The sequence below is a fragment of the Spermophilus citellus genome, assembly GCF_964194105.1.
Source record: "Spermophilus citellus genome assembly, chromosome: 5".
NCBI lineage: Eukaryota > Metazoa > Chordata > Mammalia > Rodentia > Sciuridae > Spermophilus > Spermophilus citellus.
The window spans coordinates 161,565,190-161,709,368 of NC_138186.1; the positions used below are offsets into that span (position 1 = coordinate 161,565,190).

Below are 144,179 nucleotides of genomic sequence, written 5' to 3' on the forward strand. Positions count from 1 at the left end.
CACTTAGGTGGCAGAAATGAGCCATGAGATGACATCACTGCCTAATTAATTATTATGTCATTTGTGCATGATGAAAATAATTACTGTTGCATAAACACTAAATGAAACATTTTAGTTATTATATGCAGCATAAATATAAATACTATTATAGAAGTTACTGCACTGATAGTATGGTAATTATTACTATAATACATACATGATTCACTAATTAATGATAACTATTTACAACTTTCAGCAACTTTACATTATAAGGTATATATGTGTAATATAAGGAAAAAGTTATTATTATATAGATTGTTTAGAATTGGTTTCATCAAGCCTGAAAATGTACTCTTACATATTAGAAATTGCCCTAATGAAAAAGAAAAGTTTTATGACAGAGATTGGTTAAAATAATGGTAAAATGCACATAAAATTAATCCATTCCATCTTTAAATTCAAAAGAAAGAAGTATGTTTAGCACCTTGCAAACATATTTACAATAACTGGTAAGTGAATAGAAAAAATGGCTACATTGTAATCTATTTTTAAATATATCAAAATGATAACATTAGCTATCTTTGGTGGTTATATTTGCAAGTGAATTTTTAAATTCATTTTTCACATTTTGTAATTTTTGTATCTTGAGCACATGTAACATTTTCAAGTTACATTAAAATTATTATGTAAATATAATTGAAAGATGGAAATAAAGAACCTAAATTCTAAGTATTAAAAAATCTTAAGTTAGAAAATTACTTGAATATGAAGCTGGTCAGCAAAGAAGTAAAAAAAAAAAAAAAAAAAAAAAATTTCTCCAAAGTCTTGATCTGCTTTCTCCCAGACAGGTATTCTGAGAATAAAAAACACCCTGTCTTGATATTACTGTGTTGCCACTGGTAAGGTACCAAAAATTTCCATCTTGAACTGGAGTGTGAGAAAAGTATCCAAAGGATCCCATGCTTTAAGAATTACAAAACCATGTCTAAATCCTAACTCAGGAAACAGGGACATTGATGTGAACACCATGAATATCAAACCACAGCAAAGGCATCTTTTTTTCCCATGTTTGGTGATGTAGCCAGCACGGATGCTGATTCCCAACACACATTTTTTTTCTATGAAAGGATTTTAATGTAATTTTCTCAAAAGCATGGATAACCCATTTCAAAACTGAAAGAATATACTTTATATCAGAGAAAGGCAAAGTACTTGCCAAATTACAAATGTCTCTTGGAAATATCAGCTTCTTCTAACTGGTTGCACACTTTTCCTTCCATCCACCATATTGGATTGTGTTAAGCAGAAGGAAATGGATTACTAAAGAGTAACTAAAAGTTCTTGTTATTTTGGACCGCTCAAAGTTCAAAAACATTATACCCATACAACTATATCAAATCAAAGCAAAATCTTTAAATTTGAAATGCAGTTGGATAAAATAAGCATCTAACTCCCAAGCTGTTGAAAGTATTTACACATGACATAAAATCTCAAAGTTTCTATCTCCTCTCTCATCCTCCTTTCCTTCAAGCACAATTGTTTCACATTAAAATATAATAACATTTGGCATTTGGTTTTTTTTTCTTTTTTTGAGATTTTTTTTATTAGTTGCTCAGGACAATACAATGATCTTGACATATCATATATTTGATTCAAATGGGGTACGAATTCTTATTTTTCCACGTGTACAGATTGCAGGATCACATTGGTTATATAGCCACGTTTATACATACAGCCATACTAGTGTCTGTTGTATTCTGCTGCCCTTCCTATCCCTACCTCCCCTCTCACACTTGTACATTGCTGGTGGGACTGCAAATTGGTGCAGCCAATTTGGAAAGCAGTATGGAGATTTCTTGGAAAGCTGGGAATGGAACCACCATTTGACCCAGCTATTCCCCTTCTCGGAGTATACCCAAAAGACCTAAAAAGATCATACTACAGGGACACAGCTACATCAATGTTCATAGCAGCACAATTCACAATAGCTAGACTGTGGAACCAACCTAGATGCCCTTCAGTAGATGAATGGATAAAAAAAAACAAACGTGGCATTTATACACAATGGAATATTACTCAGCACTAAAAAATAACAAAATCATGGCATTTGCAGGGAAATGGATGGCATTAGAGCAGATTATACTAAGTGAAGTTAGCCAATCCCTAAAAAACAAATGCCAAATGTCTTCTTTGATATAAGAGGGGTGACTCAAAACAGAGTAGGGAGGAAGAACATGAGAAGAAGGTTACCACTAAACAGGAACGAGAGGTGGGAGGGAATGGGAGGGAGAAGGGGAATTGCATGGAAGATGGAAGGAGACCCTCATTGTTATACAAAACTACATATAAGATGGTGTGAGGGAGACGAAAAAAAGAGAGACAGAGAAATCCCAACATACATTTAAAATCAGCTCCTAGAAGTCAGGGCATGCTGCATGAGCATAGGTATTTGCAAGTACATGCTTGTGACTAGGTAATAGGAATGAAAGTTTAGGAATAGAAAGTCATCTAAACAGCACACTTGCACCAAAATTGGTGTTTGGTCTTAAAAAAAATGTACTCCATGAGAGCCCTTGATACAAGCACCTCTGTTGCTTCATTAGACAATGACTTCAATCTCCATTTCCTAAATACAGAATGGGGTTTTCACCTGTGTCTTTTATTCCTGTGATGAGTTTTACCAGAAATAATTTTGTGATCCTGCCTAGAGATTGTCTCTTTCTCCTTTAAACCTGTTTTGTTCACTCCCCATGAAATACACCTGGCACATAGTATATTCTAAGTAAATATTTGATTGAATAAGTAATTGAAATGCAGTTCCATGTAGCTTTCCTCCTAGCCAAAAGTGTTTTTGCCTGCCTCAAAATATCTGTAATACTGTTGATATTTTTAACAAGCTACTTAAAACATGTTGCTTGAAAAAATTACTGTTTTGTTCTTAAGTAGTTTCCTCCCCTATCTTGTGGAAAGAATGTGATCGTCTTAATCCTTAAACTTATCTAGAAGTTTCCCCACTAAGAAAAAAAAGGACATTTCTAAGTAAAATAGGCCAAGAAAGCAATATATAATGGTAATCAAAGTGGAAAAAAATATTCTTCAATGTAACTAATATCTTTCTGGATTTGGGTCCAAAAAAATCTAATTCAATCTAATATAGATTATCAAGTGACTTGAAAGAAGAAATAAAATATTTATACAATATGTGAGTGAAGAGAAACTTGATGAAGTGTGATAAGATGGATAACCAAATCTCCATCAAAAAAGAACTTTCTAAGGATGCAATAATTAGCAAATTTTTGACTTATCAATAGCTTGTATTAAATCAACTTCTTTGACTTTTTAAATATCAAAGTAGATGTCAAAATCATGATGTGAATGATAAAATTCTAATGTAATCTTATAATAAAGATGTAATTTCTGGGACAGGTAAGAAGAATCATGTTTACTAGGTACTGATGAGAATGTCTTGAATTTTTATATTCAGTTCTTGGACCACGCTTAAAAAAGAGACATAGAAAACTGAAGAACAGGCAGATTGTTGATGGGTCTGGAAACCATACCACCCAGAGTTCTTGGATGAGGATTTGACCTGGAGAGAACAATCAGAGGTCATGACTGTTCAGTCTTCAACTGTCAAAGGAATTCTCTGAGGGGAATGGTGATGAGTCTTGGCAAAAGGGGAAAAACACAGAAGGAGAGGTGAGGACCCCAAAGAAGGATTGTAAATGAGGAAATCTGCACGTTAGCAAAGGGTGTAGTCAGACTGACAGGGAGGAAGATTTGTTCCTCTCCCTGAAGGTGGTCCCATCCCTGATAAGGAACTGCTGGTGCACACTACAGGGACTCGAGTAAACTAGATAATCTAACAGAGACTTTCATGGCAAGCTGAAATTCTATTCCAGAGGTCACACCGCATCATTTGCTAGGAAAGCTGCAGGAGGACTCTATCTTTGCTGTCCCCTCTCCATCACGTCAGAGCTCTCCAGCGCCAGGGGTCTTTCTCCTTTGAGTTCTCTGCCCCACTCGGAAGGGGAACTACCTGGAAATGGTGCAACATATTCTTTGCAGTCTCCCCTTGTTCTTCGGCATGGCAGCCAATGCAAAATCATCAGGGACAAACAGCAAGAGTCAGGCTGCCAGCAATGGACAAAAGGAATGATCACTCCATATAAAGAATGAAAAAAAGTTAACAAGAAAGGACACCAAGTTAAGATTTTTTTTTTAATTGCGAGGAACAATGAGCCAATCTCAAAGCCATATATTAGAGACTATGGAAAGTGAAAACTGATTTGATGTTCATCAGGTTATAAATGCAAAAAGAAAGATAAAAACCTGAATGAAATTTAAGTTCTCATTAGTTTAGCCACAGCGAAATGCCATAGTATTTCTATTCTTCCTTATCTTGGAATTTTAAATAAATGTTACTTTCCACCCCATCTCCAAGAATGCAATAGAATAACTCATTGGCACCAACTTGCCTGAAGTAAATTCCTCAGCACAACTTTTAAGAGGTTGTTGGATGAGTACATACAGGCAGTGATAACAGAGGAGACCTAAAACATCAAATAGTAATTATTAAAAAAACTTGCAGTTATTGAATTATTCCTGAGGTTAAAGTCTCTTCTGCCTCATATATATCATGGTATGGAAAGAGTGCACGTCCTCAGGTTAGGTTGCCAAGGTCTGAGTTCCAGCAATTCTCTTAACTAGATAGTGTAATTACATAATCTTTATGAAAACTGCTTCCACTTATGTGAGGGGAAAAAACAATGGTCTTGAAAAGGAGGATTTTCATTTTATCCTTTTTAGATTCTGTACACTCTAAGAAGCTACCAGCAGGTTCAGGTTTTCAATCTTTAATATTATTTTTAAAAATTATAAGGTCGACGTGAGCAAAATTTGTGTGCAATAAATCTTTAAAGTGCATTTTTAGAGAATTTCCTTTAACTTTCTCCTTAAAGTTCCTGAGGAAATAGCTTAAAGCACCTTAGTTTAAAATATCTCTGCTTGGCCTGATTCCACAGCTATTCACATTTTCATCTGTTCACAGAAAATTTTGCTTTTCATTGATTTTTTTGAGTAATCCTCTTGGCAAATACCTAAGCCATGCATGATACATATATAGCTTGAAATTCATCCTCAAGAGCTGGTATTATTCTCAATAATGTTTAAGGAGTCATTTTTTTACCACTCCCCACATCATACAATATATGAGGCACATTGGGGAGCTTTTCTCATATTTGGTCAACCTACCAAAATATCTCATATTTATCTCTGTCACTATTATTATTATTACTTGCTAACACATTTCAACATTTATTACGTGCCTAGAACCATGTTTGGCTTTATGGTATACTCTGAAGATGCCATTTCCAATCTGGTCTTCTACCTAGGATTGCCGGGTGGAGTAGGTAAAATTCAGGATGTCCAGTCTAACTTGAACTTCAGATAAACAACAAACAATATTTTTCACACACATGCATCAGCTGCAACACCTGACATCCTGTATTTTACCAGGAAGTTCTATTTATGTACCACATTGCCTTACACAACATTCTTTGCTCTCCTTGTACAGAGCCAGGCCTAAGAAACATTCAGATTAGTATAAAATCGTTTTCCTTCAGATGAACTAGAAAATATATCAGTACCTTGTATTCACAGTATTTTCTGAGTTTGCTCAAAGTCACTTTATATGTTCATAAGGCCTAAAACATTCTTAATTGAAACTGTATTCTGTAAACTCTTTTAGTGTACATGAAAAAAATGAGTAATGAGCCAAATATAGAATAAACCAAATTATGGATGAAATGAATGAATGCAAATCAATTTAAGAAAGAAAACTACATTTGCAAGATGCATGTTAATGAAATACGCAAATTAAGTTTTCAAATTTTTCATTTTTAAAATCTCTTAATTTTATCTCCAAGAATCTATTGCCTATCAGAAACAAGTTAGCTACTAATTCTGATGCTATTTATAACTACATATATAAAATTATGCTTCTTTTTATAATTCTGTGATTATAGTTCTATAATTACAGACTTATCATTCTTAAATTTAAAAAAGACTAATTTGTTTATATATCTGCATACATACATACAGCGATGTCATCACATAACTTTACAATTTGTCTTCTGTGCAGTTTGGCTGATGGAAAGGAATTATGGATTATCACTTTTCTAAAATCCAATAGTCACATAAAATATTTGCCTGCCTGTTTTAAAACATTAGTTCTTCAATGAAACTCAGAAAAGGCTTCACATATTTCACTACCAAAGAGTGAACATCAGAGCATGTGCTCTCTCTTTTTTTTTTTTTTTTTTTTTGTACTGGGGATTGAACCCAGGGACACTTAACCATTGAACCACATCCCCAGCCCTTTTTTATATTTTATTTAGAGACAAGGTCTCGCTAAGTTGCCGAGGTGGTTTTGAACTCCAGATCCTCCTGTCTCCACCTTCAGAGCTGCTGGGATTACAGGTGTGTGTCACCACTCCGGATGTGTGTGCTGTCCTCTATATCTACTAAGAATGTATTACAACCTGTCCATCAATTAGACAAGAGACAATGAGAGACAGACAAGTAGATAGACACACAGGGCTATTTTAAGGCTCTATTTTAATCCATAAAATGTGTTAAGCAATTATTGAAAGTAGAAATGTTTCCTTGGTGAGAACTTTTTATTCATTTTGAACTTGGTAACACTGAAAAGAAAACTGTGAATTAGACCTGCATGAGTCCTAGAGCACCATGTCTCCTTTACTTGTGAGACTTGGCTCTCCTTAAATACTTTGTCAATTTCATGATGAACCCTGAAATGGTTTGAATGTCTCTATTACAGAAATTAGTTCATAAAATAAATCACTGGACATATACCTGAAATTTAATTTTCTCTGTGTCAGCTTTTGTTGAAGCTCTGCTGAAACCTCTGATATTTCTCAGCATTGGGAAAAAAAAATCACATACAAGTGTCTCTAACGATGAAACATCTTACTCTCCAAGTGTAAAACTAAATGATTACAGACAAATACTTATTGGACATTAACATCCCAAATGTCCTTTCTTATTCTCTGAAATCCATAACCCAGATACAATTGGATATTGTTAGACCCTTTTTATATCTGAAACTACCATTAACCAAACTCTGGAATTATGTAAATATTTCTTTGTTGAAAGACATCATGAGTTAACATAATGGTTCATTGAAAAAGACTGCTTCTAAAGAAAAGTAATTACCACATCTCCATTCCATAAGATTAAGCTCAGTCTATACTGAGTGAAAATTATTTTACAATGAACACAATTCTAATACTAATTCCATAACTTGGGCAGTATATAAGAATACATAAAAATAATCAGTCATTTTAACTCATTTTTCCTTTAATCTCAGATGTAGAATACCTGTAAAAACTTAACTATAGATATAATGTATAATTATATTTAATTATGTATTACATATTATTATATACTATATAATTAAACCATATAATTATATGAGTGTATACCATTATATTATAAATACATTATATTATAATAGTACTAATTAATATAATAATATATAAGCTGTAGTTTTAAAACCTATTTTAGTGCATCTGTGTCAATTTTGTTGAAATACTTGCAGAATTAACAACTTGGATTTTCAAAGGGTTAATAACTTAATAACCACTGATGGATAATTTACAGTACATCCAGAATGTGATGAGTGCCTTTTAAGTATTATGATGTTCTATTTAGGTACTTTAATCATTTTTCATAAAAAAATAAAAACACTTGAACTTTAGAAAATATGCATCTGTGTGTGTTTCTCAACACAAACTTTTCCTGGCTGTTTCTCTTCCCCAGGTTAGTGGCAAGAACTAATGAAAAGATGCTTTTTATATCCCACTGCTAATATAAAATTATTTAACAACTGGCCAAAGTCTGAATGTTATTAAAATTTCTTTATAGAACTTGAATATGGCATATGTTACATGTTTACTTTACCAATGCATGAGGCAAATTTAATTAAAAAGTAAGCTTGAAATAACAACCCAAGGAAATAATATTTCCATATATAAAAGTGAAAATCACAGGGAGAAAAAAATATATTATTTATTTAGAATTTATTTTATTAGTTTTTTGACAAATGAGATTTTTTATGCTAAACTTATGTGATTGATTTCTGAATTTATCACCTCATATCAGAAAAACTGCATTTAATGTGAGTTCTTTAGGATGTGCTAACATCTCCTGGCATACCTAGAATTGATTCAGAGATGGTGTTAGAAAATTTAATTCGATAGATGGAAGATTGAAATTAAAATTAGAATATTTCATGTCATATTAAAAATGCAATCCATAACAGTTAAAGAGAAATATTAAAATGAAAATTATAAAAATGTTTTAATAAAAGAGAACACCTTTATATGTGGAGTACAAATTTTAAGTGCAAAACCTGCCTTTCAGTTCCAGCCACAATGGAGAAACAGATATCAAATTTATCCAGTATTCACGGAAAACAAAAAACATACGAAGGAACCACTTTTAGGCCTTAAGCACCAAGCATGGAAAAGTGATGCCAGAGAGAAGGCAAAACCAGAATCATCTCAAAGTTCACCCAGGTGCTTGTGGCAACTATCAAACCACACCCAGGGAAGTGATGCCCAAGCAGGTCAGGTGTCAGCTGAGTGGAGACCCAGGAAATGGCAGGGTGCTGATGCAGGCTGGGGCTCTGACCATCCAAAGTGCAGAGGCCTTCCTGAACACCTGGCCCTCTAAAACTTCTCTCCTTAAAAGTATGGCTAACACAGAGAGCCAAAAGAGAAACTTAAATAAAAGTTGAGTCAGAACATTTAGCAGTGAAATAGTAACTATGCAAGAATGGATTTCACGGCTGAAAAAAATGAATTCTTTACATAGATAGCAAAACATCAAGTGACTTGCAAAGAGGTAAAAATCAGGCTAGCTTTATATTTTTATACAGATGTATTTAATTCTGGAATAAATGAAACAAAGACTTCCCAACACCAGTACCATTGATATTGTGGGACAGTAAATCTTTCTGGGAGGAGCTAGCTGCCCAGTGCCTCTCCATCCATACAAGATGCCAAAGCTTGCTGTTTTCCCTCCCCAAACATGCAGCTAAACATTTCTCCAGATGCCCATGACCCCATGGTGGAAGGTGGGGTTAAAGTTGCCCCTGGATGAGAAACACTCGGATAGAAGAACAAAGTAAAGAAGGAAAGTATAATTAGGTGACACAATTTAAAAAAAAAAACTACCAAACCCCAAGGATTCATCAATAGGAGATGTCAGAGTCAAAATCTAAGGGATATGAGTATCAGCTCCACTCTAATAACAGGGAATAAATCTCAGCAATAATAGGCTCTATGGCCACAAAAGATAAAGGCTATATATAGTGAGTATTTAAAATTACAAAAAGTAAAACCTGAGATAGTGATAGAAGAATATGTAGAATTTTCTTATATTTTTGAAAAGGCAATTTAATAACTACTTATTATACTGAATAAATAAAAATGCACAGTGTAAGTGAATTAGATAAATCTATTAAAACAGAAGAAATAAAACATAAAAATAAGAGAACAGAAGTAGTGTAAGTTGATGTTCTTGTCTGTCACAGTAAGACCCTGACAGATGCTGTATGCAGTAGTGACAGAGGCAGATGAGCAAGTGTTATGGACAAAAAAAAAAAAAAAAGATCCATCAAAAGATGGAAAAATCAACTAGGAAACTTAGGACATGATCACATGGGAACTGACACACTCTATTACACAAATCAGAGAAGGAAATAAAACTAAGCAAAACTAGAAGGCAAGAAGTATTGTACACAGAAAATAAGATAAATTTTTAAAATTAATATTAGTTACTAGAGGGTGGGCCCAGGTCAATTCCGCCACTGACAGACACCGCCAGAGCTCAGGCTCCAGCACAGGACTGCCTCTTCTGACCAGCAGACCACAATGGGAGCTCAGGCCCGGCCCAGGTCTGCCCACACCTACCTACAAGGGACCCAGGCTCAGGGTAGGTTCGAGTTCACCACTCCCTAGCTGGGAGCCCAAGCCTTACCCACATCCATCTTGGGACACTGCAAACATCCCCATAGCTTTCCCCACACAGTAACCCCTACCTTTTGACAACAGACACGGCCTAGAAACAGCTGCATCTCAGAGCAGGCATCCCAAAGACAGTGTAAGGCCCACCCTTTCAGCCCCATCTCTGTAAGATGCTGCATCCATCTTGGGGCACCTCCACTATTATCTCAAGTTACCTTGGCTATTGCTGCCACCAACTTTAGTTGCAGTAGCATATACTGAGGGACACCAGCAAGGTCTGGAAGCCCAATATGAAGGTGAGGTACAGACAATCTGCCTGGGTACTAGAAGAATATAGGGTAGAAACTTCAATAGCTCAGATCCACACTGTAAGAAAGGAAGACACATAGACAACATGAAAAAACAAGGGAGGAAAGTGCCCCAAACAAACCAGGATACTACAATAACAGAACCCATGCACAGCAAAGTTGATGAAATGTCAGAGAAGGAGTTCAGAAGGTTCATAATTAAAATGATCTGTGAATTAAAGAATGACCTAAATGAACAAATACAGGCAAAAATTGATCACTCCAACAAAGAGAAAGAGAGCAAATACAGGTAGCAAAAGATTGCTTCAAGAGAGAGATAGAGACTCTGAAACAAAAAATCAGAAATCCTTGAAATGAAGGATACAATAAACCAAATAAAAACTCAATACAAAGCATAACCAACAGACTAGATCACTTGGAAGAAAGAACATCAATCAGATAATGAAGAAAGAAAAGATAGCCTCTTCAACAAATGGTGCTGGGGAAATTGGAAATCCATATGCAAAAAAAAAAAAAAAGAAAAAAATGAAACTAAACCCCTGTTTATCACCATGCACAAAACTCAACTCAAAGTGGATCAAGGACTTAGGAATTAAACCAGAGACACTGAGTCTATTAGAAGAAAATGTAGGCCCAAATCTCCATCATGTCAGATTAGGTCCCCACTTCCTTAATAAGACCCCTATAGCAAAAGAATTAATATCAAGAATCATTAAGTGAGATGGATTCAAACTAAAAAGTTTCTTCTCAGCAAAAGAAACAATCGGTGAGGTAAATAGAGAGACTACTAATTGGGAACAAATTCTTACCACAGGCACGTCAGATAGAGCACTAATCTCTTGAATATATAAAGAGCTCAAAAATCTTAACACCAAAAAAACAAATAACCCAATCAATAAATGGTCTAAGGACCTGAACAGACACTTCTCAGAAGAAGATATACAATCAATCAACAAATATACAAAAAAAAAAAATGTTCAACATCTCTAATAATTAAAGAAATGCAAATCAAAACTACTCTAAGATTTCATCTCACTCCAGTCAAATGGCAGCTATCATGAAGACAAACAACAATAAGTGTTGGTGAGGATGTGGGGGGCAAAGGCACATTCATACATTGCTGGTGGGACTGCAAATTGGTGCAGCCAATAAGGAAAGCAGTATGGAGAATCCTTGGAAAACTTGGAATGGAACCACAATTTGCCCCAGCTATCCCAATCCTAAAATCCCAAAGGACTTAAAAACAGCATACTACAGGGACACAGCCACATCAATGTTTATAGTATCACAATTCACAATAGCTACACTGTGGAAGCAACCTAGATGCCCTTCAGTAGATGAATGGATAAAGAAAATGCGGTATATATACACAATGGAATACTACTCGGGATTAAATGGAATAAATTCATGGCATTTGCAGGTAAATGGATGGAGCTGGAGAATATAAAGCTAAGAATATTGGAAATTAGCCAATCCCCAAAAATCAAATGCTGAATAATTTCTCTGATTAAAAGATGCTCATTCATAATATGCTGCGGGGGCTGGGGAGAGGATTAAATGAACTCTAGGTAGGGCCAAGGGGAAAAGGGGAGGGAGTGGAAGGGAGGGGATGTAGGGGTAGAAAAGAGAGTGGAATGTGGTGGTCATCATTACCCTAAGTACATGTATAAAGACACAAAGGATGTGAGATCTACTTTATGTACAACCAGAGATATGAAAAATTGTCTCTATATGTTTAATATGAATTGTAATGCATTCTCTTGTCATATATAACAAACTAAAATATTTTAAAAATTAAAAAATAAAAAAGCAAAAAAAATAGTTACAGTTATATATGTTTTGTTGGTAATTTTAAATGGTAGGCAAATTTGTTGAATAAACTAAAATTTTAGCTATATATTTAATATAAATGACATAACAAAACTTAAGTTCCTCTGAGAGATTAAAAGGATAAAACATTAAATCTGGCAAAATAATACTAGTACATTAGAATGACAATAATAGTTTTAAACAAGGTTAAATTCACGGCAGATAATATCACATAAATCAAAGAAGGTCACACAATTTACAATTAATATAAATAGAGATATTTGGCATCTCTATAATACTGAATCCTTCTTAAAAAAAGAAAATGTTATGAAATGTATTTAACTTTTAGTTATTCTTAAAAGAGTGTTTACCTTTTGCCTTGTATTTCTTTGTATTAATAAAAAGAGAAGTAGCTTTTTTGTAAATAATAGTAATGATAATAATTGCACAAACCTCTCAACCTAGCAATTCATTTGGGACTCATTGCTGCACTTATGTAAGGATTACCACTGCTGGATTAGAAGACTAACAGGGGGGAAAAAAAAGCGTGTATATATCCAAAAGTGAATGGCTGCATGAATTTGGTATACCCAAGCCTGAAGCTAGTATGTATGTATATGTGTGTGTGTGTGTGTGTGTATATATATATATATATATATATATATATATATATATATATATATATATATAAATATATATATATATGAACCATCTCTTGACTATTCCTGAAGCTAGTAGGAATAGTCAAGAGATGGTTCATATATAACTATTAAGGACTACTCTGTAGGGTACAGATTCATAACCAATGAGTGCTTCTTAAAACAAACACACACAATACCTCATTTCCATACATGCTTCTTTCTGTTTGATGAAGTGCAAAACAAGTCAAAGAATGCCTACCATTGCTTATTTCTCATAGCAGGATTTTATAAGTTTAGAAAGGTTTTTTTTTTCCCTTAAAAACATCTCTTTACTCTTATTTGTCACAAGAAACAAGGATTATTTTGGCAATGTAAGAAAGAAATTTTAGAGCTTCAAGAAACGAATAAAAAAAATAGCTTTTCCCGGTAGTTTTACATATAGAATAAATGTGAATATAGGAGACACACCATTTTATTCTAGAACAGGAGGTGGCAAGGTGCCCCTGCAGCTCCATTTATGTGTTTCCTGTCTTCTAGGTTAGCGTATGCCAACTTGTTCTATAAAGGGCCAGATTGCAAGTATTTTAAGCTTGGCAGGCCATATGGTCTGTGTCACTACTACTCAACTCTGCTCTTAAGGCACAAGCTCTGCCATAGGCAGCGTGTAAACAAATAACAGTAACTGGGTTCTAATAAAGCTTTATTTATGGGCACTGAGATATAAATTTTCTGTAGTTTTCATCTGTTGCAAAATATTATTATTTTTTTGAAATTTACTACATTAAGAATTTAAATAGTATTCTTGGTTCATGGGTTTTCTAAAAACAGGCTTTGGGCCATAGTTTCCAACCCCCGTTCTAGATACTCCAAGTGTAACTGGAAATGTGCTACTGGAATTAGGTCCTGTGGTCCAAGCCAGAAAACGTCACTGGAACCATGCCGAGCCCAGTACCCAACTCAGACAAGATTAGCTATCACTCCTAGGTGGTCTGAATCATGGAATCTGGAAAATACCTCCTGCCTTTCCTGATGAGGTGAACTTGACTACTTTAGCCGCTCTAATTCTATACTTGGAAACCTCATTCTCTACTGAAAAAAAAAAATGCTAAAATTCTAAAGCGGGAAAAAATGCATTAGGCTATGCTGTCTTTCACTATGTGAAATTGTGAAAATGATTTTCCCCTAACAACTGTACCCAGAAAATGGAAGTTTTAATGGAGTGGATGAGAGGATGAAAGCCCCCATTTATATAATAGATCCCACAGAGAAAGGCCCTGTGGACTCTCGAGGGCCCAGTGCTATCAGCCAGGGGTCCTAAGGAGGCAAGGGACTGGGCAAGAGAGAGTGAGGGAGGGGTATGGAAACTGGGGCTTGAGGGAACACAAGGTCAAAGAAAACCTGTGTAATGACTGACCCAGAACATATCCTGGTTTTCCAACTAAAGTTAAAACTGAGTAAAACAAAGGCATTTGAGGGGAAAAGAGGAGAAACATGAGAATCCTTTCCATTTCTCTTGGGATTTTTGGCAAGGAATCTCTCTGTGGTTTAGCTGCAGAATGAAGAGGGACAACCTGCTTGATAAAACCTGATAACACTGTAGAGAATACGCCCTAGATGTAAGCCAGGATATTGTAAAGTCGGGATGCTGAGAGTACAGTCAGTGGAGAAATGTTTTAAAATCTGGAGAAGACTGTGTTCAGCCTGGTGTTGAAGGCTCATTTTCTGTAGAGCCATTTAAAGTTCTAAATATTCTAATGTAATCTGTTAACCTCCCAGGGGAGCTAACAAGCTCACCACTTCCAAACACCATCTGAAGACAATATGGGGTGGGGGGTTGACATATGTGTGCATCACCCCTCAGGAATAATCCCTTCAAAATGGTTTTTGAAAAACACCATTTTAGTTATAACCTTCTTATGATGAAATTTTCCCTAAAATAAACATCACCCAATCTATGAGGAAGAAACTAAATTTATATTTACATGCAATTAACAGATTGGCCTTCCTATGACACTAACTGTAGGAAATATTTACACAAATTTTTTTTAAAAAAAAACTAAAGCTTCAACTTACTAAAGGGGTTTTATGTTTAAAAATTTGTGTCACTTCTAATAACTCAGAATTTACTTATTACTAACAGAAACTAATTAAAAAAAATAGTAGCTAAGTTCCTAATCAAGCCTGCTAATTTTATCAATAAAGTCAAAATTACTGATGATGCAATACAACTTAGAAAAGATCACTATTATTAAAATAAAAATAATTACATAGAATGAAAATGCAGAATACCTTTTTTAAAAAAAATTTTTAGTTGCAGATGGACACAATATCTTTATTTATCCATTTTTATGTGATGCTGAGAATAGAACCCAGTGCTTCATACATTCAAGGCAGGCACCACTGAGCTACCACCCCAGCCCCCAGAAATACCTTTTTGAATGCTACATTAAATTTAATGCTTCTGCAGGAAAAAAAAAACTATGGGTGAAGTTAAAAAAGTTTAAGAAAATTATGAAGGTAATTTTGTGGTTTGCCATAAGCTTGAGGTATTTATTTTTAATTGAAATAATTTTAAGTAAAATTTTTTTACAAAATATATAAAATAAATATTATGAAGAATGTAAAGCTACACATGACTTTTTGAAAATTTATATTGTTAGATTATTTTCTTTGCCTACCCATATGTCTTTCAGAAAGATTTTGCCTTAATACTATTTATTCCTTTTAACATCATTTATTTAAGTGTAACAAATATAGGAAAGCAGGTAGGGAAAACACATTCACCTCTATGGATTACCACAGTATAATCACCCTAAGTGCCACCACTCAAGAGAACAACATTGCAAGAACCTACCTTAAGCCCCCTCCTCGTTAAAGGTACCATGATGCTTGCTTCTACCAGAATAGCTACTTTTGCAAGTTTTGAGATTTACGAGAAGGAATAATATAGCATGTCATCTTCTGGTTTTTCAATTCAGTATTCTGTTTATGGGATTTGCCCAGATACTTATGTCTTGCTATAATTTTTTTTTGGCCTTTACTGATGCATAGTACACTGCTGTATGAATATATCACTATTCAGTTATTTGTTTTTGTTTTGTTGATAATCAGCAGTGGAATAGTTGGATCACAGGGAAAAAGGACATTCACGTTCAGCAATTAAGGCCAAAGAGACTGACAAAGTTGTCCTGATTTACATTTCCACTGGAGTTTCCATTGTGTCCTGAACTTGCTAACATTCCGTGTTGTCGGTTTGCTTCATTTAGCCATTATGGTACATGTGTGGTCATTTGTTATGTCTTAATTAGCATTTTTCTAATTTCTGCACTCAAGCAACATTTTATATATTTGATGAACATTTGTGTACCTTCTTTTATGTTCAAGACATTTGCCCATAATTTCATCGGATTATCTTTATTATCTTTAATGACTCTTCACATAGTCTAGATATAATCCCTATCCTATGTTTCAACCCTTTCTTGTTAATCTTTGGATGAGTTTATCAGGATATGCTGGTGGGGAAAAAAAAAAAAAAACCTCTACATATCAGTGGATGTATACAAAAATAGTTAGATGTGCTGCAGGCCACTGGGTTTGGGGACAGCTATTTTTTTCACATAGTTAATCCAGGGCCCAAAATGACAAGTGCTACACCATGTAGAGTGCTGCTGCTTTCTATGGCCAGGAAATCACAGAAAACTGACAAATTTAAATGAGAAATTTGAAATTTTTTGTGTGAACAAATTATTCACAAATTTAATTGTTGATAGACCTTTATTTTATCTTTATGTGGTGCTGGGGGTCGAACCCAGTGCCTCACACACACTAGGCAAGCGTTCTACCACTGAGCCACAACCCCAGCCCTGTGGACATGTCTTTTTAATATCAGAATCTTGCACTTGAATTAGTGAGATGCAGTTACTGGTGGAGAATTTTAAGTGATGATATTTTCAAGTTCTTGATATGATCATTAATAAAACTTGATGCATAATGAATTTGCAGGAAGAAAACAAAATGACCACAGATGAACTTATATTTGAAGATTCTAAGAACATTTTTTTTTCCTTTTATTGACAAATCAATGTTGAAATTGCTCATGAAAATGGGAATAGATTTTGAATCCAATTCAGTTTTGTCAACTGTTTCAAATTACTGATGAGGTTTGATTTGTAGAACATGCAAGCATTACAGCAACATCCTGAAGCTAGCATAAACACTATAAAGGGGGAATATCTGCCCCAGAGATACACCTGTATGCTCTTTGTGAGGACAGAAATTCAGGGATCTAGGTTGCTTCCCTCACCAAGAGACCCTGCCCTCCTTGCTGGATTATCTCTCTAACTGCATGAGTTAACCTTTGGGTACCTGAAATATACGCTCCTGCAGCAACAGCCCTCTTTATTTGATGAACAGCAATACACTCTAACTGGCTGCTCAAGTCATCAAGTGACTGACTGCTGAGCAGTGTGTGGCAGTGAGGTAACGGGGGCCAGATGGCATTCATCCAGCTTGCCACCTTCAGAGAACTGAGAAAGAACAGCTATGCTTGGAAGAGTTCTGCAGGGAGGTTTGTGCTAAGGCAGAAGCAACAAGCGGTAAGATGTATCTGGCCAAGCTCCCTAGTGCTGGACTCTCTTTCCGCAATGTGCTGGGCACAAATTAACTGGACTCTTTAGGCAATTATAAGGACATTCTTTCCATTTAACACATGATGAAGTGAAGGCATAGAAAGATCAGATGCCATATGCAGAGTGACACAGAGGGCTAAGTGAGGAGTCAGGCACCTGGTTCCATAATTTGTTGCTCCAGCCCATCACCTTTGACAAATGATTGGAGCCCACGATTTGCTCAAAGTTAAATCCATCACACAATTCCAAAGTGCCGCAGTCTGGCTGGGCACAATTCAGGAGCCACTTGTCAAAAGAAACTAACTTTATTTTTAGAACTACAAATGCCAAACAAAACAGCTCCTCAGGAAAAAACCCTCAGAGCCCAACTGCCACCACCGGATTCCCACAAGCCTCTCACACCCACACAAACCTCACCACCTCCCACAATCCTCCTGCTCTTGAGGCTGATTGGCTGGGTCGCATGGGCAGAGCCAAAGAAGTCCCCCAATGAGCAGCTCCGTGGAGGAGCCAATCAGCTAGATGTTGCTGGGGCCGCTGTGAGCCAATCATCAGCTGGCAGTCTGAAGGGCAGGGAAACAGCCCAATGAACATCACCGCAGAGAAGCCAATCAGCTAGATGTTGCTGGGGCCGCTGTGAGCCAATCATCAGCTGGCAGTCTGAAGTTTGCTGGCAGCTGGAAGTTTGCTGGGGCCCCTTTGGCTGTGGCTCTCAACACCAAAGAATGGCCAAGTTGTGTGAATATCAACTATCTTCAGTGTGGGAATAATTTTATATGATTTAGCTGCATAAATTTAAGAAAACAAGAAATAGAGTAATATTCTTTAGAATTCAGGTGCATAGAAGTGACATAATCAACCACAGTGTATTGCACACTATAATACTTTCTTCTTACTTCTTATATTCATATTTAATTCATTCATTTTGCCTTTATTTTCCTCACTTTCATCCCTTTGATCATCCCTAAATAGCACCTTATATTCACCCCAAATCATCATGTCACCATACACTTTGTGAATCCTATTTACATGAGAGCTTTTGGTGATGTATCTTTTTATGTCTTCAAATCTTTCATTCGAAATATTTCTGTGAGTTCTCACACTGTCCCTCATAAGTATAGTAATTTCCTTTACACTGCTACATGATACCCCATCATTTCCGATACCACATTTTACCTACCCAGTTAGTGTGGAAAGACCTTACAATGGTTGCCCACTCTGGTTGTCTAACCATGCTGGACAGTCTCTTTGTGTAGAACAATTTTCCTCAAGAATATATCTCAAGGAATAGAGTCAAGTCACATTCTGTGCAAAGATACAAATTCACCCTGCAGAAAAGTTGGACCTAACTATATTTAAGAAACAGAGAGATCCAATTTCCCACACTGATATCTGACCTTAATCTTAGCAGTAAAAAGTAGCATTTCATTGCTTTTTCTTTTCTTAGTTTGAGAATTTTCTTCACTAATGAGATTGAATAATCTTTATCATCTTTTAGCTATTGTGTTCCTTCTTACAGATTTTTAAATCACATCCTTTCTTGGCTAACTAGTAGCACTCCTGTCTCATTATTTCTAAATTGAAAGAATTTCTTATATATTCAAGATTTTAACCCTTTTTATTCATTTTGTGTACCAGAATCATCTCCTAGTCTATGACCCGTCTTGTTATTTTTGCCCATAGGGATGATTGGCATAATATAAATTATTACTGTGTGTCATTCAAAACCCTCAAATTTTCCATTTATATAATATATTTTATGCATTTTTTATGTTTTTACATTTCCTTGAGGTTTAACATGCACAAAAAAACATAGATTCCAATGAATGTTTACATATGTGCAAATCCTTGTGACAATCACACAAAGCAACACATAGAACATTTTTAGCATCTGAGAAAGTTCTTATATGCATTTTACCAAACAAACCCCACACTCCTCTCCTCCCCCTCTGCAACTATCCTACGCTGTCATGCATGTGTTTGTTCCTCAGCTTCATATAAATGGGATCATACGTTAGGCAATCCTTCATGTCTGGTTTCATGCACTCATTGTTACACAGTGAGATTTCTGGACATTGTGGGCAACAGTAGTTCTATTTGTCCATGTGCAGTTTTACACTGAATAAATTGTTTTGGTTAGCTTTTTCACCTTTGTGACCAAAGACCTGATGAGAACAATTTTAGAGAAGGAAAAGTTTATTAGGGGTTCATGACTTCAGAGGTTCTCAGTCCAAAGACAGAGGACTCTTGCTTTCTGCCCCAAATGAGGCAGAACATAACATCATGGCAGAAAGGTGTGGAGGAGGAAAACAGCTCAGGACATGACTACCAGGAAGCAGAGAGAGATTGCTACCCTTAGCACAGACAAAATAGAAACCCCAAAGGCTTGCCCTCAGTGCCCCATCTCCTCTGGCCACACCCTGTCTGTCTACAGTTACCACCCACTAATCCCTATCGGAGAACTAATGCACTGATTAGGTTAAGGTCCTCAAAACCAATCATTTCACCTCTAAACTTTCTTTTTTTTTTTTTTTTTTTTAGAGAGAGAGAGAGAGAGAGAGAGAGAGAGAGAGAGAGAGAGAATTTTAATATTTATTTTTTTTTTTTTTAGTTCTCGGCGGACACAACATCTTTGTTGGTATGTGGTGCTGAGGATCGAACCCGGGCCGCACGCATGCCAGGCGAGCGCGCTACCGCTTGAGCTACATCCCCAGCCCTCTAAACTTTCTTGCATTGTCTCACACATGAGCTTTTTGGGGACAGCTCATATCTAAACCATAACATAAATATACCACAATTTATCCATTAATTAAAATTTAATGGTTCCAATTTGGTGCTATTATAAACTGCTATATATTATATATAACAAACTTTTCAAACACATTTTGCATATAAGTCTTTAAATGGATACATGCACTGATTTCTCTTTAATAAAGTTTTCTATAATGCTATGGATTTATAAAATTTCTAGGTCAAGGGATGAGTATGTATTTGTTACTAATAGGTATTACAAAACCAGTTATCAAGTGGTTGTCCCAGTTAGCACTCCAAAGAGCAATATCCAAGAGCTCTCTAATTGTTCCTTGCCATGATTTTGTGTTGTTGGTCTTCTTGATTATAGCCATTCTCATGAGTGTTTAACAGAATCATATTGTGTTTATTCTTTGTGTCTAAATATTTAACTTCAATTCTCTGGCTTTTAACTAATTGGTATGAGGAACATTAAGTTGAGAGTGCTACTGTAATAATTAGTACACAAGGACAATCAGTATGCCCCAGGCAATTTCCTGTTCCAAGAGAAGATATTACCATTTTTTTGTTTTTTGTTTGTGTTTTAGTACTGGACATCAAACTCAGGGCCTTGCATATAATGGGCAAGCACTCTGCCACTGAGCTATACCCTAGCCCTTTTTTATTTTATTTTGAGTGAGGGTCTTAATAAGCTGCCATGACTGACCTGGAACATGTGATACCCTGCCTCAGCCTCCAGAGTAGCTGGGATTACAGGTGTGCAACACCAGACCCAGCAAGATATTATTATTTAAGAATATTTTCTAATACAGATATTAACTTTAATCAACTTTATTTTCAACATCTAGTTATGCATAAAATTCTTAATTTTAATGTTTTCATTGACTAATGTGTTATCAGATTTCTTAGTGTAAACCTCTTGCTAAATAACTAGAATTCAATTCAGTGTATTATGCTGTTAATCTTTAACACACTGTCTACTTGGAATGTTTCTGTTGCTATTGATAGGCAAGCGTGATTTGTTGAAATTTGTATGTGCTATATTTGGGGAGCATTAATATCAAGGTTACATTTTCTTTATAAAAGACATTAAAATTTTTCTGCCTCTCTTCTCTAGAATTGGTCCAATAATATTGACTAGGTCTGGTTCAAAGCACGGTGAGAACTTTCTTTGCCACTCTCCAGTCTGATCCTGTTTTTAGGAAGTAACCCTGAGAGCAAGCCCTGCTTATTCTGCAGCATCTAGCTTACTTATGTTTTCTTTAAGGCAATGTAATAAACTGAAACCAGAGACTCTGGTACCAGAGGCCTGGGGTTAAAATCTTGTCACATGATGATTAGCTATTGTCCTCAGGAAGACCACCTCTCCTAATGTATCTCTATTTCTTCAATTGAAAAATGAGAATCATAAAATAATTATAATAATAGTAATAATGATGATAATACTTATAGGTTTGTTGGAAATTTTTAAAGAATTAAGGTATGTAAAGCCCTCAGAACAGTGTCGTCTGACACAGATTAAACAGCCTTTAGTGCTATTATTTCATCTCTTCTGGGGGCAATTTGGGCAATTTACATTCTTGTAGAAAATGTATTTCATCAAATTAAACTGCACAATATGGGTAGAGTCATCTCTTCTGTGTCTTCAAATTCCCTTCACATTTTTTGTTACCTCCTCATTATCACTTTTTATATTGTATTGGCATCCTGCTCTGTTCACTTTGATTGGTTTTCCTAACAGTTTTATGGTCTACTTTTCCTCCCAATGAACTAACATGAGATGTATTCATTATTTGCAGTGATTTTCAGCTTCTACTTCATTTTCTGCCCTGATTTTTATTTGTTCTTTCTTTTTTTTTTTATTTTATTTCTCAGTTTGGGGGAATATTCTTGCTTAATGTTGTTATTTACTACTTGATTTATCTGTTTCAAACATCATTTGATCAACAATAACAAAAGATAAGAAAATCAACGTACTTTTATTATTCACCACAAAGTAGTTTCTTCAAGAAAAGTTCCTGAAACCACATTCTCAGAGTTCCTACCTGTTTGAACTCTTGTCTCTCTCTCTCTCTCTCTCTCTCTCTCTCTCTCTCTCTCTCTCTCTCTCTCTCTCTCTCTCTCTCTCTCTCTCTCTCTCTCTCTCTCTCTCTCTCTCTCTCTCTTTCTTTTTAATTTGGATGAGAGCAGGCCTGGATATGCAAATTGTCATTTATTTGTTTTGGAAAGCCTTTGGTATCTATCCACACCTGGTTGGCCTTTATTGAGTTTAACACCCCTTCTTCACATATCCTCTTTGGCCTATAGATGTCTCTTAATTGTATCAAGGATGGAGTTTGTCCTTCATTTCTCTTTTGGTTTACTTAGTTCTTTTGCTTGCTTTGTCCTCATTTAGAACACGAAAAAATAAGCCCATCATCCTTACTCTGCTATTCAAAAACTGGAAATTTGCCAATCTCTCTATCATTCTTTATTATCAGATCCTATTGTTAGGTAGAAGATAGGACTTGAAGAAGGGACAAAAAAAGGCCAAGAGAGGGTCCCACCCCTAGGGCCCTCAGCTCCTCCTGTTTCTCTTTTTTTAAATAATGTAAACTGACCAAAAAAAAAAATCCTAGACTAAATATCATATTTCCTCTGCAGTTACAAAGCTGTTTCTAATGCAATTGTTCTGTCACTACGTATTTCCCAGCCCATCATTCCTTCCAGCCCCCAAGACCCTCAAGTACTTGAGAGAACATTGATACAAAAAAACATTTTTAAAAAATCAACATTGTTCTTTGAAATGGTTTCTTAGCAAATTTTCGTACAAAATGTAAGAAAAAATATAGCTAAATTTTCAACATTGACGATTTAAAACACAAAAATTCAGAGCAAGAACATGAGTTTTACAAAAGGTCACTTTACCTTAATATAAGCTTCACAGTTGCCCTCGACCATTGCAAAGCAGGAATCACATGGATGTGATATTTCGGTAGATCTTTATAGCAAAAATGTAAAACAAAAACGGGTGAGTAGTTTTTCTTTTTAAAATGAACCTGTTTAAAGTTAAGGTGTAATTTATTAAATGGTGTTTCTTGATTGATATAATTAAAATATAACCTCCATTTAAAAAAAAAAAAGAAACAGCTCCTCCTGTGAGGGGACAAATGGGCCATCTCACCATTAAACAGAGATGAATTCAAGGAAAGTCACTGACCTTGGACATGCTTTGTGGATTGCCCGCCCCCACCCCCAGGCATTTTTGGGGAGAAAATAAACTTAACACATATCACAGTAGAAAAGAAATGATGTCAGGTTCAACTGTCAATCAAGGTGTCAGTCACTTCCAGATCCACCAAGGGAGAATGGGGACAACTAGCACAGCCCAAGGAAGCGGGCTCCACTGTGTACCCAGGGAGGGCCTGGAGCTACTACTTCACCAGTCCTTCTGTGTTGTAGAATTCTCCTGAGAATATGTCCCTTTTGTTAGAGGATGGTTTCTTTGAAGAGACTCACATTTCTTTGGCTTGTGTTTTTCTCCCCTTTTCCCTTTTCTTTTTTCCCTTCTTTTAAAATTCAGCTTGCTTTTACGATGCACGGCCATCAGTATTCTTTTTGTTTGTTTGTTTGCAATATGGCACGTATTTGATTATACAACTCTGTCAGAATTGCTCTCCCTGCTGAAATTCCACTGGCCTCTCCTTCCCGCTTCTCTGGGGCCTGGTAATTTCTCATTATAATTGGTAACTACAGCGTGGGGTATCCCACGGTTTGGAAGATCCCACTTAGACCAGATAAATTCTGGCTGGCAGAATCTTTTCTGCTATTTCTCCAATTGCCAGGGTTCACCCTCACTGTGGTTCCAGTGCAAGATACCTGAGGCGGTGAACATTCAGTGAGCCTCGGTGTGGCCCTGGAGAGAGCCAGCCCTGCCTTTTGACCCCATGTGCTTCTGGTCTCTTTTCTATTCTTCCAGAACCAAGGAGGAAAAAGAGAAGGGGGCGGAGGTACAGGCCTCTTCAAGAAGGGGGTGGGTGTCATTTATGAGGGGAAACGTCATCCAGAGCTTTCATGCCTTCATGGTGCCCTGTGGCCCTCCTCCTCCTCCTCCTCCCCCTCCTCTCTAAAAGAACTCTTCTATTTTCCCTCTTACAGTCTTCACAGCTGCATTTCCTTGGGTTGTTTGAAACGATGAGTCCTGAGGCCACTCTTGGCTTCCCAGCTGAAGTTCCCAGTGGAAAGGAAAACAGGGCTGGGGATTTTATCACTCTTTTAGGTTGCTTCTCTGTCCAGTGGGTCTTCCCGTGAGCACTTGTAAGGAAGGACATGTCCACTGATGTGGAAATTGTCTTCACTCAGGTTTGTCTAGAGTCTCTGGGTAGGGCAGGAGGGGCCAGGGAATTATTGAGAATTCCGAGTGTTTTCTGGCTTGTTCTCTCTCACCTCCCACCTGGATTGCTTCCATGGAAGAGCACCCGCCATCCCAGGTCTACACGGGGACCCCATTCTCAGTCTAACTGCCCCTGTTTTATTACTGTGCAGACACTAGCTCTTCTTGATGTTTTACCCACTTTGCTCAGCCCTGCCTCCCTTTCCTGTTTATTCCTCTTCTCCTTCCACCTTCCTCTGACACCTGTCTCCCATTCAGCTAAGCTACCTGACAAGCACCATTGTGTACTTCCTCTTTATTCAGAGAAGCTTTCACCCAGGGTGAGGCAGTGTTCTGAGTCCGGATGAAGGTGGTGGACACACAGATGAACACATTTCAAAAAGTCATCTAAATGTGCATGTATCTGTTTTATTATGTATAAATCATGACTTAAAAATTTTAAATGGTTGTTAGTAGTCCTCTGAAAAGTGACAAAGAATAGTACTGGACAGAATTAGAACAGAAGGCAAAAATAATTACACACACAAGCCCACACCTACACACACATACACACACACACACACACACACACTCATAAACACTTGATGACACTTCCCTGTTATTTATCAACCTCCTGTTCATCATCATTCATTGGATCATTACCTAATTCCCTTTAGATTTTCAAGTTGGCCATAAGTTGTAAGTAATATTTGTTCTAACTATTTCAATAACCTGCTGCATCTGAGATTACATCTCCTGTCTCATTCCTGAAGTAGTGTACTTTTGCTCTCCCTGTAGGTACTTGGCACAGTTTTATCTGTTTTATTGGTTACACCTATCCAAAGACCAGGATTTGGGCTTAATTTCTTTTCTAATGAATTTGTCTTTTTTATCTTCATTTATTTCTAACTGTAAATATATAAATTGCTTTTCCTGGTTTATTTTGGCTTGCCCTTTTTTTCAATTTTTCATAAATTTTTATGTGATTTTTAAAAATTGCATTTATTTGTATTGATTTATAGGTTTTCTTTATGTATTCTAAGCAATATATTGTATATATGTTATAAAATATATATATATATATATATATATTTACAATCAAACTAACATATGTATTATCTCACATAGTTACTTTTTGTGTATGTATGTATGTATGTGGAGAACATCTAAGATTTAGACTCCTATTAAAATTCACGTACACAACAGTGTCTATTTTTACTGTTTCACCTATGCTTTTGACTTTATACCAAAAAAAAAAAAAATCACTACCCAGATCAATGTTAAAAAGCTTTCTGTCTATATTTTCTTCTTAGCAAAATTCACATATACAACATCCACATATACAAAGTTCACATATACAACAATGCAACATTGTTGATTAATGTACACATAGCAGTACAGTAATCAACACATAGCTGTACAATAATCAACATACTGATTTCATGTGTTTTACAGATATACCCAGCAGTGGGATTGCTGGATAATCAGGTACCTTAATCTTTAATTATTTTAGAAGTTTTTTTCCCTCCAGTTTAGTAGACTGCCTTTTTATTGTGGGTTGGTCATTACCTTGGCAGTGAAGAGAATTTATAGTTTGACACAATTCCATCTGTCGATTTTTACTGTTTCACCTACAGTTTTGATTTCATACCAAAAATAAATAAATAAAATCATTGCCCAGATCAATGTTAAAAAGCTTTCTGTCTATGTTTTCTTCTAAAATTTTATAGGTTCATAAATTTCAGGTTTTATATTTAAGTCTTTATTTTGAGTTTGCATTTGTATATGGGTTCAGAAAAGGGTCCAATTTCATTCTTCTGCATATGGATAGATGGTTTCCCAATACCATTTACTGAACACACTGCCCCTGCCCCACTGCGTTTTCTTGGCATCCTCTAAAAAGTAAGTTGACGATGGATGTGTGGACTTATTCCTGGGCTTTCTCTTCTATTTCACTGGTCTATCCATTGTTTTTATGCCAATACAACATTGTTTTGGTTACTGTAGGTTTGTAATATATTTTGAAATCAGGGATGAAAAAATGTTTCAATTATTTTTTGCTCAATATTGTAAAATGGCATTTAAATTTATATTTCCTAACCTACTTTCTGGTGTCCAGGAATGTAATAAGTTTTTAGTTAATGAACACTTTTATTTCTGCTAATAATCTGTAAATATAATCTTTGTAAATAACACAATATCTATAAATATGATTTTGTTCTTTTCTTATCTTTTATTTTTACCTTCTTTCTTACAGTATAATAACCTTATCTTCTTCCTGAAATAAAATGAAGATTACTAAAATCCTACCATTCAGAATGCATGCTTTCAACTCCTTCTATATTCATAATTTTAGACCCCACCGCAGGGTCCTCAGAATAATTGATGTCTGGCTATGCCTTGTCACACCAGTTTATTTGAGGGGTGTATTTGGTCTGAATTTAAATTTCAGCCTATGAACATTCACCAGTCCCACTTCACTTACTTGGACTAGACAGTGTCTCTGGAGGCCAGGGGCTAGGGAAATTGTGGTGCTATCACTGTTACTTTAACAGATAATTCACATTCCACAAAATGAAATACTTATTCCCTAGAGGAGCTCAGGGAGCTGAAGAGCGTGTTTAAATCGTCTGTCCATTATCACTTTGGAATGCTTCTATTGCTTATTCCATTAGACGATTCGGTGACTCAAAGCCAGATGTTTCTATCCCCATGTGAAAAGCCCTAGATTTAGTCTAAAATTACAAATATACTAGAGTGCAGAAAATGGCATTTTGAAATGGGGCAAAGTGTTGAACATCAGAACACTTTGAGTACGTCTGAACTAGCACCAAAAATGTATGTGTTAAAATATATTCTCTGTATCATTGTGTTGCAAGACATACCAGTCTTTATTATTAAGATCTTCTTTTAATACACTATACTTTCACCTATATTACACCTTAAAAAATAAGTAGTCATCATTTTTCTTTCTGACCTATGACAGACCAATGACATCTCCCTCCTATTACTCAGGGATTCCATCACCAGGCCATCCTTGCTTATGTCCTCTACAATGCTGAATTCTTCTATTTATTTAAAATGAAATATACTAAAAAGCCCATTTTTTAGCTTAGACAAGCATCTGCTGAATTTTTTTATTTCTTTTTTTTCTTTTTTTTTTTTTTTACTTACTACCTGAATAACTAAAAGCTAAATAAGGAAAAGCCAGAAAGAAAAACAAAAGCACCTTCTTTGATGGATGAAAATGTGTTGGCAGGAATGCTGGTGCAGCAAGAGAGTTGATAAAAAACATAATAACTTATAGTCACCAAAGAACAAGGAGCCATTTTGATTCTATCTGAATGGTTTCAACAACTCAGCAGATGAAGAGCAAATTCATTTTCTCTCTCCAACATAGAAACATAGCCTTTGCAATAATTCTGTTATGTGGTATTGCTAAAACTTCCACAGTAACAAAGGTACTGTGACAGTCTACCTCCACAGAGTCTAATGAGATATCTTCACCAGTATCTTATACAGGGGTGCACTCACACTGAATCTTTCCCAAGAGATATGGGATTTAAGGCAATTCACTCGGCCTTAAGTCTATGGCAATATTAATTCAGAACAATTCCAGCCATGCCTATAGCAATCTGGTATTCATTGCCACAAAGTATCTAGATAGATTCCTTATAATGAAAATAGGTTTATTTAGCTCACAGTCTAGAGATTCAAGAGCATCACACTGACATCTGCTGGGTTCTGGACCTTCTTGGCCATGTCAATCATAGTATCACAGTGGAGCACATGTGTGAGGGGAAAATCACGTGACCAAACAACAAGCTGGAGAGTAGGGAGGGGCCAAGTATTGCTCTCTTACAACAACCCTCTGGAGCACCCCAATGATCTAATCATCCCTTGTAAGTCCTACCTCTCAAAAAGCTCTAGCACTCAACATAGCTACATTGGGGAACAAGGTTCCAACACATGAGTTCTTGGGGGATACACTCAAACCAAATCTGAACCATTGCAATGGACAAAAAACAAACTTGTAGGAGCAGAAAAGAGGGTCAGGATCTTGGACCATATCTTTTCTATAACTGTACTCCATCTCTGCATGATCTCACCTATTAACATGTTTAATATCTCCCATATATAAGTGACTTCAATAATTAAAACTCAGCTCCTCCATGTTCCTTGGGATCCACCCAATATCAAATAAACAAAATAATAGTAATATCTACTAGAAAACTTTTGCTCTTCTTAAATTCACTTTTCCTTAGGTTTTTTTTTGTTGTTGTTTGTTTGTTTGTTTGTTTGTTTGTTTGTTTTCATCTCAGTGTTATCACTATTATCCCGGATGCTTTAGCCAATAAATGTAAACTAACATTTGATTTTTCTCTTCATCTTAGACCCCACCAGCAGTCCATCATCCAAACCTCTCATATGACTTTAATTTCTTTCCTCCTGAACTCTTCCGATACCCCATCATCTCTCACCAAAACAACTGAATGACCCTCTAGCAGGTCTCTGCTGCTCTTGCCTCCCACATCCGTGTTCTGGTTCTCGGTTTTTACATAACAAACCTTATCAAAGCACAGTGATTTGCAGACATGAATTGCACTGTTTTTCCTGTCTGTGTTAAGTAGGCTCAGATGTTCAATTATTCAGCTGGTGCACTTGGTGACTTCAGCACAGTTGCTGTTAGATAATGAATGGGGCAACTGGGAAGGCTGGGCCTCTCTCTCCATGTAATCTTAAGGATTTTAGTTTTCATGTGAAATCTTCAACGGAATATCCAAGCTTCTTACATGATAACTAACGGTCCCCAAAGAGATTGTTCCAACAGAGAGGAAGCAGAAGCTAGAAAAACCTTCATAAAAGGTAGACCAGGAATGTCATACTTGCTTGTTGGACATAAGTCAAACCCATATTCATCATGGTGGAGAGGAGTCCACAGAGTATGAATTCTGAAAAGCATTGTGTATTGGAATCCCAAGTTTGAAAAACAGCTTCCTCATTCTCTGGGTATCTTTTAAAAACAGGAATCCGAGAATGTCACTCTCTATTCTCAACAACCAAACACTTTCTACCACTCTAACAATGGATATCAAGGTCCTTAGCATGACCCACCATATCTTGTGGGCTATTGTCCCTGCAGACTTCTCTAATACCACCCTCTAGAAAGGCCAGGAACAAGCATACAAGTATTCTAAATAAACTCAATAATTTCCTCCGTTTTTTTTTTCTTCATCTCAGTGCTATCACTATTATCCCGGATGCTTCAGCCAATAAGTGTATTTATTGACTCAGGTGGACTGCAGGAAATGCACACTTAAATAAAGTCAGATGTGCAAGACTAGTGGACAAGAAATTGTCCTGTGTCGGCAGGACTGAGAGACAAGTAGAACTTCTATCACCTTATACTACTACTATCTTATGTATCAAGGCCCATCAAATACATTGCATCTCTCAAACACTGCATTAACAGGAAGACTTGGAATTACTTTTTCTTTTTTAACATAAGAACCCAAGTCTTGGCAATTCATACATTTGAATCATTGGGGTATAATTTCTTATTTTTCTAATTGTACAGATTGCAGAGTCACACTGGTCATAGAGTCACCTATATACATACAGCAATCATAAAATTATTTGAATGAGAAACCTTGGATAAGGGATAGTATAAAATAAAATAGCTTCTGAATTTTGTCAAGGTAGCAGTACATTATTGTTTCCTAAGACAAAACATGTGTTGGGAAAAACAGTTCTCAGGTTTTTTACATCTTACTTTTGGAGAGTGTGTTTGCAGGTAGTTGTCTGAGCCAGGAGTAGTATTTCAATTCTGGATTCCTGCTGCTGGCTCCACTGACCTCCCTTGAGTTTGCACTGCACCAGAAAGCACAGCCCCACATCTGCAGTGGCCCACAGCTGTAATCCCAGCACCTCAGGAGGCTGAGGCAGGAGAATCACAAGCTCAAGGCCAGCCTCAGCACTTAGCGAGATGCTGTCACAGGGCTTGAGAAGACCCAACTTCCCCATGCGGGGGAGGACTCCTGTCTGCTTGAAAATATCAGTAAATGAGGAGGAGCAGGGGAAGAAGGAAGCTGGCCTACAGGAGAGACTGGTGTGTCTATGCAGTAGGAGGAGGGAAGGAGTGTTCAAGGCTGTCAGGATGGCCTCATGAATACTGAGAAGGATCTGAAGAGGCATTTCAAGGGTAAGGGTGGTCATTGTGAAGAGGGTCTCAAGGTGCGAGAAGCAGCAGGCTGGACAGGACTGGTACAGTGACCTAGAGATGCTAGGGAAGTTCCTTATGCAGTCAGCACATAATCTTTCTAAGGCTGGCCTCCCAGACACATCAGCCCCTCAGTCCTATCCCAGAAATGGGGATTCTAGAAAATCTCACTTAGGCCTGTCAAAAATGACGCAACACAGGAACAGGAAGCTAGGCGATGTACTTTCATGTACAAGCATTTATCAGACTGCACAAGTTGCAACCCCTGCCAAACCCACCCTAGAGCCAGGGGAGCTCAGCATTCACTCACATTTCTGGGGGCCAGAGTCTGACAGCCAGGGTGGCCAGGACTGGTGCCCACTGAGGCCTCTCTCTGACCTTGCAGATGGCCTTCCTGCCTGAGTCCTCACAGTGGTACTTCTGGGAGTCTGTGCCCTGATATCCTCTGCCACAAGGGCACAGCTCACATTGGATCAGGGCCACCCAGATGGCCTCATTGAACTAGATAACCCCTGAAAAGACCCTGTCTCCCCATATGGGCATATTCTCAGCAACTGGTGCAGAGGCCAATTCCTCCCCAAACATCAGGGCACTGTGAGAAGATATGGGATCCCAGCCCTGTGAAGAGAGCTCACTCAATACCCATGTAGTGAGGCCATTGTGACCTATACCAACCCTGAGAGGACAGTTTAATCATTATGGATCCGGTCAGGCCAATCCGGTAAGGTCACTTGAATCTGTAGAAATCCAAGCTGGCTGCGTTATCTCTCCCAATCCTGCGCAGCCTTTTCATCAACTCCAGTCCTGTGAGGACAGTCCCAGCAAGGCTGGTGGGGAGAGCTTTGACCTGCACCTGTGGGTTGAACCCTTCTGCTCCACATCCTCAGGATCATCCAAAAATATGTCTTCTTTTGTGTCACAATAAGAATATAAATTAAATTTAAAAACACTGATGACATTAAGAAAGACTTAGGGGAAACAATTTCTCTCCAGGAGAGGAAAGAAGATCCCAGACAGCAGCAGTGGCCTTGACTGCTGCCACCCTCAGGTCACGGATCGCTGGGGTCGTGGCCTGCTCAGCTGCCAGCGGCTTCTCAGAAGGTCCCTGAGTGAAGCAGCCAGGTCTGGACCCACATGGCTGGTGGAGGGTGCTGCTTCTGGCCAGGCCTGGCTGGGCAGCCTCCGCTCTCAGTGTGGTTTCCCTGGTCAAAGGGCGGGATGACTGGCTGGGCTCCTTCCATGGGGAGCACTCAGGATCCCTGCGTTCCTGCTCAGTGGTGGTACCTCCAGCCAGTGCATCTTCTGACTTGATTTCATCAGCAACATGGAATAATTGTTTACTTCTTTAAAAAAAAAATATTTTTATTATTTAATGATGGATCTTTATTTTATTTACTTTTTTATATGCGGTGCAGAGAATTGAACCCAGTGCCTCACACATACTGGGCAAGCGCTCTACCACAGAGCCACAACCCCAGCCCAAATCATTGTTTTCTTAAAAGGAAAAGTCCTGTTCTTCGGAGACGATTGGGCAGCGGCAGAGACTCTCTGTGCCACTGCTACATCACGCAGGGCACTGGAGGTCTGTGCAGCTTTGCCTTCCCCCTCCTCTTCCAGCTCTTTATGGCCCTGTGTTGGAGAAGGTGGGGGAGCTGCTTTGCCAGTTCCTACCTAGGGAGGCCCTGGACTCCTCATGGCCTTGGCTAAGCTCCTTTCTCTGTCAGTGTCAAGCTCTGCATTGTGCTGGGGGCACTGAGTCTGGCCACGGTCACCCTCGCTGCCAGATGGGCCAGCCAAGCAGAGGAAGGAGAGATAGGGACAGCGATGTGAGAGCTACGGGCAGGGGTGGGGGTGTCCAATACCCAGGATCAAAGAGGCCACTGAGGAGCTAGCTGAGCACCTGGGCGGCAGGCCTCCTGAGACCCACAGAGGTGTCTGCACCTGCACGCAGCGAATTTAGGACTTGCTACCTGTCCTGATGCTTATCTACCAGAGGCCCTCTAGTCACCAAGGAAGTGACCAGGCATGCCATGGACCACTGGGGTCACCAAGAACGCTTCCCAATGGGGCAGTGACAGAGGACCCCGCCATGCCAGGGGGGCACACGCGTGCCTGGGTGCGCCTTCCCTCGAGTCTCTCCTTCCCGGCACTGGCAATGCTTTCCACTGCTCTCTTAACACCGTCCTCCTTTGTCCCTGTGCTGAGTCCCTTCACCCTGCCCAGGACCCCTCAGGCAGGCCCGCCCTGCCCGCTGTCCCATCTCCCTTCCCTGCACACAGTATCATGAAGACGATGCCATAGAACACTGGGGTCGCCCAGGCCTTCGCAGAGGTGATTCTCCAACAGTTGCCACCCACCCTGTGGACAATGCTCAGGTAGGGACTCCTGAGCATTACAAGGTCACCAAGTAAAAGTCATGTCTACACTGGCTCCAAGGGAGAGACTCCCTCTACACAGGGACAAGGAGAGCCAATCTGTCTGAACGAACTCAAAGCACATGAATGCTTAACACTGATTCGAGGACAGTGAGTCCCTATGTACACTGCAGAGGGAGGCACAGAGGTCCAGGCCTTGGAGAGGATGGCTGATGGGCCCCTGCGCTCAACCTGAGGCCCCACCTTTCTTCTAATTAGCCTACATTTTAATCTTTGGAACAAATGCTATGATCCAATTTGTCTGAAAACGATTTATTAAGAAACATCTGAGAAGAATGGGGGAAAAGAGAGAGGGGCAGGGCGAAGTGTCCCAGCAGGGCGAAGTGTCCCAGGCAGAACAGTCTCTGAGGTCTTCCGCAGGTGGGGGCAGAGGAGAGATGGCCGTCCGCTGGCGCTGTCTGGCTGGCTCTCCACTTCCTTGGAGGCAGGCTGTCTATGGGTGTGGCACGTCTCTTCTCTATGACATTGGAGCCACTTTATTGCTGACACGTGGCACACAGCAGCAGCACAGGGCTCGGACACAGGCAGCGATCCTGCTCCTCACCCGTTTCCAGCCATTGGTGTGGCCAGGGCCTTGCCTCGGGGCTGTGTCCTGGGAGGAGGAGCTGCTGTGTGCCCTGGACCACCAGACGAGGACCCTGGAGGGCTCGGGCCTGGGGAAGCCAGAGTCGGACTGGAAGCAGCTGCGGAGAGTGGGGGCCCCTGCAGGCGGGCAGCGCAGAGGAATGGCAGGCAGGCTGCCACCCCTGATGTCCCTGTGCCCTGGCTGTTGGGCGTCCTCGGGCAGCGGGTTCTCAGAGGGCAAGGGGAAGGTGCGCAGGGCAGGCTGGCTGGCGCTCCTCTGTGGGGGGACAGGCACATGGGAGAGATTCTCGGGGCGCTGGCGAGGCCTAAGCCACTGAGGCACAGGCTGCCCCTGGAAGGCGCTCCCTACCCCCTGGCCTTGCTGGTGCTTCAGGATGAGGTACGTCGCCATCACCACATCAAACTTCCTCTTGGCCAGAGACACCCAGGTTTGGTAGGGATCAAAACCCATGTCGAACAGCATGGTCAGGATGGCGGGGTCTGGGCGTGTGGGGAGGGCCTGGCTAGAAGGATGGGGTGCACACTGCTCACCCTGCCGCAGCCATGGGTGCTTCAGGATCTGCTTCAATGTGGGTCGCTTCTTGGGGTTCAGGACCAGTATCTGGCGGATGAGCCTTCGTGCTTTGACGGGAACAGAGCTGGGCACCTGGAACCTTGCCAGAAGGATCCTCAACAGCGTCTCCTGAGGGGTGTCCCCCCTGAATGGGTGGCTCCCCGTCAACATGAAATAGAGAATGACGCCCAGTCTCCAGATGTCCGCTGGGGGGCCCTCATACTCCTGCTTCAGGACAATTTCTGGGGCGATGTAAGCCAGAGAACCCCATAAGTCATCCAGCTTCTGCCCGGCCGTGAACCTGGCGCTGAGGCCGAAGTCGATGAGTTTCACGTGTCCTCTGGCGTCCAGCATGATGTTCGCTGGCTTCAGGTCTCGGTGCACGATGCCCTTGTCGTGGCAGTGGCCCAGGGCACACACGATCTGCCTGAAGAGTCTGCAGGCCTCCTCCTGCGGCATGCCACCAGGTGGGATGCGCTCAAGTAGCTGTCCCCCACCTGCATGCTCCATCACCATGTACAGGTTTTCCCTGGTCCTGATCACCTGAAAGAGCTGGATCACGTTGGGGTGCTCCAGGCTCTTCAACATTAGAGGTTCCGAGAGGTCCGAGATGTCCTGCGTCGCCGTCTTCAGGACTTTCACTGCCACCTCTGCCCCCGTGAGGCGATGTCGGGCCAGGTGGACCTGGCCAAACTCTCCATGCCCAATGGCCCTCAGGACCTCATACTGGTCCAGGAAGCCTGGCTCCTGGCAGGAGCCCGGCCCCCACAACGCTACTCTAGACTGACTACTCTTGCTAACCATGGACATCCTGAGCAGGAACACCCACTAAGGATGCTAGCTGAAAAAAAAATAACAAACCAAAACAACAAATCAAAATCAAAAACCAAAACCAGACAAAACAAAAAACCCAAATCAAAAAACCAATATCCACAGACCACAACCACCGACCGCCAACCACCAAACGCACTAACTATCTGGGAGTCCGACAGGTCACCACCAAGAGCTTCCTGTACTTGTGGACAAAGCCCAGCCTCAGCCACCCCCTTATATACCAGCTGTTTGAGATTCCTCACAGTGGCTCCTTGTGAGGTCAGAGCTAGAAATGGCCCAGTCATGGCTGGACATAGCCCCAGTGGTCCTCTCCCTCTGGGGCCTCCAGAACTTTTTCCATTTTCAGAATAAGAATAGAAAAGGACTCCAGATGTTTTTTGCTTAAGTGGGGTGTGGAGACTGATGTTTGCTTGTTTAGAAATCAACATTTGTACACTAGCGCAATGGACTTGTCATTTCAAGTCTCCACATTTCTAATGACTTTGGGCTTTGGAAGACCTAGTCCTATCTGCACTCAAGGCATTCAATTCCTCTCTCTTCATAGAATTACCATCAAAAGTGTGGTAGCCCCTCATCCACCTTGTGATACCACAACTGAATGCTCTGTCCCCTGAGACACTGGAGCGCTCAGTCTTCACACCTATGGGGTTGGGAGGGCGGAAGGCATCCTCATCCTTTCCCCAGATGGTCCTCATAAGACCTCCTCTTAGAAGCCCTGGAATGCAAAAGACTTGATAGATTCAGAGTGAGAAAGGACAAAACGTGGAAGCCAAAAATCCTAAAACAGGCTGAAGTGTCCTTCCCAAAGAGGGAAGAAATGGAGGCGTTCCTGAGGACTGGGATCCCTCATGCTGCTGGAGCAAAACACCTTAGACTGGGCAGTTTATGAACAGGGCTTACTTCTGCTGCTTCTGTAGACTGGCAAGTTCAAGAACAAAGCACTTTGTTGATGACTCCACACATGATGGGGGGCGGAGGATTTAACTGGATCCCTCAATCACCTTTCTTTTACTCTTGGTAGGGGGGACATCCTGGTGATTGAAATCAGGGCCTCACACTTATCAGATAAGTGCTGTACCACGGAGGTACATGCCCACCGCCCCAGAGAAGCGACGGTTTGGGGCTCAAGTAGAAAACAAACCTGGAGGTCACACATTATAATCACTCTTACTCCTGGTTTTTCAGTTAGAAAATATGCAGTGCTGCCCCTTTGTCCAAGGAAACCTGGCCAAATGTGTCCTATGGTCTTCACAGTCACATAAATTCATGTATGGATGTCGACTCCGGAATTCCTGATGTCTACCTTGCTGAGCACAAGTAGAACATGGTAAGTGCCAAGCTCGGCACCTTGCTTTGTCTCTATATCACTGATCTTGGTGGCTTCTTCCACCTTGGGATATAGAGCTCCATCTTTATCCCCCATAGTGCATCGTGACCCCTGTGATGGCGTCCGCTCTATTTAGACAGTTTCCACCAAAGTCTTTTCGGCAAAATATTCATAATAAACTTCATTCTCTTCACTGGTGTAAGATACAAAACAGTTGACAGAGACCCCAGATGCACACAGGGGCCATAGCTGTCAGCTCTGTCTGTCCAGCCCTTTTTATTTTTCATTTTGGGACAGGGTCTCACTAAGTTACTTAGGGCCTCACTAAGTTGCCAAGACTAGATTTGAACTTGGGATCCTCCTGCCAGAGCCTTCTAAGACCTTGGGATAACAGCCAGGCACCACCAGAGCTGGCCAGAACTGTGTTGTAAAGTGGATGAGTTGGTGTTGTGGATGACCTGGTATTTGTTTGTTTATCCAGACATTCGCACTTTTCTCCCTTCATTTGTCCCTTTCAGTGATATCTTCAAGGCTCATGTTTGTCAGGTTCATTCAGTTCTCTGTGACTGATGCCATACGGCACAATAAATAGAAAATAGGACTTCAACCCAAGAGGAGTTTGTAGCATAGCTAAAGGACGGAGATACCCAGCAATGCGACAGTAAAGCTAAACACGTAGCCATAAAGGCAAAAATTACCACGGTAAACATCAGTTTGTGAAAAGGTCTTTTAAAAGTTCACTGCCGCACATTGGAACACCTGGAATGATTAATGGCCCCAAGCATGCATTGTTTCTCACAGGACAATGAAGGGTACTTCTGTCTCAACTGTCATTGAAAGGTTATTCTCTGCACATAGTTAGAGATGTTACCAGCTATAGTTATTCCATTGGTGAACTTCTGAACCAGTTTTTGATCTAATAATTGTTATCAGCCTGTCTCACCTTAATGAACTCTGGTTACAGAATGTACTTTAACACTTGGCTCATCCTGCAGCCAAACAGGCTCACATGCTTAACACTAATGGTCAGAAAGAGCGACCTGCCGCAGTCCAGCTGCAGCAAAATAACCAAGGGGGTGGGGGGTGACAAACAACTTGTGTACATTGATACAGCAGGAGTGGGAGCCGTTTATTGTAGGACAACAGAGGTATTTATACATTCCACACAGCTTATCTTGATTAACATAAACTAGATACAGCAGTCAACCAATAAGGAATCTCCACACTTAATGGCTCGCTGGCGTTACTTCACAAACCACTCCGTCTGGCAAAATGCCAGGCGCCATCCAGACTTATTTACAGAAGGCAAGTTCTCTTTATCATTGACTTCAGAAAAAAGTCTAATAATCCAAGCTATCTTGCAGACAACCAGTGCAGCCTTTCCTATAGAATATCTGCCTCAAGGTATTTTGTGATATGTCTAAATATGAGTCTAAACTACAAAAAGAGAGGAAGGCCCATTTCCAAAGCAGCATAGTCAATGATGTATTGGTTTGGAAACAGACTGATATTGTTCATTGACAGCCACGTGACGTGTCTATTCATTTTTTTTAAGCCAACAAGAAAATCAATCTATCATCTCAGTAGCAGGAAGAACTGTCCTTCCATAGAGCAACTAGTGTCTGTTCTCTGTGAAATACATAACTCTTGTGTTATTCTTGGAAGGAAAGGAGGAAAAATAAGCATCATATCCCTAAGCTACTCCCCTATGTTCCCCAGAACCTACCTGATTAAAGGGGCATGAGAATGACTCTAGACTGGAATGTCCATATAAACATTATGTTGAAGGACACTTACTGTTCTCATGTGTACTGGGAATTAATGCAAGTTAATCTTATTTGTCAAAAGCTCCTTTCTTGCATGCCAAGTTCCTTGGAAGACCGGTTATACAATAAGATAAAAGCAAGCTGAGCTGAACCCACCCTATAAATCTCCACCAGCAGCAGCACCCTCCCCACCACAGAAACTGGTATGGAGCAGAGCACCAGAGAGAGGGAAGTGTTCTTCCAGCCTGCCACCAGCAGACAAAGTGTGATGGGAGAACAGGGGCACTACTGTGGCAAAGCACCGGAAGGCATCCTGTGAAATGGAGGTATACCTGTGCAGTCCACTGGAAGTAGGGTTTCGGCAGTCTGTCACCTCTGGATGTTCCCTGTCAGCATTTCTTAATAAATCCTATGTCTCACGTCTCATCTCTGAGCGTCTTCTTTGGTGTCGTGGCAACCTATCTCACTTACCCTAGCACAACTGGTCTTGGCTAGTACACTACTTCTGCTCCTCTTCCAGCAACTGTGTCACGTTTTATAGTTGTGAAGTTTTGTGACAACTGGCCTGGGTCACAGCATCCAGATATGTGGTCGAACATTACTCTTTTTATCTCTATGAAGGTTTTAGATGAGAGCAATGTTTGAATAAGTGAGCTGTGAGACACGGAGAATGTCAGGCCTCATTCTCAGCTGAAGGACTGAATAGAACCTTCTCGTAAGAGAGGACACATTCAAGGACTATGACATTAGCTCTTCCCTGGTCTACTTCCTACTGGGCCACTCTGCAGATTCTCCAGCCTCCATAATCAGAGGAACCATATATGTGTAGAGAGAGCAATATTAATCATACTGAATTAACCACACTCAATAGCTAAAGTCAAATTCAGTATAGAAGACAGGCACAATCCCAAACTCACATGGTAAAACAGGGCAGAAAACTTAACGGGAGCACAAGAAAGGTACACAACAAGAAAACACAAAACAATAGGACTGGCTTGATCCAAATGCGTCAAAAACAAAAGAGAAGATGAGTAACAAAGAATCCTCTATCTGAATCAACCAGGAAAACAATGTGAATAAATATACAAAGCAAAAGTCTTCAAGACACTGGGCTTTTGCTAGAAAAGAACTAAGATCCCCGAGTGAGGCAAGACACATAGTGAGCCTACAATTGCCCCAGGTTGGAGCCTTGGGAGTTCTCAGGACACAGCACAGGAGAGGGAATCAAGACAGAAAATGTGAGTTAAGAGATTAAGAATCCAGGAAAAGAAGTTTTCTAGAGTTCACTGAACAGAATACCAGAGAGGAAAGGTCTGCATACAAAGGGAATGTGCTGGTTCTCTCTTGAGACTTCAGCATAGTACTGAACAAAACATGTGTAAGGAACTGGTTGGAGGCTGAGGGAAGAAACACTCAAATCAATTAGAGGGAACAATACCTGACGCTCACGCAGTGCACAAGAATAACACCTGTTCCTACTGGCCAGACTGGGAAATATCAGATTTTATGGGGCATTGGGTAGAAAATTCAGGAGGTTCTCTAACCTGGTATTCAAAACCTCACAAAAGTACATAGTTTGGTATGCACCTTTGGAAAGGGAAATTATGTTCCTATGATTTTATTTATCTTCTTAAAACTTAATCTTTCCTTTCATTGAACTCCTTTATTACTTTTGTTTTACTGCTGCTATTTTCTTTGATGTGTATTATTTTATTCTCCTCCCCACACACCTGTTTTCTGCTTACTCTGGAATTCATTTATTTTTCTATTTCTAGTATCTTAACATGATAACCAAAGTCATTATTTTAAGGATCTTTTTCACTTTGGAACTTTAATGCTACAAATTTCCCTCCAACTACTGCTTTAGCTACCTCACGTAAGTTTTTAAGTGTTTTGATTGTTTTCATTCACTTTGAAATATTTTTCACTTCTACTCATGAATTCTTCTTTTGCTTGTAGGCTATTTAGACGATCACTAAGGTTCCAGGAATATTTCTTTTGATTATTATTTTCTACTTCAATTCTATTGTATTCAAAAAACTTACCTTGTATGACTCAGACCTTTTAAAATCATTTGAGATTTATTTTATGTTCTAGAATATCCTGAACATATCCACATTAACTTATAAAAATATATAATTTGGTCATGTGCAGAGCAGTTTTTATACATGTCAATTAGATGAATGAGAGCATTTAAGTCTTCTACATTATTACTGATTTTCTGTCTACTTGACCTATCAACACTAAGTATTGAAATATTAAGCTGTAATTGTGAATTTGTAGTTCTTTCCATTTTCTTTTAGTGTTTATTCATATATTTTTAGGTACTGTGAGTAAATGCATAAATATTTAGGATCACATACTTTCTTAGTGAAGTGGTCCCTATGTTTCATGAAATGGCTCTCTTTACTGATGGCAATGTTATTATTCTAATATCCACTTTTCTGATATTAAAACAGCCATCTCAGATTTATTTTCATTACCGTTAACATGAACTTTTTTCCCAGCACTTCACTATTAATTATTTTCTGTTATATTTTTCATATTTATTTTTTTATCCTCTTTTCCTTTGGGGATTCTAATATATATATATATATATATATATATATATATATATATATATATATATATATATATATATATCAGGCTGCTGTAGGATGCTATCTTCATTTTGTTCATTCTTTTTCTCTCTGAATTTCATTTTAAATGGTTTCCATTGCTAAATCTATAAGTTCACTAACTTTCTTTTCTGCAGTACCTAAAATGTTGTTAACCTTATCCAGTGTACTCACTATTTCAGTCCTTGTAGTTTTCATCTCAAGCAGTTGATACAGGAATATATTTTTCCATGTCTCTCCCTAATATTCTCCATCTTTCCCCCCACTTCTTGGGCACATGGATTATAATTACAAAACTATTTTAACATCCTTGTCTGCTAATTCTATCATGTGTGTTATTTTGCATTGGCTTTGATTGATTTGATTTTTTTCTTCATTATTGATCCAATTTTGCCCACTCCTTTGGAATACCTGGTAATGTTCTGTTATTTAGGCCAACGTTAAAAATGCACCTTGTTAGGGCTGGGTTGTGGCTCAGAGGTAGAGTGTTCACCAAGAATGCATGAGGCACAGGGTTTGATCCTCAGCATCACATGAAAATAAAGATATCGTGTCCACCTATAACTAAAAAATTAAAATGAAAATGAAAGAATTTCACCTTGTTAAGAGCTGAATAGTTTTATATTTCTATAAACATCCTTAACCTCTTTTCTGGGATACTCACAAGTTACTTGAAATAGTATGATCCTCCTGGGCTTTGCTTTTAAGCTTTGTTAGGCAGGACCAGAGCAGCATTTAATCTAAGGTTAATTTCCCCCTCCACTGAGGTGAAAGACTCATATACTTCTCGTAATGCCCCATGAATGACGAGGCCTTCCACACGGGTGGACTAGGAACTATTCTCAACACTCATTCAAGTACTGCTGGCTCGAATTCTTTCCTGGGGTTCTTCATCTGCCCTCAGACAATTTGCATGCATGTGCTTATCAGTATGCACCTGAAGACTCAAGGGAGACCCACTCAGCTCTCTGTGAGCAGCACTCTCCTCTCTGGCCCTGCCCTGACCACTCCAGCCACGTTAGCCCTGTGGCCCCCCAGCTCTCTCCTCCATTGGTTCTGTCTGGGTTTTGCCTCCCAGTGTGGCGTCCTGGGAATTCCTGGAGGAAGCTGGGACAATGTTTAGGATCACCCTATGTGCATCCCATCTCCCAGGAACCACGGTGTTTTGCTGCCTGATGTCCAAAATCTTGAAAACTGCTCACATATACTTTTAGTGTTTTTGTTTGTTTGTTTGTTTGGTTTTTAATAAGGGTCTAGTTCCTATGTTTCCATCTCTACTGGAAACAGAAGTTCCTGGATTGAGGTTTTAAATTTACAAAATGCTGAACCTGAGTTAAAAAAAAAAAAGCTAAATTTGACATAGTATACCCTGATTCTGGCAAAGTATTTAATTATTTGTAAAAGAAGCTAAATGATTACTAAGCATGATAAGAATTAGCATTTCCTTGGCATTTTTCTCAATGCACAACAAATGTAAAAGAAGTATTTCTCCAACAAGAGCCATCTTAACCTGTCTCTACTTCTATTTCTTAAACTGCTATGATCTATTAATCTTCCATCAGCTACATCAAAGGGAGAACATTTCACCAACATAGGGCCTGAAAAGCCCTTATTTCTTATGAATGTCTTTTTCTGCCCTGAGAACCATATAGAGGATCACTCTGGGAATCAGTGGAAGATCAGAGAATATGAACAGTGCTCAGTTGTGTTTCTTTTTTACTGTTTCTTTATGGACTTCATATTGTACTTGGATTGAACTTCATAGAGGTTTTAATAAATGTAAACCCTGAGAGCTCATAAAGCATGTCCTGAACTCCACAACTGCGTTTGTTCTTTATTTTCTTCTGCCCAAAGGAATGCTGGCACACACTGTATCTCAAAACAATTTTAACTGCATTTAGCTTATGTATTATTTAGTAAATATTTATTGAGCATGTACTATGTCAAGTCACTGTGTAAGACACCAAGTATATAATGCATGAAAGAAAAAATAGTATTCTCTATGCTAATAAAATATGTAATTTAATGAACACATAGGTAACACAAGTGGAAAAATGGGTACGTGTTTTTTTATTCTTTTTTTGTTATTAGTTGTTCAAAACATTACAAAGCTCTTGACATATTATATTTCATACATTTGATTCAAGCAGATTATGAACTCCCATTTTTACCCCATATACATATTGCAGACTCACATTGGTTTTAATACAAGTTGTGTTCATTTCTTTCAAGAAAATGAGTAAGGGGTATGTTAGAGAATAAAACAGACCATCAATTTTGCAAGTCTATGGAAGTCCTGTTAAAGATCGTACATATAAAGTCACCTGCCAAATGAAAGGAACCAGTCAGAGGAATAACACAAGGGGAAGTAGGTAGAAATATCTGTTTGTGTTATGACAGTAACACAAGAACTGGTGTTTTGCAGAAAAGAAGAAGAGCTAGATGAGTTTGGAAAGCCACACAGTCCAAGGGTCTGAGTACAACTGTCCCTGGACAATCTAAAGCAGGGACCAGCAGTAGGATGCTACATGGGCTCCAGATGGACACTGCACTGGATGGTAGCTAGAGTGGGAGCAAAGACAATGGCACTGGAGCGCGTGGTTCTGGTGGTGGCGGGAAGGAGGAAGGGTGATGACGATGATTTGGGATAGAAGTTCCTTTATGGATGGATGAGTGGGGATAAGAGGTGGAAGAAGCGGCTCAACTCTTAAGATTCTGATTTGGCAACTAAATGAACAATGATTTCACTTAGTGAGATAGGAAAGTGCCAAATGAGAAAAAAAATGTTTCAGAGATGAAATCAGTTCAGTTTGGTGCCTCTGAAGTTCGGGAGGCCCAACTAGGAGTTTTGAAAATAAAGATGTTAACTGGTCAACTGAATAAAGAGAGGGAAACATGAGGTCGAGGAAGGGGTTTGTAAAGGCAGATGAATTTTTAGTATGTGCTTTAGTGAGCTATTCCACTGCTGTGACTAAAGGATCTGACCAGAGCAACTGTACAGGACCAAAGTTTGATTTAGGGCTCACAGTTTCAGAGATCTCAGTCCATAGACAGCCAGCTCCATCACGGCGGAAGAGAATAGAAGCAGCTCACATGATGATCAGAGAGCAGAGAGAGAGAAACCACTCATAAGATACAAATATATGCCCCAAAGTCATGCCCCATTTCCCATCTCCTCCTGCCACAGCCTACCACTTCAGTTATCACTCAGTTAATCCCTACCAGGGGATTGATCCACTGATTGGAATAAGACTCTCACAACCATCAAACTCTCATTTCTCCTCTGAACCTTCTTGCATTGTCTCACACATGAGCTTTTGGGGAACACCTTACATCCAAAACATAACAATATGCTTATGTATCTTTCATTTCTTCCTGAAATAGACTTGGATAATTTGCCATGATACAATTTGGGGTATATAAATAAATAAGAAGGACCATCCCTTGGATCTTGTCAAGGTTTGGACGTGGGGTGTCCCCCAAAAGACCATGCATGAGATAGTACAAGAAGGTTCAGAGAAAAAATAATTGGGTTGCAAAAGCCTTAACCCAATCAGTGAACTAATCACCTGATGAAATTAATTGAGTGGTAATTGAAGGAAGGTGTGGTATGGTTGGAGGATTTGGGGCATTGGGGGCGTGACTTTGAGATGTATATATTTTGTATCTGGTAAGTGGAGATCTCTCTCTCTCTCTCTCTCTCTCTCTCCTTTCTGATCATCATGTGAGCTGCCTCCCTTCGCCACTGTCTTCCACCATGATGTTCTACCTCACCTTGAGCCCCGAGGAATGGAGCCTGCTATCTATGGACTGAGACATCTGAAATCATGAGCCTCCAAAAAAACTTTTCCTCCTCTACAATTGTGTTGGTCAGGTCTTTTAGTCACACCCATGAAAAAACTGACTAAATCAAATCCCATCAAAGCCTTTCCTGGAAGCTTGGAGCACAGAACTCTGACATCCTCTCACATTGGTACAGAAGCATCAGGCACATGACTAACAAAGCATGGACCAGGAGATGAGGTTGATTTCTTTGGTTGTAGAAATCTTTCCTACTGAATTTTCTGGAACGGCTACTTGGCACTCTTCTCTTGAATATTATAAATCCTACCTGGTCCCTGGGATGGAGGAGCAGGCAAATGAAGAAAAATAAGCACAAAAGTAGTAATTACAATTTGGGGGAGTCAAATTATAATTTTCTCAGAGTTGCTATGGAATAAGTGCTATTGACGCCCAATTATAGTTTTATAGAAGTGTGTTCAGAGTTTCTTTGGTTACATCTCTATTATATCATACATTTGGGAGTCTGAATGACTTATAAAGAAATCTAGGACTCCTAGCTGTAAAAGTAAATTTTTTAAGAAAAGAAACAAAGGGCAGAAGAAAAAGATAGGAAAGCTTGAACACATGGAAATTTTCATAAAAGTGTTGTTTTTACAGTGTAAATATTAACCATCTCATAACTGCACACTTGTTGTGTACATGGATGTGAATTCACACAGGGTCACGTGTGCAAATAGTTTAGGTGCAAGTAACTTCAATTAAATTAATATAAGTCTCAATTATCTGAGTGCTATAAGAAAAGGCAAAAACTACTGTGACCATAATAACATTTAAAATGATTTTAAAGTTTCCCCTTTCACTCACATGTAGACTCTTTCTGAATATTTTTTCCTATTCAAAAAAATCATCTTGGCAGCTATCAGAATAAGGAACAAAACAGCCCCATTTGTTTATTTCTTTCACAGATGGACTATGAATACAGATGGCACTATTGAAATCGTGTCACAGAAATGTTTGCAGAGAAGTTGCAGAGGTTTCATTCAAACATGAAAAAATATTCATTCACAACTGAAAAGAATCATACTTGAGAATTGAGATGAGTCAACCTTCCAAAGAATTCAAGAAATGCTTCAAGTCTGAACTAAATAATTTCTTATTGAACTTCCTCTTCCAATGTAAAAACTAATTCCAATTCTAGCCCATAAGTCATGGTATCTAAAGACCTCGAGAACACAAATGAAGGAAATAACTAATTGCACTTTTAGCAATTAATTTAACAAATAACTGGTGGATGGGACCAACGGAATTGAGTATGTACAACCATTTCTTCAACAAAAGGCTTACTATGAGCTAAATAATAGAAGTGTAGCAGACTAGAGGAGTCTTTAATAAGTGGTTTGAACAGCTGACAAACTTCTGAAATAATCTCAAATGGGTAAGGCACAGCAGAAATAAGCATTTGTCTTCTAATTATTGTCATGATGAAATTTTTCCATAACATAAATTATTAAAAATTATTTCTCACAAAGTTATAGTAGGTGGATAATCAACCTTTGTTCTGAATGATGCTAGGATGCATTTGTACCCTAAGAGCTGTTGGGAACTTTTACTGAAAATAAAAACTTTCAGGGTTTCCAGTTGGTAGCACCATGGTCCTATGTGAGTTACCTATGTAAAAGGGATATTATGAATGTGGAAGGGAAACTAATAGGGCAGAAGAAAGAGATGGGGGCAGGGTGGGAGAAGAGACTCAGGGAAGGAATTAGGAAGTGAAATTGATTATACTAAGCTATATGCATATACCAGCATGCCACAATAAAACTCACTATCCTGTATAATTAATATTCACCAAAAATACTTTTCTATCTTTATTGTATTAACTCTTAACACCATTTGAGAATAAAAATAAATTAAATGAAATGTTTTCTAAAAGTTAAGGAACTATAATATCTAAGTTAGTTTGGATTGCTATATCAGAGTAGCATAGATTGGGTGTTTGAAACAATAAAAAACTATTTCTCACAGTTCCGCAAGCTCAGAAGTCTGACATCAGAGTGCCAACACAGTCAGGTTCTGATGAGGACCCTCTTTCTGGCCTGCAGATGGCCATCTTCTTGATGAATCTTCACATGGAACAGAGCAGGGAAGGAAGCCCTCTTCCATCTTCTAAGGACACTAATATGATATGAGAATTCCACCCTCATGACCTAATTTCCTTCAACGACTCCACCTCTAGGTACCATCACACTGGGGGAAAGGTTTCAATGCATACATAGGAACATTCAGTCTATAACATATGAATGAATTTCTTTAGTAATATTTATTGCTCCAAGTTCTTGATGATTTAGACCTACAAAAGAGAGGAAGAACAGTTTTCAAGTGGACATTAGATGTGAGTCTCAAGCATTTTGATTTTCACCTTTTTAATTGAGCCAATAATTAAGAGAGTAATAATAACGAAAGAAGTTATGTTGAAGTACCAATCACTTGCAGTGGAAACCTTCCACAAAGTAATATAGAAAATTGTAAAGAGAATGTAACTTATTGATTTGCCTTTTGTTCTGTGGGACAGAGAGAATAAATTGTTGAAAATTCTATCACCCAAGCACCCAAGAGAATTAACACATTAGCAGAACATACTGAAAGAATTTGTGAATGTATTTGTCCAATAAATGTTTATTAAAACAATTTCATACTAGAGAAAATGCCTGCCTTGAATATTACAAGGTAGAAGATAATGAATACACAAGTAAAATTTAGTCAATTAAATAGTGATAAATGTTAAATAGTCTTAGTAAAATAAAGTGTTGAGAGTGTGTCTGTTCATCAGTGCTGCTGCATTCAGCACATGTTCATTGCACATGAGACTGGGAACAGGCAAGAACCTGATTTTGGCTGAGGTTGGCTGGCTGTGGGTCCATCAAGGCTGACCTCAGCTAAGGTGTTAGGGCAACTGTGCTCTAACCCACACATCTCAATCTCCAGCAGGCTCAGCAGGTTCTCGGGGTGTTGGAAAAGGTATGAGAGTACTTACAGAAACAGCCCAGGGTTCTTGAGACCTCATATTACATCTTGCGCTTTGTCATTTACAACTCATTCTATTGGTCAAAAGATGGTGGTGTTGCTGAACCTAGAGTTAAATAACAGGGCAGTTCACCCTACCCACTGGGAGAGAATGGTACTGTAAAGAGTATAGACACAGGCAAGAATAAGATATAGGGACATAATGCCTCTACCATAGTGTGGATGCTTCTCTAAAAACAAAGGTCAATGGGATCATTGATCTTTTGATCTAATTGACAACATGTTCAGGGGAGTGAGGGTATGAGCCACAGAGACACATGGGTATTTCAAGTACTAAGACCAAGAGGCAATATGGAGGAAGTGAGGTGGAGGAGTGGGTAGAAAGAAGACTAGAGAGGATAGCTCAAGGTGCAGATCTTCTAGGACTTTGTAGGTCACTGAAACAACTGAAATTTAAGATGTAAAGACTTCTAACTATGATGAGAAGGAAAGACATGATTTGATGTTTAAGGAATTTCTTACTATGGACAAAATTCTGGGCAGGCACTTGGTTGTCAAGAAAAATGAAGATCAAGAACCATAGAGAAATACATACCAATAATGATCGGAACTAATAAATTCTACATTCAAGATCATAAAGAAAAGAACTATATCTATATAGTGCCTTAAACAAAATGTTATGATTTTTCAAGGTAAGGTGATTTACAATTTGCTTATGTGGAATTTGCCCAGCTAAGCAGAGACTTCATTCCAAGGTACAACCTTGGATATATTACTGTGAGGCTCACTGAGCACAGATGTCCTATTATTTCTGTTGAATATGCATTTCTAAAGAGTGTTATGGAATTTTTAATTTTAAAGTGAAGCATTTTCACTGCCAGGCTCAAAATACCTAACCACATACAAAAATTAAATTGAAATATACCCCAAAATAAAAAATGTTGCCATGAATAATAATAAGGAAGTTGAATAAAGTCACAGGGTATAAAATGTTGACATAAAAAAAGCAATAGCTTGCATGTACATATGTAGAAGTTATAATGGAAAAGAAAACCACATTTATAATATCAAATATATAATAATAATATAAAACTTCTAGGCTAAATTCTAATATGAATAGGCCATATCTTTAAGAGAAAATCTGTGAAACACTGTTAAATGAAACAAAAATAAATTCAAACAAATGAAAATATATTCCATGTACTTAGGAAAGGACTAACATTATAAATATATCCACTCTTCCTAAGGCAATTTAGACAGTTAATAACATACCAATGAAAAATTGTGGGGCTTTCTTTTTTAAAAATTATACAAGTCATCCATAAAGTTAATTTGAAAAAAAAAACCAAAAATACTAAAAAGAAGTGGGAAAGTGGATAATTGTGATAGTGTGGAAATACACTAGAAATCTCAACAATGGAATTTTAGACTTATGGAGCAGAAAAAAATAGAAATCAATTTGTTATGAGTACATGTAACATGTGTAATAGAGAAAGAAAAAGATGGTATCTCAAGTCTGAAGGAAAACAATTATCTGTTTAGTCTGTGGCATGGAGCTAACTGGATAGCCAGATGAAAACAAGATAATAATTAGAACTATGGCTTTCAATCTACATGAGCATAAATTCCAAAAAGATCAAAAGGTAGATTCCAAAATATTGTAGTCTTGTAAGTTGGCATAGGTAAATTCTTCTATAACCCATGCTATGGTTTCGATAAGTGTCCCTCAAATGCCCATGTGTGAAAGCACAGTGAGTGTGGATTCTGCCACTGTGAGAGTGCTCTAACACAAAAATAATGGAGAAAGAGGTTGAGTCGGGGGCAGTTTCTCAACTGGAAATCAGGTGACCAGCCAAATAGGCAGAAAAAGATTCTTTGGCAACGACAACAACAAAATACTGATCATTATTAATTATATCTGGAAATACAAATATGGTGGGAGCTTATTTTTAAATGACTTTGATCTCATTTATATAATCAAATGCAAATATCCTAATACACCTCTTAGTTGAGTGCTGTTAGGCTATCAACCTGATTATGACACAAAACTTGCTTGTTTTCCTCCCTAGCACTTATTACCACCTGTCATTATATCACAAACTAATTTTTCTTCTCTTCTGTCCTTCTCTCTGCCTGTCTTTCTGTTTCTCTCCCCATCTCCCTTCCCTCCCTCCCTTTACAATGTAAGTGCCACTAAAGCAGAGACTTTGTCTTATTGATTCATTTAACCAAGTAACTGATGCTGGAGCCTAGCACATGGCTGATACCCAATCAATATTCATTAAATAAATGAATGTGTGGATATTATTCATTTATCACAGCCAAAACCTACCTCAGAATTGGTATAGTCACAGGTTTGGGCATGTATTATAACCAGGTGATTAGGATGGACCGCATCTCTTCTGGACAGTTAATGATACTGTTGCCTAGAGGTACCTGAGATCATGGTAGAATCCATGGGCTAAAGGGAATAGACTCTGAAGAAATTCCTTCCAACTTCTCATAGAGACCATTTTACACACCTGAGTAGAAGACTTACGATAGCCCAACTGGGTTTTTCCTGGTAGAGCACCCAACTCAGAGTATGAAACAGTCAGTTCCAAAGAAAACAAATGACTTATTCATGCTCATAAATTGTGAGATGGAATGAAGGAAAGAAGTCTGAAGGGGTGGTGAAGCAAAATTCAAACTAGACCATGTAAGTGAAGGAGTTCAGTTATTATATGACTGGTCTTCTGTCCCTGGTCTTCTTACCACTCAGTTCAATCAATCCACTAAGTCAGATTCTCAGTCAATCAAATAGCAGAAAGTATCTATGATCACACACCTCTGAGAGAAACCAAACCATCTACCCTGAAGGGTAATGTGGCTGTCCGTGGCACTCCCCAGATAAGTCGCAGATAAAAGATTCACTAACTTCTCCCAACTTTTGTTTAATTTTTATCTACTGTCACCCAGGTGTAGATAGAGATTTTTTTCCTATAAGGAATGTATCTGTAAGTTTAAAGTTCCTTCTCCTTTTATATCATGCCCCAATAATTTGCATTCTTTTTTTCTGGACCAACTTGTTGACAGTGTGGAAGCCTAAAACCTATTTCTAGTTCTAGTAAATAATAATAATAGATTAAGCCTATTTATATTACATCAGGAGAAAGCATTGAATCTTCTCTTGTAAGTAAAATATCTTTCTCTTATCTAATCTGTAGGTCCAGAAATGAGAACTCAACTTCTAAAACACCTACATCCTCAGATCAAGGTAACCTTTCTCTTCATGGTTCTACATTCCTAAAAAATAAAGCATTTTCTATTGGGTGAAAAGCCCACCTCCCTTACAATCATTATTAGATTCTTCACTTAAGCACCACACCCTCTGCCCCATTAATAGCCCTCTTTTCTCTTTCTGAACACAAAATTTGTCTGCCACAGTGTTTTATTCACTATCTCTCAATCTCTCTTAACAGCATCACCATCTCCTGTGGCCCAGCTTTCAGCTCCCTTCTCTCACAGGGATCTTTGCATCTCCTTCATTGGGCTTTGCTGAGCCCAAGTATCTATTCACACATTTAAAAGGGCCTCCTTTGGGCTTTTATCTTCCCTTAAAACATTTGAATATAATTAAAATTGACATTTTCTAAGATAATATACCTGAAATATGATAGCAAATGAAATGTTCCCCTTTAAAAAAAAGAAGAATGAGCAGCTTAGAACATAAATATTGAAGTCAAAATTGACTTTCAAATTTGTAATTTTGTATGATTATGTATTTCTAGAAATATTTGCTGCTTCAAGAACCAATATTAAAATCACCCTAAAAACTTTAAAGGCAAAATTTTTAAAGATTTATCTTCAAACTTTTTCTGATTATTTCTTAAATTATTTCTTAAACCCAAAATAAAATCATACATAAACCTGCTTTGAATGACTTTTATTATTTCAGGGAATAAATCTACCCTCAAAGAATGAAGACTTGAAGATAAACTGAAAAAATATGCCAATAATTTTAAGGAAGCACACATCCTGATGATGTTTTCTAGGAATACTAAGGACTATTATTGATGAATGTAGCCTCCTGCTAGGAAATCTGGAAGAGAACACATACCCCTCCTACAGCATATATTCAAGAACATTCCCTTAAAGAGTAAAGTAATACCTGACATACTGTTTGCTTCTGAGCCTCCCCTCTGTATAAATTTACATTTAAGAAGAAAACATTTTCACATACTTCCAAAGAATTGTAAATTCTGGTTTTTTTTTTTCCTTGTTAGGTTCTTAATTTGATTAAGGAGAAAAAAAAGACAAGCATTGTGGAGATACTTGGATTTCAGAACATTATTTATACCCAGAAAATTTAAAAGGATTCAAAAGAGGGTTATGTTCCTTTAAGAAGCTAAATTCGTTATAGCAGAGTATTGTCTAGAGTGAGATCAGAAGGGAGCTTCCTTTAATCCAAAGTCTTACTGTTTTCCTGGTCTCTTTTAATAAAAATGAGGAGAAAGAAAAATACAAGCAATAAAAAAGACTAGATAATATTAACCAAATATATGAACTCAAGTTTGGTGTTTTCTGTTTGTTTATTTTTAAAGCCATTGATTGAACTTAGGGGCACTTAATCACTGAGCCACATTCTCACCCCTTTTTTATTTGTTTTGTGGCAGGGTCTCCATAAGTTCCTTAGGGCCTCACTAAGTTACTGAGACTAGCTTTGAACTCATAGTCCTCTTGCCTCAGCCTCTTGATCTGCTGAGATTACAGGCATACACCACAGCACCATGCTGCATGCAGTTTTCCCACTGGGAAATTCATTTTTTTATAAATATGTGTGTGTATGTGTGTGTGTGTGTGTGTGTGTGTACACACACATAAGAATATATGTATATATCCTTTAGGGAAACTATTATAGACACATAGATAAATAGGTATGTAATATAGATATATATATAATATATCATCTCCCTTTTTTACAAATTTTGTGGGGAAAATATTGTGTATATACCTATATATGTACATGTATATATGTACATACACACATACCTATCCATGCATGTACATATGTATATACATATACACATACATCCATGCATGTACATATATATTCATACATGTATCAAATTTGTGTGATATCTGTACTGAAAAGAATAAACATTATAAGAAGATAAAAAGAATCCAGAGTGCAAAACATTAAAATGTGTTTGCTGCTTTCATTGTTTCTATAGGAAAGGGGTCATGGAGCAAACAAAAAGCAAGGCAAAGTTATGCACAGCTGTGTCCACCTGCAAATGGATGCCGATGAGGGCTAGAATATATGATCCAAAGCAATGGGTGGAAATTCCTGCCACAAGGAATCTAAGTTAATTTTCAGGTTATCAAAGGAGTTCAACTCATGTTTATATTCAAACAACAATAAAAATTCTAAATTCCTACATTAGTTTAATTCAATCAAAAGCTCTGTGAGCAAGGGTTTGTATTCCTTGAAATCTTATTTCAAAAAGGTAATCCCATCTAGTATGAGAAAAAGGTCCAAAAGGAGCCACTGGGTACAAATGACGGGGGAATTCACTTAAAGTTGATGTCATTGTGATGATGATAATGGAGACAGGTCAGGCTCAGAACTAACTAGCCCTTTGAATGCCACCTGGAAGAGAAAAGATTAAGAAATGGTTTTTGTATATGCCAATGTCTGATCCCTATCTTGGGAAGAAATTTTTTGTGTGCATTTCATGCACAGATCACATTCATAAGGATTGTTTCAGAATATGAATTTAAGAAAGGGTCTGAAACTAAAAAGACTAAAAAGAAACTAAAAAGAAAATTATAAGTATGGAAATATTTTAGTATAAAAAATAGAAGGTAAATGAAAGATTTCTAGAAGAGAAAGTATTTTGTCTGATAAAGTAATATTCTTGTGCTAAAGTTCAAGATGAAAGAGGACAAAACTAAGGATGTAAAGAAGTTGTGAATGTTTAAGTAAGTCGCAGAAGGTTTGCAGACTATACATCTCAAAAAGATTGTGGTTATTATTAAATTGGCTAAAATTAGCACAGTCAGTTAAAGTTATTTGAACTTTAATGTACTGATATGAAGCAAAGTCTGAAACATTGATCTGCTCTTATCTATAAAAAAACTTTCTTGTATTTGTATTTGTTAAGTTTTATTACTTGGGGAAACTATGTTTAAAGGAATTAGGGTTTTGTATCTGTTTTAAAGTCTTAAATGATCACTTTGTAATTGGTTAAACAAACAATTTTAAGTTATAACAATATGGTTGATACTCTAAATATATGTGACTAGGTATATGTATTTAAAGTTTACTGGCAAGATAACCAATAAGTGCTCTCTTTTATACAAAGTATCTAACATAGAAGTGCCACACTGTGATTTGAAGACCTGTCTTATATTTTTTTTCTTTGATTAAGTCAATTTCTGATCATTAACACTGTTTCCTAAATGTATAAGAGACATAAAGCTACCCTTTGATTTTTGCTAACTCATGGAAGACCTGTGTTTATTGCTACCATCCATACATTACAGATTCTAAATTATACTTTAAAAGTTAAACTTAGTTAAATTTAAAGCTTAGGCTCTCCTAAGCTTACTTTGCCAATTAGCTGTCCTCCAAACTAAAATTATCTGAGGCAATGGTCTCAGATTTGTATAGAAATAACAACTTTGGTAGGTATTTGTTCATATCATTTGATGTTTTATAGCTGGGTGAAGTAATCTGTTGTCAATAAGTTACATATACAATTTGGCGTTACTCTTCACACTGGAATTGAAATTTAAATGTATCTTTGGAATGTAATAAAGAGAGCCTGATCTGTTTAAAGATGACATTGTAAAACATGGAAGCATTTTGCCAGTTTTTCCACACACACACACACACAAATTAAAAGCTCTCTTAGCCTTTGTTTGGTTCATTTTTTAGATATAAGGTTGTATTTTGTTATTCATCAAGAACCCTACATTACCTGAGATCAAACTCTGCCTCCCACCTTATTACATTTTAGAATGGCTCCAAAACAGGCTAGACTTGAGCTCATTTATAGTTGTGTTCAAAAGATCAAATTCTGTGGTAAAGATAACTGACTGTGATCTCAAAATAAACAGGGATATAATATATAACTAAAGGTTTAAGATTATAAAAATCATTTTTCCTGGTTCATAGCTGTTACTCAAAATGAATATGATTTTGATTTTTCTCTGTTAATTTTATTTTGTATTTTCCTTGTAAACTTCATAACTCTTGCCTGTTAGTGTTTTTGTAGAGGTACTGCTTCTAATAAAACAACCTGAATTGTTGCAAGACAATAAGCCATCACCTATAGGACAGATAGGACAAAAGCCTGCCTTACAGTAATAAACTAACCCAATTAAATGAAAGAGGTATCTGTAAAATTATAGATATTGCAGTTATAACCTGTTACTCCCACTTTAAAACTGGCCAAACTGGCCTACTGGATGTTTAAAATCAAAAACTTGGAGACATAAGTCAAGGAAGTAAAAGTGCCAAGGAAAGAGCAGCCAACATTTTGTTCCTTGCCCTCTAAAGTCAGCCAGGACTCAGAGAATGACAGAACCCCTCTCTGAAACTTTGATGAGACACCTGATCTGCTGATCAGAGAGATTGTGAGGACCCTAGAGAACAGGAAGCCAACTAGTACACATTCTGCAAAGAGGAGGGTCATTGTAGATGGAAATGTCCCTGATGCTTCTAACAGAAACCATGAATGATCAGCAGGACTCTGACTCATCATAGTAGATGGCACCACTAATAGAGGAAAGATAAAGGGGCCAGAAGGTTTTGCACACATCCCCAAGGGTGATCTCTGAGGAATCACAGCTGACTCGTAAGAGTAGATAAGAATAGGTGAGTTTTCACCAACTTGGTCTTAAGGACCTGGCAGGAGAGTATAGCCTAAGCAGAGTCCTGTATGGACATTTAAAAGGAAAAACAATGTTGTTGTTGTGTTTTTTGGGGGGTGGGTACTGGGAATTGAACTCAGGGGTACTCGGCCACTGAGCCAAATCCCCAGGCCTAGTTTGTAATTTTTTAATTTAGAGACAGGGCCTCACTGAGTTGCTTAGCACCTCAATTTTGCTGAGGCTGGCTTTAAACTCATGATCCTCCTGCCTCAACCTCCTGAGCCACTAGGATTACAGGAATGTGCCACCATGCCCAGCAAAAAATATCAATGTTTTTTTAATTTAACTTAAGATGTACACTGTGTCAGCCTTACCAAAAGTAAGTAGAGCTGGAGGCTACAGAGGAAGGGTTCTTCTGTGGGAGTGCCTGATAATAATGTTCACAAAGAACTCTAAAGTCACAAATTTGTCCCGAGCTAATTTGAGCCGGATCTTCCCAAACCTAAACAAATCTTCCTAACCTCCTACATTGATAAACTTAATCTGTTTTCCACTGACATGACTATGAGTTACTGTCTCCATGGTTTTCAGAGACCGGCTAAAATACTAATTGCTTCTGTGCTAATTGTTTACAAAAAAGTAATGCTTTGCTGTCTTGTTTATTGTTGGCTTAGCATGATTCCTGCCCTATGTATACCTTATCCAGTCACCTGCCATCTGACACTGTGAACCTCTGGACTGCTATGATGCTGAATACCCTTAACTGTACACATCTCACCTGATAGAGAATAAGGAATTTGGGTTATTTCCCCCAACTTTACTCTCTTTTAGCAGGAAGCAGCTTGGAGATGTCATCACCCATTTTTCTGTAGACATGAAATGTGGAAATTGACAGTGGAGAAATGTAACAGTGGTTCACTTTATGCTTTGAATGTAGCCCTCGCTGCTCTGCCACTACAACTTATTTTTAAAATGAAAATATTTCTTTCTCTTCTTCTTTCTCCGATCCTCCCATATCTCTCCCCCTTTCCAATCTCAGAGGAAACAGGATTACCTTTCTTCCCCAACCTAGACAGAGTTATCTGTCCTTGAGTACATACCCACCAGAGAAATGAAGTAATCCAGACTTTGAGGATAGCATCAGAAAATCTCAGAAATGGCTATCTCCCAAATTAACAAGTGAATTACAACTGCAACAGAGAACAAACACATGGAATGTAGCCTTTGAACCACCAGTTTAAAAACCCCCTGTTCCTGCTGATGGGCAGAATCACAGCCTCTGGGACAGGATTCTCCTGGGTTTCACCTTTGCTAGCAAAGTAATAAAATTTCCTTTTCCTTTTTCTCAAAAACAAGGAGGTGAGTAGTCACAATAATAACATAAAAATGCTAGCAGTTAAGCAATTTTAAATTATTGTCTTACTAAAGATACCTAAAGGAAATTATGTGTTTGGCACAAGTCCACAGATTCTGAGATCTTCCTCACCATATGTCTACTCACTGGGTCTGTACCACTGTCCTACCAATTGGTAGCTATAGAACTGACTGAAGCTCTCCTATATTATGAAAGGAAACAATGCTCATAGTCAGAAAATGTTTCTTAAATATCTACTGTGGGCTAAAGAAAAAAATGAGCAAAAACAGAGGCAAGAGAGTTTGGCAAGCTCTTTAGTAGCAGGTCAGTATATTCATGGGGAGCAAACTATTAGCTCTTCAGTCATTAAGAGAATAAAATGTAAACAGTGAGTATCCAGAGATTCAGTTAGAAAGGTAGGTCATAAAAGCCCTTCGATATCAGGAGAGTCAACTTTATCCTGCAAATTGTGGAGAGCCAACAAGCATGGTCAGCAATGGAACAGTCTGACTTCCATTTTTGAAATCTCATTTTAGCAACAGTGTATAGGGTAAATGTATGGAGAAGGAGTAGATCACCCAAGAGCTTACTGCATAATTCTGTATGGACTTTAAAAGTGTAAACTAGAAAAGTGATACCAAAAATAAGAAGAAATTTAAAAGGCAGAATCAATTATCATAATGCTGGAATGAAAAAGGAGTGAACACAGTCAATGACTTTATTTGACAAATATTTATATCACCTTACATGTGCTGAGGAATCTTATAAATGCTTTATTAAGAAAAACTCATTGAATACCTATTAAAGCCCTATGAAATAGACACTACTAGAAATAATACTTTAAAGATGAAAAAGATCATCAACAAGTTAACTAAGTTGACCATGGTCTTACCAGTTGTTCATGGATAAAACAGGATTTTACCAAGAAATGGAAACTAGAATTTATGGTGGTAACCACTATGCAATGCTGCCTACCTAGCAGTGCCAAGGACAGCTACAGACTCTGGCTTGGGAAATTAGGGGAAAGCAATAGTGTTATGAGAAGTATTTTTGGATAGGAAGGTAACAATAGTTTGGACATGTTGCATTTCCAGTGAAAGTGCATACCTAACTCTTTAAGATCCAAGGCTTTAAATAACAGTCAAAGATACAGATGCTGGGTGTGGTAGCACACACCTAGAATCCCAGTAACTCAGGAAGCTGAGGCAGAAGGATCACATGTTCAAGACCAACCTTAGCAACTTAGCAACGCTGTCTCAAAATAAAAAATAAAAAGGACTGGGGATGGTGCTCTGTGGTAGAGTGCCTCTGGGTTCTATCCCTAGTAAGCCCCACCTCCCCCCCACACACACACACACAAAGAATCCTAGGCTTAAAAATCCTACAACTCTTTATCTAAATATAAAGAGATAAGAGAATACACTAGGGTAACAGCAAACCTCTACAAATGGAAATTGAAGAACAATATCTAAATGAAAAATGAGGTTCCAAATATTAAGATATTTAGAACTAGGGATTACTTAAGGTACTTGTTTAAATGCATTACTAAATAAGTTGATTGAGTGGGGTACCACCTTCAGGTCCTTAAAAGAATCAATTCCTAAAGTCAGTTTTGTATCATTTATGTAATTTAATGTTGCCAATAATTCTTCTTGCTAATTTGCTGACTACATACAACAAAATATTTTTTAAAATGCAAAAGTTAAGTTCTTTCATATACTATAGTCCTGAAAAACTCCTTTATCGTTGATGCTTACATTTTTGCTTTACAGAAAAGGAACCAGCTATCAAGAAGCATGAGTAATTTAAGTCACAAGAAAGTAAATAGCAGAGCCTGTATTCCAAACTGCCTTTTGATGTAAAGTCCAGGGCTTTTGTCCACTCCCAGATTCCTCTCTCTTAGCTTTAACCAGTGGAGGGGGCTGAGGATTTTTTTTTTTTTTTGCTTGTTTTGTTCTTATTTACTTACTTATTTTTTACCATGTAAATGAAAAAAAAAATGTGGCTATTTTATTTTAGTAAATAATTATGCAGCAATCCAGTGATCAAGAGTAATATTGTGTCATAGTACAATTGCCTTCTCATTAGCTCTCCACGTGTAAACCTGAGATAACAGAAAATATCCTAAAACAAATACATAACATATTCTTCCAATCAAACCTTGGATGTCCCTTTTTTTCTGGGCTCCAAACCACTGTAATTGTTTCATGCAGAGATCCTATGCTTCTGTTCCTCATTAATGTGTTTCCTTAACAGACACTCAAAAAAATCAGGGCCTAGGTATTAAAATAAGTGTAGATGATGGCAAATTCATAAAGAACAAAAGCCAGTATATTCTGAAACTCAAGGAAGAGGAGTGACTCTTAGCATTTTCCTGGAATCCATCCATGTGATGACTAAATGCATTGCTTTGAAATTTACTATTTTCATGAATAATGTTTTATAATACAGGCTTGATCCCAATGATCTAGACTGATAGATAATAGATTATTTGATATTAGATAGATTATTCTTACTTCAAGTAGAAAGTCTGGTATAAGCAAGAAACCTCAACAAAAAAAATCAGATGTTCCTATTATATGGATAAACTATTAAGGTTCAGGGTATTAAAGTTCATGTGGTTAGAATCTAGGTTAGAGTAAACAATTAGGATTATAGTTAATCAACTCATTTATTCAGTCCACCTCATTTATGAAAGACTCAAACTTTCACAAGATTTTAGACCACTCTCATAGAAAATATGCAGTTATGAAGAAAACTAATAAATAACAGAAGCTGGAATTTGAGATATTTTCATGCTATACATTGATGGTATTAATATATTATTTTTCTATAGCTTTTCTCTGGGTTTCTCAATGCTATCTTAATGCATGTATTTGGAAGAGAAATTAAATTTGTTCTGTATATTCTCAAATGGTATATTGAATGGTTAGGAGATACTGAGACACATACATTAATATAAATTAAGGGAGGACATATGATAATGCCCAGAAAATTTGCCTTAAAAATAAAAGGATAATAATTATCCTCAGTGGACCATGAGAAAGAGCAATAGAAGAAAAACATCAATCTCAGTTGAGACTATATGTTGAAGCCTAAAGTTGAAGTTCTTACTTTGATGAGAAAATTATCACTCTTGAGATGAAGTAACATATTCAAATTTATACAGTCCCCAAATTACAAATCTGTGTCACAAAGTAATTTAACTCCAAAGGTAGGGCTTGCTGCAGAATGCCTGTTTGTCTTTCACACAAAGTTCAGTGTAGACTGGTTCTGGGTTCTCAAGGGACTGGATGGGTGAATAGCAGGTTCAGGGCAAGTGAATGAATACATTACTTCAAAGGAGAATAAGGCATTTTTACTAGTCTCTAGGAAATCTCTGAAACATTTTATTGCTGAAATTATACCCTTTCATGCAAATGGATAAAAATATTACTGAACACTGACAAAATGACCTATGATTAATACAGTTTACCTATGAGTTATCTGTTTTTAAGACAAATGCCTAAAAATAATACTGGAATTAAATGTTCCTTTCAAGCTTCCATCCTCCCTGCTTCACAGAGTACAGATAACTTTCCACAAACAATTGGGAATATTTATTTCCAATGTTTATGTTTAAAAGGTATAGATATGTGCAAAGACAAAAATGTGTAGGAATGAGAGTGAGTTCAGAATTAGTGAATATTAACTTCACAAAATACCTTACTCCTGTTGTACTTATAAGTTTATTTCTAAATAGAAGCAGTTGTGAACTTAGAAATGAGTTATAATCTAAAAATCTATTAGTGTCCCTCAAGGACCTTGCTGTAGGCCACTTTGGTTCCAGTAACCTATGTAACTCCTCCTAGAGTTTCACACTAGAAAAGACACTGAAACAATGCAGATTCGTTGAATTGTACTGCCCTTCTTAGAAGCATGTGTCTCTCTGGTAAGTCTGTTCCAAACAGGTCTTGAGATTTAAGACATGGAGCATCAACATTCTCTTTAGTGGACCTGGGTTTTGCAACCAGTTCTTGTGCCCCTTTCTCACTAAGACAAAATCGAAGACAAAAAGAGCTTTCACTCTAGGAGACATTGGAAAGTTGGGGGTGAAAGCAACATGTTTCCTCAACAAAGTTTATTTGTTTCTTATTTCTTTTTCAGGAAAAAAAAAAAAAAAGATTACTCTTGTTTCAGAAAAGTCTATAAGGTTGGAAATTTAAGACTCACCATTTCCCTTTTTTCAAATGTGAGGGATTGATGCATTAAGAATATCAAAAAGAGGGGAAATGGAAGTAGAAATGGGAGAACATTGTGGCTTGGGGTGTGAGGGCTGTTAGGGTTGCGTGGGACAGTGTCTTTCCTGTCTGATTACAGAGAGAGAAAACGGTGCTGGAAAATGGAGTGATGTCAGCCCCCTTTCTTATGCTTTACTGCTGCCAAGAAACTCTGTGTCTCTCCCCAGCCTGTCTCCCCAAGTCCCTCCTGCATTCTGCCACCGCCCCCCTTAGATGTTAGAAGTGCTTGCAGAGCAGAGTGCCCAGGGAAGAGCTGGACTCCCTGAATTGCTTTGCGCAAAATCCACCCCTCTCCTCTCCCTCCTCTCCAGACTCCGCATCCCCCACAGCCCTCCCTCCCCGCGCCTGTCGCTGTGGGGTTGGGGACGTGCCTCTGTGTACTACTAAAGTGGGAGGGGGCAGCAAGCGGAAGATCATGTCAGATGCAGCTTCCCCCTTCTGCCTGACGCTCCCCTCTGGTTCCTCCAGAGTTGGTCCCTGTAAGAAATAGCCGGAGCTGTGGCAGCGGCGAGAGAAAGCGACTGAGGCGCGTGGAACCCGAAAAGTCCGGGAGCTCCGGGTTACCTCGCGTCCTGGTCCCCAGCAGGCCGTCAGCACCATGGACAGCAGCGCCGTCCCCGCGAACGCCAGCAACTGCAGCGATCCCTTCCCGCGATCGAGTTGCCCCCCAGCACCGAGCACCAGTTCCTGGGTCAACTTGTCCCACTTTGATGGCAACCTGTCCGACCCATGCGGTCCGAACCGCACCGAGCTGGGCGGGAGCGGCGGCCAGTGCCCTCAGTCCGGCAGTCCTTCCATGATCACGGCCATCACCATCATGGCCCTCTACTCCATCGTGTGTGTGGTGGGCCTCTTCGGAAACTTCCTGGTCATGTACGTGATCGTCAGGTAAGGAAGGCTCTGAGCGCAGACTGAAAAAGGCACACTTGAGCCATAAGGCGGGAGGGTGAGAGAGGGGAGTTAACAGGGGCACCGGTGGACAGAGTGATGCTGTCTGTGTATCCAAAACTATTTTCCTATTTTTCCCTCCCTTGGATCAAGAAAGAGTCCAAAATCCCAAAAGCAGAGAAGTTCCTTTGAGCAGTTAAAGGTCTAAAAGTGGGGTGGGGGTGCTCTTTGGTAAAGCCCTCTTATACTGAGACAAGGGGGCTCTTGGTACAGTGTCCTATGTATGGTCTGCCCTTCTGCATGAGCTATGGATAAATAAAGTTGGTGAATAATGGGAGTGGAATTCTGAGGAGTTTTTCCCTAATTGAGTTGCCGAATTTTCTCACTTGTTTTAAGAGATGCACCTTGCCAACTTTCCTACACTGGCTACTTTAGGATGTACTACAGCCCCACCCCTTCTCCCCAGTCATAGAATCCTTCATGTCCTTCTCTCTGCATCCTGAGGCCACACTGGGGAGAGGGAGTTTCCCTGGCATTTCTTTTTGGTAGGTAGTTGTACTTTGTTGTAGTAAACATGACAGTTGTGTTGCCTAGATGAGTTTGCAGTTGCTAGCTGCAGATCTATTAGAGGAATGATAAATTGCATCTGGAACACATAAGATGGTTCAGAAGAACTGCAGGACAAAACTATTTTTTAACGTCTCCACAAGTTGAAGTGACTAAAAGCAGCAGAAATCAGCATTACAGACTATTATTAGAAAGTTGTACAAGGTGCTTTGGGGAATAAAAAGAAAGAAAGTGTATTTATCTAATAAAATTATTTCAAAGGAGTTAGTGGTCCATGTTATTTGCCCAGATGTTCCATGTGTGTTTGGCAAAGTGTGTACAATCTCAGTATTGAGACTCTCAATACTTGGATTGATGTTGATTGTGTTGACATTTGATGTGTCTATTCAATTCTATATGTGAATGTAAAATACTAACACATTCACTGTTGTTAAAGTGGGTAAAATTTTAACACTTCAAAATGGCTCCAGATTTGAGTTTTTCCTTCCACTTTGGGTTATATGTACATTGTGAACATGGCATTGTCATATTTAGTTACAATATTTGCTTCATCTATTCAGCAAATATTGCAGATTTAGATGGGGCTCTTGAATCATTTATCAGTCTCCCCATTACGCTTTTATCCCCAAGGTGCTGTAAATTGCATGCAATTGAGTCTTTCTACTTTCTTTCTACGTCTGATTTCTTTAATTAATGATTGTTAAAGAGTAAAGCGAATTTTCCTGATCTTTTGATGGGAAATAAGATCAGTAGTGTCTCTGAGAAAAGAGCACCATCTATTGAAAGGAAAGCTAACAACAGAGAGAAAAATACAGAAAAAAAAAAAAGGAAAAGAAAATTATTTTCAAAGAATTTAGCTTTGAAAACATTTAGCTTCTGTAATTCAAAACAAACACTCATATCAGAGACTAAAACAATTTTTATTCTGCAGTTATGACAATAAAAAGCATAATTAAAGGCCTGTCTTACAAAAGAAAATGTTTTTTTTTCATTTTTCCTGAAAAAAGACCTTTGTAGAATCATAAGCTAACAGAAATAGAAGGGATGAGAGATCATCTATGATAAATGAGTTTTCTGAGGCACAGTATAAATTATTTGTCCAAGAACAGATGTTTCATTAGTTCAAAGTCGCTAAATGTCTCTTAGATAACATAATTTTCTTATTTAATTATGGTAGCAAATCATGATTTGAGTTAATTCAACAATTAGGTTGACAGAGTAAGTTTAGTTTGCAGTAATAATGTGGGAATAACAAATAACCCCCAAATGTATATATGCAATCCTGAATAACAAAAGCATGAGAAAGAAATTTCTAAAGCATCGAAAAATCATGCCTTTTGAAATACAATCTTTTATTTCTGTTATTACTTCTTGGCATTTTCCTTCATCATTTTCCTCCCCTTCAGTTTTTGTTTTGCTGTAAAGAGAGAGCCGATAGAGCAGCAGTCAGCTGAGAAGTAAGCAGTTTGGTCCCATCCCAGTGTCTAAGAGGTTGCTGGTTGAGTGAGTTTGCTTTAAAGGCATTAGCTGTCACCTATTGTTCACTGGGAGAGACATGGTGACATTGCATCCTCCTGGGAACATGATATTATGCTTTACTCTCTGTACTGAGAGTTCTGACAAAATGCAGTACTATTTGAAGGATCAACCCAAACACCCACCTGTGGCAGGCTGGGTGTTTAATTCCGAGGTCAGATAACCCTCTGGGAATTTGACAGTGAAACAGCAAAATGGGCAGTTCAGGGACAGATGAAGGGATGGACAAAGCAGCTGAGGACTGGAGGTCTTCGTCCAGTTAGCTGAGGATATTCTACTCATAGTATCTAGGCCACAGAGTTTTAACTACAAAATGTACAGCTCAGGGATATTATGAGCCCTGCTAAAGGATGGAAATATTTCTCTCTTTTAAAGTATTAAGGAGAAGTGCTCATTTTTTTTGACTCCCTAACATTTAACAAATAATATTGGTTGATTAAGTACAGTTTTCAGGCCAAATTTAGGTAGTATTTATAAGAATAACTTGGTATATGGAATGAATCATGAGACTAAGATGACTATGGAAACAGGTACTGCAGGTACTACAAATGTGGTCAGGCCTCTGTGTTCTGGGTCTCCTAACATCATCACCATCACCACCATCACCACCATCCCACCTTCATCAACAGTATTATTAAATGCTTCAAAAACTTAAATGGACTTTTACATAGTGCTGTTCTAAGTAATGTAAGAGAGGGAAAGGCATAGTGTCCTATGATCTAAAGACTTAAAATCCAGATGTTAAATGAAAGAAGTACTACAAGTATCCATCCCCTGAAAGTATATTGGGGTTTAAAGAGAAAAAAAAAAACGCTTGCAAGATAATATTATTTAAAAATGGCACAAAGATTTGGGAAAGTGTAAAGATGAAAATACTGTGAAAAGTAGCATTTGTTTTAAATGGGATGACATTACTGACAAGAATCTTAATAAAAAATATCAAAATAATACACAAAGTTATAGCCAATAGAGATGTTTTACTTACTGAAGATATTATATGAACTATCAAATTAACCATAATTATAAAAACTAATAGAATTCCAGATGGGCTAGTGAGATTTTCTTTTCAAAGAGACTTAGCAAAGTACCTTTGAAATTGTTGTGCGCAGACATCTGTAGATAATGGAGGACTAGAAAGTTTTAGATTCCTATGGACTATGGAAACTATTCTTTTTGTAAAATTTCAACAAGGCATGACAAAATGAGCTGGGGGTACAGTGAATAGAAAAGCCTAGGTTTGGAGAGGGGGGAAAGGATTATCAAATGATATTGCCTTATCTTTCAGATTGATTCTTAACTTGATTAAATTCTCAATATGAATAGACATGTGAAAATACCATTTAAAGCTATGAAAAAAATATCATTGCTATTTTCCTTTCCTAAAATGTATTTCTAATTTCAAAAAAATCTTATGATTTTATTATTGATCCATGTACTAAATATTTGGCACAGGTTTAAATTACCAAAGTATCAGTCACGACTTTTTAGAACAAAAGCATAATATTTTAGACTTAATTCATATCAAAACAGCCAAGAACATAGGAATAATAATATTTCATTTGATTTAAGGATGTATGTGCACACATGCATGTACATGTATATTTGAGTTAATTTAAATGTATGTCACTGAATATGTTCACTAGTGAATTTCATAAAATAAAAAGATGATTACTTATTTAAAAATTCAAATATTGATGATATTCTCTTTCACTTTGCAGACCACAAAAATATCTTAATTAGAAGATGGATTATAAAATGAATTTTTAAAAACTCCTAAATAAAATTCTAATTTTGACATAATGGTTAATATCAAAATATGCCAACTTAATTGCATATCTTTCATTCATCAATGGAAAGCTTCTGATATCTATTACACTTTTAACTTTGCTATTTTCCATGGAGGATATTAATTCTGTAGGGAACACCTCACCCTCTTCCTGGAAGTCTCCTGAATACATTGAGTTGCTTTTATTTTCCTGAGTTGGAAACTAACTTTGTCATTTGCATAATTAAGTTTTCTAAATTCTTCTTGCTCTCTCAATTATTTTCTTCCTTAAAAATACTACCTTATATTTTTGAAATGTTTTGAACATAAAACAGTGTTTAATTATATAATGACTCTCCTGTACTGAAAATTATATATTAGCTTAGTATGCCCAAGGCTCTGAGTTCAATCCCAGCACCAAATATATAAATATATTTTAATAATTTAGGTATAAATTGTATGTATAGTGTTATGATTATATAAATTAATATTACTAATTATATAACATATATATTATTACACAAACTATCAACAATTATATTAAGCTTATATATATATATATATATATATATATATATAGAGAGAGAGAGAGAGAGAGAGAGAGAGAGCAGTTGAAATCTTTGCTTTCATTACCCTCCCTCCCATGAGACTGCCACTATTGTGAACTTGGTGGTAATTGTTTATATGAATATTTGTATTATATATCTGTTTTTCACAAATTATCTTTTTATACATTCTTATAACTTTATAATTGGTAGTGTAGTGAACACCAAAGTTACTAAACATAATTTTAGTATTTACCCCAAGTAGTTCTAGTTTGATCAAGTTAATGATAGAAGCTGGATATCAAACAGAACAAATATAAAAACCAATGAGCAAACATTCTCGGTTACCAATTCTCCTGAAAACGTTCAACTGACCTAAGAAAAATTTGCTCTTAGGCATACATGCAGCCCTAACCTGAGGCCTCTGTTTACAGGTCTTCTTATTGAGCAGCCATGATGAGGCTCTTGCCGGGTACCTCCAAGGAAATATGGTCAGAGTTCTTGCACATGAATCACTGTGTGAGAGGTTCTAATAAAGGGAGAGATCATTCTGTTCTAGGTGGGTTTCTATCCAGACATGAAAAATGTCAATAATGTCAAGTACTGTTCTTTTTTTTTTTAATTCAATTAATGAATCACTCATTAGTTGTACGTAAGTAGGTGTCTGAGTCTGCTGCTCCAACAGAACACCATAAACTGCTAGGATAATCTTCACCAACAAATGTCATACCTGGTGTGGGTCCACCATGGGTTCACAGGCAGCTGTGTTCTTGCTGTGACCTCAAATGGGAAATGTGGCCAGGGAGCCCCCTGGGGCTTCTTTTATAAAAGCACTTATTATTCATTAGCTCTCTATCTCCATGACCTAATCACCTCCCAAAGGAGACACCTCTAAGTACCATCAGATTGGAGATTAGTTTCCAAAACCTGTATTTTGTGGAGATATAATTGATCTTAAAGTGATCCAAATACAACCTTTCAAAAATACTATTAGTATAATTTGAAGTAATGTCTGAATAAATTAAATTAAACTATCCACTCATTGTCTTCTTTTTTTGAATTTAATCTCTCTTATACTCTTTTTAACTTTTTCTCCTGTTTACTCACATTATTTCTCTACTTTTTTTCCTATCAAAATTTTTCTTATTTTTCAAGTTCCAGCTATAATCTATTCCTTTTGCAGATTCCCCATAGAACTCATAGGACCAACTTTCCTGTAGTGAAACCAAAAATATCTACTACTATTGTGAAAAAAAATCTTTTCATTTTCTCTAAACTTCCAAAATGTCACTCGATAGTCCTTGAAGACTTGAACTACATATATATTCTCATGTTAGCTAAGAAATTCAACAAAATTGACCAACATGATGATGCACCTCTAAAATACAATGTAATTCAAAGTTTTTCGAAATTCAAATTTACCTCAGATGAATCTGATGTAAATGCTAATTCAGATAGTTCTCCCAATTCATTGTTTTGTTCATATCTATTTAGTTTTTTTCTCACTTGTCATGAAAAATAATTCATATTGTGGATTGACGTCACAAATCAGAAACTCGAATACAGACGCATAAATCCATCTGTGCACTCGTATATAACTCCATAAACTTTGAATAAGGAATTGATTGTTTATTTTTATAATGGAAACACAGAAAGTAAAAGTTGCAACTTTTGAGCCAACTATTCAATCCTTGAATCTGTTTCATGTGTGTTTCTGTTTAAAGATCCTTTTTGAATGTGGGTTGTTGATTTGGTAATACTGAACTCAGCATCAGTACTATGCGCCTGAATTTCTATTTGAACAAAGCTTATTTCACAGACATACTTTCTCTTCAACGTGTATTAAGAACACTAGACAGCACTATAACGGCATGCTCGGGGTTATTATAAACAGTGAAATCACGGACAAAAACACTACAATGCAACAAACCTTGCAAAACCTAGATTGCAGAAAGGACACTTGTTCCCAGTGTGAGGCGGAACTAGAAGACACAGCACGGCCCTGCTGACAACACCTGGGACCTTGAACATAGAGCAGTTTAAATTTTACACTGCCTTCACACGTCCACACAAGCCCTTGAATAAATGAAAAAACCCACAAGAATTTTTTTGGAATTCCAAATCATTTTAGTCAAGTCTCAAATACAGAATCCTCATATGATATGATTTGAATATATATACAACAACTTTCAAGGAAACGTAGGCAACTCTTGGTATCCATGACAGTTTGGTCCCAAGACCCCTGTGGAGACCAAAATCCTCAAATGATCAAGTTTCTTATATAAAATGACTTAGTATTTGCATAAAACCCATGTGCATCCTCCCATATACTTTAAATCATCTTTAGATTAATTATAATATCCATAATGAAGTATAAATGCTATGTGAATATAGTTGTGTTTTATTGTTCAGGCAATAACAAAAAAAATTCTGTACATGCTCCATATGGACACAACTTTTTTCCAAATACTTTTGATCTTCAGTTGGTTAATTGCGTGGATTTGGAACCACCAGACACGGAAAACTGATTGTACTTTTAAAACACAACTGAAGAAGAAAATCAGAAAGTTATTCTTCACATTAAATGTGGCAGCAAATTGATGACTTGGGCAAGTTTTATGTTTTTAATACTATTTATTATAATCAGAAGAAATAGCTTGAAAACCAAATCCTTTCTCCAATGATTCACTCATCATTTTACCATCAGACACTTGGGCACACCACAAATTTTAAACAGGCATGGCACATTGTAATAAAATTGGAAATTTTATTTCCATATTGAAATAAAATTCTCAAGATTAAGTTGATTCCCTTATATTTCTAATAAAAATATAAATAATAGAAGTTTAGATAAAATTTGGATATGTCATATAAGTATGTGATTATCTGGATTATTTTTTATAATTAAGGATTCTGTTCAGTGACCAGAATTCTAAGGCTTTTATTTTCAGCAAAGCTCTAAAACACAGAAAGGAAAATTTTACCTAATAAAGAGTAACTATCCTATTGCTACACAATCACAATTACTTGATGCTCATATTTAGAAAATTTTAGAGCGATTTTTAAGCACTAAAATCCTTATTCTAGTTTTTATAGTATACCAACAAGGGCTGTGTCTACAATTTAATGACCCCCCAGGTCTGCTGATTAGCCTCCTTCCCAAGAATGCACGAATAACTAGGGATTCAATCTGGACCATTAAAATCTATTTTATGTAGAAAATACTGTCATTAGCTAAAGCAAAGTTTGAATTTAAACGATTTCAGGGTTAGAATCTCACCTCATTTTACTCCATTTTGAAGTACCTATGACTCACACATATTGGATGAAGAGTGATCACCTTGCTCAATATTTCCTATAAAAGTCCAGAAAGTCAATATTTTAGGTTCTTGCAGCCGGATGGTCTCCGTCATAGTAACTAAGTCCTGCCTGTCAATCAGAAGCAGACACAGGCAACACATAATGAATGGGCACAAATGCATTCCAGTAAAACTTCGTATGGACACTGAAATTTTAATTTCTGCATGATTTTCAAATATTTTGAAATATTTTACCTTTGAATATTTTACCAACCATTTAAAAATGCAGAACCCTTCTTAGCTGGTAGGTCATAGAAAGAAGCAGTGGGTTAGATTTGAACCACAACCTCTTATTTGCCAAACACAAGTATAGAGGATCCAAAACAAAACTTATGTTCTTGCATGGTCATGGAATAAAAACATAGTATTTTCTTTGGCAATTTTGATTACATGTTGTCTAATGGATAAAGATAAAGAATTTTGTTAAAATGACCTTTCAACAACTTCCAGTATTTTTCAACTTCAGAAAATAAAATACACATATGATGCTAATACAAACCAACAGTTATCATAGATTGCCTGACACAGAATATTGATTTTCTGGAAATTGATATTAAAGTTGAGGTCTAATAGCAATGACACAGGATTCTTCCTACGTTTTTCCATGACCCTATCTCTAATCCCTAGTTTTTTATTTGGCCCAGATTACTAGCAATGTTCATTATTACCCCTAGCCAGGGATTAAGAAACAAGTGCTTAGGAAAGAGCATTTCTGAAGAATTTCTCTCTATAGAATATGCTTTGTGCTTATCTCAACTCAGTGCAATTTTCTAGGTTTTCTCACAGTATTTTCCATCTTCAATCATTTGGAAGTTTTCACACAAACACAAAAAAATTGAAACATCTGCAAATTCTATTTTTTACTTTTTATTTTTTATTTTTTTGTGGTACTAGGGATTGAACCCAGGGCCTTGTGCATAAGAGGCAAGCACTCTGCCAACTGAGCTATATCCCCAGGCCATCTGCAAATTCTTATTAACTTTTTCACATATACAAAATCTGTTCTCGAGGCCACCTATGACTGCCCACCAGCCATGCTGCACCCACCACATGCACCCACCACATGCACCCAGGAAGTGAGTGGCAGTTTCTTTTCACTCAATCTCTCTTTATGCCATTTCAAACACAAGGGCTCATTGCTTAGGAGATTTTTTTTTTCTTTTTCTTTCCTTTTGACTTACATAACTAACTTGTTCATATTTTAAACATTTATTTTCTGCAGTTGTCAAAAGATGCCTTGAAAACTATTATTTTCCTATATTTCAGAATTCAGACTGTCCAGATGGATAAAAACAAGCTCAAGGGTTAGCCCAAGTGCTCTGAGGATGTGTGTGATCTCTTGGCTTTCTGTTCATGGTTTTGTTTAATGTCTTCACAAAAACTCACTGAAATCTCCTTCCTGCCTGGCTCCACATCTTTAATCCAACCCCCATCCATCCCTGTTTAAATGACTCCTCTTTTGATCAATGGTGCTCAGAGAAAACCGTCTGGCATGTGCAGAAATTCTTTAGATTATCCAGATGGCCATCAGGAAGAAGTTTGCAAGGAAAGCCAAGTTGAAGGAGAGTTTTAACTGGGTGACATATTATCCACTGAAAAATTCTATCATTCCTAGAATCTCTTAAGTGAGAATCAGATCCAAATTCTAGCAAGGAAACCAGTCTTTATAAAAGGAATGATAAACTTTGATATTCCTACCTACTGGAGTATCAGAGTTATTGTGTAAATTTTTAAAGATGCTTTGACACAGAAGGAGGGACTTCTCGGATATGCTGGAGCAGTGGCTGGTCTCTCTCCTGCTTGTACACTATCATGACCTTGGAAACTTAAAACTAAAGCAAGTCGGCCTCAGCTAATTAAATCAAAATCTCTGGGAATAGCTCCTGGGCATAGGTAGGTATAAAATTTTCCCAGTGATTCTAAAATGCAACCAATATCCAGAAGCACAGGGTAGGCTTGACCCTATCCATTTTATTGATGAAGAAAAAAATGAGCCCCTGTGAAGGAGATTCAAAAGACATGATGATATATTTTATTGCTCTAAACTTTAAGAAGTTGTTTATAGAACAAGTAGGAAATTGCCTTTCAGAAAAGCCCATGGTCAAGATGTTTTAGACATATTCCTGAATTTGACTCACCAGCTGCCTTCAGAGGAGACACTGTGGAGCAGATAGGGTAGGAAACCTGGAATGAAAAGAGACGTTTGAATCTCTGCCCATTACTAGTTAGTTATAATAGTCAGTGCACACAAACTACCCCATTAGTTAACCCTCACAAAAGGAATAATAGCAATGTTCAATCTCACAGGGATTTAGGTCCAAATTAGACAAGCTATGTAAAAACGGGTGGTAACTTGGAAGTGCCGTATGTAGGTAAAGAGTTTTGACTTGGCTCCCAGGTCCTCTTCTCCACTGCACTCAAACATCAGTCACCATATTAATGCACCCAGGACTTTTGCCTTTCCTTAGGTCAGGATTATTATTCATTATATTTAATTATGATTTATTTTTTAGAATCACAGTTTCTACAGTGAAAAATCACAGCACTGTATGTTTGGGGGTGGAGGGGATGGGGTGTGCAGGGGGGGCCCCACTGTTTGGTTGTCATTTGGCATTCCCATCAGTGCTCTCCAAATGTGCAGGGCCACTCCAAAACCAATCTGTTGGTGGCCACAATGATGTGAAGAAATTCTAAGGATGAATAAATGCAATTTATTTGATCCCCTAGTGATAAGTCTTCTTACTTTTTCTAATAAATTCAGAAGGAAAGAGATGCAAACCTTTTTTTTTTTAGACAAAACAGCTATTTTTGTTGCTTAAATCTTTCACTTTCAAATGGGTGTTGCAGTCAAACTCCTATTTACCCAGCAATGTTGTTTCATTGATTCAGAAAAAGCCATTTATAACAACAGTCTTCTCTGAACTCTGGCTTTGGAAATTTAGGCATTTAAGATTCCACCCCACAACTCATCATCCTGACCTATGGTGAGTCTGATTCTCTAATCGAAGTAAAATTGGTCAAAAGATGGAACTCACCATGAAAGATGATGAGTGACAACCCTCCGAGTCTACATGTCTGTCTCTTCCTAACACCTTCATAATGGATTTTTCCAGGACTTGCAAAACAATGTCTGCCAACTTCCAAAATCACAGCAATAAACTCTGTGAATAAAACAAGTGCAGAGTGTCAGGGAGAAAAAACACCCCTGAGGCTTCCAGTGCCCTCTGAGAACTAAATCTCTTCCAAGTACAGAAGCTGTGGGGAACAGGAGATCAATAGAAGGGAGGCCTTCTTTGATTCTAAACATTTTCCCACTGAAACACTGGGTTCAGGGCCAGTGAGAGGTTGAGCTTTTTGTGGGGGGAGGATGAAATGTTAATTGAAAAATGTTGCCAGCAATACAGCCCAAACATCAGAACCTGATTGTGCTGCCAAGAAGAACAAGGGAAATTATTATCAACAGACAGTATAATTTTATACTTACTCAGCCCCCATCAGCTCTGGAAAGAAAACCACATGTGTTGAATAAAATTAAACATGAGCTTGCTTCTTACAATGTTGGTAATCTAAGTCCACTAAAATAAGTGGTCCTGTTCAAAACAGGCAGCACTAATTGAGATCTTCGGAATCGTCTTTTCCTTCTGATAACAAAAAGAAGCTTAATTAATTTCTTTGTAAAATAAACAAAGCCAATATCTCAGGACTAGAGATACTGCTTAAAATTTCATACAACTTTAAATTTTTCATTATATTGAGTAATTTGATTCTCATTAAATTTTTGTGAGTATAGTCAGGGAAGAAATTGTTAACCAGACTAATGCTAAAGAAGATTGAACACATTTGCTACATTTGACGGGCACGTTCTTATGTGTTCCATATACAGAGGTAAGCAGAATAGACATGGCCCTTTCTCCTCTAAATGTTCAGTCTAGTGGAGAAGATGGTTAAGTCATGTAACCAGCTAATAGATGCCAGAGATAGGACTACATCCTTGCTAGAACATTAGGTTCTTCCAACCACAGTATCATAAAAACCCTATTCTCAAGATGGTTAATAGCTCAAGATGGTTGTAGTTCATCTTCCTCCATTACCAAGCTCATTAATGGGATCACTCCTCTATCAAGTCTTTATCCGAGTTCCAAAATTTTGTTAAAGATTTTATTTAGATATCAGAGACTAGACAGGAAAAATTACTGGAAAGGGCCTTGGTTAATTTTCATAGAAAAATTAAAGAGAGTATATCAACCATAATTTATAAGTATTCTTCGCAAATCGAAATTGTAAACATTTTACAAATAAGTGTATTTCAATAGAATAATAGAGAGTACTGCATACATGGAACTCATAAGAAACAAATCTCCAAATTTAATCTTTTGGGACATTCATTAATTAGCACATCACTCTGTTGAAACAATGGTCAGCCTACTTGTGAATACCCTGCCCCGTGAACACAGGCAGAAGAAAAGATCCATCTGGAAGACAGACTTAAAAATTCTGCTTTTTAAATTATTTTATCTGTTTTGTGAAACTTAAGATATAAATATTAAAGGAAAAAATCAATGCCATCTTTTAAAAAGGGATTCCTGTTTGTAACAAAGGAGAAAGAGCCTGCACATAAATAAATGCATCATATTTTGAGGAGACACTTGTCAATGTCACAAAGAATAATGTATACACACAAACCACACAAATGATCATCCCACAAAAGAGTATTATTCTCTCAGCAACTTAGGAACTCCAAATAATAGCACATACATGAATACATACCCTTGTTTTAAGTATCTTTTAAATATATTCTACCTTTATTCTTACTTTATACTTGATAGGCCATATCAAAAATTATTCTAACTCTAGTACCATGATAAAAATGTGCTTTGGTGTAGCTGCCATGTTTAATTCACACAGTGGTTTGAAGTTTATATTCAAAGCAAATTGTGTTGGTTAGCATTCTAGTTGAAATAGATGAAGTCATGGAATTTAGCAAATCAAAATAATTTCTGAAAGATAAATGGGCAAGAAGTCCTTTGAAAACAGCTGTGGTTTCAGAACAATTACAGATCAGGTTGTGTTAACTATCTTTAACACACATGAATAACATCTGTTGACAATAATATAAAACCAAAACAAAAGTAACATTCAGTAAATATAGTTATGGGCTTTTACTCTGAAGGCAAATAAACATGAGCCAAATCAAATACATGGTTCCTAAAAATCTGTCTTGGAGAATGTGTCTGCATTATTAAATTAAAAACCCATGATAAACATCATCATCATGGCTATCATCATCATCACCATATCATTGCCATCATTAGTTTTGGGGAGTTACTACATGCCAGACTCCACACTAACAATTCTTAAATACACTACCATTTTAAAATTCTTCATCCTAATAACAATGATTTAATGAAAGTGCTAATATTTCCCAACTATTATAGGTGGTAAAAATAGGATTCAGGCAATTTAAGTAGTAAGCCCATATGTGTCTAGCTAATGAATGATGGAACTAATATTCAAATCATGGTCAATATGACAGTAAAACTTGGGTTATTCAAAACTGCATGTTTGAGTGTATCACAGACATTCCAATTTTATATATAAAAACAATGCAGTAATAAATAATAAAATAAATCAAAGGAAGACCATTTGAATATAGAAAGGGAAGCTGGGGAGGGAGACAGGGAAGGAAAAAGAAACTGCTAGAATTTGAAATGAAGAAAACAATGTTATATGCATTTATGAATGTCAAAATGAATCCCACTATGACGTATAGCTCCAACACAATAATAAAAATTATAGCAATAAGAGAAAAAAAGCTTAAAATCTATTGCATCAAGGAAAAATTTTCAAGCCAATTGTTGAGAATTCATTTGAAGAGCTGACAGGTATATTATTTACAGCTTCTCTATCTTACTCCCTAACAGGCAATCTGTTATGACTTTTTCTTTATTGATAGACTGCTTCACAGAAATGAGAAAGGAGGAAATAGGAAATCTGTCTTCTCACAAGTCTAAATCTAGAGTTTTTTCTTCATATTAGGCTATGACATTTTTAATTGACCCTTTGTCTTGAGCTAACTAGATCTAGGCTTCTAATTGAGTCTGCCTTTCTGCCTGGAAAAATGGAAGCCATTAATTATTTGTGCAGCTTCTAATTACAAAAGCTCAGTGCAATCCAAAGATACTCTCCTACTCGTAACTATCCCAAACAGCATCATTTCTTGTGCTGTGACAGAGGATGCTAATAATTCATGTCAATAAACTGGTCAGAGGGCAGCCACCATGCAGGGCTGGGTGCTGAGGACTGAAGATGTAGTCAGGCTCTCTGAGTCCACTATTCAGCCAAGCACTCTGACATTTTCATTTTTTCCTTTTACATCAGTGATGCATTTCTAGATTTTTTGGAAATAGAAAATTTCCACTTTGGAGAATGTAAACACCTTGAGGACAGACACTGTATTTTTGCATTTCCACTCTCTAAGTACCCAATAGAGTAATAAATGCTCAAGGGACAGAAGGCAGCTGAACTGATCTGGTATTGAACTAAGTATAATGTTGCATTTATTTAAGGCCTTATATCTCACAGTTCTGTTTTTGGACTATGAAAATATTACTGATCCTCCAGAGCTGATAGCTGAAAGAAACTGGGAATTCTCAAAAGAAAAATTCTTACAAAAGGATTAGCCACCCATTTGGGAACAAAGGTAAATTCTTGTGCTATTTTCCACATTCACACTGAGAGGAGAAAATGAGCCCATAAAGTATCTGCCATTTTCTCCCCTACTTCATGGTCCCAATGAGTACAAATGGGAGAGGCCTCTGAAGAGATAATAGTGATTTACAAAAATTGAATCTTCAGAAATCATGAAGAATCCTTCTGAAAGAAAGGGAAAATTCACTCAAGGATTTTTCTAAAGCATCCACCCTATTAAATTTGAAGAAAGATTTTCTATTCCATGCTCTTGTCTTTGCGGTGAGCAAAACACCAGATGGACAGGCTGGGGGCGAGTTGGCTGGAATTATTTCCAAGAGAAAGTAACAGGGCATGTCTGTGCCACTCCAGAGCATAAACAGACATCAAAAGTACTTGAAATCTTCCTTTCTCACTCCTCCTCTTACCCATCACTGTTTTTTCGCTTCTCAAATGGTGGGTGGAGTCACTTGGGAAACGCATGAAAACATAACCTTTCAAATCCCAGGCTCATCCTTCCCACAGACTATTCCAGTTCATTCCACATTCCATGGCTGAGAGGCAGATTGGAAAAAAAATGTGGTATCTGGGGATATTTTCATTAAATGGGACTCTGCTTTATTGCATCAATATGATAGACTGAAAACTGACAAATATTGAGGAAAGAGTGCTTGGTTGTGAATTTTTCCCCCTGACCAAAAAAAAAAAAAAATAGTGGATTTATGCCCCACCAGGAGAAGGAGGATGGGAGTGATGTGCATTAAAGAAGGATAATAGAAAAGGGATTCTTCCCTAGGAAATGGGAAGAGAGAAGTGGCAAAATAATGTGTGACTACAGAATTCAGATTCATCTGGGAGATATATCACACAGGAGACTACACTAGGTGATGAAGGAACTTTCTAGCTTCTACTGTTCACCAACCATTTCACAAACATCTAAACGTGCAAAATTTAAAACAAGAAAAGAAAGCCTTCCTTCACAGAGCAGAAAAGGCACTGACAGGAAAGTGTACTAAAATTTCATAATCAGAGAAATGGGCATTAAAATGTGTGCATTCAAATATATTTAACAGAGGTTTAGTTTGTTTCTCATAAATGAACAATGAAAAGCTAATCAGAGAAACTAGATTTACATTTGTTTCTGGAAAACAACAATAAATGGGCTTATTTGGAGTTGATCTTGGCTTCCTGCCATCCTACAAAGTTGGCATACTGGGTCAGACATATGACCCCAAGAAGCAAACAGAATATCTCTGGGCCTTCTCCATGTAATGAAAACAAATTTTAATAATTGCAAAATTTCTGCCACCTAAATGTAGTTTAGCTACTCTGCTCAGCCTTTGCTTATCTCCCCCCAAACTTGGAATAATATCTAATAAACAAGTTAGAAATAACTTGTTCTGATCTTTCAACAAACTTCTCACAGGCAGCAGAACCTATCTCACTTGAGAGCCAGTGTCCACCAAAAATGAAAGTAAGAAGGATATTTAGATAAATATCTTGACTCGGTGTAGGCACTAAGAAGATTTCATGGGAAACAAAAGTAATTATAAAAATGTTTACCTTATGAAAATTAAAAGCATGCCCATAATATTTAAGATGATTTGTTGTGTACATAAAGTGCAGTAAAAATTTTATCTTTCACTAGAAGTTGTGGAGTTTATAACTTCAGTCACAAAACCCAGATATTAAGTATACCAAGATGTTCTCAGAGTTTGTTCATGTTACAGGGATTTATATTTTAGTTTTACATAGTTCAGTATTTTTAAAAAATTTCAAAAATGAACGTGCAATGATATAATGAGGAAAAGAACACAATTAGTTACATGAAAATAAATAAAAGGGGAATTTCAAAAATAGTAGTTGATACTAAAAGGACATAAAATATTGCACTGGACAGCTTTTCTAGAAAATATGAATCAAAGTCATGTTTGAAGTTTTCCCTTTAAAAACAGAGTCCCATACTTTAATTTGTGACTAAAAACTTTGTTAGTGCCAAATGAGTTCATTCCAACTTGGAAAACAGCTCTATATTGATTTAATAACCCTTATTGCACCATCAGACAAAAATTCAGTCTTTAAAAACTAATGGGACTTATTTGCATTGCTAAATTACTAGTTTATACATGAATTATATTTTGTGCTAACAAATGCTATTGAATTCACCACAGGGGAAGGAAAATATCTTCCAAAAAATGTCTCTGTTTAAAAGTACTTAGAAAAAGATCTCAATTAAGTTGTTTCTGTTTCCTAGAAAAATCTCAGGTCAGCAGGAGAGTTCAGTTATAAAGGATTGTATAATTCTTGGATGAAAAACAGTCCTCATCAATACACAATTATGAATAAATCAAGATCTGCAGAGACTAATTGAATTACTTTTATTTTTCTTTTGACTGGACCTGAAAGATTTCAGAAAGCTCCTGTTGAAAGCATTCATGCAATGCCAAAATATTTATGTATCAACAGGTACCATGGCACACACACAAAAAAAAAAAGGATAAGAAGGTAATTCTCAACCATTTCTGCAAAAGGAATTTGAAATTAAGTCATCCTGGATCTTAATTAAAACTCTCTTGCAAAACTTAGCAGCAATTAGAACATTTTTATTTCAATTTCACCCCCCTGCTCATCTATCCTGATACATAATTATTATCGTGTATTATTATTAAATACTGCACATGGCTGTAGCTTCAGGACACACAGCACACACACACACATGCACGTGCCCATGCACAAATTAAACATCTTGATTACCTATATATTTTGCTTGCATAGCAACAAACACCATCTATTTTAACATGCAATGTTAAACATTCTTGTTTTTGAAAATTGTTCTAAGCTTCAGTTATTTTCTTTTTAAAATAGAAGTTATAATCAGTTGTCTTAGCTACTGCTAGGGTTTGAGAACATAAATTTGTGCAAATGTACAGAGAGAAGTTTGTATACTTTACTGTATTTTTAAAAACTGTCTATCATAGAGCTCATGTCTCACACAGTACATATGTTGCAGCAATTTCAATATAGTAGTAAAGAGCAAAATCTGGTGACAGATATGCATTTAAATTTTGTCTTTACTATTGCTTCTTTTCTTTTCACACAAACACCTCTGTTATTGGAGTAAAATATACACAATGTAACATTTGCCATTGTGAACATTTTTAACACAGTATCTATTGGCCTTAAGTGCATTCATTATCACCAGTGCCCCCATCATCACCACCACAAATAGAACTCACTGCATCTTCCAAAATTAAAGCTCTATTCCCTCAAATAGTAATTCCCATTTTTCTCATGGTCCCTTGCAATCACCATTTTACTTTCTGCAGATTTGATTTTGACTAGTCTGTGTACCTCATGGAAGTGGGATCATTCCATCTTTATTTTTCAGTCATAAGTTTATTTCCTTTTAGTATAATGTTCTCGAGATTCATCTTCACTGGGGTATATGTCAGAATTCCCCTTCTTTTAAAGGCTGAATGATGTCCTACTATATGTCCATTCCACATTTTACTCATCCACTCATCCAGTTCGGACTAGTGATTTCCATGAGCCAGCAGTTGTGAATAATGCTGCCACAAACATGGGTGTGTGTATATTCCATGTATATATTCCTTTCAATTTCTTTGGACCTACACCCGGAACTGCAATAAATGGATCTTATGACAATTCTGTTTTTAATTTTTTAAGGAACTTTTCCACAGCAGTATTTTTCACGACCACCAATAGTGCAGAGGAACTTCACATTCTCAACATTCACAGCAACGATTGATTTTTTTCTGTTTAACAGTTATGAGACAGTGTTTTAATGTTGACTTAATTTCCATTTGCCTAATGTCGGGTGGTATTGAGTGCTTATTGGTCATTCTCATTCTTCTTTGGAGGAACATCTATTCAAGTCATTTGTTCATTTTTAAATAGTGTTTTGTGTCACTGAGTTTTAGGAGATTTTTTAACATGCTCTGGATATTAAGTCATTATCAAATAAATGGTTTTGCAAGCACTTTCTCCATTCTTTAAGACTTATTTTCACTACTTTGAAATTTCCTTGGAAGCACAAAACCATTAACTTTTAAAAGTTCACTTCTTGTCTATTTTTGCTTCTGTTGCCAATACTTTTGGTGTCACCTCCAAGGATTCTTTGTCAGTTCCAATGCCATGAAGGTTTGCCCTATGAATTCTTCTAAGAGTTCTATCATTTAGATCTAATAGATAGAGCTCTAATCAACTTTGAGTTAATTTCTACAGAACATGTTAAGTAAGGATTCCGCTTCAGTATACATATGTGAATATCTAGTTTTCCCAGTACCAGTTGTTGACTGTCATTTTCCTCATTGAATAATAGTGGAACCCTTGTTGAAAATCACAAGGACACACAAGAACTTATTTTCTTCCTTTCTTTTTAAAAATTTTTTATTCATTCTATTTATTTGTACATGAGAGCAGAATGCATTTCAATTCATCATACACAAATGAAGAGCATATTTCAATTCTCTGGTTGTACACAATGTGGAGACGCACCATTTGTGCAATCATTCATGTACCTAGGAGAGTGATATCCATCTCATTTTACCATCTTTCCTATCCTCATAACCCCTCCCACCCGCCCCTTTGCCCAATCCAAATTTCCTCCATTCTTCCCATGCCTGCCCCATCATAGATCAGTATCCACTAATCAGAGAAAACATTTGGCCTTTGGTTTTTTGGGATTGGCTTACTTCACTTAGTATAATATTCTCCAACTCCAACCATTTACCTGCAAATGCCGCAATTTTATTCTCTTTTAATGCTGAGTAATATTCCATTGTGTTTTTATTAGTTCCACAGTTTAGCTATTGTGAATTCAGTTGCTATAAACATTGGTGTGGCTGTGTCACTAATAGTATGGTGATTTTAAATCCTTTAGATATAGACTAAGGAGTGGGAAAGCCGGGTAAAATGGTGATTCCATTCTAAGTTTTCTGAGGAATCTCTACACTGCTTTCCAAAGTGGCTGCATCAATTTGCAGTACTACAAGCAATGTATGAGTGTATTCCCCACATCCTCTTCAACAATTGTTGTTGCTTATATTCATGATAACTGCCATTCTGACTAGGGTGAAATAAAATCTTAGAATAGTTTTAATTTGCATTTCTCTAATTACTAAAGATATTGAATACTTTTCATATATTTGTTGATTGCTTATATATATTCTTCTGAGAAGTGTCTGTTCATTTCCTTAGCCCATTTATGGATTGGGTTGTTTGTTTTTTTGGTATTAAGATTTTTGTGTTCCCTCTTATATATCCTGGAGATTAGTGCTCTATCTAATGTACTTGTGGTAAAAATTTGTTCCCATACTGTAGGCTCTCTCTTCACCTCAGTGATTGTCTCTTTTGCTGAGAAGAGGCATTTGAGTTTGAATCGATTCCATTTATTGATTCTTGATTTTATTTCTTGTGCTTTGGGGTTCTTGTTAAGGAAGTCAGGGCCTAATCTGACATGATGAAGATTTGGGCCTACTTTTTCTTCTATTAGATTCAGGATCTGTCGTCTAATTCCTAGGTCCTTGATACACTTTGAGTTGAGTTTGTGCATAGTGAGAGATACAGGTTTAATTTCATTTTGCTACATATGGATTTCCAGTTTTTCCAGCACCATTTGTTGAAGAGGCAATCCTTTCTTCAATGTATGTTTTTGGCACCTTTGTCCAGTATGAGATAACTGAATTTATGTGGGTTGGTCTCTGTGTCCTCTATTCTGTACCACTGGCCTATTTTGGTGCTAATACCATGCTGTTTTTATTACTGTTTCTCTGTAACATAGTTTAAGTTCTGGTATTGTGATGCCTCCTGCCTCACTTTTCTTGCTAAGGATTGGTTTGGCTATTCTATATCTCTTTTTTTCCAAATGAATTTCCTGATCACATTTTCGAGTTCTATGAAGAATGGATGGAGTTGAGATTAGGAATTGCATTAAATCTGTATAACAGTTTTGGTAGTATGGCCATTTTGACAAAAGTAACTGCCTATCAAAGAGCATGGGAGATCTTTCCATCTTCTAAGGTCTTCTTCAATTTCCTTTTTTGGTAGTCTGTAGTTTTCATTGTATAGGTCTTTCTCTTCTTTTGTTAGATTGATTCCCAAGTATTTTATATTTTTTTGTGTTTTTTAAAATTTTTTATTAATTTTTATATATGACAGTGGAATGTGTTACTATTTATATTACACATATAGAGCACAATATTTCATATCTCTGGTTGTATACAAAGTATATTTACACCAATTCGTGTCTTCATACATGTACTTTGGATAATGATGTCCATCACATTTCACCATCATTTCTAACCCCCTGCCCCCTTCCTTTCCCTCCAACCCCTCTTCCCTCTCTAGAGTTCGTCTATTCCTCCCCCCACTATGAATCAGCCTCCTTATATCAGAGAAAACATTTGGCGTTTGTTTTTTGTTGTTGTTGCTGTTTTGTTTTGTTTTGTTTTGTTTGGATTGGATAACTTCACTTAGCATTATCTTCTTCAACTCCATTCACTTACCTGCAAATGCCATGATCTTTTTCTCTTTTATTACTGAGTAATATTCCATTGTATATACATGCCACAATGTTTTTATCCATTTGTATGGTGTAATTTTCCTAATTTCTCTTGTAGTGGATTCATCATTTATGTATAGAAATGCAATGGATTTATGGGTGTTGGTTTTATATTCAGCTACTTTGCTGAATTCATTTATTAGTTCTAGACATTTTCTGGTGGAATTTTTGGATCTTCTAAATATAGAATCATGTCATCAGCAAACAGTGATAGTTTGATTTCTTCTTTTCCTATTCATATCCCTTTAATTTTTTGTCTGATTGATAAAACAAAAAGTTGGTTCTTTGAAAAACTAAATAAAATTGATAAGTTCTTAGACACACTAATAAAGAGAAACAGAGAAAACTCAAATTACTAAAATTCATAATTGAAAAGGAAATATCACAACCAACACTATTGAAATACAGAAGATAATTAGAAAATTTTGAAAATTTATACTTCAATAAAAAAGAAAACCTCGATGACATCGACAAATTTATAGAAACATATGATCTACCCAAACTGAATCATAAGGACATAAACAATTAAACAGATCAATTTCAAGCAAAGAATAGAAAATGCCAACCAGGAAACGCCCAGGAACAGACAGATTCTCAGCCAAGACCTTTCAAGAAGAACTAATACCAATACTCCTCAAATTATTCCATGAAATAGAAAAGGATGGAACCCTTTCAACTAATTCTATGAGGCTAGAATCACCCCAGTACCAAAACCAGACAAAGACACATCAAGGAAAGAAAACTTCAGACCAATATCCCTGATAAAAATAGACACAAAAATTCTCAATAAAATTCTGGCCAATCCCATACAAAAACATATTGAAAAGGTAGTAAGTACACCATTATCAAGTGGGGTTCATGCCTGGGATGCAAGGTTGGCTCAACATATGGAAATCATTAAATGTACTTCATCACATCAATAGACTTAAAGACAAGAATCATATGATTATCTCAATAGATGTTGAAAAAGCATTCAATAAAATACAGCACCTCATCATGTTCAAAACACTAGAAAAACTAGGAATAGTAGGAACATACTTCAACATCTTAAAAGCCATCTGTGCTAAGCCCAAGGCCAACATCATTCTCAATGGAGAAAAATTGGAAGCATTCCCTCTAAAAACTAGAACAAGACAGGAATACCCTCTTTTACCACTTCTATTCAACATTGTCTTGAAATTCTAGCCAAAGCAATCAGACAAGACAAAAGAAATTAAAGGTTTATTTTTATTACTCCATTCTATTCCATTCACCTGTATACCTGTTTTCATTCTGGTACCACACTGTTTTGATTGCTTTAGCTCTGAATAAGCTTGAAAACAGAAAGCATGCAGCCACCAGATTTGTTCTTTCTCAAGATCATTTTGGCTATCCTGAGTGCCTGAAGATTCTATGTCAGTTCCTTAAGATTCCATGTGAATTCTATGATGATTTGTTTGTTTCTGCATTGATATTTGGATAATTATCCAATTGATTTTATAGGCTAATTTGAATATTATCGATATCTTATAATATTACTTCTCCAATCTATAAATATGGGAGACTTTCCATTTATTTGTCTTTCAGAGATGTTTTGTAGTTTCTTTGTATAAGTCTTCCACATTCTTGGTTAATTCTTAAGTTTTATTCTTTTGGATACTATTGTAAATGAGACTGTTTTCCTAATTTTCGTTTCTGCTTGTTGATTGTTAGAAGTGTGGGAATGCAGCTGATTTTCTCATGGTGACCTTTTAGGCCCTACTGTGCTAAATTTGTTTATCAGCTCTAGCAGGGGCTTTTGTGGAATCTTTGGGGGTTTCCCCATGCAGCAAACCTTTTTCATCTGCAAACAAATCATTTTACTTCTTTTTGTCCAATTTGGATGCATTTTATTTCTTTATTTGGCCTCTTTTCTCTGGTTAGGATTTGCCATATTATATTGAATAGAAGTAGAAAAAAAATAGATATCCTTGCCTCATTCCTGATTTTAGAAGAAAAGCTTTCACCATTCAGCATTGAATGTGGAGTTTGCTATGGGAATTTAATATAGAGCTTTTAATATGTTGAGGTGGTTTCCTTATATTCCTGTTGTGTGGAATGTTTTACAATGAAAGGGAGTTGAATTATGTAAAATGCTTTTTTTCTGCCTTAAATGAGATTATCACATGTTTTTCCTTCATGTTTTTCAGTGTGCTGTGTTATGTTAACCGATGATCATATACTGAACCATTCTTGCATTTCTGAAGTAGATCTCACTTTATTATGATGTAGAACCCTTTAATATGCTGCAGAATTCAGTATAATACTGCACTGGTGAAGATTTTTTAATCAGTTTTCACGAAGAATACTGGTTAAGTTGTCCTTTCTTGTAGTGTCTTTTTCTTTGGTATCAGGGCATGGTTGTTTCACAGAATGAGTTAGGAAGTGTTCTCTCTTATTTAATACTTAAGAATACCTGAGCATTACTATTTACATGTTTTGTACAATTAGTCAGTGAAAGCACAAGGTTCAGGGGTTAATCTTTATTGGAAGATGTTTTATTACTGATTTGACCTCTTATGAGTTATAGATACAACCAGAATTTCTATTTCTTTGTGATGACAAATTTCTCAAAATGTATTAGCTCTTAAATTTCTGAGAAACAAAATGTGCAGTTGCAAAGCAAAGTTTCAATTATATTAGCTTTTAGACTAATAATTTTAAATATGCTCATCCAATAACTCATGTAGAAAATAAAAAACAGAGTTAAAATCAAGTATTATAATAATATTATCTTTTCTGTCTGCCAGAACACTTACCTTCACTGAGATCTTAATCTTCACACCATCTCACGTTATTGTCTATTGGCCTTTCATTTCAATGGGCAAGCCCTTTAAGATTTCTTGCAGGGCAGGTCTTGGGATATCAAACTTCCTCAGTTTTGTTGCCTGGGAATGTCTCAACCTCTCTCTCACTTTCAAAGGTGAGTTTCTCCTGGTATGGGATTCTTACATGCTTACTTTTTTGTTTGTTGGTTGGTTGCTTGGTTGGTTTGAGTACTTTGAATAAACCACACTACCTTCTGGCTTCCTAGGTCTCTGATGAGGATTCTACTGGTAATCTGAGAATTACTTACAAGTGACAACCTACTTCTCTCTTACTACTTTTAAGATTCAATTTGTCTTTGTCCTTGGACACTTTATGTGTCTCAGTGTGGACTCTTTGAGTTAATCCTACCTGGGTCATCAGTTTCTGGGATGTCTGTATTTCTGTCTTGCAACAAACTTAGGGATTGTTCAATTATTATTTAAATTATATCTCCTTCCTTCTCTCTCCCTTTGTTTTTTCTGGAACTCCCACAATGTGTATGACAGTCCACTTAACAGTGTCCTACAGGCCCCGTAGATCTATTCACTTTTCTTCATTCTTTCCTTTCTTTTTTTCAAATTCCATACTTTTGATTGTCTTATATTCAATTCACTGATTCATCTGACTACTAAAATCTCTTGTAAAATTTTCACTTCAGTTATTATGATTTTCTGTTCTATAATTTCCTTTTGGCTTTCTTTAGATTTTCTAGCTTCTTTTTTTGATATTTCTACCTTGTTTACTCCGTTTTCTCGACTTTCTCCACATCTTTCTTTACTTCTTTGAGCTTCTTTTTTTTTTAGATTTCATTCTTTTTTATATTGATTTTTTAAAAAAATAAATGACAGCAGAATGCATTACAATTCTTATCACACATATACAGCACAATTTTTCATATCTCTGGCTGTACATATAGTATGTTGACACCAATTCTTGTCTTCATACATGTACTTTGAATAATGATGTCCATCACATTCCGCCATCCTTGCTAATCCCCTGCCAGCTCTCTTTCCCTCACACCCCTCTGCCCTATCTAGAATTCATCTAATCCTTCCATGCTCTCCCTCCCTACCCCACTATGAGTCAGCCTCCTTGTATCAGAGAAAACATTTGGCATTTGTTTTTAGGGGGATTGGCTGACTTCACTTAGCATTATCTTCTCCAGTGCCATCCATTTACCTGCATTGGAGAAAAGATAGCATCTTTAACAAATGGTGCTGGAAAAACTGGAAATCCATATGCAACAAAATGAAATTACACCCCTATCTCTCATCATGCACAAAACTCAACTCAAAGTGGATCAAGGACCTAGGAATTAAACCATTCATCTAATAGAAGAGTAAGAAGGCCCTAATCTTCATCATGTGGGATTAGGACCCAGCTTCCTTAATATGACTCCTATAGCACAAGAATTAAAACCAAGAATCAATAAATGGGATGGACTCAAACTAAAAAGTTTCTTCTCAGCAAAAGAAACAATCTCTGTGTTAAATAGAGAGCCTACATCCTGGAAGCAAATTTTTACCCCTCACTCATCCCATAGAGCACTAATCTCTAGGTTATACAAAGGACTCAAAAAGCTAAACACCAAAAAAAAATAATAATAATAACCCAATCAATAAATGTGCCAAGGACCTGAACAGACTCTTCTTGGGCATCTTTAAGACAGTTGTTCAAATTTATTTTTTCTAGTAGGTCTGTGATCTAGTCTCCCTCAGTGAGCTTCACTCATTTTGTTCACTAATTTTGTGTTTTCTTCTTTTTTCTTTGAATAGGTCATACTTTCCCATTTTTCAGTATATCTTGTGATTTTGTTGTTGTTGAAAAAAATCTGATTTTTTTTTTTAATCTTTGGGTTCAATCCTCAGCACCACATAAAAATAAAGATATTGTATCCACCTAAAACTAAAAAATAAATATTTTAAAAACCTGACTTAAATATGATAAAGAGATCACTCTGAACATCAGAGTCTTTCCTCCCTTATGGTTTGCCATTTAACAAAGCAAAGGTTGGCTTTGTCTTGGTTTTGATCCTTACAGGTTATCTCTATAAGGATTAGCCTGAACTATAAATTTAAGATCTATCCATGCTTTTCTGAGCCTGCACCTTTCTCTGGGCATACAAAGTGACTTTTCTTATTTTCCCTGAATATGCAGTTGCGTTTGAAAGTCCTCATCCTTAATATATAGTTCCCAAAGGGGGAGTAAAAAATAAAACTAGAGTTGAGGGGAAATGCTTTCGCCCTTTAAACCTCCTGGAAGTTGCTTCAGCTATAAGGAACTTGTAACATTTGTTCGGAGGGTACAATGATAGCTGTCTGTCCCTGTGCCTGCATCTCTCTGATCAGAGGAGCTGTCAGTCATCAGAACATAGCCTGTGATATTTGGTGTCTAGGATTCTTGTTGCCTAGCCTGACTCTTCAAAAGCTATGTGCAAGCTGGTCCTTCAGCTTATGCCTACCACCAGCCTACGGGTGGGAGTTGGGAAGCTGCTAGCCTGCTAAGGGCTGCAATGGACCAAAATTAACTACAGTTAACTACCCAAATGTTCTTCTGGAAGTTGTAAGCTTTCAATGTGCTCTGAAGTTCCAAAATATTTACATGAGACAGATTATGCCAGTGTGATTGTTATCTAGGTGGGGGAGAGAGATTCTTGGTGCTTCCTACTCAGCCATCTGCACAGATTCCATGCCACCATCATTCCTGAGCCACTTATTTAGTCCCCATGAATCTTGGTTTGTTCATCCACAAAAGAAGTGATAATATGTGTCTCATAAATTTGAAACAGAAATTGAGAAGGAAAATTTAAGTCAGCTCCTTAGAGCAATACCTAACAAAGTCAGCAGTCAACAAATGTCACCTGTGATTATAATGCTCAAAAAAAAAAAAAAAAGCATTCATCTCCATTATCATGTAGGTCATTCTAGTGACAACTTTAGTGGTAATATAATCAACGTATGGTTATGGGAATAGAGGCTCAGCCACTCAGCTAGTGTTACAGACAGTGTTCAGAAGTATACATTCTCATTTCAAACCCAATGTTCTTCCCGTTAGACTATACCAGAGTGTTTTATTCCTAACTTGATTAAGAAGCCAAATTAGAGGAAATTAACAAAATCAGGGTAGTTTTTGTTACTACCTGTCTCTGGGTTCATAACACTTGAGTGGGGTTGGCCTTGATCTTAGAGTGCAGTTAGTATGACTCAGGCTATGTTTCCACCTTCAAAGGTAGGTTTTTCTTCTTCAGTCTCCCAACATTTAATATTTTATTTAATGGACTATTAGAAAGTCACTGTAAAATGTAAAATATCCCCAGAAGGTATCAAAATTTCCCCCTATAAATATAATCTGTTGATCCTGAATGAGCAAGCAGGTCTTCATTTAAATAATATCTCCTTCCTTCTCTCTCCCTTTGCTGTGGGAATTTCATCAAATTTCCTATGATGACTTCTAGGGCTAGAGCCCATCAGCTAACTCCTGACAGGATGGAGTGCATCATCCTCGAGCATGTTCTGGACCTAGCTCCCAGCACAGCACAGGGTCATCAGCTCTGAAAGAGAAGAGCAATTCTGGGAAAAAAAGTGAAATAGTACTTAATACTAGCTTTTATAACCCCCATGTCCACCACAGAAAGACCTTGGGAGGGTTTAAGTGCCAAGATGCCAATCAAACAGCAGCTTCTGTACCTGTCACGCCCCTCAGTGGCCTGTACCTGTGGGTGGACATCACTAGAAAATTCCTAATGCTTCACTAAGATTGTTATCTTAGTTGGCCTGCTGATACTGGTACCTCCTGATCCTCATTGTTTTCTCCAAGTACACTCTACCATTGATACTCACCAGCCAAAACCCACAAGAAATATGTCCATAGTCAAGGGGGAAAATAGGTTTACTGAGCTCGTTGAAGAAAGGAAGCCAGAGAACCACAGGGATTTAAGTATATGTTTGATGATCTGGAACCGAATTGAAGGAAGCAAAGTTCTATCTAGATGGGGAGCTGTCCCAAACAAGGGTAACTTGATGAATGGTTATCAACAACTTCTTATCTAGGTCTAATTAGAAGACTAGGATTGAAGTTATCCTTTACTAAGAAGCATGGGTCACTTCCTGTTACCAGAAGGGGGAGATGTTTAGTATTTTATGGTCATGGCTTATTGCCTCTGTTGCAGGCCTGCTCATGAAGTCGACTTGTTCTATCTTGTCACATCACGTCAATGGAGAATCCTCTGTATATTCTATGGAAAGAAACAACACAATCTGACTGTCAGCAATTAAGTTTTCTTTTTCTATTACTCAACCTCACTGCCATTATATGTCTTCTCATATTCTCCTCTGGCACAGAGAAGGAATAAAAATAAGGATCCAAGCAGCAGTGGTAAATGACATGGGATGGGAAGGTATGATTCTTCCTTAGGAGAAAAGTCTTTTAGGACTATGTGATGATTAGGAATATCATAACTCAAGAGAGAATAATGCAAGTGTCGGGGTCAGGAGAACATCATGGCAATCAGGTAGTGATGCAGGTAGGAAAGGGCAGGCTGAATGGAGCTCTGCAGTGCAGAGGATGCTTATAGACTATGTGACCAAACACATGAGACTACTGCCATTGTTACATACACTGCACAGCACTAAGATTTCAAGTGCAAGCAAACAAAAGTTGAAATATATTCTCAAGTTCATTAATAACACAAGATTTGCCTTGGTTCACTATTAAAACTAAATGCTTATTTAAAGTCGATACAATCTTTCACTTTTAAGAAAACTCTGCTCTTGGCCCCTCAAAGTCCAAAATACCTTAAAAATTATTTTTGAAGGAACATAAATTAATGTATCAATGATATCTATATATAAATTTATAAAAATGATAAAATAAATTCTTATTGGATGGTGTGGCATTTTACAGGGCACTCATGAAGGTTACGCCTATTTACATCTGCCAATGTTTTAACCAATGAAGAGATGACAATACACCATCTTTGAATAATTTGGGGAATATCTCATAATGAAAATTCTTCAACTGATAGAGCCACCATATGACCCAGCTATACCGCTCCTCAATATTTATCCTAAAGAAGCAAAGTCAGCATTCCATAGTGATACCTGCATACCCATCTTTATACAGTACAATTCCCAATAGCCAAACTATGTAACCAGGTGTTCATCAATGCATGAACAGGTAAAGAAAATGTGGTATATATATACACCCTGGAGTATTATGTTCAATTCAGCCATAAAGAAAAATGAAATTTTGTTATTTGCAGGAAAATGGGTGGAACTGGAGACCATTATGTTAAATGAAATAAGCCAAATACAGAAGGGCAAGTATTGTATGTTTTCTCTCATATATGGAATCTAGAGAGGAAAAGGTAAAAGAAAGGTGAGGATCTCATGAAAATCAAAGGGAGATCAATAGAGGCAAGGAAACAGGGGGTAGGAGCTGGAGAGGCATGGGGAAATGCTGGAGAGAGATACTGGCCAATTATAGTGTTATATCATGTGTGTGCATGAATAAGTACAATGAATGCCATCATTGTGTACGACTCTAATGCACCAATAGAAAATTTTGGGGAAAAAAACAAACTAATCTAAGGTATCTCTACATTTTTGAGAAACACAAGTGATAAATGCAATGCATTATTATTTTAGGCAGTAAATTCATTTGGCTATGAGTGAAAAAGAAAAAGAGATGACAAAATGAACTAGTAGATGGACAAGAAATATCAGATTTACTATTGATACATATCTTTCTGGTGTATTTGGCTTAGTTGTGCATGATAAAGGATTCCCAATTCTAATCCCAGAGTGAAACACACTAACCCACCTGTCACAAGCCTGGACCGCAGGTAGGAATACAACCACTGAACCGGGTGATTCAGGTAGCCCTCTATTATCAGAAAAGGAGAGTCCCCTGTGGTCTCCTAAGGACAGCCCAGAGAAAGACTTTCCCCCAGAACGTGAGAACAGACAACATCCATTCGAGCATAGTTAGGAACGTTGAAAAAATGAACATTGTAAATGCAATCAGCAGAAACATCACATAAACTGAGGCATACTACACAGCCCTTGAAAAATCATAACTCAAGTCTGTGATTATTAAAATGGAAATTCCACAAGATGATATTGCTAACTAAAAAGTTAAACCCAAAAATGATATATAAAGTATAGTCATATTTGAGTTCATAATATTAACCATGCAGCACTGCATATTTTATGTAAGTACACATATATGTTTACAATTATTTACCAATGCAAAATAACAAACCAGAGTCACAAAAAATGTGTGCGTGTGTTTGGAGGAAAAGATTCACATGATATTGGACTTGGGGCTAAAATGGGTCTTTAGTTTTATTTGGAGCTTGTATCATAAATTAATCAAAATTAAACTTTAAGGTTGAATTTAAAAAGGAAAAATGATGCTTGTTTTTCAAGAATTACATGTGTTAAGGAGATATCATAAATATCTAACAAAAATGCAAAGCAGATTCAATGGAAGGAAGAAAAGCAGAAGTAGCAAGAACAAGAGAAGAAAGAAGAACAAGAACAAGAACAAAAAGAATAAGCAGCAGTAGTGGCAGTGATCACAGAAGCAAAATTAGGAGAACAGTTCAGAGAAATGACACAGGAATTATCAAGAGACCTCAAGAAAAAAAGTCATATTTGAATTGGCTCATTCATGATATTTTATTCTAGTTAAATTTTGGATCAGCCTCCCATATCACACCCTAGAACTTGTCATCATCAGTAACTCCAAAATTCCCCCTTGAGAATGGCCTCCTTCAGTCCAGCCCCACCCCCTTTGCAGACCCTCTTCTGATGCCCCCCTCCCAACAGCCATTTCACCATCCTAACCTCGAGTTTTGTAAACTACAAACCTCAAATGAACCCTTAATACTGCCCAACAAATGCTTCTTTGACCAATGTATTTTCCTGTCCTCCTCCCTTTTCGACACCCCTCTTCCTTGTTTTACCACCTCCTTTCATTGATGCTCTAGGGAGTGTCTTCATTTACTCATTTGACCAATGTTTCTTGTGTGTCTCCACAATAGGATCCAAGACAGTGAGTATGGATTCTTTTTAGAAGCTTTGCTGGGAAAAAAATGAACAGAAATGGGAATCACAAAACAGACAATAAGGTCAAGAGAGAGCTTTCAATAAAATATATATATGGGCAAAGAAATGGTTTTCTGGACCATACATTTAGCCTTGTTGCCATTGATAACCAACAATGACCAACCACGCAAACCACCTGTGCCGTGAATCCCATCTCTTTTCAGTCTCTCAAGGCAACACTCATGCTAGTATCCTCAGTGTTTCCTGGTTCATCAATTTTCCACCATTACATCATTATTCAATAGCATACATACATCTCTAGTATATATCAACTCATGCATCAGATTTGTCTCTTGAAGTCACAGTTATCTCTATCCCTCCTCAGGCCAAAATACTTGAAAGTTTTCTAGAGCATGCAATTCCAGGTACTCACTCCCCATTTGATTTTTAACTCAAATCTATTTATCATTCAACCCACCACACCATAGAACTTGTCAAGGTCATTAATGGTGCGCATTTTGCTAAAGCCCAGGGACCTATCTCTATCAATATCGCAAAATCTCAAGGACATATCAATATCTCTGCAACATTCAGCACACTCGACCACCCTGGACTTCATGAGACTCTTTCCTCTTTGGCTTCCTTGATCCCAGCTTTGGGCTTCTTATTAAATTTTCTGGCTGTTCCTTTGTTACTTCACCTGGGCCCTCCTCTCTCCATTACATACTTTCTCCTTAAGTGTTCTTTTTTCTTTTTCTTTTTCTGTTTTTAGTACCAGGGATTGAACCCAGGAGTGCTCAACCACTGAGCCACATTCCCAGAACATTTTTTTTATATTATTTAGAGACAGGGTCTGACTAAGTTGTTGAGGGCCTCTCTGAATTGCTGAGGCTGTATTTTCAGAAATATGCATGGCTCACAATAGACTATAGAAGATGTGTTTCAGTTTCAGATGGAGTCTGGAGAAATTGTGGGGGCAGAGGGGTGCTGTGAATACATGTGGCTCTCTGGGCCTCAGGGCCTTTGCCCCAAAATACAGTGATTAGACAAGAGGTCTAGACAGTCATTTGGATCCTCCCTCTCATCTTTCTATGAACTTCTGTGACCAGAGGAGTTGGTTTCATTTTTTTTTAATTTGACCATGGCTTATCAAAGTCAAAAAAAATAGTCCATTTTTCTTTTTACTTCAGAAGTTGCTGATACCCTAAGAAATACCTGTTTAGTTTTACCACGATACATTTTTTTGGAAAAAAAAATCTTATTCCTTTCTTTACTCAGTTCCATTCAACCAGCATTTATTTGCTGATACTATACTTGTGCTAGTTTTTGTGCCTAACAGATAAGTACCCTTTGTTTTTGTTTGCTTTGATGTTCTATTTATGCTGCTGTTTGTTCTACTTATATGGACTGCTGACATCACTGCCAAACTATGATCATCACCAAACAGGATGTTGGTACCATGTTATCACCAAAAGTATATCTGAAGCCTTGTGTTTGTTGAATTAAGTTGAAAAGAAAGTTTTATGGACAGTCTATGCTTTCTAATATGTATCATCTACAGCATACATTTGAGCTTCAAAAAGCTGCTACAAAAATTTTCTGATACCAGTGTTGGTATTTTTCAAAAAAAAAAAACTTCTGTCAATATTGCTGGCATTATTTTATCATATATTTTAAAAACAGCAAATTCTTTACTGTTCCTGAAATATTAAAGAAATATTCAGGAAGATGCCATTATCTGAAGTTGCTGGTAATGTACACTTGATTATTTCTTATGTGTAAAGTTTTCATATCCTAAAATATATTTCCTTTTCTCTTAGAAGTTCTAATTTTGAAAGCTGTATCTAAGTTCTAAAATACAGGTCTTTAGAATAAAAGCAAAACATGGTTATCCATGAACCACAAAGCTCTAACTCCAGAAATGAATACTCTGATGCTGTTTTCAAAGTCATTTAAATCAAAAAATAATAATCTAAATATTTACAAACAAAAGCCTAAAGTCACAGATAAGAACATTTCATGCACTTATAACTGTTGGTATCCATCAGAGAATATAACATAGTAATGCCTTTCTATAATATAAAAATATCACAGAATACAGAAATCAAAGTGACAAAACATGATTATTCATATCAATTTCTAATGAGGCAAGTGCTAGTCATGTCCTGATGTAAAATTTTCAGAAAGTAAATAAAACAGGAAATGGGCTCTTCAAAGAACAGTTTTTTGGGGGTCTTGGGCCTAATGGGTAGAGTTTTTCCTAAACTTCCTTCCCTATGTCCAAGAGGAGTGGTATATTGACATGTGGACATGTGCTCTCCCCAGCCTCCCCCCAACTTCCAATTCCATAAAGAGGGCATCAAAAAAAAGGTATACAGTAAAATAAAAGAATTGAAGAAAAGAGGCAAACAGAAACCAAAAGAGAATTTAGTGGTGAAATTAGCAGGAGAGTTAGTATGACAGCAGTGTGCACCATTAGATTCCTCACAATTATTCAGAGAAGTCAAATTTTGCTAATTTTTTCAAGTACAAAAATGAAAATGTGATCGATTATTCATTGTACATTTTCCAGGTATAAAGCTCATCTTTACTCCAAAAAAGCACAACATTCCCCTGGTCTGTCTGAAAGATAATTTTCTCATGACTTGTCAAAAATAGACATGGAAGGAAGAAAGTAGAGAAAATAGGAAGAGAAAAAAAGTTGACAAGGATGTAGATAAAGAGAGGAACACTCGACTAAGAAGACTATGGACCATCCACTCTGGTGACACACAGAGGACAGCTAGTTGACCTCTGCAAGGTGGTTCCTCTGTGTCTCGTTTTCTGGAAGGCTCTACTTTCTTCCCTTCTGAGGCAAACTAACAACTTTCTTCTCCTTTGAGGCAAACGGGCAAGCAAAAACCACTTTCCTTCTGCATGGTTCAGGTGTGGGAAGCCACTACTCTGGTGTTGACCTTTGCTGGTGTCAGCTCCTTGTGCTCAGTGAACACGTGACACCACTTTGAAGTAAATATAAATGAAATCTATCAGAACATTTTACGGCAAACTGTGAAATCCTCTCTTCCCTCCTTCACTGAGTTAGTGAGAGCACAACAGAAAATAACAAACTAATATATGGTCTCTTTCTGTATTAATAGAAAATGAGAGTATAATCATTAGTTGCTTTTGGATTTAATATTTTGGGGTCCCCCCATACACACACACTCACACACACTGCGCACAGACACAGAGATACCTGGGATATAATATGGAGAAATCAGAAAGGTATTCATTTGAGCACATTCTTCAGGAATGTCCCTAAAATGTAGGATAAGCACTTTATTAAAATGGATTTCGCCAACTAATCATGAGAATTAAAAAGATACTCCAGAAAGGGCTTTCGGCATCAAAAATATGGTTTTCTGTGAGAAGGTAAGTGGACATAAAAGTCATGGCAGCAATTTGCCTGTCCAAGTACAATGCAGAATATATAAAAGAGGCTCATTGAACCCTTAGTAAGTGAAATATCTTTCTTTTTCACTCAACTAGGTAAAAATGTGAAAGGGCAGAAAAAGCACAAGGAGATAGTCCCGGATATCCTAGCGGGCTAAAATGTAGTTGAACATGAAGGGTGTGGTTTGGTATAAAACCAACAAGCTGGATTCTCAATTATATTCTCCCTCTTCTAGGCTCCCTTTGTTAGTTTTGTTATTGAACTGAGATAGAGTCATCAAAATTAGGAGAATTAGCTCAAAAACAAAACAAAATTAAACTGTCCATTAGTAAGACCACATAATTTATTCGGTGGAATTTCATTCGGTAAAAGTTGGTCAAAATCAATGAATTTTTAGAAAGTAGGAATAGTTTTGAGAGATTGTATGAAGAATGAATATAATGATAGATAGGAATGATCTGATAAACACATAAAAAGGATGGACATCTCCAAGCGTACTGGTGAGCTTCCAATGAAAAGGCTTCGCGAAGCCTCTTTCCAACATGGCACCTGTATTCTGTACAATCACTGGATCAAACATTGAAGGTCCTAAGAAGAACCCAAGGTTGTTTTGGGTTTTTTTTTTAAGAATTATTTGGTAATTATTTGGGGTTCATAGAACAAAAAAGTTAATCATCTAAAACAAACTTAAAGAAATATCTATTATAAAAAATTTTAGTGACTAAAAAGTAGCCTGGGCCACTGCTTAGAAGGCCCAGTTCAAGTGGTTTAGTGGGAGCAGCCAATGCCAGGAAGGCTCTGGGAGTAGCACAATACTTTCCAAGAGGGGAGGAGTGAGCACAGAGGATGGAAATCTCCAGTAGTTCTACTCAGACCCACTCGGGTAAGATGAACACAAAATCCTATGCCCACTTGCTGACACCAAGTGTATACCCTTAGGACAATTTCTAATGGGTCTTCATCATGCATCTAACTTCCCAGGGACAACATTCCCACCACCACATCAGAGCAGAGCAGAACAAGAAGTCTGTGTGTGCTGAATGCCGTTTCCGCTTGTCCAATTAGACTATCTCAGATAAAAACCTCTGGGTGTGTGCTGAAGGCAACTGGAATTCCTAAACCTCCCATCTTGTATTATTCTCTTTCACCTATTTAGAAATCAGCTTAGCTTTCTTTAATATATTGCTAAGACTCAAAGCATGTGTAATTGGGATCAGTATGCTGACCATCTTTAGAGCAAGGCTCTATGGATAACTTGAGAAAAATCAGACAGTATTGTTCCTATAAAATGATCACTGAAATAGTTTCAATAGATATTCACTTTGTATTATTTTATTTTTAATTAACAGACAAAATTATATATATATATATTATATAATATGACATTTTGAAATACATTTGCATTGTAGAATGTCTAAATTAAGCTGACCAACATACACACTCACTCACTTTTCCTTTCATCATGGGCCCTATCCTAATTTTGTTTCATAAATACCTCATTCCAGAAGAAGAATTTATTTTTATTAAATTGAAATAAGCATACATTTTGAAGACCTCAGGTTCAGACAAGCCAAAAGAGAAGGTTCAAAGTCTGATGAATAAAAAAAAAAATGACCCTAAAGAGCCCAATTATTTAACATAAAACATTCTATTGAAGATCAGATGTGAAATGTGAGGGCTTCTCAATAGGATGCACACAAGTCAATTGTGGTTGATGATGCAGCTGAGTGTGCCTTTGGATCAGACAGGTCTACAATCAGTAGTAAATCTAGCAAGAGTGATTTATTTTACTTATTTATTTTTGCTTTGGGGAAGAACCATCTGTTTATAAACAAAATAAAAAATGTTTAAACTTCTTAAATTTCAAGAAATCTCAGTTGCTTTAAAAGCTTAAAATCAGATTTAATTTTGGTTTCTGCTTATTTGTGTGTCTTGAATGATCTTGTCTAAATTATCTTTTTAGATTTGCCTATTTATAGCTCTCACTGAAATCACTTTGATTTATATCATCAAGTTAAATGGCTTTCCCTACCTTTGCCCATTAAAATACTTTAAGGAAGTAAAATTTCTAAAGTAACTTACAAAATAAAACAAAACAAAACCCCGAACTGAAAATCAGAAGCCCCTCAGATGGTAAAGGCAACTTTCCGTCCATGTATTGCAGCATAGACACAAGATCTGAGTCTTAGAGCTCAAGAAATAATTCCAAGCTTTTACCCCATAGGAGGTTCATGCAATCCATTATAATTTGAGTTCCTGGTGTTCACTGAAACCAAAATGCTTTCCTTGAACACAGAATAAAGACCTTAAACCAATGGGTCTACCACCTTGGGTTAAATGAGTTAGATTTTTAACCTCATATGACTTAAAAACAGTAACACCAGCTAAAGTTTAAAAGAATTCAGTGTATTGTACAAATAAAAAGTCTAAGGAAGACTTGGCTTCAAGTATGGGATTCTCTTTTGTTCTTTCAATTCTCTATCTTCTGGGTTGGGTCCATTTGCAGTTAGGATTTTCCAGCAACTACACACCGTATCTCATAACAGGTTTGAGCCCTATGGGAAAAACTCACATATTCTTTCTCTAGAAACCCCTTCAGAAAAGTCTTGTTAATTTTTTTATTAGTACATTTTCCATGACTGTGACAAAAATGGGTAAAATATAAAGAAAAAAAAAAGTTTATTTCGTTTACAATTTTGGAGACTAAAATTCCAAATAGCATGGAGTTAGCTGTGGTGGTGTCTTCTAAATGCATCACATCATGGCAAATGACTATATGGCCCAAAGGGAAGGTCAGTTATGCTCATTTTTAACAACCCCTCTCTCTCTCTCTCAAAAACTAACCAGAGAACTACCTTTATTCTTTTTGAAGCAAAACCTCAATTATTTAATTACTTCTCACAGACTGTATCTCTCAAAAAGTCCCACTGCCATTGAACATCACTGCACTGGGAACCAAGCTTCAGATACATGAACCCTTGGGCAGCAAACCACATCCAAACCATAAAAGCTCAGCTGAGACATGACACGACCACTCACTGTTGCTGTATTCACTCAATGTCTTCCCACCTGCACTAGTAATAGAACCTGTTACAAAGCACATGGTCTAAGAATGGGAGAGTGCTCCCTCCAGAGAGAAATGGAAGTTCTGTCACTGAATCGGGTAAATAGAGGTTGACTGTAAAACAGAATAGATATTCAGTATTTGGAAGACATGTCTCCACCGTTCTACATAATTTTCTATTGCAAATGTACCTGCTTAGCTTTCTAGTTGGTAGTTCTACTTCCTGCAGGCTTTGAAGACATAATACTTACAGATACTTAACCAGAAGGGGGGAAAAAAGCATATGACTATATTAAGATTTGTACATGAATGTTCATAACAGTTGATATATAGTAGCCAAAAGCCATACACAAGTCAATTCCCATTAGTAGATGAATGGATAAAGAATTTGTGATACAGCCATACAATGGAGTGCTTCTTAGAACTAAAAGGGATGAACCCCTGGTGCATGTAACAACATGGTTGGAACTCAGAATAGTTACACAAAGTGAAGGAAGCAAGATTTTTTTTTAAAAAAAAAAGAACACATATTGAATAATTTTTGGTGAGAAATTCTAGAAAATGCAAATGTATCTATAAGTGATTTGTTTGGAAACTGTGGGGTAAGGGGTGAGGAGGGGAGGGGCAAGAGGAAGAGATTAAAGAGTTGCAGAGGAGGGTTGGTTTGTGGCTCAGTGGTAGAGTGCTTGCCTGGCATGTGCATGGCACTGGGTTTAATTCTCAGCACCACATATAAACAAATAAATAAATAAATAAAGTATACAATTTGATGTTTAAAAAAAGAGTTTCAGAGGAAACTTTTGGGGGCTGATATGCTAAATAACTGGATCAGGGGATGGCATCATTTTCTTTAAAGGAAAAGATACTAAATATTTTACACTTCGAAGTTCCCATGATCTGTGTTACAATTACTCATCTGCCATTGTAGCATCAAACCAACTATAGATAAAATAGTACACAGAAATAGGTGTGAGTGAATTTCAATAAGCTATTTATGAAAAGAGGCAATGACCCAATTGGATCTACAACCTGTAGTTTTCCGATCCCTGATTTTGATTATGGTGGTTTTACAGGTGTGTACATATGTCAAAACCTATCAAGTTTTATACTTTGTTTATGTGTCACTAATCATATATCAATTACAATTCAATACAACTATTAAAAAATAAAAACAAAACAAATTTGGGTTCCCTATCATCAGCTGGATGAAGCATAATCTTTTACCATGGCACACACATCTGTGCACATCCAAACCTCCATATTCCTGCTGAAATATTCCTCTTCCTCGCGAAAGTTCACCCTCCTGCGGTGCCCAGCACACACATGCCATTTCAACTCCACCTCTTTGTTAGGGTTCTCACTATTTTCTCTCTTCCTAAGATGGCTTCCTCCTACCAACACTTCAGATTAATCCCAGGCATGTGCACATCCAGGATGTCTTCCCTTCTACTCTTCCTTAGCCTGTGCTTCCTTAGCCTGTGCTCTGAGGGATGCTCATTTCCATTCCCCATGATGGTCTGTGTGTGTGTGTATGTGCACTTTGCTGCTTATGTATGTGAATACACAATACTCTTGTACTAGCGCAGTGTTCAATAATTTTAACTATATGTATGCAAAATATTCTGTTAAATATTTAGAATTATTGTTCAGTCTCTGCCTCTACCACTTGAAAGAGAGCTCTGTGTCAATTACACCTACGACAGGGACCACCACATTTAAAACAAACAAACAAACAAAGAAACCCTGCCAATGAAATCAGCATGTTTGCTATTATTATAACCACTTTGCAGATAAGAAAACTGATAGAGAAATTTTGTATTTAGCCCAAAGGCACAAGTAAGTAGTCAAGCTAGTACCTAAAGTGGTGCATCTGTAATCTCAAATGTTCTCCACTAATCCATGCAGTCTTCTTGCTGGACTCTCACCTGACTTTCAGGCTGGCATCTACACTGACTGTCACTGCTTTCATTTCATCTCCCAGATACACCAAAATGAAGACTGCCACCAATATCTACATTTTCAACCTTGCTCTGGCAGATGCCCTGGCGACCAGCACCCTGCCCTTCCAGAGTGTCAATTACCTAATGGGAACGTGGCCGTTTGGCACCATCCTTTGCAAGATCGTGATCTCCATCGATTACTACAACATGTTCACCAGCATATTCACCCTCTGCACCATGAGTGTGGATCGCTACATCGCAGTCTGCCACCCGGTTAAGGCCCTGGATTTCCGTACTCCCCGAAATGCCAAAATTGTCAACATCTGCAACTGGATTCTCTCTTCTGCCATTGGTCTGCCTGTGATGTTCATGGCAACAACAAAATACAGGCAGGGTAAGTGGAGTCGCAGGCCTGAAGGGTGGAGGGCTAATAGTTTGATATGTTGGCAGTGCCATGGGCCAAGTAGAATGGATGGAGTGGCCCAATGTCTTCCTCCAATTATTATTTTAATTATTCTTTCTAACAAAATTCCTTTGAGGAGGGAAGCCCCCCTGTAATTTTAAGCCTACTAAACATCTTAAAGAGAATATAATCTATTTGTTTCTGATTTCTCTGGGCTTACTTTATCAAAGTGGGAAGTAAATATGAAACTAGCTCTCCCAAAAGTATTTCACTGAGGCTTGTTTTAGAATTTCAGGCAGTTGCCTACATGACAAATTTGTCTTTTTAGACCAAACAGAAAAATAATGACCTATCTTCCTCAAAGTGGAATTAAAATATCCATTTGCTGGAACCTCCTAGAAACTTCGGACAATGCTCATATTTTTTACATCAATGCAAATCCCACCGAGTGTCTAGTTCCTGGTGAAAGGTCCATAATCACTCACTTAATGAATGCATAATATGCCCAAAGTAGACCACAAAATGGGAAATTTGCAGAAAGAAACCCCCCAAAATTAACTTTCCCTGAAAATCAGCAGAGTTGAGTTTCTTCCACATTTCTTTCAATCTATCCTTGGTGGCTTGCTTAGTGATAGCCTCAACCCCGGTCTGCTTCAGCCCAGCCCTGATCAAGGCTGTAAACACATGTGCAGAATGGCAGTATTAAAATGTGATGATAGACCTCGATATTGCGCTAAATTTTTCTTAAACCGCTTTTCTTCCAGGTTCCATAGACTGCACCCTGACTTTCTCTCACCCGACCTGGTACTGGGAGAACCTGCTGAAGATCTGTGTTTTCATCTTTGCCTTCATCATGCCCGTGCTCATCATCACAGTGTGCTATGGACTGATGATCTTGCGCCTCAAGAGTGTCCGCATGCTCTCAGGCTCCAAAGAAAAGGACAGGAACCTGCGGCGCATCACCAGGATGGTGCTGGTGGTGGTGGCAGTGTTCATTGTCTGCTGGACGCCCATCCACATTTACGTCATCATCAAGGCCTTGATCACCATCCCAGAAACCACATTCCAGACGGTCTCCTGGCACTTCTGCATTGCTCTGGGTTACACAAACAGCTGCCTGAACCCAGTCCTTTATGCATTTCTGGATGAAAACTTCAAACGATGCTTCAGAGAATTCTGTATCCCAACCTCTTCCACCATCGAGCAACAAAACTCCACTCGAATCCGTCAGAACACTAGAGACCACCCCTCCACAGCCAATACGGTGGACAGGACTAACCATCAGGTACGCGCTTTCTAGCTGGGTACACCTCTTGGGGTGATGTAAACCTTATAGCTGTTGGTACTGGTCCAAGATTGTGGTGCCTTAGGACATCAGTAACCAGGGGGAGAATGGAGGGAGGAGGGAACACAATGGGATCATGGTGCAGAGAGGAGCTTTGTGGTAGGATGTGCTCTGTGTGTTTGTATATGCTCATTTAGGCTAAGAGGTATGCCAACCAGAAACCCATAAACTGCTAAAAATCACTATCTTCCTGGCCTTTGCTTCTATGCAAAATTAATGACCTTTCCATATTGTGGAAGGGATCCTGATCTAGAAATCTGTCTCATTTTCCCCAGAAATATTCTGTATTTCAAAGATCCTTCCAGTATCCGTGTTGCTTCTCAAAAACTAGTCCTGCTGGGTTCTGTGGGTGAAAAGCCTTGTCCAACACGGCCAGGGACACAAAATACTCCAGAAAAGCAGTGTCACAACAAAAGAGGAAAAAACGGCCAACTCCCACTCTTGTTAGTAGTTGTTAATATCTGAACTCTAGAAAAAAATACAAAACATATTACCTAATTGTTAGAATTAAGTTAATTGTGTAACACTAGTCAAACCAGTCAGGAATTAACATTTGAAAGAGTGACTGTATTTTGGAGATATATTCTTAGGCCCAGGAGACAACAAGATGGGGTTGGCACAGAAGATTCAAAATTTACACACAGTATTGGAATCAGTAACAAGGAAAGAGAAAAAGTTGTCTCGAAGACAGTGTCCCCTTGTTAAGTCACTGCTTTGCAAAATTTGACCTCTGACCTATAAAGTCGATCAAACACATAACTAAAATACTCATAAATTCATTTAAATAAATAAATGTTTCAAAAATCCCATCCAAATCACCCCTGCATCTGAAACTCACAGCAGGTATAACTTTGTAACCCAGAACTCAAATTCAAACTTCCGGTCAAGTAAATGTCTGGGTCAGAACTTTGGATAAAGTTCCTAGATGGAAGGGGCAGGGCTTGTGGGACAGTAGTTCCATAAAAATGAAGAGGACGCAAGGTCTAGGAGGAGCCAGAGGGAGGCCTTGGCAGCCCTGGGCTCAGCTCTCCCTCTCCCTGTCTCCTCACGACTCTCCTTGGGTCCCCATTTTTGCCACTCAGGCCAGCCCAGGCTCACCCTTCTAATGGACCCCAGGACTTATGTAATGTGGCCCAGCTAGATCTGCTCAAGGGACATTAATCCTCATACCCTGATAGGAAAGATGCTAAAATGAACCCAAGAACTGGCACCCTGGAGAGCGCGCCATAGCGGTGCAGAACCACCTCCAGCCAGAAGGAAATTATTAACTTATCATGTCTCACTTCTAATTCCATCTCAGAAATAAAAGCCAGAAAGAAATGGTTTTCTACTCTGCTTCTCTTCTCTCATTTTTCCACATCAAGACCTCTAAACCTGCTCCTTTTTCTAAGCAATTCTCCTTTTCAGTGGTTCTCAAAATCTTATGAGTCACTTGGAAGGATTTGGGGTCTCTGATATGGGGATAACATATAAAACAATTAATCCTAAGCTAGGGTTAAGATGATTTGCTTTAGAGTACTATATTTTGTTGGGGCAAAGGATGTTAACTAGAAAGTGCTGGCTCCTTCTCCCTTAGTGCCTACACCTACCCCCTCTTTCAAACCCTTTAGGGCCGAGCTGCTTGGTAAAGTACCCCAGGCCTCTGCTGGGCCCCGGCCACCTCACTGGCCTTGTTCACATGGAAACTGCTCCCAGCCCAACGCTCCCCTTGACTTCCTTCCAAATTCAGCTTTTCTCATTGGTGTGGTTCTTGCACAGCCAGACTGCAGCTAACTGGAGAAGTTCTGTTTAAGTAACTAAAAGGTTTGCTTTAAAAATACACCCAATTAAAACTTCTCTTCACTGCTGCCTCTGGGAAGCAGTATCATTATCAGATAACAGCAGAAACACATTAGGCCCGGAATTGGCCATTTTCCAAATGCCCAGCTGGGAGATCTGAAAAGAGAGGAGAGGCTGCCAGGAAAAGAGGAAGACACCCTGACATATTTGAAAATCAAGATAAATCAAAGATCCCTTTCAGTCATCTCAACTGATATGTCACCATTCGAACGAAGGCAGTTACACGCAGACAGCTAGAACCATATGTAAGCCCACAGTGATGGTTTCAGGGCTACATTGACATAATTAGATTTGAAGGAGAAATCAGAGACTTCACGGTCTTGCCTCTAGGATTTATTTGATTTGTTGTACCCACTCAGAATCTGATAAACAGGTGTTTGGTCTTTGTTGTGGATCTTTTTGTCTGTTTGTTTGACATCATGAGACGTCATGCAAGGAAACAAAGCTCGTTGGATTTGCATTAACTTTTCAATTGCATGTTACAAGTTTGCGGTGGTTATACAGGTTTACCTTTTGTGTTTGTATTTTCTCCAAGAAATACATTATGCTATATATGTCATGTTTCAAACACATTAGTCAACTTCATATTCTGCAGATCAGAGGTCCAATATCAAACCTTCCCAGGGTGTCTGTTTTCTGACAACTATATACTGTGGCCACGTCCATTCAGCGCAAAGTGAAGTGGCGATGTGGCAGTTATCAAGGTAATTTGATAAGACATATGAGAAAATGCTATGCCCCAAATAAACTTGGAGTCAGACTTATGTAGGTAAAGGCATCTCTGTAAGTTTTTGCTGCCTAACAAATCATTCCAACCTTGAAGCAACCCCTTGTCTCGATTACAGTTGTGACGCATGAGTCGCTTGGGCCAGGCTTGCCTGGACTGCCCTTCCAGTCTTGTCTGAGCTGACTTCACTGTCAGCCACCAGTGAGCTGTCTGCCCATCTTGGGTTGGCCTCAGAAGGAATGGCCGGCTCCAGATGGATTCTTGTCCTCATTAGCCCAGTGTTGTTCTCACAGTGGCCAGGGACTCAGAGAGAGAAAAGAGAACAAAGCTTCCTGAGGCCCAGGGTCAGAAGTAGCACAAAGCCATTTCTATGCTCTTTACAGGTGAGATAAAGTCAGCACCTCAACTAGATTCAATGGTGGGGGCTGATAGGAGCTGCAGTGACCCCACAAAGAGCTGTGGATGGGGAGGGGTGGATACTTGTGGCCACTTTTGCTAACAATCCACAGCAGATATATGATGCAGGAGCTGGTAACACAGGGACTCATCTCTCAAGATCCTTCTTGGGCCTCCAGAAATGACCTAGCACGGTGTCTGGCACATTAAAAGGTGCTCCAGAAAGATCTGTTGAATGAATGAGTGATGGGTGAGCTCATGGTGTCTTGCATGCTGAGCACATGGGAATGACCTCTTTCTGGTGCAGACTACTGACAATGTAACAATGGCTTCTGATTCTGACAAGGTTTCGGGCTCACTCTGTTCGAATAGGAAAATATTCAAGGTAGGCTTCTTTGTTTTCTCCTGCCCAGCCATTGGTATTCCGATCAAAAGTTATGCTTTTCTAAAACTTGGGTATATGTATGCTTCTCCTCTAAATTTATTTTTAACAAGTGGTTTTTTTTTTTTTTTACTTTTTTTTTTTTAATTGGTTGTTCACAACATTACAAAGCTCTTGACATAACCCACTTCATACATTGGACTGAAGTGGGTTATGAACCCCCTGGTTTTGATGAGACCAAGAGCTGATTTGGTGCCCTAAAGAGGTCTTTTCCGGGTTGAGTGTTCAGGGGACAGAAAGACATGGTCTTGTGTGGTGTTTGTTCATTCCGGGGCTCAGCTTCTGCTCCCACTGAATCCTGCCTGATTCATGTTCAACTTGTTGTCTTTATGGCTTCTTGATCTTTATTAGGTACATTCAGGCATAGACACTCATTTTCCATCTGCTCTCAGTGCGACTGAATTCTCTGCCCACACAGCACACCAGCCTGCTGTTGACTACTGAACTCCAGTGTGCTTCAAAACACTTCCCCCACCACTCTGATCCATCCAGGCACAACCCAGACCTGAAACACTGCTCATTGTTCACCAGCCTTCCCGACTGGTTTCCAGCCCAATCATACTTACAGTGCATTTCCTATCTCAGCATTGAGGTGATCTTTAAAAATATTTAACATTACATAGGAAAAGAACCACTCTATTGCATCTGTTGAATTATTACTCAAGCAGTTAGTGAAACTATAACCTTAGTATAATGTTCTCATACATACTTATGACAGTGTACAAATTAAAAAGTATTTTCATGAGCACCATCACAACTGCTTACTATAACAATCAGGATGTGTAAACATGTGTAAACTTGTTCATGGAGGTTAAACAATTGTATAGATCAAACAACCTCTAAGAGGCAAAGTCCAGACCAACATCATCCCACAGCCTTCCTCCACTTGCCTGCGCTCTGCCATTTTTAATTAGCATTGTATGATTGCAGCCAGAGATTCTCAAACCTTACTATGGACTCCAGGAAACGTAAATTCTTAAGATTATCTTTAAGAAATTGCAGCTCATCGTGTGAGGACAGAAGCCAAGAATCTGCATTTTGAATAAAACACAAAATCGAAAATTCTGATTTAACTGTTACTTTATCTTCAAACACTACTAAATTTATTATTTTCTGAGCTGGGTAATTATTTCCCGTCAAGTTTATTGGGATAAATTCTTCACCAAATGCACTATGAGTTTTGCAAAACAATGTAATAATCCCTGAAAAAGTCTTAACTTTCTAATGTATCTGTCACGGAGCCTTATAGGACAAAGTGTATAACAGCAATCAACTTAACACTCTGTGCCCTGCTCATTCCTCTTCATGGATATGGCAAGTCCATTCCTAAACCCTCTCGTTACCATCTTTAATGCACTTTTTTGGACATTTCAATGCAAGTAGCAGGTCAGGAAATTAGCAGAAGCTTTGTGTTTGAATTAAATATAAAACTATATTATTCCCAGCTAAACTAAAAGCAGAAGTCTGACTTTTAAAATCAACCACATCACTCACACAAGCTGGATATTGGTTTTTTACAAGACATCTGTGGAGAGCTAATTTGGGAAGGAAATGATTTTAATGACATTTTTTTCTGTGACAAAAGCCCCAAATGAGAATAGCTTTCAAAATTACATCACTGGACCACATTAATGCCTGTTTTGTGAATGAACTCCAAATGGCTATTCTGTCAATTCATTGGTTTAAAAAGAAATTGGTTCCAATCATCTGCGCTTTTGTGTGTGTGTGTGTGCACATGTTATGAGTGTGCACATACACATATGCCTTTAAGCAATTGGAATTACAGTATATTTAAGTTTGAAATAAATAATATTTCATAAATAACATAAGAACTTAGTGTTTTCTACTAATTAGCTATAATCTGAGTAAAATATTGTTAAACTAGCCTGTTCTCAAAAAATATTTGGCTCTAAGAATATTACTAATAGCACCTACTGATCAGTTTGTAGCTGAAGCTATACTTACTCAATCACATGAGGGATGGATTAAAGTCCCTACAGTCAGGGAAAGCAGTGTTTAAGGAAGTCATTGCCCAAGGCCATAGTTAAAAAGTAGTGGCTGAGGATTAAATTGGGTTTTATAAACCAGGCTCTTACTCAATATGCTCTACTGTCCCCTGGTCTGGTTTTCACTCTGGGTGATCACTGTTCTTCTAGGGAGATTCAATTTTAAAGATTTGAGTTAACTAATAAAATTGGTACAGAATTTTCTTGTGCTCACTATTCCAATTAATGTTAAGTAACATAAAATACAGCAGCCTATTTTTCTTTGAAAAAGTAATTAAAAATAATATATCTTCTTATTTGACTAAACATAAGGTGGTGAATTTTTATTTTATAGCCATCTATGATGAAAACATTCTCATTTATTGAGATTTAATACTTTGAAACACTTCAGTCTTTATTTGTTGTCTCACATAGTTTGGGGACCTATGAAAGGTAGATAGTTTTCCTTTTTAACTTTCTATGACACCACATATTTTTTTTTACTTCTAAATCTCCAAAAACTTGAAATGCAGCTTCCTAGTACTTTTTAATATTTGCATTTTTCCCTCACATTGAACTCAATGACCATTTGAAAGAGTGTGACTATTACAAACCCACCTGACTCTTGATTGTCATTCTGACAACCAATCTTTTGATAGGCTGAAATAAATAATTGTGAGTTGACACGATTTGACTTTAAAAAGTGAAGAAATTGTTATGTGAAAAACACCGTGAGAACTACAGATTTGCTGAATGAAATATGTCTACTTGATCATTTCCCTTTCAAATTGTTTACCTGAAAATCAAGAACCTGGAGCCACACATTTGGTCAGCCTTCTCTCCTAACAAACTCACATATTTCCTTTATAGTAGAGTTCATGGGATTGGAGTGAGTGGAAACTTTTCACAATGAAAGAAATATAAAAGCTATATGTTTGTCCAATACATACATGTGCGTACGTGTGTGTATGCATGTATATGTATCTATACAATGTGTGTATGTGGGGTGAGAGAGGCTAGAAACAGGATTCACTTCAAGTACTAAATAATTTAAAAAGTACTTTTTCAAAACATGAATTATTTTCATGATATATGGAAGTCATATAAGGTCTCATGTTGTCTCCCACATGAGTCTGGTCCCCCCATTGCCCATGATGTGGGCTCAGGGAGTGAGTATCCCTGAGCATTAACCTTACCTGGATGGTAGATAAGTATGAAGTTAATGTGGTGCTTATTGCTTTACTGTTTATAAATCAAGAAAATGGACCCATTTTTTTTCTTTCTACAGCTCCTGAATGTACTAGGAACACAGGCAAATAAATAATAAGCCAGATAAATTGGCTTCATAAAATCATTAAATCTCAAATAAATAGAAGCTGAAAGTTTCATCACACTTTGAAATAATGTTCCTTTCAGTCCAAGAATAAATATGTAGACGAACAATCTGGGTCATTTATATGAGTAAAAGATGGGAGGAAGGAAGAATGAAAGAAAAAGAAAGAGAGAGGGAGAAAGGGAAAGAGCTAACCTGCCAGTATTTTGTGTCTGAAACCAGCTACTTCTCCCTGCTATGTTTTCCAGACAGAAACCAAAAGTCTGAGGAATACTAGAAATATAAAATAATCTAATAAATCCAAGCTGGATTGTTTCTACTTTTTAATATTATCAAGTCTTAAAATTTAATAAGAAGACATGTTTATGAGATTACTTGTGTAATCAGAGTTCCCAGTGATATGCCCAAGTCCTTTAAAGAGAAGAAATAGATGATTTCTTACTGTGATGAAATGGGTACCTCTAAGACGTGTGAGAAAAGCAAAGTCTAAGGAAGATGACGTTATGAAATAAGAACGCTTCAGCCAAGAAAACTTGAAATAGTTTTTAAACTTTTGACAACAAGAAAATGCATTAAACAGTGGATATAGAGTGAGTCGTGACTACCATATATTTGTCAATAAAATCACCTACTGAACCCATCTTATAATTTACAACTAAGCAAGAATATCTTACTCTTGCTGTTCTTCCTGTTTCTCTTTCACATCAGCTAAGACGGCTTTATGATCAAAAAACCCTCAATATAACTAAATATAGACTTATTCAGATTCAAAGGATCAACATTAAAAAAAAACTTTCTTTGAGCTACTCTTTGGAAATGGACGAGTCGGTGTTTCACAGGATTTCACACTGTTGCAAATGAGGATAGCCGTAGGGCTTGCACGTTCTTCACCAACTAGACATTTTTCTGATTGCCTCAGAAATCCAGTGAGACAAATAGATTTTGAAATGGCTACAGGATAAGTAAATAGCAACATCTCAATGACAAAAATGCAACTGGATTTATTAAGCAGATGCAAAAACAGTCACATTGCTTAGACACTGGCACTGAAAAAAAATGGGATAGCCCATCTTGTCAAGACCTCTTCTCACAAATGGGGAAACTGTAGCCCAGAAACACACTTTCAATATGTACCTTTTTCTCTAAACATAAAAAAAATGATAATGAAGTTTTTCCAAAGACACCAAATTGAGTTTAAGAAAACTTTTGCAACTAAAGAAAAAAACAGATAATTAGATTTTACATATACTCTGGTGCATGTAAATTTAATTTAAAAGTTTAAACAGGAAAAGGAAACTTTACCATTAGATAAGGAATAACATACATGAATCGTATAGAATCTCGAAAATAATTTAGATGGCTCAATTTACCCAAACTTTGCCATTGATCTTCTGAGTATCCCTGGACAGTTTTCTGAAATGTTCTGCGTTTTAATTTCCCCACCTGTAAGAATGGTGATGACTACAGTGGCCAGTGCCTAAGCTAAATATAAGCTTGGCATCTGATGATCGGGCAAAGGCCAGGTAACTGGCTGCTACTATGTCAAGCCACTTGGCAAGGTGTTACTATTCTCACCTCTTCCCTTCCATTTTCCCATAACTGAATTGTATCTCTTGTAAAGAATATTTCAAAGAAATGAAATAATGTGCCAATTGGCGATGTAAGCCAAGCCTTCTCAACCTCAGCACTAGTGACATTTTTGGCAGATATACATTGCAGGAAGTCCAGCAGCATCCCTGGCCTCTACCCACTAAATCCCAGTAGCATCCACCCAACCTCAGTTGGGTCAGCCAAAATGTCTCTGGACATTGCCTACTGTCCCCTGGACATGAGGGGATCCAGTGATCCAACCTGACCAACTGTTGAACAGATAGAAAAGCATCAAGGTCCAAATTAGTCGTGATGCCATCAAATCCGTGCCTGGGAGAGTTGGAACTAGACCTCAGGTGGCCTGATTTTAGGTGAACCCTCCTCTGAGACATCACACTGATCTCTCCAAAGAAAGCCTTCCTGGCCATGCTCCCCAGTTGCGTGGGGAAAGGCTCAGGATTCATGGAAGACAAGCCAAAGGAAGGCACAGTTCCTCCACCCATGTGTTACTTTAGGTTTTTCTCTCAGAGAAGATGATCTTCAGAATGAAACATTATTAAGAAAGAATTAAAGGCCAATAAAGGTGAAGATATTGCTAGAGAACCCTGGGAGGCCCTGGATGAGGTCAAATCTCCTGCAATATTAAAACATTAGAGAACTTGTGGATGAAACATAGTTAATGAAATACAAATCAGAATCTCTGAAGCAAAGAATGAGAGGAGCCCTGGAAAGCTCCCCAAAGAAATAGAGCCCCAAGATTAATGGGAACATTGTAGCAACTGAAGACCATAGAACAGCTAGCTTTGTGAGCATTGCCCTCAAACCCAGATCCAATGATTAAACTGTTCCAAGAGCACTGAGAAAGGAAGCCAGCAGCCTCTAAGAGGCAAGATCAGATTAGTTATGGCAAAACAAATTTTATTATCATATAGAATCCCTGGCCAGGGAGACCAGGTAGCATCAATATCAATAGTGTTTGCAACACGAGATTTGGCAGCTCTCGTTAATTTCCATGAGATTGTGCTGTCTTTAGTCATGATCTGCATGTAGTGGTACAATGAGGCAGGTTTATAAAGCTAACTGACTCTTGCCCTAAGTCTCGATCAATGGAGGAGTGCTAAATAACCCAGATAATAGGAAAAGGGAGCTAACCATACTAGAAAATAAGGCAAAACTAAGCATGTATTATTAGAGAAACATTTTAATCCAAAAATTCAACTATAGAAGCATAGAATATGAGTGATAACAGATTTTTTAAAACATGGTTATTTTACTTCATGGACAACAGAATGCTATAGGCCATGCAAACCTTTGGAATTATTGATTATTTTAACAGAACTTCAGTGTCTAGAATATATCAAATATTAGCCTCACTCAGACCAATCCCGCACTTCAGGAATGAGGTAAGCAAATTAAACTGTGCTCAGAGATAAGCAAACGAGGTGGCCAAGGGAGTTACTAGAACTGCACTGGCTACCTAGGAAACAGAGACTCCCGGAGGACCAGAGCATCACAAACAGTTATGTTGCCCTTTCTAACATAACCCCACTAATTAAAGCCAAAGGGTAGAAATTGCAGGGAAAGATATTTCAATACAACCAAAAATAACTTTTCTTTTTTTAAAACCACTTTATTGTGGTGTGATTGACACACAGAAAGATATATTTATCTAATGTATATGATTCGTTGTGTTCAGAAAGGACTTTCTTTTCTTACTTTGACATACACATAGTTCCTTGTTACTAGAAGTTTTTAACATTCAGACATCAGCATTTTGCCTATATAAAAGGGGCATTGAGAGAGAGGTCAGGTATTAAGATTTGGCAATTAAGAAATCAGAGGGAATGATTCTCCAAATTAAGGCTTTTAAGGTTTTCAGGTTTACTAGTTCCACTGGGTTCTTACAGATCATGACTATAGTGAAATGTAAGGTAGTCCATGGAGAACCATCCTGAAGAAAAATGCAGAGAAGGTTGCTTTTATTTTAGTTATGGGGATTGTTACTGTGTATTAGCATTCTAAGGGTTTTAAACAGTTTCTCTCTCTCTCTCTCTCTCTCTCTCTCTCTCTCTCTCTCTCTCTCTCTCTGTGTGTGTGTGTGTGTGTGTGTGTGTGTGTATGTTTCATTTTTAAGCCAAGTTTCTCAAATTAAGGTCCAGATTTCCACAGAACACCTTATACCATCTCACAGAATCAATTTTCTCTAAGCCAAATCTACTGTAGACCATCACTCCGAGTTAGCTATGAATCTATTCAAAGTTCAGTGTCTAATGACACTGACAAGAATCCTAAAATCAACTGTTGAGCTCTTATTCTCACTCATGTAAAACAAGTGGTCTGCCTACTTCATTATTCAAACAAAATACTAAAGAGTCATTTCTCTGAAAATAGAGAAGGTTGTGTTTTGTTTGGGTTTTCACTCTTGTTTTGTTTTGAAGCTTGCCACTTTCTGGCTATAATTATAAGGGAAAGAGTCTATATAGCTTTGGGATATGTTTTTATTGAATTAAATTACACATTGCTAAGGGTAAGCATTAGAACTAACATATTCTTTTGTTTTGAATAAAATGTCTTTGGAGGAAACATTTATTTGAAAAGGCTTCTATAGTAAACTGTCAGAAGCATACCAAAGGTTGAATATTATAATAATTTCTTATGAAATAACACAAGATTTGAAGCCAGGGAACCTGTGTTCTGGTGCCAACCATAATGACAACCCCCTGTGGGAGTCTGGCATCCCATGCCAGGGGCAGCTTAAAGGAGCTCTTCCTAAGTAGGATTTTCTTAGCTTCTTTTGAGTGCCCAAGAATTAGGACCATAATTTGGGATTGATTGATTGCCCCATTCAGACTATGGAGGCCAGTTTCTGTAGTGGACCACAAAAATAATCACCAAATCTTTATTTTATAAGATAAAAGATTTATTGTACCGAACACAACAAGTCCATATTAAAAGCAAGAGAAAGCATATGGCAAATCCAGTCTGGATGGATACCAATTATTCCACGTCTCCTGAGTTCTCCTTAACTGAAGTCAGACTCTTCTGTGCAGGATCCCAATATGTCTGCTTCAGGTGATGGAGGTTGAAAGAAGGGCCAAGATCCCTCTTACATAGCTACGCAGAGATCTTTGCCCTGAGTCAGCAATTCTAAGGAGTTCTTGTGAAGCTCTGCTGGGTTTTTCTGTTTGTTTGGGTTATTTTTGTTGTTGTTGTTTTGTTTTGTTTTGATTTGGTTTTTTTTGGTTTCTGTAATGAATAAGATTTTTGAAGCCTCTTACTGGCTGAAATTCTGATCAGCTTCAAGAGTACCCAATTCTGTGATTGGCCTCAATTGCAAATTTGGATGGCATCACAAACATGGAAGAAAAAAAGGGAAGTTCAGGAAAGTCACTGCAAAATAATAATGTTAAGCTGGCTTTTTTCACCCAATACCCTTGGGCATATCACTTCTTCTCTCCAGGTTTTTGTCTTTTCCATAGATTGATGAAGTTAAAAAATATAATCTCTTAAAATTTTCTCTAGCTTTGAAACTGAAAGAACACATCAATCTTTGTGTGGAGAGAAACTAAAAGTACCTTAGATCAGCTTCAGTTCAAAGCATAAAAGCTTTTCAAGAATTTTATTTTTATTTTTAATAGACCAAAATATAGCCCAAAAGGATTTGCTTGTTGACTTTCTAGGCAAAAAAAAAATAATATATAGTTAAAAAAAACTGCTGAAAAAAAATGGAAAACTGTTGGTAGGAAATCATATTATTTCTATGTATCCAATACAGTAAGTATGGTATCTAATGTCAAATGTCAAATCCACCGAAATGTGTGACTGCACTGTGATTATTTTGGGGAAAGAAACCCAGCCTTAGAAAATGGAAGAGAGTTCCATGACTCCAAAGGGAGTATTATTTTAGCAAGCAAGCAGATTGGCTTGTCACTACTCCATGGGTGACCAAAAAATAGACAATCTGACTCAGTGGACCAGAGAGAAGAGTTTATTTCAGCACAACAAACAGCAGGCACATTAGTATGGTAATGCCAGCTTCCTTGCCGGCATGTCTCACTGTGCAACGCATCAGACAGATCGCTGCTGCACACAGTGTGTCGCACGGCCTCTGAGGAGCCCAGACCTGAGGGTCAGTGCCTTTGCAGTGGGCAGTAAGCAAACCAGTTCTCCTCCCTCATAAGTGAGAGTCACAATGGGTCATGATCGTCTTCATGTGGCCAGGCAGGGAGTGAAGATTCTTAACTGACTACGTGACCAACTATAGAAACAATTCTGGGTCAGAGGATCAGCATCCTATGCTCAGGGGACTGTGTCTCCCAGTAGTTCACCTGTCAGCCCAGCATATGATTAGTTGAATTTAAATATTCATATGATTTGGCTACCCCATAAGCAGTTTATTTTAAACATATGAACACTAGGACCAAATCTTTTCCTTTTTTTTTTTTTTCAACCAATAGTGGATTAAGGTTACTATCAACAGAATCCCATCCACAGGATGAGGGCAATCTGAAATATCAAACTTAATCATGAACTCCGGTAATCTAGGATCAAGTGAGTAAGTCCCAGAAAAGACTAATAAGTCTTATTTCAGACAATCATGTAGCTTCCTTCCTTAGGGTACTCATGGATAGAGCCACCACACTATTGGTATTCATCCAGTTGAGACAGATACATACCCTCCCTGCTGCTCAGGATGTAATCTAAGGCCAATCAACGATCCATCTACAATCAGGGTGTTCAGACAGACTTGTTGATTTCCTACAGTTGGTTCCATTTCATTGGTTATCATGATTAGACGTAAACAGAGGTTTTTGGTCTGTCTCTAGAATGTGTTCTCTGAGACCAGGTAACAGGTAACTCACACTGCTGTATGGAAACAGAAAACTGTGTTCTTCAAATAGAACATCCCTCTTTACCTGGGGCCCAAAGGAGGGAATATGACCCAAGCAAGGATTAGTGCCAATAATTGCAAGGAGTCAAAGAAGAGCCAAAAATCAGCCCTCTTGAAGGGATATCTTGTGGCACTTTCTCTCCCACATAGAAGCATAAAGGAGACAAGTTACTCCTTCCCAGGATTTATTGATTAAGGTGATTCAGACAGCCATTACATTAGTTCTGCTAAATCAGATTGGCAGAGTCACCAAGTACCTGTAGCCTGGACAGCCATACATGGCATAATCCCCAAGTGCTCAGGTGTCAGGGGAAGCACATGAATTTGTATGAGCTTAATTAGCACAAAGTTACCTCTGAGTGTTTCTACATGTACAAGAGATTCATCTTCAGGAATTTCTTTTGATAACATCAGGTACGGTAGAATAATTCAGGACCAAGCAGGCCAACATGAGCTTCTCCCACAGGAGATGGATGGAGGTGATAAATCCAATGGTGGCACAGTTGGACTGTCAGACCGCTGCTTCTCTCTGGTGGACCATGTGATAGTTTTGCCAGACTGAGGGACAGGAATTCAAGAGCAAAAAGAAACGTTAATTCTTCTGTTCTCCCACACTTTGGGAGTCTAACGTATTCCTTCCCTCAATGAATTGGGCAGTGGTACCAAAGAGGAACCCAGTCTGGAATTCTAGGGATACATCCAGATGGAAGCTGACTTCCTTCCCAGAAGGGCCACAGGGTTGGTCTACTGTCCCCTGATTCCATGTCACCTGCTATGTAGGTCCCCAGTCAAATTTGACTAATTTTCCATCAACTTGTACATACAACTCAACAAAATGGATACTAGATAAATCACAGATCGTCTCTGATACCTCAGTAGGCCAACTGAGTGCCAGACTTCCAGTATGACAGTGGTGAACCACAGGGCAAAGAACATTTTCTTAACTGTCTCTGGGATCAGACTACATTGTTTTTAAGACTTTTGACTCTGATGGCTGACTCCTGTGTTTTTGTCAGATTTTTAATGAGCCTTTCTGGGCCTTCATGTGATCTAGCATCTACTGTTTATTGTGGCCTCTCAATATAATATTTTCACTCAGTAGGACCAACTCACCTGCAGAAAAAAAGAGACTTGGCCTGTGTTTTGAAACATCCCTTAGTAGTAAATAGCTGGAGAACTCAAGTAGTTCTTTGGCAGCATGGTATTGTATTTTTGGAGGCTCAGCCCAGGAGAAGGGTCTTTATCTTCAAGTAAAAAAGAATGAGCAAAAAGACCTGACCTGTGTCCAGGCGGGTGTCATCTTGAGCAATAGGTTCATTGCAATCATGGTTTCCAAACACCCAGTACTGGAGGCCACGGTCTGCAACAGCCAGAACTATAATGTGAATCCATTTGACAATCATCCATCATAAGTCTCCAGGTCCCATCAGCTTTTGTTATTGGCCACACAGGGCCATTGTAAGAGATACTGCATTTTTTTCATTAGGTCTTATTGCACTGAAGTCCTTAATCGAGGCTGTGGTTGCCTTTTCTCTTAGAATTTAGAATTCTAAATTGTTTCTTTTTAAAACATGGAAGGGAGCCGAAAGCCAAGCTGTGACCTGTCGTGCACTTGTCCCACCATCATCTGTCTACAAGTGGCTCTTGAAAAGCATGAAAAAAATCCCCTGGACATCATAAGCATTCACAGAACAAGCACATAAATTACCAGTACCAATTATACAGTCAGCCATGGAAGCAGCAAAAGCAGTGTGTCACAGGAGTCCAATCAGTCCTGCCCAATGATCACAGTTACTTCCTTCCCCGTTTTATTCCATTTCTAATCTGGACGGTTAAATGCATGGTCCTTGCCCCTCGACAGAACCTAGTGTCTGACCAGGAATATTGAAAAGAGATATAAACCGGGCATGGTGGTGCATGCCTGTAATCCCAGTGACTTGAGAGGCTAAGGCAGGAGGAGCATGAGTTCAAAGCCAGCCTCAGCAATTTAGTGAGGCCTAAGCAACTTAGCAAGACCCCATCTCAAAATACAAAATGGAAAAGGGCTGTGGATGTAGCTCAGTGGTTAAGTGACCCTGGGTTCAATCCCTGCTACCAAAACAAACAAAAGAAAAGAGACATAAAAGTTCACTTTCACCCCACCCCTACCTCCATTGTGCCCTCCCATGATATAAGGCCTCTATCTCTGCAGAGTCAGGCAGTGAGCCTCTGGGGGAGCAGAGTGAAGTTCCCAGTGTCTTCCTAGTGCCTCCATTAGAAGGAGATTAATCTCAGAGGAATCCAGTTCTACGGAAGCAGGTGGTTTCATCTGTGAACACACCACCTTTTCAGGACTCACCATAGTCTGAAATCTGATGCTTTTTTTTTTTTTTTCCCTTGGTGATCAACTGTCAGTCTCTTCCCTGGGAAGCCCTGCCTTCATAAGCATATCCACACTGTCCTGAGATCAGGGCCTTTGGGGACTAGGCTTTTCCATCCTGAGCTTTGTTTGGGCGGCAGAGATGTTGCCTGGGTTCCAGCCTGCCCCCTCTCTCCTGGCCTTCAATGGCCCTGAGTCAGCAGAGCTCCCAGTTCAGGATCTCCAGCCCCAAAGGCAATGGGGTCTTCCACTTGAGGAGAGGAGGGCAGTCTTAAAAACTCAGCAGTCATGTTCTTGGTGAGGGGTCTTTGTGGCCTGGATCTTAGTGGCCAGGACAGACAGAATCTCTCATAGTGGCATCCTCAGACTTTGAATCGCTCCTCTGTGGTGTTTCATGCAACTTACTGAGTTCAAGAAAGCCTCCTGGGTTGGCCAGATGTCATCATTAAAACAGACATTTACAAGAGCAGGCACCACCTGAGGCATGAATCTGTCTCCATGGACGAATCTATACAGTGGTTTAAGGCACAGGGTCCCCCATGGCACAGCCTGGGTGCTACTGTTGACCCAAGAAGCACCACCTTCTCACTCCTTCCGCACACCACCACCACAGCCCAGTTTCTGACAGCTCTTTGGTGTTGAGGACAGCACCCCTGCACTTTCCTCCTTCCCTGCTCTGTGGGACATAATGCCCTCCAGATATTCTTGGTTGGGAAAAAACTTGGCAAAATTCTGCTTTCCTCTCTGATGAGGCCCAGAATGCTCTGTGAGTATCGTCCCACAGGAGAGCATGTGCCACCAGGGCAGCTAATTAAATGTTATCCCTCACCTCCAGTCCCATCCATGGAGCCTCCAACTTGTGCTCATCCACAGGTAGGACAGAGGTGGGTCATCTCCAGCCTGCTTCTGTACCATTTGGGCAAGAACAATTGCTAGCAGCCCCAGGGAGTTTCCAATGTCTCTGCCTTTTTCCTTCCAAAGAGGGGTTGCCTACCTTGGCATCCTGAACTTTATGCCACTTTGGGAAAAAATCCCAGGCTCTTAAGAGATGGCAAAAAGTAACAAGACTCTAAAGGACATGACCAAGCAATGAGCAGGTGGTCTCGTTGCAACTCTGGAGACTGTAGCAGGAAGACAAACGACTGTTTGTCATGGCAGCAGAGTGGGCAAGGGAAGCATCAGCATAGTGGTGCCAGTTCCCGACACCTGCAACCCCAGGGCAGTGCAAAAGAGCCAGATGGCAGCTACACACGCAATGGCTCTGTCACAGTTGAGACCCAAAGCCAAAGTCACAGCACCTGGGGGAGCAATAAAGAAGCCTAAGAAGCCTTGCTCCAGGACCAAGCACTCTCACGGGGGTCAGTGCTATGCTCCCTGGATGTGTCCTAGCTGCAGAGATGGCCAGTGTCACAGGCTTTGGGACAGAGTCATTAAGTGTGTACAGACACAGTCCCGGCTCTTGGTGGCCTTCCTCTCCTGATGTGATAGTGATCCAATCTTCCTTATTCTCAGGAATACACACTGGAATATTTAGGGGTGAAGGGTCACCTTGGTATCAATTGTTGTTGGGGGGAGGAGGTGAAAGAGAAAGCCAACAGTTAAGGAAACGTTCGTAGTAGATGAATCAAGACATCAGGTAGAAAAGTGTTCTTTGCACCACAGAATTCTTTTGCACATTTACTAAAACTTGAAATCTATGAAAATAAAGCTTAAAAATAATAATCTTGCATCCTTTTTGCTTACTGTGCAAACATCTCCTTTTCTTCTCACCAAAATTACAATAATAGTGGTGTCAACAATTATTTGCTAATTGCAAGACATTTCATTTCCACAGTGTTTCTCTCCTGTTTTTTAAAGACCAAACTACATGTTCTTGTGCTTGAACAGATGTCATGCTCAACATATATGCTGGCTTTACTATAAAGGTGGGGAGCAGATACACTTTGAATCAGTTATTCAAAGGAAAAAATCCATTAATTTTGAGAACTGGGTAAGAAATAAAAATCATTTTATTTAGAAATAAAAATCCTAAAAGCATTGCAAAGAAAGGCTTTAATTTTCCTTTAGAAATTTTGCTCAGGTCATAAATGACTTGAATATAAGAAAAGAGGAAGAAAGTAAAGAATAGAGGGAGAAAATGTGTTTGGCTTAATGAGTATTCTCTCAAGGAAACCATCCATAATAGCCCTGTGATAGCCAGCGTAAGTTCTTCTTCAGTTGCACACACAAATGCTAAAGCATATTCATACTGACCCAAGAGGTATTCCTAAGGACTGAAAGGATTAATTGATGTCTTGACATTTAGGAAAAATCCGAGGGTTCCAGGTGAAAGTATACCTAAGGGCCCTCAATGCAGTTCTTACATACAGAAGATGCTCAATTAACACGTGCTACAACCAATCTAAAGTGTTCATGGTCTTTGCTTTTTCTCTCCTTTCAGCTGGAAAATCTGGAAGCAGAAACCGCTCCTCTGCCCTAATGGGGTCTCCTGCCATTCAGACCCTCCCTGACTTAGAAGCCTCTATCCATGTGGAAACGAGTCACTGTGAGATGGACAGGAGCCTGAGATTCCTAGGCAAGCACCTGCTTCCGAGTCCTCCAGTCTGTCCTCTCTGGCTTCCCCGCTCTGCACCTTATAGGGACATGCAAACGCTATCAAGCCCTCGAAAGGAAAAGAGTACATCCCACCCATGACCCTGGCTTGAGTACATAATCACAAGGAAGTCGCCCGAGGGGACCACAGTCTGCTGTGGTATGTGAATTGGGGTCATCATTGATGGTGGCCCTTCTGTACTTACTATTCTGTTGCCAGCAAATATTTATGACCTGGTCAAAGAAAAACCACCAATTGTTAAATCCACCACAGTAACACATAAAGTAAACGCTACCTCTGACCACGCACGTCTTGTGGAAAGTCCCAGTCTCTCTAATCTTTTGTGAGGTGATCTATTTGTGACCCTAAAGTTCACCTTAAAATTGCCATCTGGTTAAGACACCATTTGCACTTCCATGTCTTGGTTTCCTATCGTCTAAGAGACAGTAATGGAAAGGCAAGAGATGAACAGAAAAGCTCATCCAGTAATGCGTTGACCAGCTGCAGAAGGGTTGATCTCCCACAGGGCAAGCACCTCCTGAGAGTCACAGGAGGTGACAGTTCCTTAGGCTGTCAGTGTTCACTTGCTGGCTCTCATTTAAGTGCTCACGGAGGGTAACAGTCAGCCCACCAACTCATCGTTTCATGCCCAAGAAAGCAGAACACTGGAACACACTCTTCCCTTCTCACTCCTCTCTCCACACTGTACACAGTATTTTCCTTTTTTAAAACTCAGCTCAAAATACAGACGCCTTTTGAATCAGTGTGATAAAATGACAGATGTTTCTGTTGAGTGCCAGAATAGTTTCAATGGTTTTTTAAAAAAATATGGACTCGATAAACCTAATCACAAAACATGAAAGACTCAAACAACCACAGAAGAAAACAGGCAATCTGCTTTCCAACCTTGTTTAATTACTTGGATGTGAAATGTTCACCATGGCCCCAAACCGTTTCCCTGAACACTGCAATTATGTAATAATATCATCACCAATATTTGGGTCTTTTCTGAGCTCTGCTAATGGTCAAGTTTTCTTTGTAAAACATCAGTCTTCTGAGTGGTTTCTCTAAGACAATTCCTCTCCTAGACTGGCTTTCTTTGTGGTGATACCAGTGGAGACTTGGTGAATGCCCGTTTCATTTGATCTGTGTAGACAGCGAGCTGGACGGCCCTGCTGAGCAGCCACGTTGCACATCTGTCTAAATACATCCAGTGCACTGCCACTGCAGTTATCTACAAAACACGGCTCCTGCTTCCCTTGCAAGTGTTCTGGAGCCCATGAGCTGCTAAGAGACTCGACTGTAAAATGTGTATCCTTTCATCAATCTAACGAGACACAAATACACTCCAGACATCCACAGGCAATGCACACAGGAGACAGCTGTCAGGGATCAGAAGGACTGAATTTTCCATCTCAGATCCTGCCAGCTGTAATCATGTGGGCCCAAGCCCAGGATCCACTACAGGAGAAAAAAACAAAAGCCAAGATAAATGTTTTAACGCTTCCTCCTGACGATGCTTTGTGTTGGTCTCTGGTGAGCTCCATTTCTCAAGTAGATAGAAACACATAATGTTTTAATTTTTTTTCACATTTTCTGATAAAAGTAATTAAAGTCAGAGCCTGAAAAAGATTTAGAGTTTTAATGCAGAAAATTGCAAATGAAACACACTAAGGGAGAATGAAGTATTTGTACATAAGTACTGGGGAGGAGGATTCTTGCTTTGAACATGCCATGATAATAGGATTTCTCTCAAGAGATGGTTTCTGCACAGAAGGCTGTTTCTCAGCCATCCTCCTTCTGCCTGATGAGCCTCTCTCAGTATGAATTGTCCAGCACGTGGTTGAGGCAGTCCAGTCTTGATAGAGGACTTGGTCCAACTTTTCCTACAAGCGCATATGTATGCAAAAGGCTCTTGCACGCCATCTCTTAGATGCTGCATAGAACGCACAATGAAGGGCTTCATCTGACAAACAGGACATTCTAAATAACACATTGTTGACATTTTGCCTGGAAAACCATTTTTGTTGTAAAATTCATGACAAGCAGAGAGGTAACAACCCCAACTTAGGTGGGCTACAGCTCCTTGTAAATATGAAGATAAAGAAAACACGGGGTTCTATCTGTTCTTCCTTCTTATTTCACCCCTTAGGGATGGGATTGCTTCCTAGGGTGGTTTCCCAGGGACACAGACTGCAGACAGGAAGCAGAAGTCTTGCTACTTTGATGACTTGGGGTAGGAGGGCTAGTTGGCTATGTCCAAAGCAGTGGTGGCCTTTACTTCCATCTCCACCTTCACCTCACTGCTGTTTTGCCCCCATGTCCTTCTCTCCCTACCAGTCACTAGAAAGGAAAGAAGAGAGGGGGGAGACCCAGCTGGGGTAAGAGTGACTCCATGGATCCATGAAGGAAGCCCGTGGGGAGCAGCTCAGAAGGGGACTGGTCACACTTTTAAACATTTTGCTGTAATGTTCTGGATTAATCTTAATTGGTTGACATGGAATATGTGTTTGTGAAGATACTCAAAGCCTGGGTTTTAATGTCCTACAGATCTGCATCTGAAGACACGTTGTGAAAGTGTTTGGGTTTGTGGTTTTGAACAGTATATTTCAGTTCTCCTAGCTCCTGTCTTCTCTTAAAAGTTCGGATAATAACAGCAACCTCCTTGGGTTGTGATCAGGATCAAGGAAGACAACGTTGTCAACATTTTTGCCGCTGTGACTAAAAGACCCAACCAGAATAATTGTAGAGGAGGAAGAGTTTGTTTGAGAGCTCACAGTTTTAGAGGCCTTAATCCATAGAAGACAGGTTCCGTTCCTCAGGGCTTGAGGTGAAGCAGAACATCATGGCCAAAGAGTATGGCAGAGAGAAGCAGCTCACATGATGATCAGGAAGCAGATATACACCAGATACAGAATCCATACCCATAGGCAGGCCCCCAGTGAACCACCTCCTCCAGCCACACCTTACCACCTTAGTTACCACTCAGTTAATCCCTATCAGAGGATTAATTCACTGATTGGGTTAAGGCTCTCATAACCCAATCATTTCTCCTCCAAACCTTCTTGGATTGTCTCCCACGTGAGCTTTTGGGGAACACCTCACATCCAAACCATAACAAACGTATATAAAAAGCTTGGCCTACCAGGTAGTAAATGCTCCCTATGTGTCGTGAAAATTATAAATGAAAACTGTCAATGTCGAAGAAAACAATAGGCAGACGAAACCTCAAGGGAATCATCCCTGGAAACCATCTCTGATCACTTTTGGCACAAAACCCTGAGAAGTGCCTCCTTTTCTCCCTGTTTGAGATGGTTCAGAATCATAGTGAGAGAACAGGGCAGGCAGGTTGCATTTAAGAAGACTATCATTAAGGTCCAATTGTGGGACATCTGTCCAGGAGCCAATTGAATTTAATCAGAAAAAAATTTCAACCCACAGTCATTGTTCTCCATTGTCATCAAAATGTTTAAAATATAAGGAATTATGAACACCAATAAATAAGCAAAGAAATAAGAAATAAGCCAACCCAGATGCCAACAGCTCCATGTGCTACAGTGTGTGGCAGTATTCAAGTTCTTGTCATGGCATTTCCTAGACGAGGAAGCAGATGGTCAAGTTAATTTCATTCATCCAATACAGTGCCATGTGAAGGTGCATCACAAATAAAAGAACCTAGGCACCACTGACACTGAGATTTAGGACAATGAGAAGTGGATTAAGGGGGTATTGAAGATGCGTATCTTGTAACAAAGTACTTTTCAAATAACATTGAATAAATGCTGTGTATGCATTTTAAAGGAATTTTTGGCACTCTGAAAACATTAAAATTAAATATATCAATCTTTGAAAGCACCTCTTAACTCAAATATATGAATGGATGCTTCTAGACCCTGGGCACACATTCCAAGGTAAATTAATCTTCCAGCATTCTTTTCATCACACAGTGGATACAAATTTAATCACATGTGTTTCAACTCATTTTGCATTTCCTCTTAGCTTGGAGTAACCAAGAAGTTCACTAAAGTCTGCACATGGAATTGCACTTATACTTTACAAAGCTACAGAGGAAGTTGGGACAGTTCCTGCTTCTTCTGCATTTTGAGAGATTCAGGTTTGCATTTCAGAGTCAAACCACCTGGAAATAATGCTTAAAATGCTCATGTCTGCAAGTCCTGGACTCGGCATCCAGGGAATCCAGTTCCCCTTTATCTCTCAAACTCTAGAAATTCAGTGTGTCTCTGATCCATTAACAACCGAGAGCATTTCATTACGCTGAGACAATTAAAACTCTGCTGCAATCGAGTGAGATGCTCCTAGATGACACCATGGGGTCTGAGGCAGGCAGGATTGTGTATTTGGGAAATGGGAATGGAGAACCAAGTAGAACCAGCGCAGGGTAAGAAAGGAAGGGAGCACTTGCCATTTTTATTTTCCTCCCCTTGGAATTAGTTAGCTTCACACCTTACTACACTCAAAGAAAGTAGTTGGCATGATCACCTTTATCCAAAGAAATCATCTTTAAAAGTACTCAGATGTTTTGTAGAGTAGGTAGCCATCTAGTCAAAATTGCACAGATTCTGTAAGATCTTTCAGGGCCACATTGGAGCACCAGCAGCTTCACTAGATGGTTTTACTGACCCGGTTTTCAGGAAAAGTTCTGTTCTTATTAGAACACCACAGAAGCTAAACCAGTCCTCTGGTATTGTAAAAATTACCAAGATTGATCAGAATAGTTCCAGATGTTTCAATTCAACCAGGTTGTGTGTAAGAATACTGTCATAAAGGTCAAAGGCAAAAGCCCATCAAAGGGCCTGACTGTGGAACATCTGTCCAAGAGCCAACTGAATCTAATTAGAAAAAAAATTTCAACTGACTTTTTCAAAACTTTATTTTATTTTTTTATTTGTTCTAATTAGTTATACATGAGAGTAGAAGGCACTTTGCTACATCATGCATAGACAGAATATAATTTCTCATTCTTCTGATTGTACATGATGTGGAATCCTTTCTGTCATATAATTATATATGTACATAGAGTAATAATGTCTGATTCATTATACTATCCTTCCTGTCTATTTATCCCCTCCCCTCCTTTCATTCCCCTCTACCTAATTTAAAGTAACTCTATTTTCAGGTGATGTGTCTTCATTTTTGGTTTTGAAATAATGGTTATTAATCATATCCCACAAAGGAGGATAACCCATTTTTGTGGTAATTGAAGTTGCCTGTCTCTGTATGTCTTAATCACTTATGGTCACCCAGAACTGTTTTTCAAATCAAATGTACTTTACTTCTCAGCCCACCATCATGTGTGTGAAATCTAGCCTGTCTCATTGAAAAAGAGATCAACTGCTCAAGTTCCAACTAGTAGTATTACCTTCTTAGCAATATATGCATTGCCTATAAAGAAAAAATGCATTCTTTTAAGATTTCAGAGAGGGAGCCCAGCTAAAGCACACCGGAGACAGGGGAAATTCACCTCTTGGCGTGCACCATAATAAAAATATTTAGCAACAAAAGGTGTCTCAGGAAAAGGTTGTTTAAAATATTGTCTGCCACTTCCTTCTTGTCTTGAAATTGGGGTTTTGAAAAGACCGAGATCTTTAAAGCAGGCTATTACCTTTTGCTTTAAATGCATAAGTGTTCAATTTGCATTACCTGATAATGTTAGGAAATTTCCCCATGAATACCAGAGTTACAAAATACTAACTGGAAACGAGAGAAGAAGTGGTATGAACCGAGGAAGAAATAAGTAGAAGAGGAAGGGTGGAAAGTGATGGCTTAGATCCCCGGTGAAACTGAACATAGACACATATGCCCACCAGCAAGAGTGAGATTCATTAATTTAATTAATTTGGTCAATGAATACCAGAGAGAAGAGAGAGGAGATTACATGTGTGTGACCTGGTGGCTGTGATTTTCCTACCCAAGAAGTCAAAGCAGAGGACTCTGAGAAAGAGAACAGCCATTGTTTTCCTCCCCTTGGAGGGGAGCAGATGTGCCCCACCACTGCATGATATTAGCAGGGCTCTCCTTGCCCTGGTTGCCTCTGGAGACAGGCTTCTGGTTTAGAGATGCTTTTCTTAGTTCATATCTGGTTATGGTGGCCATGTCACCACCCTTCACTTCTGTGACATCAAAACAACCATGCCTATGAATTAGCAGGTGCCTATTCTATCTGCAAGTCTGGGTGGAGTTGCTGGCCCTGTTCTTGGCAGTTCTGCATTAGGAAGCCTAATTGCAGGTGCTGGGTTCTCTGTGAGCCCTCTGAAGTTCTCCAAGAAGAGGTGAGCCAGGGGACCCTTCTGGACTCTGAGTGACATTAGTGTCCTCACTTTCCCTTAATGAGAAAACACCATTACACAACACAGACTTGAGAGCAGTATTAAACTCTGTGCTTTTCTTCCACCCCCAGACGGTACATAGGGCTTTTCTTTTGCCATGTTTCAAGACATCTTACTTTAAAACTACTGAGCATTATTGTCTAAGGATTCTGACTACCAGAGACTTTCAAAAGAGAGACGGCCCCATCTCTAATGTGCATTTGGGCAAAAGGAGCCATTGGGGGTTTCCAAAGGCCTGTTCCTCATTTGCCCAGTTTTTTGAGAGGTTTTTGTTGTTCTTTGTTTCCTTTTTGATTTGGAGATTTGAGGTGGATGTTGTTTGTTATTTGTCCTTGTATTCAGAGTTCTTCCCTTCTCCCTAAAATGCCTCTCTCATCACATGACAATATTCTCCTGAGAATAAGACCCAAAAGCCTTTCCTCTCTCTCCTGAATGGATTTTCTTTTGCAGTGACCTCTGTAGGAGGTCAATGCCACCAGTTGAGAGGTGCCTATGCCATGACTTGACACCATAGCAGGCCACCCACAGTCCCCATTTCTCCTCCTGGGGTCTCCTTCTGTCCGTCATTTTGATAGAGAGCCAGTCAGAATTCAATGTCCAATATCCTACCAGCACTAGAAGCCCATCAGCTGATTCTTGTTCTCCTGCCTCTCTGCAGGTGGGAAACCTGACTCCAATTGCCTGCTCCTGCCTCTGCAGGGGTCCACTTGGAAAACAGGAGAATAACAAGGCTTCCTGTTACTCCTTTGGCTATGATACAGTTTGTTCCCATCTGCCCCCAGGCTCACCCCTGCTCAAACTCAGTGGGGAGCTGCTACTGATCACTACTGTATTAACTCAAAACTCATTTGCTTTATGGAAATTTAGGGCCCTTATTTCCACCAGGGAATAGAGAAAGCCAACAGGCCTCCTACCCAGCTGGTATTTTCCATGCAAGCTACTGCATCTATAAAATTAGATTCAAATAACAGGTTATTTTCAGGATTTATAAACTCGGTATTGGAAAGAGTAGTTGGGCAAGTGTTCTCAGAATCCCCTTTCTATCTATGAATCAATTGCATAACTTCTGCAAAGGCTGGGGGAAAAAATTCTTGAGAAAAATTTGAGTTTACCTGAAAACTTTCCATTGCTTTTGAGTTTTGTTTGTTTTAAATAGATCCCATCCATTTATTCGAAGGAAAAACATGGGGGTAGAGTTAATCCTGATCACGTGATTCCTTTTTCACTTTTAGAATGAACTCATCCCTTCTAACCAAATCTTATCATAACCAAATCTATAAATTAAGTTACCTAATACAATTCCTTCAATGGCTGATGTCTATCATTGTCAGCAACATTCACTACAATAAATCCCAGTGAAATCTAAGAAATGAAGTGGTCTGTTGAGGTTGCAGGGACAGGCTGCTGACAGCTTGGCACATGTGCATGGATATCTCTATTTTAAAGTATCCTTTTTCTCACAATGAGACTGAAGCTTCCAGTAGAAAATTGAGAGATCAGTTTGGCTACTTGTTTTCTTATTGATTCTGAAGAGAGTTGAAGCCACACGCTGGCTGTTGTCTGCCTAGCTGATTTCTCACTTAGAAACAGCTTGAAACTGAGCAATTACAGGCACCAGGAGAGGAAGGCCGCCTGGTACTTCAAGCAGAACTGAGAGTTATCGAAGGCAAATCCAGGAAATGGCCATGCCAGCTAAAGGTTATGTGCTTCTGGCATCGCTTTAAAAACGAGAAGTGTTGCTTCTAGCTCTGCTTTTGCATAAGGCACAGATATGTTCATAAAAAATAGGAAAATTTAATGTTGGGTTGGACCTAAAAAACATAAATCATTCTGATTCTTCAATGCTAAAATAGAATAGGGGTTTTGACCTCCCTGTACCTTTTATATTTTAAAGCATAGATCTCATAATATTGAGACTCACATACATATATCATTGGAATTTTAATGCCCATGGTTTGAGAAAAATCCATAATGGAAATTAAAATGTTGATAACACTTTTAAGTGTGAATTTGATTTCTCAAAGACATCTAAATACATTGGAAAAATAGCTCCATATATCTTCTTAAACATATTTATTTAGTCGAAAGCCGGAAAAACCCACACCATGTTCCCTCTGACCAGTGGGAACAGCTTTGCAGCCTCTCAAGAATCCAAGGACCACTGTTGTCTTTTCAAATGGCGATTTGGTTGAATTTTCCATTATTGATCAGGTGCTACGCATCTTCATACCTTAAAATACCTACCACCATTCCCCAAAACACTCACACATGTTTGAGCACACAGATACACACACACACATGCATGCACATATACATGCACATCCACTCATACATGCACATGCAGTACACACATACATGCACATGCATGCACACAGATACAGGCACGTACCCAGAGGCACATGCAAACACATTCATGTGCATGAACGAGTGCACTCATGCACACGCACATACATGCACACACAATATGCCAAATACATGCACATTCACACATATGTACAACATGGTGAACTAAAACCTTAGAAACCATGTGGTAAATTTGATCAAAGTAAAAAGTAATCAATGAACAAAAATTAGCAAGGGCTTACCTCCTTAATTGGAAGTCTAGAATCAATAAGTTACTTGTAAACTCATAATTTACATTTTATTCTGGAAATAAAATGGAAATTTCAACATGCTTTCAACCATACCTTTTTTATTTCAATCTTAGTTTGAAGTTCAAATCATTCTATTATCTCTACTCAAGCCATCGGCTTCACTGAAAATATGAACCATCATAAAATATTAATCCATAGAATTTAATGTTACTATTTATAATCTAATAATCCTATCATAAAATGTCTGTGTTGACTATAGCACTCTGAATGTTGGAATATAAGTTCTCATCAATTTAATAGGAATTAAGTTATAAATATTAGTGTATATATTCCCATTATATGCCAAAAAATACACATACACACATATCCACATATGCCCTTGTTTTATGGGAATTTATTAAAGATAAAAGAAGTATAGGTATGTATATGGATATGAATGGGAATTTATGTTTTCATATTAATGGAAATGTATTAATAATTATCATACACTTTATACTGGCATATAAATTCTCATTAGTTTAATGGAAATTAAAGAAGAAATGAGTTTCCACTAAGTCATTCCTCTTTTTGCAGAACGTATCCTGAATTTCTCACCTAAGTAAATAATAATTCTAACCAAAATGACAAGTGATCTTGTTTTTATCTTGCTGTTATATGAAGAAAGATACCATTTTACAAACAGAGCTTTATAAAAAGAAACTTCAAAATCTATCAAATGTAGCAAATAAACAAGTTTTATTTTAAAGTGTGAATTTAAACATTAGGTGCTGTGTCACTTGTCATCAATTTTTTTAATATTCATTACACATTTTTGCTATCCAATGATAATTTCCGCTAGAAAAGAGAAGGTATGCTGTCAGTTTTTAATTATTTTGAAATTGAGTCAACTAATAACATTTAATTTTAAGATATACCAATAATATTTCAGTGGCAAAAAAAATAAAATAAATAAAACTGTTGTTAAGAATCTGCTTGGTTAGAATCTGTCATGATTAAATTCACATATTCTAAACAGATTCATGCCCACAAACTACCTTCCTCCCCAGCAACAGACAGGGCAACAGAATTGTTCCTTCTTTACTCTGTAGCTTCAAGTTAAACCTAACATGACCAATCAGTCCTCTACCCATGCATCTCACGAATGCATTCCTGGTATGACAGAAGAGCAGAATCTGATCTCTTTTTTTGAAAACATCAGGGTAAAATGAAAGCTGGAGTCCTGCCCCACGGCAGGATAACATTTTAATTTACATCTGTCCAAATACCTAAAGAGCAAATGGAAATGCCAACCAGTAGCATAAGAAAGTTCTAGGAGAGCTCATATTTGACAGGTTTTGTATCCAAATAAATGAAAACATAACCACATTTTTCAAAACATAGTATGAAATCCATAGATTTAACAATGAGCAGAACTTGTTTCTTGTGCTTGTCTTTCAGACCTTTTCCCACATCTACCTTTCAAAAATACTTCCCTGGGAATCTGTTTCATCTATATGCCCCTACGAGGAAAATGAGAGACAAATACATATATTGCTCATTGTATTGATACACAAAGAATAATATTTAAAAACATACAACATCCTTTTCATTGTGATGTCTGGAAGTTTTCCTTCAATATTCTGTTTATTCTGTTTTAATTAAGGTACTAACCCCATCATAATGTCTTTTTATTATTGAAAACATAAGTACCTTCACTTTCAGTAAAGACTAAGCTATCATTTTATCATTATGCACATTTCCAGGTAGGACAAGATGTTCAGATGTAGCTTTCAAAAGAATTACCTGATTCATCATAATGGTCTCATATGCAGATCAAAATGTTGTCTAGAATATCAAACAGTAAGCACATCACTAAATTCTTTCTACATCATTCCTATTTGACTGTTTAAGACAGTTGTATGTAAAAATAATATAAATGTTTGCATTGCATTACTCTTGATGTGCCAGAACCCATACACGTTTTGGGTTGTATTGTGATATTCTTGCATGTAATGTATGATATTTACATATATGACTAATAAAGAAAACCTAATAGTGATGCAAGTCTTATTTCCCTTGTCTTTCTTATTCTCATATGATAACTCGCCTGTTTAGAAAGAAGTTTCTCAAGGTAAACTCTGTAATGTAGAAAAGAACTTAGAATTATGCTGGCAGATGTCTTTGATACTAAATATTACGAAGGGAATAAAAGAAATGGACTTTCTGTCTCCATGAATTATTTCTAATTTTAGAACCAAAACATCCTTAAACCTTAACAACCATCAATCACTTCTTAAGCTAGAATATCCAATGAAATCATAAAGGGGGAAAAATTCTCTGCTATAAATACAGGCAGAGAAAATACAGGAAGATAAATTCACTTCTGTCCACTTTTCAAAAATAAATGTACTGTTGATATATTAAGCAATGAAATTTTTTGCGAGAAACAAGGAGTTCAATAGGTGACATTTAGAGTATACAATAAGTGGTTAGGTGTGATTTTTTTCAATTTGTAAAGAATTTTAACATGAAAACATTCTGTGAGAGAAAAACTATTTTAAAATAATAAAAGAATCTCAACGTGAAAACATTCTGGGGTGGGGGGAGCATTTTAAAATAACATTTAATGACTCCAAGTAATCTATTTATGAAGAGTTATCAACATGAACCTCTTGAAAAGAAAAAAAAATATCCAAATGGGAGCACATTTCTGCAGAACATTATCTGATGCGACTTCTTAAAACCCTCTTTTGCTTTTCTTGCTCTGCTAATCACAACTTTTAAACAGTGTCCACTAACTGGTTAGGCTCCTTCATCCCAGATGTGGGACACCTATAAAAACTTAAACTGAGCAGCAAATAAACCATTCATGGTAACTTTTGAAATGGATACCATGCCTTTAGAGTTCTATTCTTTTGAAAAAATTAATAGGTGAATAATTATAGAATTAGAAAATATATACATTTAATATGTGTAAATATACATATATATGGAAATGTATCTAAAGGATGTAGAAACTGTAGATTATGATTGCAGATCTATTTTCATGTATCCATGCTAATTTTGTTAAAATACTCACAGACTTCCTGGAACAAAATTGAAAACTTGGGATTTCCAATTCCCTCCCATGACATTTAAGGGTTTTCATATTTTGTGTGGAGATGCCATGATTTACCTGCCCACTCTGCCACTGATAGATGCAAAGGTTGTTTTATAGTCTTAGATGATCATACACATCTTCAGGAGAGAGTGGTTGGGTAAATCATGTCCAGTGGTTTTTTGAAGGAATTTAACTCATTTACCTTCCCTCCAGCAATATGTGAGATGTTCCCAGTGCTGTCCATCCTGGTCAACATTTGACATAGCCACTTTTTAAACAATCTTAACCATCTTGGTAGTATTTGGTGATCTTTTATTAAGGGTTAATTTACATTTTTGATAGCAATTATGCTGACCATCTTACCTTTATTGGCATTAAGACACTTGGGTTTATAAAGTGACTGTGTACACTTTTTATCTACTTTTTATTAGGTTGTTAGTTATGTTCTCTTGACTTGCAATTCTTTAGATCTTCTAGATACAGTTCTTCATTGGAATATGTTTTTGCAAGTATCTTTTTTCTCGCTCTGTTTTTTAAAATGTTTTACTGTTTTAAAGGTATAATCAGATGAATGAAAATGCTAGATTTTAGCATAATCTAATTTTTCACTAACAGTTGGTTTTATTTCCTATTTAAGACATCTTTGCCTCCTAGAAAGTGAAAAAGACATTCTTTGTTTTCATCTGGAAGCTTCTACCTTTCAGTCTATGATCCATCTGAAAATTGCTTCTGGTACGATAGGAAGAAGGTTTTGATGAGGTTTATGATATGAAGATTGAGCTACTGTTCTTGTCCCTTTATATTTCATCTTATTCATTTGTAAATTTCTACAGAAATGGCCAAAGGGGTTTGGATAAAGATAAACTGCTGCCCGCTGGGAATGGCCTGCAATTTGGTTGACTGGGGCAGAGGTTTTGAGAGATGAATAATGGAAAAACATTTAAGCCTGGCCACAGCCAAATTTTAAAGAACTTAGCATGTCCTACTTTACTTCATAGACAGCAGGGAGCAGTGGTCAACACTGAGGCAGGGAAGTCGGCTGGTAAGATTGGTGTTCTGAATGACCACTATGGCAGCCCCCATGCTAGACTCCAACCACTGACATTCTCAGATAACGACCCACAATGCAAAGTTATGTTCATACCCAAGTGCTAAGAGTCAGTCACTCCTTCCAGAACTACAGAGCTAAGAGGTTACCCCCAAAAATAAGGGGAGTGACCGTCCCAAGTGACAAAAGCCAATGTAACGCTCCCTTCTGGAACACCAACATTCTATCCAAGTCTTGGTTTGAGAGGCACAAGAACACCAACTTCTCTGAGCCTACGTCTGCAGGGAGACCTGCAGTTCTCTGGGATGTGCCAGATGATGATGGCAGGTACAAGAGCTCTGGTACAGAGCCACACTGAACAACTCCTACACAACACACACACATACACACACACAAACACGCACACACACATGGGCACACACATGCATGTAGCCCCCCCCCAAGTCCCCAGGCCGAGGCAAGAAGCAGACCCAGCACTGAAAGTTCTGGAGTCATGATACATTCTGAAGCCGCACTGTGGACAACAAAACTCAAAGCAGCAGCTCATCAAAAATGTTCAACCATGATTCAGACTCTTCCTCCTAGGACTTGTGACCCAGATAGCAGGAACAATTGGGCCACCTGGCAAAAGTACAGACTTTTTTTTCCCCTAAAACAAATTGATTTGCCGAGCAGCTCATTTAAAAATTAATATGCACTTCTAGGATGAGTAAAAAGAAAAAAAAAACACTATTTGAGAAGTCAACATGAGAACAGTAGTTAATATCCAGTTACCAAAAATAGGTGATTGATAGGAACTATTGAAATTAGAGTTCATGTTAGGAAGAGATGTTCTCATGGACCTTCATTATTTTCTACCCATCTCTTAGGAGACCGTGGGACTCCCAGCTGCAGACTAGTGGCCAACGAAGTCCTAGAATTTTAATCAAACCTATAGGGCACGTCCTGACAAGATTTATGTTCACTTATTATTCACTGTATAGAATAAAACTGGAGATATCTTTTGCAAAAAAGAAAACAGTTTCGAATTAAAGTGCATGAGAAGAGGTATCTTCCTGGTGTACACTGTGCTCCCATCCTAAAGAATACTGATACAATTAATCTCTGACCTGGGTAGCATTAGCTGTCTTTTAAATTCTATGTTCTCCCTAGCATCAGGCTCCGTGTTCAGCATATGGGAGGCTTGAGCCAGCCACAATGCCCAACTTCTCTGAGCTTCCTGAGCCTAATATCCAAGTCTGCAGACTTCTCTCTCAGCCTTGGCGGACGCTGAGGCTCCCAAGGAATGGAGGCAGTAGTAGCTTTGGGCAGCGTTCCAAATTTTGCCAGCACAGCCTAATGCTTGCATAAGGGCTAAAGCTGCTAGTTTCTCTTGAAAACTAGATGGGGGTGCTCTGAGTAACATCAAAGCAAGTACACCAAAAGTTTGAGATAAAGAAAACTGACAGAATTTGATATTTAATATTCCCTGAAGAAGCATCACTGGAAAACACAAAAACTTGCTATATTTTCCTTGTTTTAATGTTCTCACTATTTTGAGTACATGTTGAGAGTGTAGAAACCATTATCTTTTGAGGGTTTAAGGCTTATAAAAATGTAATTCATCTGTGCGCCTCTGGAAAGCCTGAATTATTATATCCCAGAGGAAAAAGTCTGGTTGGTTCCATGGAAAGAGCTGAATGAATTTGTTGGGTTCTGGCTGCCACAAAAAGTCCTACCTAAGTCACAGCCTTCCCAAGTGTCCTTTTGCTGGGCTGATGCTTCCTCCCATTGCCCCTCCCATTCCTAAATGCACCATTAATCCATTCTAAGGCCAATTTTTTAAAATGATGAACATTCTGCCCAAGATAAGAGAGAGGGAGAAATAAGAGAAATTCCTCTGGGAATTTATGGCATTAAACTGTCCTCAACTCTTCTAGAAAAACAAAGTGATCATATTTTAGCTGAATAATCTAGAAAGAGATGTCAGAGAGAGCCACGTGGTTCTGCAGGAGGAACTTCTCTAAATCTCTCATTCCCTCCTTCCTCTCTAGAAAGGCGAGGGGCCCTCACATCCCACCTAGTCCCTCAGCCACCGAGCCTTGTGCCTGAGCACTCCTCTCCTGCCGACTCAGCATCCCCATGGACGATGCCCAAGACACATTCTAAAGTTCAAGCACAACAAAAAACAAATAGCTCCTTAAATTCAAACAGATAGAGAACAATGGAAACTGGCAGCTGCTTTGCATGACCCACCATGTGACATGGGTGCAGCTGGGGTTGGAAGGGCTTCCAATGCCTCACGTGCAGAGGAAGGGCTCAACAGCAAGGTAAGCAGAGTAGGAGGTAGAGGGATCCCACCTGCCTGTCAAAATAAGACCCTATGACTATTTGCAAATAAAAATTGCCTTCGAGAGTGTTATGATTTAGATCTAAACTGTCCCCTAAAGTGCTCGTGTTTTAGACAATGCAGCTAGGTTCAGAGATTAAAAGATTGGATCATGAGGGCTGTAACCTCATCAATGGATTAATCCATTTGATGGATTAATAGTTCGAATAGACTACTGGGTGGTAACTGTAGGCATCAGGCATGGCTGGAGGGATAGGTCACTGGGGCAGGGCCTTGGGAAATAATTTTGCCCCCAGCCCCCTCCTATCTCTTTTCTCTCTGCTCTTGTTATTCCCTTTGGCTATCATATTTCTGCCTTGGAGCCTCCTAAACTGGACAAAACCTCAGAAAGAGTCAGCCAGAATAAGCCTTTCTTCTTATAAATTGTGTTTGTCAGATATTTTGGTCACAGTCACACAAAGCTGACTAACAGAGAACACTCACCCTTTTAATAACAAAGACGTGATAATGATATTGTGAACATTCATCAAGTGCAAACTGTGCACACTAAGTTCTTTAAAATTATTACCTCCTTTAATCTTCACAACAACCTTATCAAGCAGCACTTCTAGAATCCCATTTTACAGATGAGGAAATCGGTACTGAAGGAGAACAGTATCCACAGTAACCCAGGTAATGGGCTACATCAAGACTACGCTCTCCACCTCCACATTAGAGGAATTCTTTCAAAATTCATTCCCCAAGCATATAGAGACCTTCCACTGAAATGTAGATAAAGGTCACAAATCAATCACATATATTTTATTTTCCATGAGAATTAGAAAAAGAAAAGCCAAGGAAGAAAAATTCACAGTATGAAGTCGAGGTCAATGAAGGAGACAATTAAAGTCACAGAAGAAAGAGGGACTCACAGGAGGAAGAGGGACTCACAAGAGCCAGGAACAGGAGTACAGGATCTCTAGGCTAAGATCCTCTCTCTTGTGAGGCCCCTGCTCTCACAAACATTCAGAATCCATTCATATCCAACTAGCATTGGACATCCTGCTGAGCACTAGAAACAGAGAGATAAAAAGATCATCTCCATTTCTACCTACTAGATGTTTTAACCTCTCTGAGCTTGTTTCTACCAAGCCCAAGTCACTATTAGTTAACCTGCAGATTAAATTAGACAATAATCAGAAAGCTTTCCATTAAAAAAAAAAAGTGGGTATTTAATGATACTAACATTTTAGAATGTCTTCATATAGAGGTGACTCTTAGTCCAGGTCCTCATTAGAATCATCTGATAGCTTTAAAATAAAAATAAAAACCATGCCTGGGCTGGCTCCAGATGAATCATATCATTTGGGAACCTAAGGGTGCTACCTGGTCATGAGGACTCCTTAAAAGTCCATCATGTGACTCCCATGTCTGTGTTTTCTGGGTTGAGCATTTGAAAAAAATGAGTAGCTTGGCCTATGTGTTTGGAGGGAGGAGATATGCAATGTGGGTCTCCAGATATTGATGATTCCTTACTCTTGTAAATGGTATAAGAATGGAGTAGAAACGAAAGGAAGAGGTCAGGAGCATGGCTTTATTTTTCCTTGGGGACTTAAAAAATGGTTCCCCTTTAGGGAATATCTCAAACTCATGCAATCTCTTGCTTTTAAAATTTCTTTCAACCTGGAGCATATTACAATCCAGAAGATACACAGATCTAAATGGCTGCAGTGTCCCAAGGACAGAACAAGCAATAGCAATGGCCTTTTGAGTAGTGCCTTGTCTAGACCCCGATCCTCACTGATGTCCCTGACATGTCAGACGGGGCCCCTGACGCAAGGTCCCTGGTGATGCCCTCTGAGGTTTAGTTACCACGAAGAAAGAAAGAGCTTGGCTGTGACTGCAGCTGGTAAACCCAGAGCCATCAATCTGTACTTGGCTAATATATCTTCAGAGAAGCAGTCATTGTGAAAGACACACGCCCCTGGCAAGTGTGGTAACTTGCAACTAACTCGCTAGAAATGATTGAATGCCTTTCATCTTCTCTGCTGTGTGTGCAACAGGAGATCTGATCTGATCTGCAGCCCAGGTGACCAGAAACCAGGAGCATTACTCCCATTGCCCACCTTTGAAACCTGCCAGTGATGTTACCTCCTGGCAAAAATCACTGGAGAATCAGTCGAACTCAAAACTGTTGAGGAAGCAAGGGATGCAAGTGCGCAGACTCCAGTGCCCTGTTCCCTGCCCTGAGATAAAACCAGCAGAGAGGCTCTGAAACATTGATATGCAAGTCACTCTCAGGCTATGAGTCAGTTTTCTTCTGAAAGCAATTAGCAATTACCAGCATTTATTCAGTGATTGGGAGCCAGGCAAACAGGCAGACACTGACAGTCTGTCATTATCGCACAAAAGAACCGCAGCTTTTATCCTCCCCAGAGGAAGTAAGACTTTCAGAGCTCCTCAACTTTCAGGCTCCCTCGCTTCCCAGACCTATGATTTGTTTCATCATCAACCTTAAAAATAATATAAAGTTCAACCGTTTATATTGGAGGAGCTGCTTGCAGGTGCACCTCCCAGGGCTCCAATGCAGCTCCAGAAAGCACTGGAAGCAACTAGAATATTGATGTGCCAATCAACCCTCAGAGGGTGCCACAGCAACACTCGCCACCCTTTGACTCCCTCCAGATAGCACCCTTTCTGCAAACCTCCTTCCCTCGGCACACCCTAACTTTCTGGATGTTGTTCTCATTTGGTGTCTAGTCCACAGCCCTGTTGTGCAAGGGACGTGGGCAAGGTTGCAGAGAGGCCAGAGAAACTACCTAGAGACAGCATGAGAGGCATGGTTTATTGGTGAAAACTTGGGAGAGATCAGTGGCAGCTCCAAGAAGAGTTCAGGGGCAACAGGGTGACAACAGGGTGTCCAGAGGTGACAGCTGGACAAGTGACATATATCCTTTCCTCAGTGCCCTCAGTTCCATGCCCATCCCCACTCAGAGAGGGACTTTATATGTCAGGGTGCAGAAGCAGTGATGTCATTACCATTTATTTGCTTAGTTTCCTTATCTGACCAACATCCCAGGGATAAACTGTCTTGGTTCACTTACAAGAAAGTAGCTTTCTACAGAAAATACCAACTTGTCCAAGTTCCCAGGGTGCATAAAAGACAGCCAGAGTGCTTCAAGGTAAAATGTACCTGAACGCTTCGGCTCAGACTTGCCCTCCTTGTTCCCTTCGTTTGTTGAGGTTTGGGGAAACAGGAGGTGGTGCTCTACTGTGCCCCTTTGCTTTTGGGATGATTCGAATGGTCACATCAACTGAGTTATTTCTCATCACATGCCAGTTTTAAGCCAGCACTAGACATTTGTAGAGTCAAGCCTGAACAAGAGAGCCAGGCAGGGCCCAGCTGTTCAGTCGCAGGCTTAGAGTAACGCAGCCAAAGCCAATCTGTAGTTGACCCTCGCTGTAGTCCAGCGGTCGGTCAGGTTCAGCACTCTCCAACTGGGATCCCTCCAGCTCTACCAGATGCGTGATTTGGTGCAAAACATTTAATGGACCTGAACCTTGGTTTAGTTTTCTCATTTATAAAAAGGACAAAAGCTGCCTTCCATAAAGGAGAGAAGAGGTTTATAAATCCTTCTCCCTTCATAGTATAAGGCACCAGCTTGTCCTGCTCTTCACCAGATGGTAAGTACAAATATCCCGTTGGGTTATCTCCCCCTAAGTCTCAGGTCTACATCCCCCAGGTACCTTATGTTCAATAGTTCAGTTTTCTCCATTTTTTCCCTCCTGAATCACCCCACCTGGAGGCCTTGGTGGGGTAGGGACTGTGGACTTCCAGGCAGCCCTGTTGCCTACGTTTGTCCAAAGCACTGCATGACCTCCCCAGTCCACAAGCTTCAGCTGCTGCTTTGCCGTCTGACTCTCATAAGCAAGCTTTAAACCAGGGGCCCATGAAGCCCCGTGGGCACCAGAAGCATGATGGAGCTGTCCTTAACCAGTGTCCTCAGATGCTTGAAAGCAGAAGGAATATAAAAGGCCCAACTCTCCATACCTGGAATCTCTGGGATACGTGGGCTCTACAATCTGTCCCCTCCAACCTGTGGCCCTCTCTAGAGACTTCCACCCTCAGAATGCCCGTGCTCTGACACTTCTCCCACTCCCTGGGCCTGCATCAGCTGAGGTTCACCCAACCCCATCGAATAGCCACAGTCTCATTTCAACCCCAAGCCTGGAACAGATCCTTTGCACACTTTATCTAGGTTCTATACCAATCAGGTATTGATTTGAAAGAACTCCTCAAACTTTCTCTGTCCTGAGTAGAGGACCCCCAGCCAGACTGATCCAGTCTTATTTCCAACATATAAAAAAGCATTGTCACTCACATATACATACATACATGCACACTACTGAATAGGTACAATACACGTACAATAGAAGATAGTTACCATTATTATGATCACTTTTATACAGGATGCAAGCTGTTTGTGCTTTTTAAAATATTCCTTGTACTTTTCTGAATTCACTTCTCTGCACCTAAACTGAAGGGGTTGGGCTGAACAGTTTTTATAGTTTCAACTTTCAACTTTCACAGCTAACCCTTAATCCCATATCTGTCTGACTGACTCAGTATTCTCACTTTGATGTCCTATGGACCATTTGAAATAATACACCTAAATACCAGAGAAGATAAGTGACTTGTCAAAAATCACAGAGCATTAAAGTGCTGAGCAAAGATGTGAGCGTAAGCAGGCTGACTCCACAGCCTGTGATCTTAATAATCATACACGCTGCCTCTTTAATAAACAGTAAGTTGCTGTAAATAAAATACTTTCTTAATTTTTTTTATTCTCTATTTACTTTTGTACAAAAGGCAGCTCCATTCCTGTGGTATAAGATGGAATAGAGGTGGGAATCTTGACCTCACCCCCTCTCATACCCTAACAGTTCCCAGGCTCTGTGGCATCCATGAGGTCTCTAAAGTCCCTGTTCTATGCACCCTATTGCCCCTACCATAGAGTCACCATCTATTAGAGAGTTGCAAAGGGCTCTGGCTGCCTCCCTTTCCTGTAGCCTGGTATTCACCAATCTTCATTCAGCAGCCAGACACTCTTAGCACACAACTCTGATCATGCCAATACCTCACTTCAAACCTCTCGGTGGCTCCTGGTTTTTCTTCTACCTGAATCCATCCTGTCCTTGGTTAAGGACAGCCTCCTTCCTTAAAATCCTACCCAAACACAATCCAATCACTCCATCAGCAAAACAACCTGTCATTGCTCTACACACCACATTCTGGCCACTCCTTCCACTAGAGATGTGCTCCCTTCCCCTGCCGCTGGGGAACTGCCTTTTAGCCAATTTCTATTCTGTTCTTTCTTTGTTTCTTTTTTAATAAAGATGTCACTTTCTCCGAAAAGCATTTTTCACGATAATGTGCCTGCCTATGTTCTCCCTCCATATTCCCAAAGCACCCCATTCTTTCTCCCATCATGATACTTAACATGATGAATTGAATCCCTTTTTAACTAGTTATGCCCAGTGCCAGATTCGAAACTTGAAAGCAGGAAGAGCAGTCTGCAGAATAAATTCACCGCTTCCAGAGAAGGTGGAGTAGAGGTACTTTTCCCTATTTCTCCTACAATATACAACTAAAAGCTGAAAACAGAAAAGCAAGAAAGAAAAATCAATACAATAAAAGGATAATGGTCTGGAAAGAAACTGGCAAACCTTTAGCAGGAGAGAAAACACACATTTCCCATACAGGAATAAAGAGTTACAGACCTACAGATAGATATTAAGGGGATAATAAGGAATATTATAGAAAACTCAACAAAGGTAAGTTGGGCCATTTATGTGAAATGGACTAATCCCTCAAAAATCACAGACTACCACAAGTTTCCCAATATGAAACAGGAAATGAATCTCTTATAAGAAAATGTTATTTAAAAATTCTCCAAAAAAGGCATCTTTAAGCTAAGAATGTTTTCCTGGATAACTATATTACATATTTAAATAAAAATTAACATCAATTCTATACAATCTCTCCCAGAAAATGTAAGAGTAATTTACTTTCTGTAATTATATGCTAATAGCAAAACAAAATAAAGATACTAAAAAAAATTATAGACCAATATCTCTCAAGAATATAGAAGTGAATATTTCTAACAAATATTAGAATAAAGTTCAGTGATACTAGAAAAGAATTATTATAAACCGCAGCCAAGTGGAGTTTATTCCAGGAATGCAAGGCTAGTTTGATATTCAAAACTAAATCAAGCATTCTAACATATTAAGAATTCAAGAAGAAAATCATGATAATATCAACTAATGCAGACCATTCGTTGGACAGAATTCAACACCCATTCATCATAGAAATTCTCAGAGGAAAAGAATAAGTGGGAAAAGTCAATTCCTCAACTTGATAAGTAATATCTACTAAAAAACTATAGGTGTTATTACATTTAATGGTGAAAGACTGAATGTGTATCACCAGTGAATGGGAGCAAAGTCAGAGCATCCAGTCTCACCACTGTTACCCAACATTATGATGGAATTCTAGCCAGTACAATAAAAGAAGGAAATAAAAATATAAGCCATATAGTCCAGAGGGGGAAATTTAAAACTTCCCTTTTGCAGATGATATGATTTTCAATAAAATTCTAAGAAATCTTTTCAAAAAAATAAAAAGTTTTCAAAAATCCATCTTCTAGAATTAATCAAAATCACAGCATTTAAGATAAACATACACAAACCAGTTGTATTTTACATACTTGCAATGAACATGTAGACACTGAAATTAAAAATACAATTTCACTTACAATCACTCAAAAAATTGAAATTCTTAGCTGTTAATCTACCAAAAGTGTTCAGGATTCATTTGCTAAAAATTGAAAAACACTCATGACAGAAATTAAAGACATCAAAAATAGATGGGAAGTCAGACTTTGTTTATAGGCTAGAAGACTCAATCAATCAACCTAGTCAAGATGTTAATTTTCCCATGGCTTGATCTGCAGGTTTTATGCAATTCCTATCAAAATCCCAGCAATATTTTTATAGATATAGACAAGATTATTATAAAAGAGCAAGAAAAGAAAACTAGCTAAAACATTTTGAAAAAGAAGAAATTGGGAGGAAGAAATTATCCCTGGTCTAATCTTTATTTACATAGTTATAGTAATCAGGGGCTGAGTGGTACTGACACAGAATAGAGATCAAATGACAGAACAGAGAACCAGAAATAGGCCTGTATAAATACACCAAGCTTGTTCTGGACAAAGGTTTGAAAGCAAATTCGATGAAGAAAAATCACTTTCAAACAAAGGACATTTGTTTGGGCATTCATAGTTGGACATTCATAGGCAAAAAATAAAAAAGAACCTTGCTTCATACAGTTTATAAACATGGCATTGAATGCAAAAATATCACACACATTCCTTCATAAAATCACCCAGTGATAGGCATTGCCAAGCAGTGCCTTTTCAGAGGGATTACTTGCCT

The 144,179-nt window shown here is 38.1% G+C and overlaps 1 protein-coding gene across 2 annotated transcripts; it reads left to right on the top strand.

Moving 5' to 3' along the window:
* Window positions 1-61,657: 61,657 nt before the first annotated feature.
* Window positions 61,658-121,189, top strand: OPRM1 (opioid receptor mu 1; the record flags this gene model as incomplete). Of its 2 annotated transcripts, none has more annotated exons than XM_081295894.1 (4): window positions 61,658-62,046; window positions 101,442-101,794; window positions 102,568-103,088; window positions 121,151-121,189. In XM_081295894.1, 4 exons carry the CDS (start codon window positions 61,757-61,759, stop codon window positions 121,187-121,189), a joined length of 1,203 nt encoding a protein of 400 aa, XP_081152020.1. The 2 variants fall into 2 exon arrangements, with proteins under 2 accessions (XP_081152020.1, XP_081152019.1); XM_081295893.1 differs by lacking the exon at window positions 121,151-121,189 and adding an exon at window positions 105,583-105,627 and having other exon boundaries at window positions 61,757-62,046.
* Between the last annotated feature and the right edge of the window lie 22,990 nt (window positions 121,190-144,179).